Genomic DNA, 144,179 nt, shown 5'->3' with positions numbered 1-144,179 from the left:
TACGGACTAGTGCTGCGACACACTGAATATTTTCAGGTCTCTAGTGTAATATGATTCATGTCACTCTCCAAATGATTCCTACTGCTGGAGACAAATAAACTTTCAAATGCAAGTGTTAATTCATGAACTTCTGCTGTAGCCTTGTATACAGTCAAACCTGCCCCCACTGGGACAGTGAGAAGCACAAGAACATGGTTTTTCCAACAGGACTTGAGAACTCCTGATGATGGCCCTAGGAAATGCAGCTAGGGACCAACAATTCCATCCAGCAGAAGGGTGACAACCATTGTACCATCAGGGACATACATGGGTGATCTTCTTTCCTGACAAAATACGTTTCTGCATCTCTGTGCTCAATGTTCATCTCAAAGCTGGTGAATGGAAACGCAGCTTGTGTGTCAGTTACAAGTAAAGATATAAAAAAAACACTACTATCCCACGAGCTACACTGTGTGAGAAATTATTCTACAATTATCTACGATGAGAAGCTTAGTTCATTAACAAAAAATCCCTAAAGCATGCAGAGAATATTAACTGTAACAATTTGCACAGGTAAGCCTCAACATAACAAATACAGTCTTCCATAAACCAGCCACAAAAAGGCTCGGTTAGTACTAATAGTGATATTAATAGTAATATTTTAATTAATAGTAAAATATATGCAGGACTTCGTGTAAAACAATCAAATTAAAAATGACCCAAACCTCTTCTCTCATGTTAATCAGATTATTCTGAAAGGTATGATTTAGAAGAATTTTGCCACTTTGCTTTTTTTTTAAAAAAAAAAAAAAAAAAAAAAAAAAAAAAACAAAAACTTCCGATAGACAACTTAAAACTACTAAACTAAGGTTTACCTAAGAAGTTTTTTTTTAATTTTTTTGTGTACTACTTAATTGAAATTCTTTATTTTTCCCCTAATTATGCCTTTTATTTTGTTGAATAATAAAAACCTTAATCACAGTATCTGTATTCCATTTTAGCTTTATTGTTTGGGATTTTAAATTTGTAAATGAATAACGTGCAATTAAAAGTGACAGATTGACAGCACTATAAATTCTTGTTCACCCATTCAAAAAAAAAACAAACCTGCAAGAAAGTGAATGCTTCACCACAAGATGACATCAAGGTACTTTAATCTCACTTAGAATATTGACAATAAGAATATAATTGAAATTAATGTACTTTTTAGCCCTACTAAAACTGTGAGTATTGCATGTGTGAAGATGCTTCTGTAGTATGTTCTTTGATGCATGACAAATTGGCTGCACATGCTTTAGTGGCACGGAACAGATTTGAGTCACTGAGCTAGAGATGAATCTATCATGGTTTCTTGCAGGGAGAAAAGATTTCCCCCTGTACTTTTCCTTCACTTTTAAGATGGAAGTTTGGAATATTCATCTTTACTCACCAGGTAAAATTTTATAGTATTTTAAATGAGACCGATGAAGAAAAACTCAAAGATTAACAAAAGTCCATGTGTGAATTAAAATTAAATCTTAGATGCTAGTTAACAAAATTCAAATAAGAAGAGAATCACAAAATTCTGTTTGCCTACAAGACATTATTGCAATGCAGCAATGAGCTGCAGCCCACTCAGATTACCCTCTTCTCTAATGCTGACAAAGTGACAGTGTGAAAATGTGAGCAAGAAATGCCCTGTGCATGAATGTCCTCTGTCAGCCTGTGTTCCTTGGCTGAAATTTTTTTTTTTTTTTCTGTGAGGCAGTTTTTTTCTGCGTAATAATGTGACCGTTCTCATCTGAAAATCTTTTGCTACACTAATTTCAAATGAACAAAAACAAAAAACTTTGGGTTTAAACAAGCAAGAATATAGATAGCCAAAGTCCAGCTGAGAGAGAGTTGCAGGCCATGTTCAATTTTTACCAAAATATTAAAATTCCCACTGGATTAGAAAAAAAGAGGCAGATATTCACAATTTCATGATTATGTTAAAATGTCAATGGAATTATATTTACCCACATGAGTTTATGATTTATCAGTGTGGTTGTCATCTATCTGAAACTCTACTTTGTAAACACTGGTGACATTTACACTACTTCATAGGATCACAGAAGGATTAATTAAAAATATGCATCAAAGGGGCCTACACCTAAAGGGGGGCCTACAGGAAAGCTGGGGAGGTACTCTTTGTCAGGGAGTGGAGTGAAGACAAGAAGTAATGGTTTTAAACTAAAAAAAAAAAAGGTTGATTTAGATTAAATATAAGGAAGAAATTCTTTACTATGAGGGTGGGGAAGCACTGGAGCAGGTTGCCCAGAGGAGCTGTGGATGCCCCAGGTTGGATGGGGCTTTGAGCAACCTGATCTACTGGGAGGTGTCCCTGCCCATGGCAGGGGGTTGGAATTAGAAGATCTTTAAGTTCCTTTCTAATCCAAACCATTCTAAGATTTTGTGATCAAATATAAGATTACTAATTGATCCTAAATTCATTTTTGAGGCCAAAGACTTGTCTTTTTCAGACATAAAACTTCAGTTTGCATTTCCAGAGCTTCATCCTTATATAAGTATTTATGTGGTCCAATGCTTGGTTGTTTTTATTCAACACAAGTTATTTTACAGAGTTGTGAATTGGAAACCCAAATACCAAAATTCTAGAAAAACACAAACATTCTGCATAAATTCTGCCCAGATTTTCACAGCTGAAACATGACATAGTTTGGTACAGAAACATTCAATAAAAACAACAGTGTGTGCTACTGTACTTTCAGAAACTTTCTAGACACCTGTTGGAATAAGGTAAAAAAATTTCAGGGTGGGCTTTCTTTTTTTAGACCATGGTAGAGAAGTAGGAATTGTGGCATATTTGGGGTATATGTCCTAACCATGATTTCACAGACTTGTTAGTACCTCCAAGTTATATCTCCTTCATGTATCCGGGCCAAAAGTGATGCAAAGGAGTATAGCAAACTGATCCTCGGTATGAATAATTCCCAGCAAGATTGGAAAGAAAATAAGAATATCCCTGGAAAAAAAGGGACTACTGGAGTACCCGTCACCATTTATTTAGGCTTGTCTAATAACCACTCACTGTGCGGTACATATATGGTAAAAAACACACTAGGACCTAAACCTCCTTCATTTGGTAAGGCCAAAGTGACTGTTTTATCTAGCACTAGTTAACAAGTCCACATAAGCTTCTAGCAAGCACGGGAGACTCATTACAGAAAAAGAATAACAACAAATGTACCAAGAATTAATATTTAAGTAAAGCATCCCAGAAAAGCTGCATTTCTTAGTTGTTAGGTATATTATGTCAATAATAGAAAAGTATAGCTTAAGAACTTGTCTTCACTATAAATGGGATGAAGTCTTCACAGCTGAAGAGTAAAATGGTCTTATAGAAAAATGGATTGTGACAGCCAACATATCTGAAACCCACACAGTTGTCATTTAGAGTCACCCAAAGTTCATTTAATTTTCTTCAGCAGTTCTTTTTCCTGCCACACTCCCACCACTCTGGCCATCTATTCCTATCTCCTTTATACATTTCCTTACTCTTTTTTTTTTTTTTTTTTTTTTTTTAACTACTTCAGCAGATGTTTGTTTTAGACATTTCTTCCAGCTGTCATGTATCAAAGAGAGCTTGGCAGCTGTTTTAGGATCAGTGCATAAACTTTTCCCACTACTGATAGGAAGTGGTGCCAAATGCTTGGGGGAACTGACACCACATGGATATTTCTCTTTGCCACTGATACCACCTTAATATATCTTGATTTAATGACAGCCATGCATGGGTATTGTGAGTTGCCTTTCTTTTTCTTGGCACCCATTCTGAGCCACCCCAAAGATATTCTTTGATATGAGGTGACAAGGAATCCTTTGTTACACACAAACATAAACTGTCCTGAAACCATTCCTTAAGGCCTGGTAGGGCTTGTGTCAATCACTTGTTTCACAGCTCGCTTCTCTTGTCCAGCTGAGTGAAATCTCCTCTCCCTGCAGTAGTTTAGTACTTGAATTTACGGAAGATACCATGCACCCACGTGAAATGATATCGTAGAGAAATATTATATGTAATACTAAAAGAGACAAATTTTGCAAAAGAAAAAGCTGCAACAGTCTGGAACAATGACTGAAAATAGCACAGTAGCATTAATACGTGGTGCCATAATTCAAAACGTTGCTTTAGCAGGTAGGAGTGGGAACTTAAACCACATTATGCTCTTTAAGAATGAAGTTTAAAAATTATCTTTAAGAATGTGTAATTTTAAAAATATACATGCCAAATAATGTTAACTTTATACCAGGAACTCCCCTTTAAACTGTTTTATAGGTTCCACAGCAATTCTGGCAGTCTTCAAGAAAAAACTTGCAGAATAGCTTTGGCATGGACATCTTTAGAAGCTGCCCAACTGGCAGAAAAGCACATACTAGCACAAGACCCAGATAAAAGATGATCTGAAATGAGGACAAGACTAACAGCAATACATATAGACTGTTTTCCTGCACTGGCAAGACAAACAGTTGCTAAATAACATTAAAAAAAAAAAAAAAGGCAACCCAGCCAAAAATGCCAATTCTGCTTTTTTCTGCCCTTAAATGAAGAAAAATTTAGGACACAGAATGACATTTGTAAATGCTCCAGGATCAGCAAAGATTTTTTTATACACAAATACAGCCTTTCACTTCTCTCCATTTCTACGCCCAACTTGATAATCCTGGCACAGCTCAACAGCTCAAGATAGAGCAGCTCAATGCTACGAGCAAGCACACCCAGTGCAATAGCACGGCTGTGGGAAGCACTGAAATGGGGCAGATAAAAATGCGGAGTATTTGACATACCAGATTCATTTGCAGGGAAAGTAACTGCTATTCAAAAAGCCACAGCAATAGATAATGTTATCTCTGTTATCTAGTCTGCCCTTTGGCAATAAGGTGGTTCGTGACAGCCAATTACTACCTTTTCCAAAATTTGCCTTTTTAGTTGCACATGAAATATAAGATCTGTTTTTACCAAAAAAACAAACAAACAAAAATATCTAATGAGAATTTTGGGTTCTTAGACCCTTAAAAACAAATACAAGTAAAAATAAAGAAGTTATGTATTATTTTAGCCATCCTGCATGATACCCAATGATAATTCTGATACCTGATATTGCCCTGTTATCACAAAGGCACAGGCTGCTAGCATCACTTATGAAATTACGTATTTTACTGTAAGTCACCCCTGTGTGGCAGTCAGTCCTTAGTCTGATCTTTTACTGTACCTAAAATAAATAAGTAGTAAATAGTTTTAAAAGCTATGTAATGCATTAGAGCATTTTGAGACAATATGAAAGAAGCTACTTTTTTATCCCGTGGCAGTACACAAATTTTAAGACTAAACCCAGCAAGCAGAAACTATTAAATCTCAAAGGAAGAAGCTACGTTAGCAATCACTATGTGTAATTTCTAAATGAACTTCTGTTTCTTTGTGGTTTTGTTTGTTTGGTTGGTTGGTTTTTCATTTCTATAGTGAACTGTCCTGCCATACGACACCTGGGAATTCTCTCCAGCAGAATTCTTTTATGAATGTGAAAAATTCATTACAGCTCACATACCTACCTACGGACACAACTTTCACACTTGGGATTGAGTACTTTCAGATCACTTCTCATTGATTAAAATGTTTTACACTAAGGTTACATATAAACTTATTTCTTAGTATGAGATGTCAATATCATCGTAGTTGAAGAATGATTGAGCTCAATGAAATAGTATACTTCAAGAAAAGTATTCTGTTGTTGGCTAAATCGGCAGTCAGTATCTAGCAAGAACAGCACAGGGAAAAGTTCCTTCCAAATTAATGATTTTTTGAAAATCTGTGATAAGCAATCTTATGAAGGTTGCTAGAAAATCACATTGTTATCAGTAAGGTTTGCATCTGTCAACTATCTCTACAGCCTCTTATACCAATTTTTCTCAAGAAGGCCACTAGCAGGAACTTCAACAATATCAAATGTTCCAACAAGATTCAACAAAAAGGAAAATGGATTCATGCTCTTATACTAAACCATACTTTTCCTCCAATATTGAGCAAATCAAAACCTAAACAGAGTCATCCAAGAGCTTACCTAAATAAATAAATAAATAAGATTTTATAAGATTTTGCTCTTTACCTTTAAAAGCTATAATCAAATTTTTAAACAAACAATGATAGCCTAATATTTAAATTATAAATCATATTCAATAATTGGAGAAAGCAATTGGCCTTGGGACTAAGTACCCCAGTTCTTTATTTCCAGGAAAAAAAAAAAAAAAAAAGAAAAAGGAGAGAAGGAAAAAAGAAAAAAAAATCATGGGAATATTTAAGTTCACGCTTGCATGGACAGATACATATTTTAAGAACCTCAGACCCTGACTTCGGAGTTTAACATGGTGCATTCACCTCTGCACAGTAGTGCCTTTTATCATACACCTGTATTCTCCCAAAGGTATGCGAAAGCAAGACTCTCTCAATGCTTATATTTCCTCTTAGAAAAAATTGAACATTTTTTGGCTATGATTGAAGACACTAACAAAGAGTAACTTCTAATGTCACCTAATAAATATTCTATAAACACCCAGATCTCTCACTCATGCATTAAATATTTTATAGTCCCTACTGTCTATAAAAATAAATTTGAGGGCAATAAAATTAAGCAAATGGAAAAAAAGTCTTAAGATGGTTTATCAACAAGATGAATTTCATATTAGAAAAAGCCATCAGTTTATTTTAACAAAAAACAGGCAGTTGTAATTAAATCCAGCCATTTGAACTGACAGAGCAATGATTCTTCTAACATTAAATGTCTGTTGCATGCTTGCTATTCCCACTTTTAATGCATAACTGGTTCTCTAAGATGGAGAATCCAGGAGGTCATTCACTGGTGCTTTTGGTTGGATTTTTCTGGCAGAAATTAGATGAACAGAGAGACTTTAAATTTACATAGAATTTATGAAGAAAACATGAATTCAAATAACAATAATTGATGCTGCTAGTCACATATTTTATGGCAGGAACATAATAATCTATAACAGAATTCAGGAAAACTCATCCAGATCCAAACCTACTGTTTAAAACCAATCTGCCATTGTCCAGCAGGTCTCTGAAGTTGTTACCCATGTTTTTCATCCACCTGCCATCATTCTCTTCAGGCTAAAGAAGATAGACAAGGCAGAAAATAAAAGGTGAGGGGTGGGGGAAATACGAAGTGGATATTTCTATTTATATTAGCGAAAAAGGAAAAAGAGTAGTAGTTTTGAATTACACTTCAAAAGCTGGGAATTCTGCTGTGATCTTCAAAACTACTCATTCCAAAATGCCTCACTTCAGTTCCTCGAGAGAAATAACGTGCACAAGACTAAAAAACATAAATTTCCCCTTTAGTATTTTATATTTTTAAAAGGCAAAATATAGAGAGAGCAGGGGAAAAAAAAAGTTAACAAAATAATCTCTAGCATCTCACTTTTTAGTAGCCTTCTCTCCAATTTCAGGGTATGTTCCTGGTAGCCCAATTTCCTTTCAGGCTCTTTTTCATTAAGGCTATAATTTTGGAAGGGTTCAGGAAGTCTGTCTTGATGCTAAACCTTGCCAGAGCAACAGAAGGTCAACATGAAGGGATGTGAAAATTTTCTTCTTGATTTTGGAGCAGCAGGTCATTCCTGCTATTATAAGTATACAGGTGAGAGGCCATTTGCAGACAGAACTTGGAATAATGAAGGCTGCACAGCCAGTATCACCACTGCCATCCACAAAGTGTGGGGAGGCAATCTGAGGGCTGCTAGGGGTCAGCCTAAATGCCTTATTGCTATTGCATAGCTTCCTTATTTTTGCTCAGTGTTTCTGCTAGGTTTCAAGAAGTCAGGCCAGCCCACTTGAAGAATTCTTCCACTCCTTTATTTATAAAGTGAAGATTTCTCTCAGGAGTTTCAAGTGACCTGGTCTCACTTTTTCTCTGGTAATGATATGTTGAGTTTGCATTGAAGTCAAAGATTGAAGTTTCAGTGTGAAATCTACTCAAAAAGAGCAACCCAAGCCCACTTCCCTACTGTTTTAATGACTGTACATTTCCAGATTAAGCTCATTTCCACATAAATAGGTCCCATTCACAAAATCAAGGCGATCCATGAACCTCACGATCATTGACTTCACCAACAGTGAGAGCTCTTAAAGTAAACAGAGACCGCAATTTTATGGCCGGTCGCTGTAAATGTATCCCTCTGGGATAGCACTGTAGCATGTATGCATAAATTTAAATATTTGAACAGAACGACACATTTCCTTGGCATCAAATAGGCAGGGAGTTGATAAACAATATTCTTTAATCTCTACGGTCTTCATGTTTAACAAGAAGAGCAAAAGCACTTCAATAAATAAAAGTAAAACGCCATAGAAGGAGGTTTAAGAGAGTGAGTTCTTGGATTTGTACTTGCATGGCTGTCCTGCTGCCTGCCTGCTCGCCAAAGTCATCTGCAGCCCCACAAGCAGTCTTACTCTGGTCAAACCAATTCATGCCACCCTAACAAACAGGAAATGAACATATTACCCCAGAAGGCACGCAGTGGATCTTTCAATCATTGCAAATCGTATTATTAACTCTTCACACTTGCTATGTAAAGAAATCCCTACCCACACACCATCATCTGATCTATGTGTGGGCAATAATTAGTCACTTTTTTAAAAAAACAATTTTAGTAGGGAAAACAAACAGGCATACCAGAGGCACAAACCAACAGCTTTATTATGTGGACTCCACCCTTATCAGGACCGGTGGAAGCACATCCAGCCCCGGCAAGCCCAAGAGGAGCATAGCTCTAACACCAGCAATTCTCCACCATCTGCCGTCCTCTTTTTGTTTCCTCTCTGAACAATGGTTTGGCCAAAGGCAAAAGGACCACATCCAGAGCATGGTGGTAAAACCTTCTCTAGGAACTGACCATGCCAGCACAGAAAATACAAAGGGACAAACGGCAGCCATGAAAGCCACATGCCAGGAACATCTCCCCCTGGTCTCATGGTCTCTCACCCTTTACTCAGTGTCTTGGTGGATGTTCTTCTCCCAGTTGGATCAACTTATGTCAAAACCTACATTTCAGAGGAAAGGAGGAATGAAAAACATACATTTCACAGGTGTGCATTATATATGTGCAGAGAGGCAAAAAAAAAAGAAAAATACAAGTGCCAGTTTGTGGAAGTCAGGAACAAACAGTGAGATTTGAGTTTAGAAAGTTTTCGAGCAGCATTTTCCTGCGCAATGCAGATGGCTATGCCATGCTCTTGCCAGAAACTTCTTCATTATGAGCATCCTTTTCTAGGCTGCAGGGTGATTCAGTCTCTAAAGAAAACTTTATTTTGCATAAGAACTAAACACTGTTCTGAGAGAACCAAAAGAGTTCTTGGACTAAAAATAAAGTTAGTGCAGACAAGGAATGACTTCAATCACTGTTCTCCCTCTCCCCTGATTTTGTCATGCTGGGTCTCCTTCATTCTAATTTCATTTCTACTGAAGATGAGGAAAAAAGAAAGAGGAATTTATGTAAGACCTGACTATATCACTGAACATTGCCAGTATCATCCAACAACCAATTAAGTGCAGTGACTGTGCCCCTGTAGTAGTCTGTCTTTAAACCTGTGGCAGTAAAAATTAGATAAGACTCTTCTAGGCCATGGCAGTGCTTCCCTTCTGAGTGACTTTCTCTCTCCAGAGTTTTGTTCTTTCAACCACCCAGAATACCCTCTGCAAGTATCCTTTGATTTCCAATATCTGGCAACAGTATGTCAGGGTAACAAGAAGCAATTTAATATGCAAATACTAGATTGAGCAGGAAAACTCCCATACCACATAATTTATGCATTGGGAAGCTGGAAGCATTCAGACTAGCATGAACATTGCTTCAGAGGAGGAGAGTTTCCTTTGAGCAGCTCAGAAGGGGGTGGTGGAACAGAAAATCATCACTCACAAACACTTAAGTAATCCAGAGGTTAAAAATTTGCCTGGCATGAAACAAACAAAGAAAAAAATAACAATCACAGGGTGTGGTGTGTTTTTTTTTTTTAATTATTTATTTCAGCTTCTAAGAATATTGATACAGTCTTAGGGTTCCAGAGGCTGGGAAGTCTTTGAAGAATGATGAGCTTTATTGATTATTCAATACTACTTATTCCTCCCCAGAGTCTGGGGATTGTGGTTACAATTAGTTTAGCAATGTCCTTTCCAGAAGCTGTAGGCAAGAGGCAGCCATGATGTTCAAAGAGAACCTTTGTGCCTTCATCTGTAAAAGAGGAATTTTGCACGTGCGCACGATGCAGAGCCAAGCCATCCCCAAGGTGCCGTGGCTGGGCACTGGCTCAGCCATGGCTCGATGTGCAATCACTGGTTCAAATCATTAAAAGAAATACACAAATGTCTATCAAGTTCAGACTTTGGTTCACACTAAATTAGGTCCAAACATCTCAGTGCAGTTGTTTTGTCAAGGTAATGTATTTGGACAATTCTCGGTGTTTAGTAGCCCATAAAATCACACCTATTTGAGCAAGCAGCAGGTTTAGAAGAGTTACATAAAATACACGTTAACTCAAAGCTTTTTAAAGGCCAATGCTTTTTAAATTTGATGCCATTTAACCATGGAGCACTAAGTATACACATTTTAGAAAAGGTATCTCAGTAAATTGTATGGGATTAGCTTTAGACATACATGCTGAATTTCTTGACTACATCTGATAGTTTATTTTAAGCGCTTAACATCACTCAAATACAGCATTTCTTCCCATAATAGTTAATAAGTTATTGTCAAGAGCCTTGAGAAAAGAAACTGTTTAAAGTGCAAGAACACATAAGTTATTTTTACACTGTTTGATTTTCCCTCAATTAATTCACTGTACAATTGCAAAAGCTATCAAGACTCCAAGTCAGTCCTATTCTCTGCTCTGATATTTTATAGTGTCATAGCAATGTACAGAGCTTTGCAGACAAGGAGAGGAAACAGGTCCTTGTTCCCAGGAGTTTTGTAGCCTAAAGATGATATGACCTACTAAGGAACGACAGTAAATATGCGTGGGTGGGGTGAATGAAAGCAAAAAGTTTACTTAAAATAAGCAGACATGCTTATTATCTCTACAGTACAACAGCTTTCTGTTAAAGCAAACACTTACATGAGGATTTCAGGAAAAAGGTCTATTTTACTTTGGTTGGTTTTACTACTTAATGCACTGGCGTGTGGGTACAATGTCAGGAATGATGGTCACTCCAGAGATTACTTTACGCCGTATAGCAGAAACATATCCATAGTGCAACAGTGTGCTGTACATCTGCCACTGCATTTGAAGGTTCAACCTGGTGCTTGCAGGACTGGCAGATACTGAAGAAAGAGTTATTCAGAAACAGGGGGAGTCAAGGTCTTTTGTTTTGCTTGTCATAAAAAAGAAATACAAGAACAGAAAGAAAACCCCAGAACAGTTTTCCTAATTCATAAGCAAGACCGTCTTACAGCCATTATCAAAGCATGCTGCAGGGAACTTATGGGTGCACTCACATCAACAATTTAGTTTAGATCAGAAGTGCACCTTTCAAGTAAGTCTCCTCGTCAGCTTTGACTTGCATCATGGGAAGGTCTTTTGAGTATGAGGGTAGATTTCTTCCAGATGAAGCTAAACAAGATGTATGCCGGACTTGAGGCTCACACACTATCTACTGGCTAGCATTCACAACTTGCAGATGAATGCCAGTCCAGAGTGAAAACTCCATGTGTCTAGTGCAGGTTTCACATCCTCAGCAGCAGCTGCCTTGCCATATAGATCTATTCCTCTCGCGTCAAACTGCTAGCTAATGTAGACATAGCCTAAGGCTGTCTCTGTTCCTGCTTTGTCCTAATATTGAGCACATACGGGCCAGAAAACCCAACCCTCAGACAGGAACAAATTGCAATTTCAGTTAGAAGATAGAGTTGCTATTAGAGTTAGAACTATTTGGACGCCAAAGCGAATCCACCGAAAGTAAGTTTCAATGTATTACCTTCCAAAAGTGGAAATACTTCTCACCTTTATGCTCCTGATCAGGTTAGCTTTATAAGCAATGATCCATAAGAAACTGCAGTACACTTTGCATGTCCATGAACGATGTACAGCCCAGACAGTATTCCGCATATTTTAGCTAATTAAAAGTCATGCAGCATTAAACTTCAAGATCCTAAAGAATCTGGCAAAACTTTCTGGGATTTTTTTTACTTACTTCCTACACAGATGTATGCTATATTTATAGCATAAAACCTACTGCAGCTATTTCCTTACACTAAAGAATGGTAATTATGCTATCTGTTAGAATCAAGATAAAAATAGGCAAAGCTGAGACCATAACTGCAGACACTGGCCATTATGTAATGGGTTGGTATTCCTCCTGTGCTAGATACTTATATGATGTTAATGATCAGTATCACTCAGTTTGCCATACATCTGATCAGAAAGCAACACAAATCTGATTTTCTCCTCATAACAGCATAGCTGAAGACAGTAGTGTTATGACCGACTACAGAGTCAGGGAGTTCTTAGGAAAGAGGAACAAATGGCATTAATTTGGCATGAGGTCAACATATTCTGCAAACCTTTATTGGCAATTTACCAAAAAAAATGAAGTCATTTATGGACTAGAGCAAATGTATTTCCTCATCTCTATGGTCTGCAGCTCTATTCAAGACTGCCACGTGGCCTAGCCCTGTTGTCTGCACAGAGTCCAACTGACTTTCTCTAGAAAGAGAAATCCTGTGTATAGGAATGTAAAGTAGTAGATGTGAACTCTGCAGATTGTGATGCAATACAGTTTTCTTCAGTGATGGGCATTTCATAAGAATTTCATTTCCAGATCAAATTAAACTGTCTTATAACTCAAGGTTAAGAGTGGTATAAATGAGGAAAGCTACGCAGAGTTTGCTGTAACTCCATTAATTTCTGTCAGATGAGCATATGACCAGTCAAGGCTACATTTAAATCACTATTTCAAAACCATTTCTATTAAATGATCTCAGCATATGTTACTTTTTGTCTTTAACAATATTAAATCAGCAATGAATGAACATGGAAAGTAAATATGTACATCAGAAGGGACAAAGTATTAAGTTTTCATATAATGTCAATATTAATTGTAGCCACTGCACCTGGACAGGTAGTTCACAGAGGCAAACTGTCTGAAGACAAGTGCTGCAAATATCAAATCTAGGAATTACCTGCAAATAGTCTGATCAGATTTATTCTGAGTTACATTACCATTCTCTAAATTTATTTTTGACAAGCTTTTTATACAGCAGAATAATAGGAAATAAAATAGAAGAGGTTAAAATTAACATTATTTGAAAACAAAGCCTGAAGAACTTTGAACCTCAGATGAATTGCAGAAACTGCAGCAGGCAAGTCAATTCAAGTAACACCAGTTAAGTCCATGGATAGAGCTACATATCAAAAAGGAAAAGAACATTTATACATACACGAAATACAGATGGGTTTGTTCCCCTCCCACCCCTCCAAAGTCCTTGAAGGTGTTAGAGGTGTTGGGATATTTGCATAATGAAAGCCACAGGAAAACTATTATTTAACTGATTTTAATTCACAGCCTTTAGGGTCTGATTCAATGCTTATTGAAGTCAGTAGGAGTCTTCCCATTTAATTCATGAGTTCAGATCAGACCTTCATCTGCAACTATAATGAAAGGGAGTTAAAAAGGGTAATTCTGGGGCACATAGTTCTGTTCAAGTTAGGATTCCTAGAATCAGTTCATTCAGCTAATTCCTGCATTCCTGCTGCGGAGGACATAAGAAGAGAATTGCATCCAAATGACAAGCCAATGAAAATAAAGACAACCAGCGTTAAACTGGGTATTAGCAACCTAGTTGCTCAGATTGGCTCATCAGTAACTCACACAATTATGTTGTTCTCGGAAGAATACAGTGTCGTATAGGTCTACCTCAAATCAAACATTTATATTTGACAATTTTCTGACTTGAAAGTAGCCTGGGCTGCACCAAAAGCAACATGGCCAGCAGGTCAAGGGAGAGGATTGTCCCCCTCTGCTTTGCTCTCCTGAGACCCCACCTGCAGCCATGCGTTCAGCCCTGGGGCCCCCAGCACAAGAAGGCCCTGGACATATTAAAACAGGTCCAGAGGAGGGCCACGAGGAGGATCAGAAGGCTGGAGCTCCTCTCCTGTGAAGACAGGCTGAGGGAGTTGGGGTTGTTCAGCCTGGAGTAGAGAAGGCCCCGGGAAGACATTAGAGCGGCCTGCCAGTGCCTAAAGGGGGCCTACAGGAAAGCTGGGGAGGGACTCTTTGTCAGGGTGTGTAGTGATAAGACAAGGTAAGGACTTTAAAGGAGAGTAGATTTAGATTAGACGTCAGGAAGAAATTCTTCACTCAGAGGGTGGTGAGGCCCAGGCCGCCAAGAGGAGCTGTGGGTGCCCCCATCCCTGGTAGTGCCCAAGGCCAGGCTGGATGGGGCTGGGGGCAGCCTGGGGTGCTGGGAGGGGTCCCTGCAATGGCAGGGGGTAGGAATTAGGTAAGTTTTAAGGTCCCTTCTAACCCAAACCATTCTATGATTCTATTAACTCTACCTTTGCAGTTTTAGGCACAAAAATACAGATCTCTAGCCATCAGCTTGCATTGGACCACCAGAATAACTACCTAACCTGGCTTCTACTGAGTTTCCATTCATGTTTAATTGACTAACTAATCACAAATTCAATCCTGTTAAAATAGTCAGAGAATCCCTGCAAGAAAAAGATACAATGAATTCCCTAAAGAGAGTTTTTACTTAGATTTCATACTTTCTTAAGCAACAACAACAACAAAAACAAGCTTATTCTCTTAATGTTGGCCCAAAAATCTTGTGTTTGGGGAAAGTAAATTTGTGAAAGCTGGTATGACATTTAATTGAGCCAGTAACCCCCTCACTTACCAAAAACTTTTTAAAAGTTTGAAAATAATTGAAACTCACTATATAAAGCTCAAATTTTAAAATGTGTCTCGAGTAAATCTCTCCTTAATTTGATTGCGAAGTGTCTTCACATGCATAATCCAGCAGAGTATGTTGAGGGAGATGGCAACAAAACTAAATAAACAAACACACATTATTCTTTCAGATCTGACACCTGCTGTCTCTTCAGACTGTGGATCTGATGAGAATTAATGTAACAGATGGAGTAAAATATATGGTGACTGGTTGGTTTCTGAATCATCATCATATTCTAAAGAAATCCTCTAACATTTTTTTAGATGTTGCTTAGCAGAAGAAAAAAAAAAGAAAAAAGAAAAAAAAAGGGATTTCCTCCTGCACAACCCCTAAAGGTATGAACAGATAGAGGCATAGGAACAATTTTCCATCCTGGTTAGACCAGGCTTGTTGTTTTAAGAAACATGTAAATCCCAATAGGTAAAAATCAAGCATTCGAGTATCCTGTTTCTATGCTCTAACTCTGAATTTGTGCTTTGTCAAAGGAGTCTCCTCCCAGGCCAGGAAATCCTGCCTGTATTACACAGTGATAGCAATGACTTTCCAGCAAGGCAGCAGGATTTTGGCAAGTCCACACTGTGCAGTTTTCTAAGAGAACATCAACATCTCACTATTGCATTCTCTCCAATTCCACTTTCCTCAAACTTTAAAATTATATTGCTTTATTGCAAAATAGAATCCAGACAAAATGGTCACCTGTACTTAGAGCATTTGTAAGAAATTTTTAGCAAGTCAAGTCACAGAGAAGACAAGTCCTATGTGAAATATATAGCCTTTGTATAACCTAAACCCATCTGGCAGGCAGGTATCTACAAAATACACTTACACCAGCTGTAAGAAAATGTAATGGAATGCAATTAGGAATTTATCTTTCTCAGACAATTACAAGTGCAGTCTTCAGAGAAGCCATTGTAACCACATGGATGTGCTTTATCTTAGATTTTCACTTAAACTAATGGTTTCTAAATTACTTGAGTGGAAAATTAAGAATGCAATGCTGCACTTAACAAAGCATTTGCATTTCATTGCATATGCTGTTAAATTTCCATTAAACTCTACATTTATATATAGATTTTTAATTCATAAAATATGGTAATAAAACGAAACAATATGATTGGGCAGATGATAGCTTCTGAAGAAAACAGAAAATATTTCTGGATATCTGCTTTGCTCAGAAGATATTCTGTATCTTTTCAGAGGCACATCTCCTTAGTTTCAGGAAAACACATTTTAACAAATGTTATTAGCTACCTGAAAATGAAGCTTTGTATAACTTCCACCCCCCCCCCCCCCCCCAAAAAAAAAAAGATCAAGTCTAAGATCCATCCTTCATGATCAAGAACTCCAGGATGGTCAGCAAATGTACATAGTACAGTAGTAGGTTAATTCTGCAGGTGTATAAAGGTAAAGAGCCAAAAATCTATTCATATAGCAAAATATTCAACAAGCTTGTGCGCAAGAAATAAAAACGCAGTGATGAACTTCGGAAGTAAACTGCAGAAAAAGATTTCAATGACACATTAAGGATTAAGAGCTGTCTAAGACAACGATGGAATCATCTTTGCCAAAGCCTTTATGACACTTACACAAACATTCCCACCCATGCTGGGATTGATGTAGGACTGACGAGCCTGCCTTCAGAAGAATCAACAAGATTTCTTATTGTCTTTTTAGCCCTGTTGCAGAAGGATTTGTTATTTCACAGCAAGCCAACTTCTGTTGCTAAGCCATGGTAAAGCTGGCAAGACTCAATCTCATTAGAAGAGCTATACACAGTCCTCATTAAGAAAAAGCAACAAGTGTAAAACATTCGGCAATTACATTTCCAAATTGCAGAATACAGTGCATGTGCATTTGATCTTTTTTGCTTACTCTGTGTATAAGGTCAAACTTTTTTTTTTTAATTGACATTTTTATGACATCCTGAAAAATAATTTACCAGATTTAACCATATTCAGCTTTATTCTCAAGTGCTAAATTGACATTTGTAAGGCTTTCCCTCAGGTAGGATTTTGAAGAAAAGAAAGAATTGCTTGGACCATATTGGTCACTAAGGGTACATAAAGAATTCAATCCTTGAAGGGTCATTGTGGAATCACTGCTGATGTTGGAACTATTCAGAGAATTGCTCAATAATGTGAATGAGGAGTCCACAGTCAGCTCAAGGGCTCAGATCTGCTCTACTTCACATAACGAAGCCAGAGTCCACATAGAAATCAACCGGTAGGATCAGATGGGTGTATTGATATGTTGTAGCTATGCTGTGATAAAGTGGCTGCAATCTTTCTGCATTCCTGTCCTATGTGATACTTAACATGAATTTCTGATGTGATTAACTTCAAGGCACTCTTTACAGAAGGATGTTTTTGGTCCTGTGTCCTTTGGTGAGCAAATTTTCAAGTGTTTCCCATTTCATTCTGATCATCACTGCACCATGTGTGTGACTAACCCATCAGTGGTGACTCTGCCTCTTCCACTGATGGGGTCCAGGAAATTTGTTTCATAAATAACCTTAGAAAATAAGGACATTAAAATCATTGGTGTTTACATGAAAAGTAATTGAATATCAATCAAAACACACTGGCAACCTCTTGACAGCTCCAGTTCTGCTATAATTCATTGAATTAATCAAGTCTTGACACTATGATATGTTATTACAAAGGCTGAAGAAGGAACAGGAAATTACAAAGTTGAGAAAAAAGACCTCTTTTTCCACTTCATTGTATGTTAAACTTTCCAATGGAGGAGAATAAGGCCATAATGAAAAGAACTGCCACAGCTCAAATCCAGTTAATCTATTGTTTCGTCTGGCAGTGGCCAACACCAGCCGCTAGTTTAAAAAAAAATACCTTCCATCAGGCAATTCTCTTAACTTGACCAAAGCAATAACGTTACAGAGAACTGTCTATATAAGCATATCTGTATTATATTCACTACTCAGATTCATGCACCCTTATTCTCTTTTTAGGGAAGAAACCAAATTGACTATTTTACATTAATTCTCCTCTGTTTCTCAAATGAAAATTAGCAAGGCAGTAGCCTCACCAGTGTGTTATCTTGTGGATGACTGCGGTCTCAGTGACTATGGGGAAAACTTTGCAAGATCTAGCACTGTTTTTTGAAGGAGAGTTAAAAGATGCCATCCCTTTTTGATCATGAGTGACAGCTCTCATGACTCCTTTGATGTACTTTGGCCACTGAACTTCTTGTTTCAAAATTCCCACTCCCATCCACGCAAGGTGAGAAGCCTGCATTAAGCTTCTGCTTTATTACTAAGACACTGGTACAGCCCACAAAGCATAGATAAATATTCATGTATGTGCAAGCATCCAGGTTATTTTTATGCTGTAAAGCTAAAATAGCTAGTACTCGCTTTTAGTGCCTAAACACTGTCAACTCCGCCCCGCAACCCTAATCCCCCCAGTGATTTCCTAATGTCATACGATGAAGAAAGGGTGGAGCAGGGACACGAATTATTGTCTGCAGGCTGGTAGCCTCCTGCTCCAGCCACTATATCATGTGGTTGTGAGTAACTGCAGTCGCAAGGAGGCATTTGGAAGTACAATAACACATTCAATCATGCAAATGTGTGTTTAGTGCACACTAGAACCTGTCCTTATTATAAATGGGTAACTTAGGAGCACAAATGGGACCCTATATAATCAAGCAAATATTCATTCCACTCTCCCAACAGATTATAGACACACAACAAACAACACAGGAGTCTGTTTCCTGTGCTGGTAATGGCTAGAACAGAAAACAAAAAGAAAAAAAAAAAGCTGCTCTAGGGAACATTTCAAAAAAAAAAATACACACAGGTGTCTTACCAGCTATTCTTTCCCTACCCTGCCTCCCCTTTGCTTTTGTAACATAAGCAAAAGCAGATGAATACATAGCCATATGCTAAAAAAGTGCCGACAGTTCATAAAGCAGGCGGGAAATTGTGCCATGGGATCTTCCTTCTCTAAATGACCTTCATGAGAAATGCTGCATAGGTTGAAGAGAAACGCTTACACTTCCTAGCAGCTACAGTCTGATGCTATCCTTGCTGTTTTCTGCTACTTCGTATCTAAAGAGGAGATGGGGGGAACAAGCAAGTTTCAATTTCTCCTTAAAGGAAAAGATTTTAGGAGTGTCTTATCTGGAAAAGTGCCAAAGATGCTCTTGAAGAGGAGAAAGAAGGATGTTTTAAACCTCACAATATATTCCCCTGCTACAGTAGGGAATATAGATATCTTCATCTCAGATTTTGAGAGATGTTATTTTACTCAACTTAAATTTCTTTAAAAAAAAATGAGCACGATGAACAGATGTCGAATTTACCCTGGTGGAAAATGCAGCCTGCTTTCTATCCACACAAGAAATCCATCCGCTCTAAAATAAGAGCTGGCAAACCCCTTCTGAAGTACTGTGCTATGCTGTTCACTTTCTTTTGTTACACCCATTATTATGATCTAAACGAGATTTTCCAGACATCCTCCCATTTTCTCAGCCAGGTGGAAACACTTTGTGCCTGATTTTTAAATATGGTATTTTGTTTTGTTTTTATTAGAAAAGTGAGTTTTATACTTTGAAAAGAATGAAGAAAAGCTTGCAGCACATCTTCAATTGTCTGGAAGTAATTCGTTCTACAATCCTGAACTGGTTTCCCAAAAAAAAAACTTGTCCTGATTTACCTTGTAAAAAGAAAAAAAAAAAAAATATATATATATATATATATACACACACATACACACACACATTTTCAAGATATGGACTATCTTCAAATTGTGGACAAAACAAAAAAAGCAAGTATTTAGGGGAAATCTTCCCTCAGCCATTTATTGAGCTGGGATTTATATTTCTTGTGGAAGAATTTTATGGCTGGCAATTGAAACAAATCTAGGTTCATTTTCATATTAAGAGTTACAATGCCTTGTGCTTGGCCAAGCAGTGTTTTGTGCTTTGTAGTGTTGGGCCCTGCAGACTCAGAAAAGCAAGGAAGCTCTCTGATCAGCAGGGATATTCTGGACTTCTAATGTGCTTGTCTGCCACCACAAGAAATTGGATTCAGTGACTCAGATAACATAGGAATACAAACTGGAAAATGGAAAAAGCTAAGTTTAAGTCCTACATTAGTATCTTAATTTAAAATACATACTAGCAAATCTGTCTATTACTGAAGGACAAAATGGTGGCCAGCATGTCTATGGTTCTCCCCCATCCCATATTTCAACCCAACCTCCTGATTTTCTAGGAGTTCAACTTCATACACTGCAAGATAATTTATATTTGAAATTGTTAATGGGGTTTCATGTCTGAGTTAAACCTAGAAGTATTCAATTTGTACACCATTTAGAGATCTTTGCTGCATCAACTTTAGGACAAACCAAAAAGAGAATGGCTGAGGTGCTGTAAGACTGGGGCAAAACTTTTAAATGATGAAAGGCAAAGTACAGTGCATGACAGATATATTCAGGAACACATTCTCATCTCCAGTTTATATGCAAACACAGACAGGGCAATGATATTTAATACCAAGGCACAGACTTAAGTAATATGTCTAACAGCAATTCCTAAAAGAAGAAATGGCTTTTTTTTTTTTCTTCCAGCAACAATAAAGCCAGCTCTCTTGGGCAATAGGAAATGTTTTCGTTTGTCTAAAATATGAGCTGAGAAAATAAATAGCTGTGCTATACAGAAAATGTCATTCAAATAAAAAACTGCACTTTCCTTTTGATGGGATATTAAATATAACACTGTCACTGTCAGATATTTCTTCTCAGTTTGCATTACCCTACAGACACCACTTAGTTATATACATTTTGTTTTATTATTCCTACCATGCAATATTAATCTATTCTTGGGTAGTAATTAATTACTGTTACATATTTTCACAGCTCCATAGTCTCCTTAGGGGAAAGACTCTGCTACATATTTAAGAAGTAGATTAATGTGTACTTATGTAGATGGACCCTCTGGAATAATTTACATTTTGCTAAGATGATTTCTTAGTCAAACATCTGAGTGGCTTTTTTTTAGTGCAAGAATAACAACGTCCACAAAGGTAAGTGCACTGATGCTGAGAAATATAAATGAAGTAATATGGTGTCCTTTGGGAGCTCAAGGAACAATCCTGTCTTCAGTAATGATGGTATTCAGTGATAAAATAGGAATGAATCAGATCCATTATTTTAATCTACTTTCCAAAAGGTAGAACAAATTGTTAGTTTGCCTGCTTTAAGTAGTGCCACTCCAAAGTATCTTCAGAGTGAAAGAGCTTGAAGATAAGGGGTCTTACTTCACTCTTTCATTGCTGTAATCCTGCCGATATAATTACTTCAGACTTCTGGCCTGATTCAAAGCCAATTGAAATTAGTGCAAGCCTTTCCTGTGGCTTCAGATTAGGCAGCTAAACCACTGTCTCTGTGCTGTATCTGGCTAAGGAGTGTAACTAATACAGTTTAAGGGTGTATAATTCCTATTCATGTCAGAGTATAGAATTTCTATGAAGATCAACATCTACTGATTATATGGCTAATCATTGCATTCCCACTTCAGAGGAAAGGAGAATAAATATTTTTTCTAGGAATGAATGAATTCAAATGTGACAGCTGAAGTGATAGAAGTTAATGGAGAAAGCATTTCAACTCTGAGGAATGATAAATAACTATTGAGGTCACAGAGGCAACAAGAATAATAACTAGAGACTTGCTCTGCAGTGTATTTCACCTACAGGGAAGCCAGCTGACTATTTTTCCTCTATCCTTACTTGCACAGCCTGTTTAATAGTGTGGTCACATGAACTCTTCTGATACTGTCTGCAGCCACTGAGCCCAGAAAGGTGTGCTATGGCACCCGTTTAATTACCCTTTTAACAGTCAGCAAATACTTTGTGTTCTAATAACTTACGTCATTTACCAAATATTACAGTTTAGACTGTGCTGCTTGCCCTTTGAAGTACAGACCTTGTCTGGTTCACTCCAAGTGATGATCTAGCCATAGCACCAAAAGTACAAGAGCATCTTTAATGTATGTGATGCATATCAAACAGAGCCAACTGATGTCGGTAATAGAAGATTAAATATACAACATTGCTTAATATGTGTTACATTTGTGATGTACTGTTCTGGGGCTGCGCTTGGAAGATACAAAATATATGTGCAAGGATACCATGAGAGAATGCACCCATTCATGAGTAGTAAGGAGGACTAAAAGAATGCCAAATCTGCAAGACATCTAGATAACTGGGGCCTCTCGGACCCCGAGAACTGGATCAAACCAACCTTGTGGTTTGGACTGAGACCAAGGGCTCAGAGAGCATGCATACGAAGAAAAGGTTAAAAAGTTCAACTCTGATGAAGACATTTTACTTCATCCCGACGACCACCAGAGAGTGATACGCAAGCGCAGAAGGACTGATAAGATAATTAGCATAAGAAGCGGGGCTAGGCAGAGCTAGGAAATGAATATGCATAGATGTGTTGTGAAACTTAATGCATATGTAATATTTTAGGAGATAAAAGAGAACTGAGTGAACAAATCAGACGAAGTTAGATTTGGGCAGGCATGCCCCTAACTTCCAGCGCCTAATAAAGCACCTTCATATAATCACTTTGTGGATTGTGTGTCTTCATGAATGCTAACACTGATCTTTACATTCCTGTGCAGGTGCTAAGTTTGCATAGAAGTTCATACACCTTGCATGACTACTAGAATGAAGTACATTAATAGGTCCTGACAAGTGCTATCAGTTAATGTGCATTTGCCAAAGCATTGATTTTCTATTCTTTTGTACTTCTGTAAATCTGTAAACATTCTCAAAGTACACATGCAGACAAATCCCATTTGAAAAATGCCGTAGTAAATAGGCAGCTGGTGGAAACAGTTTGTTTCTGAGGTTTGAACGACTCATTTTCCCCATTTGCTCAATTTACTGGTAAAATATTTTCCTTTTGAAGCATGCATTGAGATATAATGGTTAAACTACAGTTTTTCTGGTATATTATTACCAACCATAAAGAATGTTCTGCACAAGTTCTGGCCTCTATTACCCTAGATAAGGTTGGTCATAATATTAAGCAAAATGATATTTAATGTATCCGTAACAAAAAAAAAAAAAGTATTTTTTCCACCCTTCCAGATTAAAGAATAACCAGAAGTCTTTAGGAGGGGAAGGTGTTTTTCTTTTTTTGCTTTCCTTAGCTGAAAACTCACCTAGTTGCCCAATGAAACAAAAGGGTTTCTTACTTTCTTTCAAACATTTCACAGATCGTATTTTACTGAAGATGGCAGTTATTACTCTGGATTCACACAGGAAAGCAGCTTGCTGGAAAAAGCTATTTCCATTTTTACCCATACCTTTGATGACAAAAAAAATCATTTACAGGCTAAATTTACTCATGGCCATTTTACAGCTTTTTATTCTCGTATTCACCTTTAGTGGAAACAGCTCTTCTATCTCTGTTATAACCATTTCCCTAGTCTGTAGAACATGGTTGTGGCCTTCTCAGCTTTCCTTTTTACCTAGGACCTCTCGTGTACAAATGCTGGAGTCTAGCAACTCTAAATTTCAATTTTCATTTTCCTAAAACACATGGAAAATATTTTAACACTTCTTTCCCTTGGAAGAAAAATAAACATCATTGTGGACTGGGTAAAATATTTCACTAAGATATCTTCAGTTGAGCAACCTAAAATAGAACCTCACCTCAAAAATGAAAACGCAGATGACTGGAAATCACATCAGATATGAATCTGTCATGCTTTCTATTTAATAAAGCCCACATATCACCAAGTCACGATAATTATTCTCTTTAGAGTTCATGTCATAAAACATTAGATAGAGTGATCTTCCCTCCTCACCCCCCCAGCATTTTGCAGAAGAATAGTAAGCAATCAGAGAGACTGAAACAAGACAACGTTCACTGATTGTCTTGCTGCGCTTCATAAATAAAAAGATAACTTCTCATGCTTTTCAGATACAAGAAGGTAGTATAGTGGAAAAATCCACTAAAAGACTTTAATTTGAAAAGTTAGGTGGATAACTACGATGAGTGCAAGACAACAGTCTTGCAACAAGAATGGCTATAAATTTCAAGGAGGCTTTGGGCACAAGAAGCATCTTTTGTAACTGAAATAACCCATAACTGCTTCATATTCACTGTATGAAAGCTCATAGTATCCTCATCAAGGGGAAACTATCTGCGTAAAACACACACAGAAGTTTGAGGAACAACTCAGGCTTTCACAGAAGCCATCCAGCAGTGCCATTAGCCCAGATCTCTCCCAGGTTAGAATTGTATTACATCCACTCTTCAAGAGTTTTCATATCTTGATATCTTGATAACTTGTTATCTCAAGTTTTACATGTTCCACAAGTCAGGAACATCACTTTCTTTCAATCCTGCAGCTACGAATTCTAGATTATACAGAAATTTACTGCTGGTAATTTGTTATTCTGTGAGTTTTCTATCCACTTGTTACTCTGCTGGATAGCATGCAATACTAGAAGTATGCTGGTATCTCCAGCAATGCTGGAAGAATATTTTGCTGTTTCTGTTGTTAGTCCAAAAAAGAAATCTCATTTCTCAGTAATATCCAGTTCTGGAACCTGGGCTGCTATGACAGATTAACATTTAGTGAATTAATGTGTCCCAAAAGTAAGTTCTAATATTGTGAAATACTCTTGATGAAAAAAAAAATCTTTTAAAGAAGAGCAATGTTGTATTTTTTTATTTTTATTTCTTGAGCATGTACAAAATACATTATTTTACTTCCACTTACTAAGTACTTTAAGACTTAATTGAAATAAAGTCACTGTACTTTGAAGGTTTATTTAAGGCTTCTAGACTCGGGAAGTGCTGCAAAATTTGTTCAGCTGTTCTAATTCAGGTACTTAAATAGAATATAGAGAAAATTTTTGTCTCTATAGAAACAAGCAGTTTCCTTGAACTTATTGCTGGTCACTTAGCTTCAACCTTGACCCTTCAGATGAAGGTATGCATGAAAACTTATTTCTTTATTACTTTTGCATCTCATAGGCATGTAATAACAAACACTGCAAAGTGGAAGAATTTTTACTCTCAAGTTTTTAAATGAAAGTCAGTTATTAATTCAAAACAGGGCACCTTGAGTGCACCTTTAATTCTCCGCTGTCTTTGTAGTAGCAAGGCATGGTGGCACAGTGCAACACAAAATGATAATCTAGATGTTAACAAGTTGATATTAAAGAATGATGATCATTTTCAAAGTACAAGCAATCCTTGACGTGCTATCAGACACGATAGAAGACGGGATATTTTATTCATTTAAGGGCTTCATTATCAATCCCTCTTCAAAGCACTCAGAACTCGTGCACCTCAAGTGTGTAACAACTGACCACTGTGATAATTAGCATAAGCAGTTAAAACTGAAAGGGTATAGGCACGTAAGAGTGTACATGTATGTGCTTCTGATTAAGTATGAAAAGGTAGCTGTGTTCAGAAAACCATTATACTGGTTTTCAATTAGATGTGCCACTCTGTTTTTGGTCTGTCAACCTCTTCTTTAGAAAACTGAAGAAAAATGATTAAAAGGAAACATTATGCCTGTGTATCGAAACCTGTACAATAGGCCACCTCATTAAGCAACGTTCAGCCTCAGAGAGGCCAGGATAGCCGCAGGTGCAGCAAGTACAACACTTCAGTTTCATTAGAAAAGTAACTTCATGCAAAGCAATACATCTTGGTCATCTTTTTGACTACCATCTTCTTGATAAATTGTAATTCTTGAATTATAAAGAAGCACACATGCAACCACTCGAGATTTCTGTTTATCACCAAGTCGGTAGCTCAGCTATCTATATCTTCATACCAAAAGAGCAGTTTGAACTCTGTACTGTTATAGGCAGCCCAGCCCTAATATATATATATATATATATATATTTTTTTTTTTTACCTTAGCCTTGTTTCATAGGGATATTGTAGATAACAAATTGTGTACAATCAGTCCTAACATTCAGAAATAATATAAGCAGATTTGTTCCATAATTGATGAAAAAACATGAGCTTCTGATATAGGAAATGAAGGCAGCTACTCCCACCCTTTTTAACACGGCTGATCTGATTTTTTGGGGCCAAGTCACCACTGAACTGCCCATATATTATTTGATTTCTGATACAGGAGCTGCTATGGATGGAAGTGAATGTTGTACTTTAGTAACTACTAACCCAAGTGGTTTTGGTGTTATTTTTTTTCCTCCTTTTGAAGACCAGATTTGTTAACCAATCAGCTATTGATATGATCTTTAAAAACAAAGGTTTTTCAAACAAAACTGGGAAGGTAAGAATAATGAATATGACAATTCCCTAAAGGCAAACACTAGTTTATTCCACAACCAAAAGCTGCAGGAGCTAGAGCTAAACTGCAACAAGAAAATAAATGACAAAAGTCATACCCTGAATATTCCCAGTAGGCCATTTGTTCAGATGAGCGGTTGCTATAGCACCAACTCACCTTATATGAATTCACTCCTAAAAACCCAAAATAGCGTATTTGCTAAGGTTTTTTTGTTTGTTTGTTTTTTCAAAAAAAGTAGATAAATACCAGTAACACCACTGGAGACAGACCATTTCCAATCACGCAACAATAGCCACCAACCTCTGAGAACTTTGCTTCTGGGTACAAACCAACCCTAGCATCAGGCTGCGGTTCACCTTCCAGAATTCACTCGTGTCTTATTCTTTGACTACAACAGTTAAAAAAAAAAATCTGATCCATCAGAAGTGATTTCCTGCTGTGGTAGCAATACAATTAACGCTGATGGTACAATTATGGCAAGAAACAGTATGAGACAGATCAGTTGAGAAGTAGCACTCTCAGTTGAGTTCCTCTGGGAGAACTACTCCCCCTTCCAGTTACATTTCTCCATTTGCAATGAATAATAATGCTGCAGTCATTAAAGCTTGGACTGAGTTTAATGTTCTCAGGGAAGGAGGAAACTTGTAATAAGCAAGTGGTGCTATGTGGGAGAGAAATGTCTACAGACCTTCAAATTAAACCTGATTAAAAGAGACGAAAAATTAAATGTATTAAGTGTCAGTAGGCACCACAATACTTCACACTCATGTCTTGTACTAAGTCTCCATTCCTAGTGTTGTCCTGTCTCCTATTCTTTCCTAGAACAAGTGATTTTTCAGAGTAGGATCAAAGTGAGATGGTATTGAGGTGGTATGCTGAATTTTGATGTCTGAGGCAGACAAAATGGCTTTGAGTAAGCCATTGAGGTACACTGGCCAAAGTAAAAACAGCCTTGCTACTACGCTAAGTTACATCATAGATCCAGCTACCCCTTGGCTGTTTTCCAGCTCTGGCAGAAGATAAGATATAAAGCTCCTTCTCTGATTAGTTCTCTTTCATGTATGAGGAATTAGCTTGGTATATTAACATTTAATTAAGTTAAAAACCAGAAGCTTAATGAAATGACTACACAGCATCACTATCTTTATGGACCTAATTGAATCACAAAGTGAATCATTTTCTCTTGCAGCAAGAATACCTAATGAAAAGGGCAAGTATTTTCAACTTCGTGGTGAAACGTAATCACCTGCCCTCTCTATACCACCCACCCATGGTTAGAGGGGAACAGAGGCTGGATTTAAGTGGTAGCAATGACTTCACATTGGGGCTGGTTGAGAAGCACTGCATTATATCAGGCTTCAACACTCATGGACACAGCTGCCCAAATTTCCTTCATCTGTGCCATTTGTGAAATTATGGAGCATTATTTCCAAATGGTTGGGCCATAGCACACAACAGCTAATGCAGATGAGTACAGGGATAGCAACAGATATTACTGAAAATTAGGTGATTCCAGTCTCCTTTGTTGTACTGTGCAACTTCTGATTTCTCTAAAACCACATAAAGTCCACAAGAATTCATCAACACTTTGTCTTAATAATGTCTCAGTAAACATCTGGGAAGTCCCCAGATGTTTACACTCTTTGCTTGCTCCATTGAGCCTTGAATCAATACCTGTCAGAGGTACCTTAACTGTGTCAGAGGTACCTTAACTGATGTTAACTCCTGCACCTTGTGTAGCAGTTAGAGAGCAGATGTGTTCAAAGTAAACTAGTAGAACAACCATTGCTATAAAGTGGTAAGAGACCCCAAAAGATTCAATTTCTAGATGTTACAGCTTTTTAACATTCCTGGGGCAAGAATAGTAATAAATGAAACTAAATCCTTCATTTTCCCATCATTTCCTTTCTTGCCAGTTCCTGCATACATTTTATTATTTTTTTAAGCCAATCTCCATCATCTTTAACAGCTCTGGCTACCCCTCTGTTGATAATTTACATTGCTTTATCTTAACATCAGGTTCATTCTTTCAGTCCAAATTGAACATTACTGTGACACCTCCTTCCAGCCATGTTGAACATGACCAGATAGCAAATCCTGACACTAACCTATTTGATAAGAGGATCTTTTAAAGACAAGCAGTAAAATTGGATACCACAGGAAACACTTAAGAGATTCCAGTGAACAGCCTTAAGAATCCATAGAAATATTTTATTCTTCCCTTTCAAATTTCTAGGCAGGGACAGACAAATCAGCCAGCAAACCTTCATGCAGGTACTGTTTGCAGAAAGTTTTGTTTGCATATCATAACAGTTTTGTCAAATATAAACATACAGAATTTTCAAAAGGCTGTCTTTAGGCATTTATGCCAACAGAACTCAATTGTGGAAAATTTAACACAAATATCTGCATGTAACAACTGATATCCATACAATACCTGAACTAAATTGCACTCTCACTTAAGCACGGTCAAGTCAAGCTGGTGCTACCCTGCTGAGGGTGAGAACACAGCTTGGTCTATGCTCATTAGTCCCACTTTCATAATGTCAGAGTCAAACTGGCTTTATTTAAATGAGAAACATATGTCCACTCCACAGGCTCCATTTCTACTTAAAAGAACTCTTCATGAATGAGGCAGCTCCTTTCTTTTTACCCACCTACACTTTTTCCCATTAAGTGCTGTGATTATCAAACTTGCCAGACAGATTGCATAATGGATGATACAGGAGTTGCCATGGTAAATATTTCTACTCCTAATAAACACCTAACTATATTCTTTCTAATGTCCCACAGCACAAAGGGAATATAAAAGTATGATTTAAGTCTCTTCTTGCCAGATTTCATAAGATTCTCAACTACTGTTTTTTAAGCAGGGCTAAACTGATATACTTCCCATAATGAACTGGCTACAGTAAGGATGTAGGCTTAATACGTTTTGCTGGTGGTTTTTTTGTTTGTTTGTTTGGTTTGGTTTGTTTTTAATGCCATAAAGCAAACTTTTTCTTAAGCTGGATGCCAGCTTTTCCAGACCAATGTCCTTATGCAAAAATGTTTTTCTACATGTAATGACATTTACCATCAAATCCTAAATACATATACAACAAGTGGAATGTTATTTGTCCCCTCCACTGATGGAGATTCAGTAAGTCACTTCAGCATCAGTGGAGTTGAATTTTCCATCCTGTAACACCAGTTCATTCAAACGTAATTATTTTTTCCAATACAACCTCCACATACATATTCTACATTTCATAGCTTTTTTTTCTCCAAAATTCTGACTGATTTTCTTTACTACTATTCAATTTCCCTAAACAATAAGAATTTAAACATATTCTGAGCAACTGTGTTTATGTTGCTAGTATTCCTGTGCCTAAAAGATTTGTTGTCAAGATGCATGGTGATGCTCACTGTGTACGTACCTTATATTAATAACACTAGTAACTGTGAAAATCCATTGTGCTTCCTCTTTCATGCACGATTAAGTTCCGTACTACTTCTCATGCCTCTTTGGTGTTATATGAGCACAAAGCACTGCTGAAAGAGCAATACATTTTATTTTTATATGAAAAACCTATACTCCTGACCATGATCTCTAGTCAGTTAATCAAACCATCGTGATTTCTTTTTCTCTGACAGAATTAGCAAAACATAGAAGTACAGGTGCAGTCTAAGCTGTAGGTCTGAGTGAGAAGATAGGAAGCGGAAGACATCTTACATGAAATGCAAAGAGACAAGTCTGTGCTTGATTATATGCATGTGTGGGGAAAGTTTGCTCCTCAGTCATTAAAAAGTCATTAAAAAAGTATGTTGTATCTCTTTTCTAAGTCATTTATAGCCAGGTTTCATAAGGGCCCTCTTTTGTTGTCTTTACATTAGAAACCTCTGGTCCTGATGGTTGGACATTTCTTCATTAGGACTGGCTTATGATTCAGCCAAACATCCTTCAAGTTGCACATCCACAACCGTAAAACTTGTCCACACCTATAGGACTACAAACACGTCTGTCCAGTGCTATTTACCTCCAGTCCTTGCACTCAGTTATACACCATTCCCACTCTCGTTATTCCATCTTTCCATAACCATTTCTTAGAGGTATGCAGCATTAATCACAACACCTATTATTACTGCCAATATTGTATACCTCAAAGGATCCTAAAGAGAAAATCATCTCTCAAATATGCACATTAGCCAATCTGCCAATACATGTTACTCTACACTTTCTCAGTGTTTACATTACAGGAAGTTATTTTGCTGCTTCAGTGTAAGTCTCAGGTTGTGTAGGCCCCAGTTTTGCCATGTTGTGTGAGGAGCAGTTGTATGTTCTTCAAGCACGGTGTGAAGATACAAAACTCCTTATGATCTGAAAAAAACAAACTGCAATAGCCTGACTACTGAAGCATGTTAAGAGAACTTAAAATCAGGGTTTTGAGGTACTCTGCAGTTTGAGACATCTGGCAGCTCAAACTCTCATTCATATAGAAAAATAAATAAAGAGAATTAAAATTTCCCCTACAGTTTGAGTCAGTAAATCCAATCCAGACTGCTCCTAGACTATGTGAAAATGTGTACAAGAATTGTTATGAAAACCTTTAGCCATAGCAAACCTGAGCTCTGAGGCAACACAAATCCTGACCCAGGCTTCATACCTGGTGTAGGCCTCACCTCAGATACCTTCAATCCAGCTTTATTGAGATTAGCTGATCAAAACAGAGGGGGGGAAAAAAATTCAGGGCAAAGCACCCAGACACACACCCTTACAACAGGCCCAGATACTCAGCTGGCTAGGCCATGGGTCCTGCAGGTTAGGCTGTAGGGCCTACCACACCCTATATTCCACCACCTAGTATGAGAAAGCTAAGGCTTTTCAGGCAAATCTGAGAACTATCGTCACACTCCCCAACCTAACTGGGACCTTAAAGCATAGAAAGTTGAAAATTAGAGCCTTCACTCTTAAGAAATAAAGCAAAAAACATTTCAGGATTACTTCATTAGAAGGCTGTGAGCTGGCTGGTTTTGTAGTTAATTTGGGACTCTGTGTGGCCTCCACCTGATCACTTTAGAACTATTGATCCAAACATCTGTGCCTGTAAAAATCTTTTGTTGTATGACTTCCATATTTTTAACTGCAGTTTGAAAGATACTGTAATAGTTATGAATTCCCATTGAGACCCATTATGTTGGCAATCAGATGCCTCAAAAGGGCAAAAATATTCCAGGCAACATTCACTATTTTGCTTTGAAAGAGTTGATGTTATGTTTTTCTGTATTATTCAACGTATAACAATGAAGCACTTTGAATACTTTGAAAATATTCTTTTACTATAGGTACTTAAAAATTTGAAGTAACAAAATATTTCTGGAAGACTGTCAGAACTTAAACTTAATTTTTTCAATATCTTCTAATTAGAAGGAAGCAACAATGTTTATCAAAAAGCTTCCTGAGCCAAAGTATATAGCATATAGATTTATTTATTTAAGTGAAATGCACTTATCTGAAGCTGGTAACATCTTTGTATGGTAGTTAGATGCAATGATCACTGAGAACCCAGTAGTAGGAAGACATTTCTAGTAACAGGGAGTGCTAAAGTAGCTGTCCATAGCCTTCTATGAAGGCACTATCTTTCACATTCACTACTCAGTCATTACCAAAAAGCGTTCCTATAAACACTATCCCTTGGAAGATTGAAACATAAGAGGTTTCAGGGCTATCTCTTGATCTGGGAAGGCATCACCCTTACTGAAATTTTGGTCTATGCATCAAAACACGGTCTGTTTTGTCTGTCCTGAAGTAGTTAAAAATGCACACAAGTGATTTCCTGGAGAGAAAATTGGCAGTTAGGAAGTTTAAGGACAGTGCACTTAGGTGTCATGGTAGGAGGGTTCTGGGACCAAAAAGTTCTCCTCCACACTAGTGTTGGAAGTACTTATGTCAAGTTAGTATTACTCATTTAAAAATTACAGGTACCATGATCAACAGAACTGTATGTAAGGTGGATCCAAATAGGATGTAACGAGTTACATGATTTGCCTTTACATTTCTTTTTCCACTGGAAAGCTGGAAGAAACTTCTTCAGAGAACCACAGAGCAGTGGATGTTGGAAGGGACCTCCGGAGTTCATGTCATCCAACAGTCCTACTCAAAGCAGGACCACCTAGAGCTGGTTGCCCAGGACCAAGTCCAGATATTTGTGTGTTTTTGTTGTTGTTTGATTAAATTTCACCAAGGTGTTGATTCTTCCTCCTTCAAGCAATCATCATTGCATGTTTCCAGCTTTACCTTTAGGGGCCAGAATTTGGGGGTAATGGCTTAACACAGAGCCAGTGCAATAAATTGTGCAGACTTGCTGGTGACTGGAGGGCTTTCAAATCTTCTCTACACAGTAAGACTGAAGATCATCCACACTGAAAAGGAGAAGGACTCTAGTTTATACCTCCATAAAACAGCCCTGGGTTCCAGTCTTGTATAAGCCTGGGTGGAGATGGTAGAGGAGTTTGGGTAAAATGCAGGCAAGGGTACTTTAAACCTACAGCAAAGATAAATCTTAAGGACAAACCCAAATAGCTAAGAGGACATTTGCTTCACTACTATTTCTATATGTCAGCTGCAAATAAATTTATGTTAGATTAGAAATATTTCTAACCTAATATTTTTAATTAGGTTAGAAATCAGGAGCAAACCAAGATGACTTCAGAAAAGCTATAATAATTTATACCTATCAAGATCTTTGCTTTTATGCAGGGTTGGTTTGTTGTTGTTTTTTTTTTTTAGGGTTGTGGAAGAGCTGATGAAAGGTGAATGACATGAAAGGTGACCTGCATCTGGAAAAATAAAATTTCAGCTTTGGGGGGAGGAGAAAAGTATTGAAAAGGAAACACAGAAGACCCCTTTGAACCACAGCAGATAGCAATGAAAACAAAAATCTCAGAACAAGTAAATTAATAAATAAGTCAGACTGCAGATTGTTGCACAGCCACAACAAGCTGCAGAGTTTATTGTTTTGTTTCCAGACTCAGGTCTACAGAAAATAAATATATGGGGCTCGGGGCATTTACAGATAATGAACATCCAGACTGAAGAATGTACCCCAAGGTATTTTGGGAATCATCTCACTGACAGAACAGAAATCAGATAAAAAACACAAGAAGAAAATATGATCTGCAGAGACACAGAGAGGCAGAGACTCAAACTGACTGGTAAGTAATGGCATCTTTCCACCCATAGTACAAATAACTACATTTGAAGTTTACTGGGGAACGGATTTCATCTGATTTAGCCCTGACGTGTTTCTGAAGTTTTGTCTAGTGAACTAGCTAGTGAAGTAACACACTTGCAGTCCTGTTAACCGTCTATAAAAGCAACACTGACTCCTTCCTTCCCCACCATCAACCTCCACCTGACAGCTGGGTATCTGCTGGGGACCTTTTTGTAAGCATTAAAGCATGCTGATCATTCAACCAGGTTTTTAATCTTCCCAGGCACATTTCTATCAGGATAACAGGAGGTGTTTTGTTGTTTGTTTTTTTTTTAAACAGTTCTGCAATTGGCATTTTCATTACTTCAGACATCTAATCTCTGCTGCCTGAAGGCAGATATATCAGTGCAGAGATGGTCACCTGGAGCCACAGCCCACATGTGCAATACTTTGTTCCTGCCATGTGCACTGAGGGCTCTGGTTTTCCATTATTTGGCTCCAAGTTGGATAATTTTTCTGATGGTGTTACTATCAGTGCAATTCACACCCGTTACTCTAATACCCAGGTACAAAAGCAAAACCAAGAGAAAACCTTACCTGACCCCAGCATGATATTTTCCTGAGATATAGTTATTCTTGCTAGTTTTTTTGCACTGAATAGCCCATTAAATTTGACTGCAGTGTGAAAAAAAATATGTAATGTGCATCTTTCAAGGACTGGAAGATGTGCCATGTCTCCAAACACAAAACAACCTCCCTCAATCTTAATAACAAATACGCTTGAACATTATCTGCAATAAATCCAAGAATGAAAAGAAGAACCTTCATGAATTCACTTCAGATCCAATAAGCTTAAAATCATTCTCCAAGCTGCTAAAAGGCTATACAAGTTTTTTTTTTTTTTTAACAATTATTTTTTGCCCTTTGTACAGCACTACCAAGTTAACTATAGTACTTCATTGATACTGTTGCCTTTGAATTGAAATGGGAGTTTAGATCTTCAAATATTGCAAATTGAGTTCTCTCTATTGAATTTAGCACATGGACTCTATCTGCTGAATATTTACACCACATCAACGTGTGCTCTGATGTTAATTTTAGTTTCTGTTTATCAGTTTACAATTATTTAATCAAGAAAGGCTTTTGAAATGCATTGTTGCACTTAGAAAAATACCAGCGATGAAAGAGAGAGGAAAAGCAGCAGATGGGTAACAGTTCCAGCAGGATAGTTCAGTTTCCAAACACCAAGCTACCAAAAGCACATCAGCCTCCCCACAGGTTTCTTTTTAAGTTTAGCAATAGCACGTTAAACACGCCTCCAGTTTGCGAGGGATTTCAGTGCGAACATGTCAGCAGTCCCATAGGAACCGCTGCCAAGCTCCCCCCAGCAAACAGTCTTGCTGGGACTCAGCTCTGCAGGAGACAGAGGGGCCCAGAGGCACTTGAGGCTGCTCTGGGTGCTGTGGGGCACAGCAACCTTCCTCCCTCAGGGACTTTTTGGCCAAGCAGCACCCAGACAGCAGGGCAGGCAATGTGGTCCTTTGCAGAACAGGAATCCCATCTCAGGTTGAAGACCTTATAAACTGAACAAGGGGACAAGAAATTGGTTTTCTATGTATGCATAAAGTAGAGCGTTCCCAGGATTTAACACACTTTCACAGAGCTGGGAGCATGCACTAAAGCTGGAAATTAAGCTGGTTTTCTTTTCTAGGACTGTTTTCATGTGCCCATGCAATTGGGTCCGTGAGCATTTCCCCATCCCTAGCCTACAAGTGACTTAGAGAAGGGTAGCATTACAAGGAAGCAAGACCAGAAGAAAAGTAGTTTCAATCTTATATTCTAGCCAACATTGTGGGAACTTCGACAGTCTCCTCCTTTATTAAGCAGCAATTTTGGAATACTTAATTACTGTTTATATTAGCATATTATGTTTCTTAACAAATGGAATTTAATGCTTACTGTATCCTATAAATACATAAATACTTATGTAAATATAAATACTTATAAATACTTATGTAAATAAATAAATAATAAATAATAAAAAAATTATATAAAGTAAAAATAAAAAATAAATACATAAATGCTTACTGTATCCTATAAATACATAAATAATGGTCTGTCTCAAGCTCATGCAAAGACCTGGCAAGCCCTTGGTTTCTTGCCAAGAAAGTAAAAGTTTTTACTTGACTGTCACCTCCTGCAAGCAAGGTGCAGCATGCAGCACTGTCAATAGCTATTTATTTAATAGTTATTTAAGATTTTATGTCCTGTTTCTGCACAAGAATTTCAACATTTTCTATGCCAAAAATCTTTTTCTAGTGTCTGAAAGGATAAAAGGCTTCAGTATGGTGGCACCTCTCCCTTTCTACTGTATGTGAAAATCTCTTGCAGGGCATAGCACAGCAATAAGCTTTGAATGGAAAGACTTATGTCCCAACCTCTGTCTGCCAACAGCTTCTAGCATAAAGTTAGCTCATTTAGCTAAATTCAGATGACAGCAAAGCAACCAGCTCCTGCAGGATTCAGGAAGCAATTATTTACGTATCTGGGCTAAAGTTTAATTGATTCAACTCTACATTTTTAAAAACAGAGATTGTAATTTCCGTAACTCAAAAGGGGCTTTTCAGGAACTTAAAAATCACAAACTGCAAGGCAATCAGGCACAGTGAGCCCCATAAACACAATAAGCACCAATTACCTTGCTCATAAGGTGAGGGGGCTCCCAGCCAAATCAGCACAAGCAGAGCAGCTCTGTAGAGGATGACATGGTAGGAGTCAAAGAAGACAACGAAGCCACATGTTCACCTGCATGGACAGCACCAGAGCAGGGGCATCTCAATGGCACCAACAGGTCCAGCAGTGACCAGATGCACAGAAAGTGACAAGCAGATCCAAGAGCAACCTGGAACAGCCCCAGAAGCAGAGCACAGTGGCAGACAGGGATAAGCAAGGATCTACCCACAACATACAAAAAGCCCAGGCAAGGTGCTTTGGCTGACCTAAATGTGGCTGCGGGGCCAGTGGGTGGGGGTGAGTCCCAGGTGGTCTCCTGGGGGTCCCAGGTGATCCTGGTCAGGGCATTGAAGGCCCCAGCAGATAAATAAAAATAAAAATAAATAGTAAAATTGAAAGAAAAATCTTTGATTTTTACAGATGAAGCAGAACATTTCAAAATCCTTAATTTTAAACTTCATAGTTCTCTCTTAAAACACGTACATAGTTTCTACAAAATATCCTGACAGCAGTCACTTTACAAAAAAGCAGCTAGAAAAAGAAAACAGCTGCTCTATTAATCCATACTAGGCTTCGTTCCTTAGTCAAACCTGTCTGGCAATGCTTAGAGATGCCATAAATATTGAGCACATTTCTTAGGACACCCAGGACAGTTTTGGTTTTGGCAGTTCTCCAGAAATCAGTCCTTCTCCACAATGCATTTTGCTAATACCACCTTTTTTTTTATTTTTTTTTCCTTTTTTCTTTTTTCTTTTTTCTTTTTTTTTTTTTTTTTATTAGCATTGGACAGGAGCAACTGAGCTAATCAGCAGTTTCAAAATGTCACAGGGAAAAGTTAGGATGGGTTCATTTGAAACAAATCATGAGATCTCGGGACACTTCACCAAAAGAAGAGTGTATGTTAGGAGTAAGAGCGACCAATTCCACCCAGACCACTCCCCTGCAGAAACCAATGGGTTACAGTGAAACCAAAGTTTGCAAATTCCAGGGAAGAAACAGAAAAATCATGCTTCATGCTTGTGGGAATGACAAAGATCACGTTAATGAATGGGGCTCCTATTTGGCTCTGCTCTTGCCGCAGTCCTCTGGGTCATATGCGGTTCTCGGAGCATAATGGCAGAGTCAGCGCCTTCCTCCTTGCTCTGAGATGGTACAGTAAATCTAACCATCTGCTGCCTTTTGTTAGAGCTGGGAGGAAAGGGAACAGCAACAGGAAAAATATCTGGGCAATCCATTGTGCATCTTAAGTATTAGACTGATAAATGCAGGCATGTGTTAGGAAAAAAAAAAAAATGTCCTTCTGATTGATGGTGATGATATTGTTCGCCAAACTCCGGAAAACTTTGCAGTGCCATCTGAATGTTATCACAACAAACCTAATGGAAAATACAAGGAGTGGGATGGTGAGAAGTGTCCCAATGTAAGTACTGACTAGACCAGACAGCTGATATTCATGCAAAATTCAAACAGCGTGCCTCTGGAGCATCCTCCATCACTCGTGCTCAAAGTTTCTGAACATTTTTTTCTTGTGATATAGAAGCAAAGCAAGCTCAAAATGAAAAATAATAGTAAGGCAGGTAATTAAAATATCTTGCACCCATCCTGGAGGAAAATCTGCTATTATATGCACAGTTATAGTAGCAACAGAGGCAAAACAGGAGGGGGAAATCCCAGAAAATCTTCCCTCAACATGAAAGTAAAAATGCTTTCTTGCCAACCATCTCTTTGAGCTTGCACCCCACTGTAGACAGCTGTCAGGCAGGAGGGCTGACTTCTCCTTATCTGAGGTGAGGAACACCTCGGTACCGGTCCCTCAGATGTGCTGGCATTTCTTGTGTGAACAGTGAGTGAGCTCTTAGAGATGTGGCAGAGAGGGCACAGCCTTCCTGAGGAGGCAGAAAGAAAGGGAGAGGGAAATTGTCTCCTTGTGATAGCCCTCTGCAGCTTGGGCTTGGATCAAGACATCTGAGCATGCATTTCTCATGGTTTCTATGCCTTCTCCTGTACTACCTTTGCACTGCTTTCCTCCTGGGAGAGCTAACTCTGCAGCCCTAGAAGCTGAGGGTGCTCATCACCGCAGAGGTATGGAGGTATGCAGGACCTTGTGCTCATTTCAGGTTTTTAGGTATTACACACCTACACTACAGGCTTTTCTTTCCCAGTTTAGTCAATAAGGACAAGAGAAGTATTGTGATGTTCAATATGCGTTTTAATATGCATTTTAAGCATATATCAACCAAAATGGGAATTCAGATTTGAAAGTACTCATTCTGCAACCAATATGCATAAATATTGGGATGAACGTAATTTGAAAGGTGTCAATATCACATACCGACGCACTACATCATCTACTCCCCGTGTGAAGTCACAATAATAATGCACATAATGCACATTCCTCTGATGTACAGGATACATATATATTTGCCATGCTTTGGCCATTTGCCTGTAATCAGCTATCCTGCCAGCCTCAGCAGTGCCACTAGCAAGAACAGCTCTTTGTATGAGCTTCCCATTTTACATTTTAAAATTCAGTTTCACAGTTTTAAACAGTTTTCTCACATTAGCTAGAAATCATCAGCTTTTATTTTTCTGTTCCAGCATAGTTTTTTTTTTTTTTCCTGTTTACAGTCAAAACCTTAACATCTATTTAAACACAGATACTTCCTGCCACCACAAATAATTGAAGTAGCTGATGATTTTAGGTACTCAGCAATTTACTGATTCGGAGAGCACAGTATCTCAGCATACCTTCTGCTTGGATCTCACGGTTTCACTGCAGAGCAAAGAGAGTTAGGAGTATTTGATCTAGCAAGCACATGTTTTATTAAATTATTGGCATTCTGCTGATTTCCATGGGGTAGTGATGACTTACATTGCTTATCATTTCCTTTGGCTAAATTGCCTCATTCCATGTTTGACCATGTACAAAAATAAAGTGCATATTATGTTTACAGCAGAGACCAGTATCATTTTAATTCACATATATTAAATTTCCTGTGTGATATTTACAAACTCCTATTCCACATTTTTTAGTTAATTAATTGATTAATTCAGTATTAATTTAAGTATTAATATTAGCTGGGGAAATTGCATTGTTATTACAAGATAAAGAAATGTTTTTTACACTCAATCTTAAATTCTCCATTTTTTGTTTTGTTTCTTTTTGTCTTGTGGGTTTATTTTTTTGCAAGGACTTATATTACAAAATAGATATGAGGAATAACTTGTGCCTGGAAGAGGTTTAAATAGGCCTTATACTCCTGATACAGGAAAATGTAGACAACATAAATAGAGCTGGCAGGCACACAACGTGCATGATCTGGCTTACACAGATGCTGCTGAGAAGATTCCAGACTGACCAAGGCTTTCTGTGCCCTCTGTGGTCTGTAAAACAACTCCTTAGCCTGGCAAAGAGCATTTTACTTCTGTAAAATTCTCTCTTTCTCTACAGACAGGGAAATGGAAGAAGATGCTCGATTTCACAGAGCATTTTCTGTGAAACAGAAACAACAAAACCTTTTCTGTTCAGCAGCTGCTGAGCACGGGAGATGCTCAGTCCGAGCACAAGGCACTGGCAGCCCTCTCAGAGATGAGGTCCTCACTCAGATGTCAGCAGTGAGATTTTCAAATTTTCATATAAAATGCAGAGTTAAGCATGGGCTACAAGTGCTCCCACTACCTGCAGGCAGCAGGCAGTTGAGCTGAGAAGAGGCTCCAGGCCAGCTTGCAAACTGCTTCTGCTCTACGGGGCACACACGCAACGGGGTTTTAATAGCAGGAGAAATGGCAGCATACCCTGTTGTTGTTCAGGACATCACCATAGAGATGTTTCCATTTACTTCTGCTTTTAGGGAAAACAAACTCACCCCAGTAAGAAAACAGCACCCATATTTCCACAGCTTTCAAAAGGCAAGACTCTTGACTTTTCCCATTTTATTTCCTTGATGCTCTCAGCTGAACTCAATCTTCATACCTGAGCCAAAACCAGCAGCATTGTTCTTTTCTAACTATGCAATTAGACAGAGGTAGGCAGGATTAGAAAGACTGGGTGCCCTCATAAAAGTACACGCATTTCTGTTTTCCTAGGAAATGGCAGAACCACTTTAATGTGCTCTTTTAATTGTGTGACCCACCAACAGCAGGTGCAGACCCAACACTGCATGCACCCAACAGCTGTGCAGTTTTGCTGGTTTTCCATTGTAAGCTGCCCGGACAATTTGTTCCACAGTACATTCTCTTCTTCTGAATTTTAACATGCCCTTTTTGAAGACATCAGGCCTTTCTACATGCTGAAGAACAAACCACAATGACTCCATGAGTAAGAGTTTGGGAGAAGTCAGGCTTGTGCGTGGCGTTCACACTTATGAACAGCTAAAAGCCAATTCAGCTGGTGAATAGGAATGGACGGACTTACAATAATGGGGTCACTCTATTGAATAACCTCCAGCTACTCTGAATAAAATGTATTTATTAAGGATTGTTGGCCTGGTGTTTTTTAATTGCCTGGGAACAGCGAAGGTGTGGAGGTAATTACAGGAACGCCTGTGACCTAGGTTCTGGTAGCCCCGTGGCCGTGGCCCTGGGCCCATCGCTCACTTAGCACTGCCCAGTTGGCCCAGCCAGGAAATCAGGGACTGATCAAGATGGATTTAAGTGAACTAATTTATTTCTGTGGCAGTGAGCCCCTGATTTTTGTACCTTGATAAGTGCTCATAACACCGTCTGATTTGAGGCATATCACTGAAAGTGCCCAGCAGGCAACCTCTGCCCTGTGCTGTCACTGGAAGGAGGACGTGATGCTTCTCCAGATGACATTGCAGAACATCTCGGGTTCCTCTGAGCCACCCTTGAGACATCTCTCCCTTTCAGGATGCCAGGGAGATGGCCAAAGCACTACAGTCAGGTGCTTTAGGTTTGCCTGTGAATGCCTACCACCACAAACTACAGGCTGAAAATGTACCTCTGGTACTGCGCACGCTTTTCCAAAAAAAGTTTCCATGAGCAATAGGGCTGTGAAGGAGTGGGAAGTAGGTCTAACGGCAGGTGAGGAAAAGAACAAAAGGGGTGGGCAATGAATAATGAGAAACAGTGAAAATGTGGGTTGAAGAACAAGAAATCTGAATCCAGGTCACAGAGGGTTCTGGAAGATCAGAAAGGCAGCAAAGAGACCTGAGCAAACAGCAGGAGGAAAACTAAAAGCATCCACCAGCGACCACTGCTTGGTGGGTAGTTAAGTCACGCTGTCAGGTGCAATGACAGCTAATTACTGATTATCCCAAATGTTGCTTCACTTAGATACTCCTGCACCCAGTGCTTCATCTCTTTGCAACAGCAGGGAAACAGGCAGGTTGCAAAGGACTTTTTCCCTCCCAGTAACAGCTGTCTGAGGCTGATGTGAGATTGTTTCTCCTGCCCTGCTTCCACTGCCAACCCCCCAACACACCAATTTTTAACCCTTTTTCAACTCTCAGATCCCTGAGCCATTTCTAAAGGGGTACCATTGTAAACCCAGCAAGCACGTGCTGTCTTTGGTGAGGCCAGGAATGGCAGCTGAGGACATCCCCGCACGCTGTTACGTGGGCTGAAAGCCTCTGCCAGCAGCTGATTTTTTTGGCATCAGCAGTTTCCAGGCTTCATCTCCACTTTCCATCATGTAAGCCATCTCCTGATCCTCAGAGATCCACAGAGCCTCTGTGAAAGGCTGTATCAACATGCTTATGCCTTCATTGCACACTCCTCCTCGTTTTACCATGGAGCATCACTTTCAAGAACAAAAACTGGGCGGTAAGATGTTCCCAGATCACTCGCTGCTGGGGACGGTTGTGCAGGATGGACTGGAGAAAAGCATCTGGCTCCACTCATGGCAGAGCCATGTCCCTGCAGCCCCCGAGGCTCTCGTAGCAGGCAGCCTTCCCCGCAGGGAGCACTGGCCCTGCAGCAGCCCCCTCTCTAGGGCTTAATTCTTCTTGTACAGATCTATCCCGGCACGTAAATCCCACTGAAATCAGCTGCATAAAGTTTACTCAGTGCTGATTCTATTTATTAAAAATAATGAACCAAAATTTAAAAGAGAGAGAGGAAAAAGAAAAAAAGAAAAGAAAAAAAAAAAAAGAAACACAACAGATGTCTGCACTGCTCATTCTGGAAAGAAAATACCATAGATCCCTGTCTCCCCAGATCAGGTGGGGATGATTATAGTCTCTCATCAGGTACGGCACACATACTAATAGATCCAGAGGTGTTTTATACACAGCCCTGCCCTGGCTGACAGCTTGGAATTTCCTTAGGGTGCTTCCCCGATGAATTCCATCTTCGATCTGTACTGCGAGGGGAGGAAACAGATATTTAAGTTATCAGTGTGTTGCTCTGGCTTTTTGTGGTTGATACGAGTAAAATAATGTGGGGAACTCAATGTTCCTGTTCCTGTGGCTTTCAGTGCACATGCTAAGGCTCATTCTCCACAACACAGACCCTGCCAGCGTGACCTGCATTACGCTGCACTGTTTTATCATAGGACCTGAGTGGTCCTGAGCATGCCTGATACAGAAGGTGCTTATTTATGATGGGCTTGTGCAAAGTCACGACTGAGCAAGTGCACTGGAGAAGCCTCTGGCTGCAATTCCAGCCACCAGGAGGTTGCACTGCATTTTAAATGATTCTTCTGCATAATGTATGTGTGTTGGGAAGGGGGGATGAAACACACCCATTAAATTGCAGTCTTTCAAAATATGATGTCACAACAAGTCACATCCTATTAGAGGAATCGGAAGATAAATGTTTTCTGCAAGCTGGTGAAAAACAGCCAGCAAGAAAATAAAGCTTTCCACACTGTGTATAAATTGTAAAAGATGACTTCTTGTGTTGTCGAGCTTCTGCCAAAGACAAATTTTTTGCTAACTAAGTGAAATACAGCACAAGACAAATATCACAAAAATAGAGATAGAAACTAGGCTTTCCAGCAGAGAACGTCAAAGCTATTTCCAAATGCAATTGTGTTGTGGTTTGGTTTGATGCCATTCAGAGCTTTGCTTTCACCCAAGCTCACTCATCCAACCCTGGGGCAAAAAGTTCGTATCTCAGGCTGTTGCGTATCAGCCATTACAGAGATAAGAAACTGCTGTTTGAGAAAGGTGGAATTGGAGGGCTGAGATAAAATTAACGAAGCCTCCTGTTTAAACTAGCAGGCGTTACTCAGGCAGCACCAGGATGAGGAAGGACAGCTCTCAGGTCTCCCCCAGGCAATTCTCAAGATGCCAGGAACCAGCAGGCATGTTGCCCAGGCAGGGCCCCTGCCACCAATGTTGGGAAGTGGATTCCTGCTGATATCATATATTTGATATCATATATTTGCGCATTGCCATGTTAAGAGATGCAGCTGGTGAAACCCATGCGCTATGACAGAGCTCTCTCTTTTTCTTTTTAAATACCAGATGAAAAGATGCGTTGCAGGAATTCCACATTTCGGTCATGCTTTCGATGTGTCCTGCCTTCCACAGATTTCTATTGCTCAGAGAAGAGTGGCAGCTGTAATTCCATCCACCTGGCAGCCATTGACAGAGACAATAAGAGCACTCTTGGCTAAAAAAATGGTTATTTAATAAAAGCAATAGGAAAGCTCCCTTTGTTGCGGTAGCCCGAAGCCAGACGGGTTCCAGCATTGTATCTCTCTTCATTCCTTAACTTAACTCATCCATGGGAGAGGGGGTCAGCAAGGCTAAACACACAGCCTTACACACCACAGAGCCAGCAGGGACCTGTTTCCCAGGGATGTGTCCCGGGGGTAATTACTGTCTGCGAGCTCTGCAGCACCTACCTCTGCCTACCTGCAGCTCTCAGGCACCCAGTAAAGGGTGAATTTGTATTTCAGCCTTTGCCTCTGTAGAAATCCTCTGCTTTTCATGAAGTCTGCAGGAAGTTAATGATCTCTGAAACCATAACCACAGTGTAAACTCAAATGCAGATTACAGCAAGCATGTTTGAACAGTGAGGTGCTCTGTTCTGACAAATCCTTTCTTTTTTTTCTTTTTTGTTCTTTCTCTCTCTCTTTCTGTTTCTTTTGTTGTTGTTATTTACTAGAGTCCTGAGATCTTTTTAAAATATCTTTTTGTAAGTTGGGAGTCAATCAGATGTGTCCTTAGAAGTGGCTCCTAGAGCCTTTGCTGCATAGCTGAACATGCGAGTTTGCTGGAGGCATATATTAATGGCTTTAAAATGGACTTTCAGCAAACGGTGCCTTGGGAGCACCCCTTTAGCCTGTACTTCAGAAACATTTTGAAATTAAACACAGTGAAACAGACAGGTAGAAAAATAGACCATATTAATGCTAATAAAAACCCTAATAGACAACAGACTGCAAGGCCATTAACATTCTGGTCATGGCTGGGAGAACAGACTGCAAACTTTGGAGACGACTACAGAGGAAAAGCAACTAACCGTAATTTTGAAGAGAAACTGATGTGATTGTGAGAACATCAGCTGGTTCTGCCTTGGTTGTTGTTAACAGACTGTGTTGTGACCCCCTGCACAGCAGAAATATACCATAATGAAAGATGAAGCATGTAAATCAGCAATCAACTCTTGCTTCTTCTTGACACATCAGTTACAGCTAAATGAAATAAAGATTTGGGATGGTCCCCTGGGCTAGTCCTGTGCCACTTAAATTGAACCCTAATCTGCCATATTTATAATGTAAGCAACTCCAATGGATTGGGTTCTTCAAAATTCAGTGTAATTTTGTAAAGCAAAGTACTTGGGAAGCCAGTATGTTCCAAAGGGCTGTTAAAGCCACTGACAGTGACAAAAGTGTTTGATTCCATGGAAGTTTGAATCTCTGGATCGGTATCAGTACATCACAAATACATTTTTCTTCATATTGATGGTGTGCACAAACTCACTGGTTTGCAGTCTAAAATCTTTTTTAATACAATATATCTATCTCTGTGTGTTGTATGAAATGCTTGTGAAATGGGAAAAAATGGAAGGAATTATGAAAATTCCAGTATTTTAGATGGAAGTTAACATTCTGATACATTTGGGTATTTTTTACATCATTGTACACTTCAGGTGAGACCATAGGTGTTCATTACGTAGCTTGCTGATGTACCATCAAAGGACAGCTTAAAAGCACATTTCAGCAGGACCTTGCCAGTTGCCAGTAAGAGATAAAGAAAATAAAATCTATCTAGACCTTCCGATTCTTAAATATAACACTGTCTGTGAAAAATGACAGCACATGTTGGGAAAACAAGTGATACTGCAATATTTCAGCCAGAAAACTCCACTATCATCAGGGCAAGAAAAAACCTTCTGGCTTTCTTTCACTCCGAGGTAGCTGATTCATTCTTTATTTTAAGGAAAACAATTTGAGTTGCCAGTTAGTCTAGTTTGTGTTCTTAACAGGTGTGTGGCATGGCACATTGGCTAGCTGCCACCGCTGAGGCTGGCTTGGTCTCTGGGAAGTTCCCACTTTGTATGAGAGAGGGGTAGGAACGTGGTTCTGACAGGCAATTATAAAATAAGACAATTTTTACTGCTCTTGGATTTAGTGCTCTTCAGAATGTGTGGAGAGCCCCTTTCTTCCTTTTTTTCATAGGAAAAAATAGGTTGTAAAGTGCCATATGAAGGGAAAGCATGAGAGAGGAAGGTGCACCCTCTCCCACCACTGCCAAACCCACACAGCTCGGTGAGATGCCTGATGTTGGGTACCCAGCTCCCATTTCCATCCTCTCCTCAATTTTCCTATGGAAGCGAGCTAGCCAAGAGTTAGGAACTACCAAAGGAATGCCCTTGTAGGGTCTAATTTCCCAGATTCAGTCTTTGATCTGCAAACCAGGACGACAGTGCTCCCTCCCTATGGGGCTGGTCAGTAAGGAGAGGTCACTGAAAAGCCCCAAAGCTCGGACACTCCTGATGCCAGCACTCCCAGCTACCAAGATAGTCATTAAAACGTTAATGCTGTGTGGTTCACCTGCTTTCATCCCATTTCTCTTTACCCTAATCAGGGTTTGGCACTTGAACAACTAAAGTACTTCCAGCTCCAGCTGACAGTTTCCTTTCGGAGGGCATCAGGAGAGTTATAAAAGAAATGTTCCCTTGCAGAAAGAACCAAAATAAGCCGAGTTCGAATGTGGTGCAATGTCAAAAAGTATGTTCTGCTTCATTCAGCAGCAAGAGAGCTCAAACTTGCCTGACCAGGAAAGCTGGCACAATTATCTGTTTGAGTAACTCTCTGACTTCTTTGACTCAGGCTTTTCACACAGGAAAAATAAAAGCATGTAAATCTGATAAACGAACTGCTCTGTCTGGAAGAAAAGCGGCTCTTCATATCCCATCAAGATGTTGTTACTGAAGCGCTGTGAAAACACACGTTATACCATGTCAGAGACAGTTAGTTCGGATTTTGGAAGAGCAACTGTTCATTGGCCTGTTCACAAGCTGCAGAACTGATGAAAAGTAAAATGCAAGAACATAAAGTATAAAGTGATGATGGTTTGGGTCTTATTGCAGTTAAAACAAACAAACTCTGCTAAATGATTCCTTCCTAATGACATTCATTAGAAAGTGCTTTGGATCAGGTTATTCTCTCTGGTGAGGGGGAAATAAGGAGATGTCAGAGTTTAGGAAGCTAGAGAAGGAACACTGCAATCTGCAGAAAACCGCATGAACAGGCAGCAGACACCTCACACGCAGCCTGTGCATTTCAGCTCCTGGCTTTCTCCCAGGAATTGTCTGCTGGTTTGTACGGTATTTCCCTGCCCACAGAAGCAGCAGCCAGGTTTCCTATCCTATACACATTTGTGTAGCAAAACAGTGCTTGATGCAACTTAGCGCAAGCCAAAAGTTGATTTAACCTGCAGCTGCTTCTAATAACTCCAAGCAGTCAAAGAGCAGAGGTTGCACATTGGTGGGGGGGAACTGACAGAGGCATCCAAAGGATCCAGATGGCTGCTTTGCTGGAGAGCCACCACAGTAGTAGCTACAAAAACAAAAACAAAAAAAGGAATGAAAAGAATGAAAGAAAAAAAAGCTTGCTCGTATTTTACAATCGTAACACAACTTGTCTCCAGCTATATACTTACTATACCACTTTCGGTACAAGCTTCGGTCCTTGATTATGTCCAGCTTTCTTAGACGTGTTTTGAATGATTTCCCTCTCCCTTTCCGACCAGTCTATTTTTGTCTTCCTTCTCATTTGCAACAGGTCTGGATGACATATTGCTCCTGGGAACAGAAGTAGCATCCCAGCTCAACACTAGAAATCAATACAATTAGGAGATGCTATAAATCTAGTTTTCTGTGAAAAGCAGAGAATGTATTTTGCGTTCTAAATCTGTAAAGCTTTCCCACATTTTGTAAAGCAGGTGAAACCACATGTGCAAGTACCTGCTGGGTAGCAGGGTTTGCACTCTGGACTCATGGAGTAGAAAAGGTTCAGACAAATGAACATATGTCAACAGCAGAAGCAGTGCTCACAGTCTTTCATCAGCAATGATTCTTCTGAATAAATAAATAAGTACTATTAATAAAAAGGCAGAGTTACTTTTCAGAATCACCTAACCTTGACCAAACAAATTAAATAGCACAGCGATATAATCAAATAATATATTAAAAACTCTTACCAGCCTATTAGTAGATTCAAACATTAAAAATAGCACTGTGAACCTTCCTCCCCTAAGATTTTCTTTCTTTATTTCTACTGGACTTGAATTTCTTGACTCACTTTATGCGTTTCAGACCTAATGTTCACTTTGACATTAGCAATGACAGCCGGTAATAATGCCATTGTCATTGGATGCTGACTTCCTATAATCCCAAGAGTGCTAATAAATGCTTGCCTGAGCCAAGCCCGGCGATATCAATGGGGAGGATTCCTGCCGCCTTCAGTAGCTCAGTTGTTCACTTTCCCAGTTTAAGGTTGAATCAAGAGGTGACTATTGCAAATAACACAAACATCACCTGGGCTTGCTCAAATGTCAGGTTTTATTTTGGGCTGTGCAGCACCAGGAGGGAGCCTGGAGGAACTCTGACACTGAAGGCAACCTTTTCTTATGTAATCTGCTATACTCTCTGATTTAAATACTGGCTTCTCAGTAAAACAACATGCTGCCACAGGAGGATCCCCAGGGGAAAGAAGACACGCAAAAGAGCCAAACAATTTTCTACAAATGCATCTACTTAATGGGTCCTTAATTCCAGTTATCTAACATGTAACAATTGTTTTCCAGCCAAATTCTCCCCATCTGACAAGAGAAAATCTTGTCAACAATAAAACAGCATGAGCCTGTCTGGTTAGAAGATAATGAACAATCCTAAAAATAAAGTGAAACTTTAAAAAAAAAAAAAATCCATAACTTGAGTAAAACTCAAATCCCAAAATGCTTTTGATAGCAAATCAGAGGCAAAGATTTTCCGTGTCAGAATATGCCCTTGAATTTTAACACCTGCCTTCTCTTTGTTTCACTTTGGATTCAGACAGGGATTCACACCACAACCTTCATAAGCCAAAATAGCTGAGCACCAACACCAAAGGAAGTTGTCTGCCTTTATTTGCTCCCGCTTCTGTTTTGGGGTTCTCTGTGCCAGCAGCCCCGGAAGGAAGATGACCTGGGATCTACATTCAAGTTAAACAGACCTAACAAAAACCCTACCCAGATGAAACAGTCCCCAAACCAAAGTGCAGCTTTAAGCAGAGCAGATTTCTGTTGGGGAAGACCAAATACCAATGGCCAGAGACAGAACGTGAGACAGAAATAGAGATTTACGTCAAGGCGCATACCCTTTTTTTCTTTTCCAGCACCCAAGTGAATGTGTTTTGGGATTGAAGTATTCTTAATATCTGGCAGCACATCAGCATCTTAGGAGCCTGGTTGAAATGGAAACCTGAGTTGTAGGTACCTAGGATGTCCTATAGGAAAAAATTCCCTCCAGGTCAGCTGGTACCAGATCAGGCACTGGTGGGAAAGTGGTGGCTTTCAACACCAAAATCCACAGTTCTTCAGTGAATCCTATTTTTTGCCTTAAAAACATTGACTGAAATAGAACATAACATTTGGTTGTGTGTAAACCCATCCATTTTTTGGTGTGTTTGGTTTTGGTTGATTGTTGGTTTTTGTTTTTTTTTTGGTATAGGCACCACCTTTAAGGATGGTGTATTGTATTTTCCTTGCTACCAGGTTAGTTGGACAGATATATGGGTAAGCATGAGAAAATAAATTCATATGTTTTGGTGAACTATACAGCTTCAGCCTGTGCACCTGGTTCTGCTACAAATGAAGGCACTCTTCAACAGAGAGAACTGAGGAAGTAAAGAAATAAAACAAAAGCAATCAGAGAGCTTCAAATCTTCCCAAATAATTAAACCCTAATTAAGCATTCTGTTCTCACTTTGATCCATAGATCATGCAATTGAAGCAATTTTCCACAAGGATTTGACAGTCACGTATGGCAAAGGAAAAGCAACTTTTGATTGACTGTTTCACTCTGTAAGCAAGTAAATTGAATAATACATGGGATAAACAAATACTATAAATAACAGCCCCCTCAGAACAAATCCAAATGGAATTTTTATTCTATATATCACCGCTTTAGGGCGATATATAGGCAAGGCAAGGGCCCTTGCCTTTATTGATCCTTATTGGCCCACTGCAAGAGGTCAGCAAGGGCCTGTTACAGAAATACTTTTTTCTTACAAATATTTGTTACCTTTGCAGAATAGAGACAAGGCTAGACCATGCTGGAGAATTGCCATGGCTTTTGGGAAGGAGGATGACTCAACCCCTCTTAAAATGATACATTCTGCATTTCTTTGGTTTGATGCTGAAAAGGCCTTCTGTAACACTTGTGAATGTCTCAGGGAAGAAAGAAGAGAAAATAGCAACAACTTGCAGTTAGCTCAGGTCAAAGCGTGTCACCCGACAGTATTTTTAGTAAAGCACACCTCTGCCTGGGTGGTGCACCAAATCAGACTTATCTTCCAGCTAAAAAAATGCTGCTCCACCTGTGGCTTTATGTGGGCATCACTCCACCACAGCTACCCTTGCTGCCTGTGTCCTGGGATGTGCCAGCGTCCCAGCACACTGAGCTTCTCTGAGACCATGCCAGTGCACTTAGAAGGCACATGAAACTCTGTCCTACTCTTCATTTCAGGACAGATACAGGAAGAAAAATACAGATTACTTGGTGGCACTGAGGGGACCCCAGAACTCTCCAGCACCTCTAGCCATGACAGACCCCTCCAGTTCCCTGTCTTTCACAGCTGGCAGAGAAGCTGTAAATCTCACTTTGCTGCTTTTTCCCTTCCTGCACTGCAGAACTATATTTATGTGTTGCATTTATGCTAAATGTAGGTATACTTTAATTTTACTAAATGTGCCAAAAATAGAGACCATACATCATTAATACTGTGTGGCTTTCAGATGAATCGTTACGTGTTTATGGAGAAATAAATATTTATGCAACTATTTACTTCAGTTTTATGGACGATATATTCCAAAAGGACGCATCGCCTTCAGCACAAAAGGTTTTCTATATCATTTGGTCTGTATATATTTTATCTCATTCTGTAAAATTAAGCACTCTGTTCAGTCAAAAAGAAAAATACAATAAATAAAATTAGCAAGTGAATTTATCTTTGTCATCACTCTTCTGTTTTGTAATATCTTTTTATCTAGTGATCTCAAAATATGGGCAGTATCTTATCAGAAGCTATAATTTCATACAAGCGTAATTGCATGCACTACATATAGATAGCCCGTCCACCTCTGCAGTAGAGCATGCCAAATTTTTTAAGTTCACAACAGAATATAAAAGTATAGGAGGTTAGGGAAAGTCAACCTGGAAAAAATGAGAGAGAAGATTGAGGCAGTTTAAGGGGGAGTTTAATTGTGGCTAGGGTGCAATTCTCTTCCAAAAAAATACCAAAAGTACCTTAATGAGCACAGGTAATTAGTCTCTTTTTTTATGCCTCCCTTAAAGTATAATTTGCCCGATAGGACCAGAGGTCCTCTTCACACCGCTTTATGGGGTCCTTCCTGTATTGTTTCTGAGCACAGCACGGCTGTTCCTACACAGTCATTTTGGGGACTCCTGCCCGCAGACATGCCGTTCCCATTTTTACAATATGGAAGGGAAACCAAGCAGGACGCCTAGGTCGTACTGGAAATAGAGCCTGAGCTGTAAACAAACCTATCCAGACACCACTATTTTCCTCACCTGCAGTTTTAAAAATCTTCACTTGGGCTGTAACCTGTACCTGAAATGCAAGGGGAAGGTAAATCACCCGCATCCCCTGTTTTCTCTGCTCAGCTGTGAGGAATTTGCTCAGAAATATGCTGTTCCTCTTACTGTGAGGTGGATTTCAGGAAGCTTTAAAGATGTCCCACTGCAGCTGGGTGGCTGTGACCTAGGTGGGGAGGATGCTGCGGCACCCAGCCATGGATGCTACAGAAGGTGAGGAGGCGCAGAGTAGAGGTTGCACCTTGCGCTGCCTCCAAAGGCAGATCCAGATTCAGAGGAAGCATTTGACCTTGTGTGGGGAAAAAAATAAAATAATAAAATAGTACCAGAAAACAGGAATAATTTAATAAGAAAAGCAAGCAAACAAACAGCCTCAGCCCCCTTTGGCGAGATGCGGCTGGACCTGAAAGCAGAGGGTTGGGGCTCATTTACAGGCTCTGATTTCTTGAATTGACATAAGTGGCAGGAGAAATCCGAGCAAATTCAGTTGTTCATCAGCTTCATCCACCGTCTGTTTCCCTGGGCAAAACCTGCCAGGGAGGGTTTCAGCCACACATCCGAAACACCTGCCTCGGGTCAGCAGTAAAGCGCAAAATGCGTGCCCCTCAGCCCTGCTCCCCTGCTGCACGAAGGGCACCAGCAGTGCTTGTGAAAGCATTTTTAGTTATGTTTATTGCTTGTACAAAGAACTCAGAGATCTTCCGCACGTTTCCATAAGGTTTAAGCTATAGAGATTATTTGGAACAACCCAAACTTTTCACCTCGCTTCTACTGCTGCGCAAGCAACGCGTGCATGGGCTCGGTGGGGAAGAAACGCTGGAAGGTGGCACCAGAAGGACCAAGAACCGACGAGGACGAGCTACGGGCTCGGGGGAAGCAGCAGGAGGAGCCCCTCGGCCTCCCCGTCCTTTGCCGGGGCAAGGCTGGCACCCGGCGGCCGCGGCGGGCATCGCACCCTTTGGTGCTGCGCTGGGGTGCCCGGGATGCTCCGGCCACTTTTTTCCCCATGTCTGGTAAATCCCCCGGTCGTGTGTGGCTTGATTAAGAGCAGGAATTAATCTCACCAGAGATTAAATTCTGTATTTTTTTCATTTTTTTTTAATGCATCTTAATGCAAGATGAACACCTTACACTTTTTATTTCTAGGATTTCCAGGGTATTCAAAAGACAGACAAGCAGGGAAAAATTTTCCTGCACAAAACCAACCATCCAAAAATAATGTCTCAGCAGTTAATTCCCTCTTACAGGCTTGTCAAGAAATAGAACAACACATAGGCTAAATACTGAAGAGAAAGCCACGGCAGCAAACTTCTTCCTGGCAAGTTTATTTGCTGGCATTTGTAAATCCACTGAGAAAGTGTAGTGCAATCAATACAGCTGAGGCCCGAGTTCTAATTAGAGCCTTCTGTTTGAAAACAGGCTTTCTTTAAACACTGCATGGCCAGGGGTAGTGATAGAATATTCCCTAAAAATAAGAAAATGGTTCATTAGTGTTCATGGAAACAGAAGATCAATCTGCCCTTGTGAAAGATAATGAATACACAGAAATATCACATCACGACCCCTGATCTCAGTGCCTGAGGCACCAGTGTTATTATGCACTATCCAGGATTGCTCAGCAACAGGACTCAGATACAACACTTATTGCATTAATTTCATCTGTGTGATTATTTAAATTAATGACATTCTGGCTGCGAGTCACAAACTTCAAGAGATGTTCATCTGCTTAAATATTAATTAATCATGCTTTTCTGCTGTAAGGTGTGATAAGGGTAAGCAGAATTAAATGCTAACAGTTTTAATAACACATATCAGCAACAGCCCAAACATGAGAAACACAACCACTTCACTCAGAGGAGTGCTGAAACAACACACTTAAACGCCTACCCACCCTTCCTCAAGGAATCAAAACATGCATTGTTAAATCTTGGTCAAGAAAAAAAAAAGCATAAGAACTTCTACATAAAGAAAAGGGGGAAAAAATGCAATACGATGAAAATACTCACTTTTTTATTATTATTATTTATTTTTTTTAAAGCTCCAGGCCTTAGCCCTATCCCCAAACACAACCAGCTTATCAAGCACAAAGCTGCCTGAAATGCAGACGACCCAGTTCTGAAAATATGGCCTTGAGTAGTCAGAAAGCTACTTGCTGTTGCTCCGTGGGATGGCCAGAAACGCTGATCACACAGTTTCTTCCCTTAATGAGGGGGCAGCAGCCAAAAGGGTCCCACCAGCAGCCAGCCTTCCCAGGGCTGTGCAGGGCAGTCTGGAGGTGCCCCTCTGCACGGCCACAGCATATCTGCTTCCATCCAAAAAGTTCACGCGAGTACAGGGGACAGGTGTTTGTTTCAACGGTGGCTTAAAGCAGCCTCTTGGACATCCCCTGGCTGGTCATTTGAAATAGTTTCAAAAAAAAAAAAAAAGGAAAAAAAAAAAGAAAAAAAAAAAGGCTTTACTTCACAATTCAGAAACCTTCGTGAACAATACTGAAAAAAAGCTGGTATGATATCTGCATATCCAAAGCCAGTCATTTCCAGTTGCAGGGTACAGATGATGCTCAAGTACCTGTTCAAAAAGACTTTGGTACTTCACTAGATTCCGATGTAGTTGCTAAAGAGGAAAAAAAAAAAATGTATTGCCGATTCAAGAAAACGTGATGACTAACTTAAGGGATCTCTACAATCCTATTAGTACTTTAGAAGAGATCTTACCTTGCACTGGGCCTACCTCCAAAGACAAAAACCAGCCTCAACCTTCTCTTAATATCTAAATAGTTGAGGAGCCCCCCAGCTAGAACTGTTGGGCAAGGATGCCATGGGGATGGGAACCATGGTGAGCTGTAAGGTGGCTGGGCCAGGCTGTTCATCTAGCTCAAAGGCCTCGATTGACACCATGTCCCTCTGTAACATGGAGAGTGTCAGCCATCCCATTTCTCTAGCAGCACAGCGATGTGCGGTACCTCCCGCTGCCCTCTATGCTATTTTTGATAACGGCATTTGCATTCTGGTACCTGTAACGTGTAAGAAAAAGAAATGCAATTTGAAGTCTTGACATGATGTGTTTTTTCATTTCCCCTAATGTACTTGATTCCAAGATTAGCCTTTTAAGATCATTACCCGCCAAGTTCTGCCGCAGCTGCCTGGGCTGTCTCCATCTACCACTGTGCTATTATCTGCTTGCTGGTTCGTACCCACTCAGAAGACAGAGGAACTTTTCTTAGCATGGATTTGAAAAGTGGGGTAAGCACCTCTACACTTGCTTTTCAGATCCCTTCTTTTACTCCTGAAACGTTTCTTCCTTCTCCACTATTATGACTTACAGACCGGTCACTGGTATTTTGTGGGATGAAAGAGGCTGGAGAAGACGACATTCCTGCCTGGTCTTTGAAATCGCACAGCACTCCTTGGAGTCATATCAATGGGAGAGGTTATAGAGAGCCAAAAAGCTGCTCTCTAGGATGACTTTGCAGAACTTTTGCATCTTTGAAACATTTATCTAGGAAGATCTGTGCACATTTGAGAAAGAACGAGGTTGAAGGATACAAAAGGGCATGCTGGAATTTGGTGGAGCAATTGAAACTACTTTGCAAAATTAGGCAAAAGTTGGAGAAAAATCATGGGCTTTTCACACACTGATCCTTGAACCTGTGGTAACCCTGAAGCCCACAGCTCTACAAACTGATTTGCAGCATGTTTGCTGATGTACATCTCTGAAGAGTGCAGCTCAGTTACCTGGAAGATTTCCACTCCAGTTCTGCATCCATCTTCACCAGGGCACCAGATACCGCTGGCACCCGCTGCACACACACGACTGCTGTACAGTCTGAACAACTCCAAATACAGTGAAAAACTTTCCTGCACAAGAAAGCCAGTGATGATGGGAATAGCAAACCGGCTTCCTTTCTTCAGCTAATGACCTTGCTAACTAAGCAAGGCAGCGATGATGCAAAATTAATGTCAGTACCACAAATCAAAATGAAGCAATTTCTTGATATCATATCATACATAGAGTGATCCAAAGCAAAGTTACTTTTAGGACTTTTTTTTCCCCCCATCCTTCACCAACAGCTTCATGAGAAAGAATAATATCAGAGTTAGTTGATTTAATGACCCTTCGTTTAAAGGGCAAGGTTTGAGTATTTTTTGTTGTTGTTGTTTTCTTCACAATTTGACTGTTCACCGGGAGAAGTCTTACTGTATCAATCACAGCATGAGTGAGAGGTGAATAAAAGCATTTACCGAACTGTCATATCCACGATAAAACAAAAGATGGTGTTGCTGTCAGCTCTAAAGGGAATACATTAGCAGGAGCAAACCTGAAAAATAAAGACCTATTAGTCATAACATGCCTTCCAGTCACTTATTTATGTTAGCAGCTCAGCTTTGAAATAAAGTCAACATAATCCTTATTCACAAATTAAGCTTATCTTTGCACTAAGGTGTAAAGCAATAATGACTTTTTTTTTCTCTCTCTCTAGAAACACATTTACCTTCACTACACCTATTGGTTTGCTTTTCTGAAAGGCTCCCTCACCTTCAGTTCTTTAATGACAAACCTTTAAGATGTAATAATAAACTCATTATGGATGAGTTTAAACTGATTCACTGATATTAAGCCCATGCCAGTTATAAATAAATAAATAAATAAACACTTACTAGAGTGACTGTTTTCATCAGGACACTGTAATAAACAGAAAAGCTGAATTGACTTGGAAACGCTTGTTCCTTCATTATTCCCAGTGCACATGTAAGTTTAATAAAGAAAGCTAAAGATACTGCATAGCACACAGTGAACCCAAGAGCTGAACTATCCCCAAGTGTCAGCACTGTACCAGGGCTATTTGTAGCAGCTGAGCAGGTTAGCTCAGGACCAACCACCACACATGGCTCCAGCTGAGACCTTGCAAGGCTTAAGCAGAGCTGAAGAATTATTTCAGCTGTCTTGAAGGCTAAATGCTTTTACATTCCCTTATGACGTCTACACGTTCTGCAGCAACACAGTCTTGTTGCCTCATGTTCCATTTGCAGTCTGCTGTAACACATCACTTTCTAAAGGGCTGCTGCCTTTGTTTTCTTCCCATTATGTATTTGGGTAGTCAGTTTGCCTTGCTTAGGCACCTGTCCCTATTGAATTTCTCCAATTTGTCCAGATCATTTTGAATTCAGTCTGGATGTCCTTTTTCTCCAACACTAAAAGCATTTCTCTGAAACTAAGTCTACTTCATGTGTCATGATCAACACCCCATACTCCCAGTCTACTTCATATTCAGAATTATGAATATCTTCAGCCAAGCTTAAGGTATTTGCTGTTTTTACTCAAACAGTAAGACTACTATCTCTGTCATGGGAAAAAATTAGCTTGTCCTGAACCATTTCACTCTCTACACATCTGCAACCATTGTGTTCTTTTCTTCCAGGATATCTGCTGAAAGAATAACTGCAGACATTGTACATACCTAAATAAACGCAACCATCATTAGAATTTTATCTCATTTTTTCATTTTAAAATATGCAGAGACCAAATTCCCCAGACAGGCAACCAAAATAAGAGCTAGTCCTTAAGCTTGTAAACTGAGCAGCAATAACATGGTTAGAGATGATCAACTCGACTTCTAACCTGACAAGGCATTCTTAACTCAAAAGCCTTTTAACAAAATGATTTAACTATGCTCAGCTGAATACAGTATTTCACTTGTATTCAGGGTAATCAGAGCTTTCTATCTACAGCTGTTACATGTTTCTGACCGTCTTGCACAGCATCCAGCAGTCAACTAAGCTATTTTTGAACATATTTTTCCTGTTAAACGAAGATACTGGTGCCAATCTATGAAAGTAGTACCTAACATGGAAGCTGTCACAAAACAGAAAAATCTGTTTTCTGCCACAAAGCAATTTGTGGCATTGTGAGATTCTTGTTGAATCACTGCTCTATTTCACCAGCCCCCCCGACAAGTGATGGTGTTGCCTCAGATAGGAGAGGAACCCAAAGCAACCCACTGCCCCACTTCATCCTCCCTCCTAGTGCCCCAGTGACTGCACAGTAGCCCTGTTCATGAGGCTGACAATGACAAGAAGTGCTGTACCACAGATTAAGTGGGAATTATTTTTATTTTAAACATTTACAGAGATGGAAATAAATACTGGAAATATAGTGTGTGCTTTCAAAAGAAATCAATCAAGTCTCCATCAGGCTTCAAACAGGAAAAAAAATTGTATCCAATAGCTGCTTAAAACTGGCCACTATTTCAAAGGTCAGGGGTTATGCTGAACTGTAATGTTAATAACTGAAGATAAGCATTACAACAGACAAAGTTGACAGCTGACATCAGGGAACCAACAGCCGTAACAGACAAAATGGAACCACACCACAACAGGAGAGTCTCATATTTACAGCATACTTATACAAAAAACATTTGGAAATATTTAGGGAGTGACTTCTCTGTCCAGCTGTAAGATACAAAAGAAACACTGGAGGGCCTGATGGTTGTGTTCTCCTCCTCAGTATCTACAGAATCATTTTAACTTTTGACAAAGTTTGAAAAAAAAAAATTTGTACTGCAAGAATTTTTCATCCAACTTGGAACTTTTCAGCATTTCTATCCTTGCTTGTCATCGGTGTCATCCATTGGGGCAGTTTGTCAGAAGACAGAGTTTGTAAAGTTTTTACAGTCCTTTATCGATGGTCTGATCTGTACGTTGGAAAAGTGTCCGTCCGATGAAGCTTCACTGGGCTAGAAACATCTTGTCCAAGTCAGATGCAAAAAACAGAACAATGCTCAGTAAGGCACAGGTATCATACTCACCATTTTATACAGGAATATGTGAAGTACAAATTACAGCTTTTTAATTATACCTATCCCTGCTTTCCCCGCTTCAGAACCTAAAGATGTACAAAACAATTTTATTTCTTTTTTACAAGCTCTGACTGCATGTTGAATGAAAAGCATACTTTATTTAGCATCAGTTTGTTGTTGTTGTTGTTGTTTTTCTCTGTACATCAGAAAAGGGAAAAAAAAGCCAATTCAAAAATTATCAGTTCCCATTCAGGGAGTGAAATATTTCAAAAATTATGTAACTCAGTATAACAATTATTTTATATTCAATATTTTTTTCTCTGATAATTGAAGCATTTCAAAATTTTGGCAACCTAATCTAATTAGAGATGTTAAGGGTCCCACTGAAATAGTCACCGTGACTGCTGAATAAGACAATTACTTCAGTGTCTTTCCTAATTACAATAAGGTCTGCATGGTTTCCCGCCCACCCACCTCCCAGGGCCAGGATTTTTCAAAGACTTTTACCACATTCTCATGACTAGAATCCCCATGGATCCCTTTTTCAGTTTAACAAGCAAGCTATTTTTCTAAATACAAAACAAGTGGTTTGTAACTATACAATCTATTTATCTTGTGTCAACACCATGCTGAATTATTGTATTAATAAAGGACTCTATAGTAAGGCACAGTAAGACCAATCCCCTGATTGTGTCAGAGTGCTCTAAGCAGTTTTCTTCTTGTGTGTCACAGGCTGCCACCAGCAGGTCATCTTCCCATGCCCTAATTTATTGAACAAATTTGAACAGGCATATAAGTGCTGCTTTTATTATTCGTTCCTCCAGCTGAAACGTGTAAGGTGTTTGGCTGAGGCTTTTTATGTGCTGCCTGCCCCCTCTAGTGTTCAAAACAGGAAAAGGAAAAAAATATGGTTGGCTTTTACTTTTCAGATTTGCAGAAAAATCAGAGGATAAGAATGGAATATGGCCACATATGTCAGGGGTGACAAAGCCTGCCATTTTTAATCACAATTTCTTATATTTTGTGTTCTGGAGGTTCTTCTGACCTTTATAGTCTCCAGCTTTATTTAAAAGAGTAAATATCTAAGATTCATTATTCCTTTAGAAACTCCTAACATCTGAGGGGCTAAAAAAAAGAAGCAAAAAAAAAACCTCCAAAAGATTTCCACAGCATGGTGCCTGTCCCAACTCTATTAAGTGTTTGGTCTGTTTCCTGCTGGCTTTTCTGCATAACTGCCTGTGTGCCCCTCGCTGGCCACCCCGCAATGGTAATGTCTCCCTAGTTATCTGAAAAAAGCTCATAAAACAACAGTGCTGTTGTCCGACTTGTGCCTTGACCCCCTCCAATCCCAGCCCCTTACCTTGCAGGCCATAGAGCTGGCCAGTGCTGTGCTGTCGCGTGATGTGCTGCCAGTAGGCACTGCGGGGCAAGGGCACCATGGTGCTGAGGGACACGGCTCGCTCGCTCATCTTCATCTGAAGCTGCAAAGCAGTAAACTGATGTGAAGGTGACAGTTGTGCTTAACACACATCCTCAGAGAAAAGGCACAGCCACAGTCTGCAAAGATTTCTAATGATATTGTCAACACAGCCTCTCCCTCTGTCCATCGGCCCGCCCTACGTGAGCAGCAGTGACTAACCCGGGTTAGTCCCCACGGGCACACAGCACTCGGGTTAGGAGGCCACGCTACTGTCGCACACCAAAGCTCACCTTTGTGCTCCCCTGGTCCTGTGCTAGCACTGCTTCCCCTGAGGGGAGTTTTAACTCAAGCAGCTGAAACAGAAACTGGGAGTCAGTGGAAGATAGGAAAGCATTCCTCCCTTCAGCAACAAAGCCATCAGAGAGTCTCCCAACTACTTCCCAACTTCCAAAGCTAAGTACAACCTCAGCATACCAAGAACCTGACATGTTTCATGTGAATTCATTAACACACATATGCAAGCTGACAAATATTTGGATTTTATCGTAAGCTTCACAGTACAGCTAAAATTCTCTTTCCAAAGCTCTAGCAAACATTAGTTCAAATATACCAAATCTATACTTGTCTTTGCCTAATTTATAAAGATGCTGTTTACAAAAAGAGCAAGCTTTTACATTTTAGTTTCACAAGACTGGAGGTGAAAGAACCTCTTACAAGAATTTCAGCATATTTTGGAGCAAAAACAAACAAGTGAAGCAAGCACAGAGAGGAGGCAGATGAGAGATATCATTGAAGAGAGCCATTCTGAAGTTCTTCAGAGGTGCCAGCAACCCTCAACCTCCTCTCTGTATTGTGGATGCTGTACCTGTGATATCAAGGTAAAATACATGAAAACAAAAGCAAACCCAGACCAACCTTTGCTCTTAAAACACCCACCCCCAAGTCAGTAGCGTGCGAGTCCCTGCACAATGCAAGTTTCCACCTACACCACGCAGTGTATTTATCACAGCTCCTTCACTGAAGGCCCAACACCGTCTGCGGTGTCACCACGCACAGCAGCACCACGGAAACAAACAACAACAACCTCCTACTGGAGCAGAACCAGCAGAGCACTGTGAGGATGGCATTTCCTAATTGGAGATGCTTCTTGGGTGGTTCCACCTACTGGTGAGTTCAGCAGCAAGCTAAGGTGGTTGGAGCAACAGGTCTGCTCTCAGTAGGAGAGCAAAAAACCAAAAGGATATCTTCAGAGAAAAAGGAGACGCAGCTAGAGAAAGAAGATGAAAGACACAGAAAAGGTCCAGAAGAGGTGCCCCTCCTGAACTCAATCAGCATGGGAAAAAAAATTAAAAAACTGCAGCTGGAAAAAAGAATTAGTATGCTATGTCCTGAATACACAGCACTTCATCAAAACACCTCGGACTGTGAGCTAAAGCAGCTTAAATGATGATTGATTTCATTCTCACAATTAACCTACTGTATCTCTGTGGCAACCAAAGAAGTAGGAATAGCTTGATAATGACCTGGCTTTATTCCTTGGAAGCACCCAGCACCGTAAGCTGGTCAAAACCTGCCAGAATTGGTATGCTAGAACACGCACGAGCATTGGCTGCAAGCAGAGGACCAAATGAGACATGTAACACCACGTATCATTAATATAACAAATAATTTGTTAACTGGAGGGCACCTAATCCATAGCCTCTCACCCTCTTCCTCCCAGGAGATGGTGCTGAAAGGATATCAGGATCTCCAAAGCAGTTCAGACACAGCTCCATCCACACATGTCAAGGATCAAATTATGCTAAGTCACGCTTAAACCAAAGGAGAAGCAAAGAGGCAAGAAGCGGTGAGGGCCAACACAAAGCCACCTCACAGCTCTGCTGGCTACGAGCGATCCATGGAGAAAGGGGATGGAGAAGCTGCACACCCAAGCACCAGCAACCAGAGCTGAAAACAGCCGTGGAACTGTGGTGCCACCTCTTGTCACTTCTTGGCACCTGAGTGAGAGATGTGCTGAGCTACACTAAGGCAGCTCGCTGGGGCTGGGTCAGGTGCGTAGTGCAGTTGGTTCCCACAAGTCCCACACAAGTCCCAGGGAGGGAAGAGTAAGTATCTTTTTTTTGGGGTCCTGCTTTAGCAAGCAGCAAAACTAGCATGAGACACACTTCTTTAAAAGAAAAAAAAAAAAGAGGAATAAAAGGAAAAAAAAAGAAAAGATTTTTTTTCTCTCAAGATGGAATACACAATTCTCAAAGATTTTGCAGAGCATGTCATTTTTAAACAATTTGCACTATGTAAACCTTCATCTTGGGACACCCACCTGGGGAGGGTTGCTATGTTTTTGAGGGGATTTTCTTCCTAGTGAAGTAAATTTATTAGAACTATTAATACTCAACATTAACAAAAATAAACAGTTTCAGAAATTAAAGGGCACTAACACATTGCTGTTGTTTTGAGTAGCTTTCTTTTACTATCTTACACTATTACTCAGTATTCTCTCACTCCAGAAGTTAATGACCACCTTTTCCACTCCTAATTATCAGTCTCTCTGGAAATGGTCAGGGAGGACAGCAGACCCTAGCCAAGACTGACACACTCGTACATCAGATGGATCTAGCACAAAGTGCGCTCCTTGGTTGTGGAGAGGGGAAGAAGAGTCAGCCAAAGCTGCCGGTAAACTGGCTGATAATACCTTTCTCTGAAGCACTGAGCTTTAGCTGCCAAAACGGAGAAGTTCACTATTATTACTTCTTAGCGAGATGTCAGGCTGTAACGTCTTTTTCTAAAGCAACCTAAACTGCGACGAGGCAGAGACGACAGCAGTCAAGTAACAGCACTACTCCTGTCAGTTTTCATGGCAACCAAATATTCATGACAATATGTCTACAATTTGAGTATATATTTTCATTTCATTGTCTGGCAGTGCAAAAGCAAAGGGAAAGGAACAGTTGGGCGAGGTGAGTTACCACTGACCAGAACGGCTTCATGCATCGCTAAGCAGAGCCAGCTCTTTTTTGCCTTTAAAAGAGAAAAGGGAGATCTCTGAATTCACTGAAAAGGAAAATAAATAAAACCCACTTGTGAACGTCTGTCAGACTCCAGTCAGCATATGCTCCGACCTCACCAGAAAGCCACAGCACATGAATAGAAAGTGTCAGGCTGAGGCTCTCAGCTGAGGAACCCCTATCACATCAATTTTCCACGTGCGTTTCAGCAGTCAGAGTCGGTTATAGTCACAAACTGAACTATAAAGCAAGTGACTGCTAGGGAGGTGACAGACATATTATAGCCCACGCTCTCAACAGTACTTGGCAGCTTTATTTGCTCTATTAGCATGGGACATTCAACTCCCATTTCTTGCACAGGCTCCAGGAGCCCTCAGGTAGCTTAATACCATCTTCATCTCCATCTCAGATGATCACATCAGTGGTAGCAGAGGCCAGGATTTCAGGAGAAAACAGAAGATGCTCAGTGAAGACTTAATTTCTCACCACCACAGTCTCCTACCTTTTACTTTTATGCACCCTTTCAGTAAATAGCAGCTCAAGCTTCACTAATACAAAATTTCACACAGGGTTAATAATTCTTAGAGATAAAAACAACGTAAGACAGCTCAGACAGCCGAGCATGAAGTGCAAGTATCTAAAATAAACTCCTTGTTGATGTCTTCAAACAGAAATTAAAATACAGGGGAAATAAATCAATTTGAATGATGAAGATGACCTTTACAAAGTATTTTGTAATTTGCAAAAGTAGCTACCTGATTTGTACACTGATGTAATGATCCTCTATCTAAAGCCCTAAATCTGAGTATCCTTAAAACCCAGAGAAGGGACTAAGTCTTTCTGAGTATTTTGGAATCAGACACTTCTATGACAGAGTTGGGAAACTCATATTCAGGGGCATATGGACTTGTCTGAAACAATTATATTCAGCTACTAAATTACAAGACTTCCAGTTCGACAGGAATATGTTCTTATTCCCCATTTAGTGCTCTAGGGTCTATAAAACTAGATTTTAGGGTGGTGGTGGCTGGACAATATTCATGAAAAAGCTTTTCGAGGTTGTACAGCTGCTCTCTATTGAACCTGTGCATCTGTTGACTGTATTGGCACTTGTAAGTCAGAAATTTTGCAGCACAGCATCAGAGGCCACATATTAAAGATGCTATTACAGGAATGTAAAACTACCATATATGAAATTGCCCAAAAACCCCTTTCATTTCAGGAGGCTACAATTAAGGAATTTATCTCTTCTTTGAAACTGAAATTGTACTCTCAGCAGGTTGTTCTGCTGCTGGTGTGCTACAAATGTTTGTTAGTTAGGCTGACCTAGGCTAGGTTAATTTTAATCTGCTTAAATTAATTACTGATGAGTACTCATCATCTACTCATCTGTCCCACATTAGATAATTTTAGATATTCTTGAATAAAATTTGCCCTCTCTAACTGGAAGTAGAAAATTCTTTGTTTTAAACAAAAGTCAAAGATAGCGAAAATGGTGTTAGATGATACTTTACTGGGAAAGAGAAAAATACCAGCAATGCTGGCTGTAGATCACCTGCTAGCTTTAACATTTTTAACTGAAAGAAAGCAATGTGTCAAGCTTCTTCCTAGCAAGCCTGGAAGGGTTGAAAAACTTAAGACTTCCACAAGTAGTAATGACATTTTCTGTTTTATCTCCACTGAGTCATCTGGTTAATACTGAGATAACTCACCATTACAACTTACCCCTGAAACCAAGATATTAATAGAATTACTAAAAGGATTAGACATGGATGTGCATGTGTTTTTGTTCATAAAAATGGAAAGACATAATTCTTATTGCAGATTACACATATCAATTACTACTGCATGGAATAGAGATGATGTTTATGGCGAGGCTGTTCCACAGTTTTCCATTCTGGGAATTTTATACATTCCAGAAAGTCTGTTATCTTCAGGATACTAGTTTTGCTGTCAGAGTCAACCTGTGAGCCCTGGCAAGCAGAGATCAATTTTGATATGTCATTTACAGAAAATCCTTTTCACTCTACAGGTATCATAAGAAAACAAATAAATGAAATGGTAATATCTGGAAACATGTTAGGTGCAAGTGCCATAAAACTGCTGTTCTTCAATGGAATGTTTTTGGAGATCCCACACTATCTCAGTTCTCAGTCTGTATGTTAGTTTGCGTCTTACACTCCTACATCTCCTAGCAGTAATGAGTGTCATAAAATGAGTTTTAGACACAAAAAGCACTTGCGGAAAACAGACATCCACTGAGGGATCAGACAAACACTTCTAGTCCTCCCCCACAGTTTAATCTGAACCATATGACTCTTTCCAAATCATCCTTCAAATGTAGACATTAATTAACAAATGAAAAACTGAGCATGAGCCATAACATTTTGCAAATAGATTGATGAGAAATGTTTCCAAACAACAAACTCATGATGGTGATTGATTAAAAGAATATAACAAGAATGCCGACTATGCTGACAGGAGCTTATCATCTCTGAACTAAGTCACACTTATTTAAAGTTTTCCAAACACAAAAATCATGGACTATAAGCTCCCCTATTGTTCAGATTCTTGGAAAGCAATCCCAGTTATATATACTGGCCTAAACATAATAACAAAGCAGAATTTAGTAAGAACAATAATCAGACTGCTTACTATCTGTGAATCAAAAGACAAAGTCACAGTGAAGAAACACCACTCACTGGTGCCCAGTGCAGAATAACAAGCATGGTGAGTAGCCGTACCATTGAATTTTTCACACTCTGTAACAGGCGCTCATGTTGTTCTGCTATGGCCAGAGCAGCCGAGTGAACCTTCTGATAGATTGCTTCTCCATCTCGTGTCTGAAAGATGAATAGTCCTTCTCCTGTGTCGCACATTCTGCCAAAGCAAGAACAGACGGGATCCGCATGTGAGATTTTCGCTTGCTCATGGTGATCTGTAACACTTAACTTTACCTTGCTGCTCTAGAAGCAATATTGCACAAGCAATAGGAAAGCAAAAGGTTGTTGAAATATGGAACAAAGTTATCTATATGGGCTTTAACAGCCCTGGTCCAACCTCACAATTTTAATCCATACTGGTATTACTCTTCTCAAACACAGACTCAGGTGAGTATCACTAAATTCTCAAAAGTGCTCAACTAACTCTAGAGAGTTCATGCACAACACCCAGGTTCATAAATTTTAGACTAAAAGGTGGGATTAATTTGCCTTCTTTCCCTTTCAGACTTTTAACGTTGCCTGTAATGAGTTTTGCAGTTTTGTCTTCCACTTGAAACCCTAGATACATTATCCTTAGCATCCCAATTGCATTGTCTTGCAATGACTAATGCATGATCAGTGAATTAAAAACATCATATCCTTTTTCCTGAAAGAACAAAGTTCTGCAGCAATACAGAGTATAGGCATTTAAATGCCTTTTCTCTCTCCAGATAAGTTAATTGTATGATGAGATTCTCTTTTGCTATTGCAATTCTTTAATTTGCTTACTTAAAATAATGCAACCATAGCCCTTTGAAAGAATTTGGTAGTTTAGTTCAATGAACCAATGCTCCGACTTCAGCCACCCAAAGACTTCAGCTCATTAAACCTAAGCTGCAGGAAGCGACAGAGAACAACATCTCTAAAACACGGAACTGCATTCAAATTTCTTATAAACCCATTTGTCAAATAGATAGAAAACAGGAATCCCTTCTCCATTACTTTATTTTGCTTCTGGGAAACAACTTGGAAACACTACTCTACACTTCAAATGATTCTCTTTGCACAGAACTGCTTAAAACCCGTAACTCCATGCCCAAAGGCCCATGTTGTACAAATTCTGGAATGATGTTCACCTTTTCTTCACAAACCTCTCTATCCAATCCACTGTTTCATATACAACTTGATTTAAGAAGAATCCTATACATAATATACAGTGCTGGCAGCCTCCACCTGGCATCCCCTGGGATAGCACAGCTCTCCCACCCCATCCTCAGGCACCTGTGTTGAGCCATTTCTTCCATTCAAGATGCAACCTGGATTTAAGAACTATTTTTATTTGTTTTAAATATTAGTATTAAATCCTTTATTTTAACATAGGGTACACAAACAGCTTCTGTCTGAAGATAAGCTCTCACATCCTTTGACAGCCTTCGGAAGTGGTCCAGAGCACCAGCAAGGAAAGGAACACACTACAGCAAACACACACCTACCTCCCTGCTTCAAACGTGAACCAAGATGGGTCCCGCCCGTAGCGTCGGAGGGCACTTAATGGCCAAGAGATGAGTTTTAGTCTGGGATTCTGGATGTCCCAAAGACAGATATTCTCAAATGTTATCTGCAAGGTACATTCCCCATGCACATCTAAATTAGGGGATGGCATCAAATACACATTGAATCTCTCTGGGAGAAAAACAAAAGGTTAGTCTAAAATCCCTGCCCATTAACTGTACAAGTCATTAAAGGAATTTCCTACTTTCCACCTCTATTACAAGATTTTATTTCCATTTTGAACAATTAATTCAAAAACAAAGACTCAATTCCTTCCAATAACTCAATAAACTATGTTTGGAGCAGTTAGAATGCTACACTTCAAGGGCATCAAACATTTGGGCATGCATTGAAATACAAGAGAGAACTGCACCAACATAATCTTGATATTTGCAAACAATTAATATAACTGTGTGCATGAATACATTGCAAATGCTTTTGTGCATACAATTAGTTAATTTGCATAGGAAAGTGAAGTAGCCATGGGCTCAGCTTCTGCATGCAATTATTATTATTATTTATTATTCGCTTTACAATGTTGATAAACGGCCTCAGAGACTGAAAGTGTTGTACAGACATGATACAAGGAAACACAACAAAAATACAGTCTCCATCTCCAAAATCAGCTAACTTGTCTCAGAAATAAAAGTGTTATTCCAAAATAATTCTAAAACCCTGAATCACAGCACTTAATTACCATGCTGATTATCTTTGGCGGTAATAAAACAGAAATAAATAAATAAACGAATAGTTTGGAAAAACAATTTTTGGTACCAATTTATTTTGGATGTTCATATGCACAATCCAAATGACTAAAATAACGCAATTAAAAATTTTAAAGGTCAATATTTTATATTTTATGTACCTACCACTCTGCTCCCTCTCCACTCCTGATGCCAACAAGTCAGGCTCTCCAAGGCTAATGTCATTAATCCGTGTTCCAAGACACTCCATCTGCAGTACCTTGCACCACTCATCTGCCTCGAGTTCTGTATAAATGCCCAGAAAATCTGTGTGTAGGTATAATACATTCATGATTTCACAATTAATGCTCTTATGTTTTCTCATGTGCATTGCCGTTTTACTCACCTGACTCACAAGCAAAGGTTTTGGAGGTGTCATCATTAAAATAAATCCCGACAGCATGCTTCTTTGTGGTTTTTGGCATTCGTGAAATATTCTTCACATTATTGAGCTCTGTGACCTGAAAATAAACACAATTTGGACATTTAATTGGGACTTTAAAATATATATATCCATTATTGACTGGAGAAGCTGAAATAAGGAACTAAACCAAGTTGCATAGGATGGAGAAAGAGACAGAGAGCATGAACATGCCTACGATTGCTCTTAAAGAAACGTATCCTTGATATGAATCACCTTAGGCAATCAACTTGAAGACCCTGGATGGTGAAGCAGCCATGTTCTCCACTCCCTCCACACCTGCATGTAAGCTTTGGTACAATCCAATCTAAACAGAATTTAAGCCAAGAGGCAGGTAGAATCAAAGTTCACTCCAGTTTAAGAAACGCTCGTAAGACATGAGAAAGATCAATCGGTTGTAACAAAAGCAAAAAGAGCTCAAGACAAAAATCTAACAGATTCACCCATTTGGAGGAGCAAATCCAGTTCCGGAACAGCTTTCATCGTGGAGGACAAAACTGGTGAAAAGCTGTTGTCTAAACTATTTTTGATGGAAAGTTGATGATTTGTTAGAATGGTCCACTAAAAATTTTTTTTAGTAATTAGAAAGCTTTTTAGCTTTAAAGATTCACAAAATAAATTCACAGACTTGTCGACACAGATTTCTGTTAATTGGTTGCCAAAAACTGATTGGAAAAGTATCTTTCACTCCAAGAAAAATGAGCATATATATATATAGTATGCAGCTTTAATGAATACCTACTATAGTTCCTTCACATTTCTCTGACATTCAGTTTTCACGCTCACCCCCATAAATAACATTCCTAAATTTGACTGAGGATAAATTCTTCATTATTTAAATTCGTTATAATACGAAGGCTAATACTCCAACATGGAATCAGGAAGCTATATTTAAATATTCATTATTAGAAAATGTTTCGCTGATTCTTTTACATGGTAAGGACTGAACGGAGTAGGAATTTAACAAAAACATTCCAAAGCTGTAACCTGCAACTTAACAACTTCATTACTTTTGTCTCAGTAGTTGTGCGGAATAGTCTTCTATCAAACGGCATCATCTCTAAACAAAGAAATGCAGCAACTGTCTTAGCTGAAAGATTCAGGAACTGCAAAGAGATATCAGTGTTGTAGGGTCCAGCAAAAGAGACTGTTTCTCTAAAGGACCTTGGGTTAACCAGCACACTCATTTTATCTCTCTGACCCTTCATCCTAAAAGTCACTTTCTCCTTGGAGTCCATTTATTCCTTCCAGCACAGGAGTACATACAGTCAAAAATCACAGTTTCAAGCAAGACCCTGAAAAGGTAATCTGTGTATGGAAGGGACGGCAGTCATTGAGCAACCAAATAAAAATAAGCAACACACCCAATGTCACCAAATTCACTCTGTGTGCAGTAGCAAAAGGAATAACAAATGAAAGAAACATTCTGTAGGGAACACACCAACCTTCTCCATAGCTGCCAAATTTCGAACTCAGGTTTTTCTAGCCTCTGGGCTCAAAATTTTGAGAAGTTCAAAATTTTGAGAAGTGTCAAAACTGAAACTTCTTGATTGTACTTAATTTCGCATGAGGATTTTTTACTCTTCCAGGAAATCCTATGATGGAAGCACATCCCCCAGTGCTAACAAGACACTGACAAACTCATTGCTAAATATGACAAATCTGTCATAGCTTATTCCTATCATACTCAGGCACATGACAGGTCAAGCACAAATTGCCAGCTGCCAGGTTCAGCTCTCTCGTCCTTCCCATTTGCCAAGAAAATATGCAAATACAAGAGGAAAAAAAAATGTCTTTTTCATTCAGGACAATAACTACTCTGACATTTATACTGAGCACATTTACATTTTCTGCAAGCGGACACACTAATGAAATTGGTACCAGTGACACAGTACCTATGAACACAAAAGTTAGCAAAAGCAGAATTTGGCCATACATTTTGGTAACGAATCATTTAATTACCTAGGATTTGTCCTAACTGAAAGCTCATTTCTTAAAAATCAGTTGCCTAACACTCCCGCTGCTGGATATCACAGTAATTGTCTCTAGTGTGATGAATCCTGAGGATGCAGCGGCAGGGCTCAGTGAGATGAAGAAAGGTTTATACCAGAGGGGAAACAGAAAACTGCCTTGCCGTTTCAGGAGACAGAAGTCCTTTGGCCCGCTAGGAGGCTCAGAGGGACCAGCTGGTTTCCTACTGCCCATGCTCCCCATCAGCCCCTGGGGCTACGCAGGGCATGTTGCCCCTCAGCCCCAGGCAGCCTGGCAAGGGAGGCAAAGCACACTGGGCTGCGTGGGATGCTGCTGGCTCTTGCACAGTGCTGGGAAAGGAAAAACAAACAAACCAACCAAACAGTATCACTAATGACCCTGTCTTCAGTCTGAGTCATGCACCTCTGGGCCAGATGGGAGCAGTTCAAAACACTGCTGGGAATGCAAGAAGGACAAGATTAGAGCATTTGCTGTCAGTGGACACTAAAGGAGAGTCATTTCTGATCCCATCTTCTTTTACTATGGCTCCACCCCAATCTCCAGCTCACCCCTACATACCCAAAGACTCTTGGCCTTGTACACCTTTGCTTATGTCTGTGACGTATCTATGCAGCAGCTCCTGGACTGCAACATCTCTGAACCCGGCCACCGGGACTGAGATATTCTCCTGCCAATATCTCATATACCTGCACCTGCCCTCTGGTCTATGGCTTCACATCAGCAGCTGCTGGTCATTCCAATTTGGCCATTCCAATAAGATCCACTCAGCACATGGAGTAGAACAGAAGCCACAGCCATATCTAGCAACCACAAATTTTCTTTTGCTTTAGTTCTCCCAGTCAAGAAAATCACACCACATTACACAGAAGCTCCTCCTTCATCCCATAGCCCACAACAGCAGACATTTCTCCTCTCCCTGCGTGAGGACAGTCAATTTATGCTATAATCACTTCAAGGGACCACTAAGGAGTTATCCATAACTCAAGGCGAATAGAAGCACGAGGGCAGATGTCTTGACCAGAAGACAGCATAACACCCAACTGGATTCTCCTTTAGAAATGACTAAATATAGAATTGTGAATATAATGGCCTCATTGTTTTGGAGCCGAGAATAGCAATATTTTTATCCTTCTTATAAAATCCCCTGACAGGCCAGGTAGTTACAAAGAAGTACTTTCCTACAGTAATCTCAAAGGCAGAGTAATATATTCCAATAGAGATTTTCCAAGATGCAGCTCATGCTTGAAATCCCAAAGTTCATCCTTCTGAACACAAAAATTTATTTTCGTTTGATTATGCCTTCTCCTACTTGCTCTTCACTCCCTCTAACCACACTGTGTTATGAGGCAGACAATGCAGATTACTGGAGACATTACTTATCCCTTATACATTGCCTTCACAGTATTCACAGAGGTCTATTTTTGCTTTTCTGAGGTATCAACCAGCAGTTTATTCATCTTTCTAAGGGAAAACTGTCTCTGCGTTAACATGAGGCAGAGGATGAAAACAAAGAGCCCACGAGCGTGCCGCTGACTGTGGCGTCTGCGCGGGCCCAACTCAGACTGAGGGGCTTGTCCCTGGCCTGCAGGGTGGGCATGTGGGGAAGGAAGAAAGGAAGAAGGGGTGCAGAGACAGGACTGAAGCCATACCCTGAAAAACAGCTAAATTATATATGGAATTTTTTTATATTGTTTCAAGGCTCTAACTCAGGGCTCTTCCTCATCACTTTGTCCCTAACTCTAAGTGCTATGTGCTGGGATAGGTGAAGAGGCAAAGGAGACCAACCCAGTGTAAGCCCGCACACTACAGACAGGTGTGGTAAGTCAGTGCCTTCAGGAATCACCTCATGTACTGTGTGAATGCAGAGTGACTGTACTGAAAAGCACTGCTGCCATGTACCACAAACACATTCCTCCTGAGAGCTCTGGCTCACAGCCTAGTCAAATAAAATTGCAGGTGATTGCATCCCTTGAGTGATATCCTGAAGATGTACTGAAACCAATAGCGTTGTGTCATTAATTTCACTTATCATCAAATCATTTGTAACTCATGTTTTAGCCATGAACTGGGAGAAAGGGTATTTATATTTGGAGAACTGCTAGCTACAACAATCAGCAGCCTGGGGATTATTTTGTGCTGCACTGACTGCTTCAGAGCTCTTGCATAATGGCATTTCACACCACATGATCTGAAAGTCTTCACATACATCTGAAAACCTCGTGATGGCACTTGTTTCTGTAGAACTTCACGGGCTGAGACCAAAACATCTCCCTCAAGCGTGAGGGACAGGCAGGCCTCAAGTCTGACCTCTGCCCAGCTCCAAATATCTACAGTGACATGCACATAGTTTTGTCTCTTCTCGGCTGGTTTCAGACCAAGGTTTTCTGCAGTACATGATTTAGCACGCACAAAGAACAACAGATGGACAAATGTGGATCTCTAGGAACCCTTCTGAAGGCTATGGCACAAGTGATAGCATCCAGACAAATTCAGTGTTTTGGCTCATGCATGCTTTAGGTCCTGGATACAACCCTGTGGCACCTGATTTTTATGGCTGGCAAAAACAGTCAGTAAGCAGCTGCTCTCTCCTCCTTTTGGGGGCTGAGCTGCTGGAGTTGTCTTCACCTTTCAGAGGTACTCTGAAACAGTACCAGCCCCTTCTTGCAAGACCCATCTTCAGCCAAGAAGCTGTTCCTGCTGCCAAGGCTCAACAGTGCACCTGTGCTCCTGAGGGAGAGCTTGTCTAAAGATCAGTTGTTATTTGACCTGCTGTGTCACCCAGCAAGGTGCTGCAAAATGTCATCATTATCCCAGGTGCCTAAATAGCTTCCCTGTTGCTCACACTTATGCAACAGATGGTTCAAATTGTCTGGCACATATGCACCAAATTCACACTAAGTGGCAGGCTGCTAACATCCCCTCCGCTGAGCTTTTGGAAAGGAGTCAGAAACAGACACCAAACACCTGCAAGTATTCGAGGCTGAAGTTTTATTTTTTTGCATTTTTGAAATAACTCTCCTCCTGCTAGGCTATTGCAAAAGAATGTTTTCCTAGTTAAATACATGTTTGTTTTATTTGTCTGAGATTAGTAAGTAGAGTACCTTCCCTTCCATACTTCTACCTTCCTCTTTACTTTCAGGACTCTTTTACATTAAGATGAAAATCCATATAACTGAAGTACATTTGATCAGATTAAAAACTAAAATACTTGTAGAGCTGCGTGGTAAGAGTCCTGAATCAGGCTCAGGGATTAATCATTCATTTCTCAACCAACAGTACAGACAGAGCTTCACCCTGACCAGATACACTCAAGTAAAAATTCTTCTGTTCCCTTCTAAAACATGCCAGACACACAGTTGACTAAAAAGGATCTTAGCAGCACTGCGAATTCAAATGACTGTTTGAATTAGGACATAATTCTCAAATATGTGTAGCCTTTCAGAACAGAACACAAGGGATCATATTTATTGCCTACACAACTGCCACATTCAATGGTTTGCAAGTATCTCATGTTTTAATCGTAATTAAGGACTTTATGCTTCTGTCTCAGCTTGCTGGAAACTCACTCAGTGAGGGCTGCAGACAGAATGCTTCCCGGGACACCCCAGGGAATATTTAGTGGTAAATGCTGCTGCACTAATTCCAGCCCAGCCCTGTTTATGATGCAAGATTGGCCTGTGCACATCTAACTTACTACATATACATACTAAAATTTTATAGAGAGATTATATATACGTATAAAATCTACAGCCATGCCTGTATCTCCATTTATTCAGTGGGAAAATCTCTAGTTTAGAAAAGCTGCTAGTTTTCACTTGTTCAGGTACAGGATTGCACACACCCCACCATACCCCACTGTATTCCAACGCTGCCTTTTTGAAGAAATTGAAGACAGAAACAACTCCCAGCTCTAGGGATTCAGTTTTTACCACCGCTCTCAGAAGCTGCTCCTTACCTCAGCAGAGCAGAGGAGCTGTACACAATACCCATGGCTGCTGGTGACCAGCTTTCTGTCCTCGTCCTCCCCTCTGACACATACCCGCCCCCCAGACTTGTGCTGAGCCTTGCTGCATGGCATTACAGTGAAGATACCAAAATACCCTGACAAGTTGCTTTAATTCTTTTAAAGCCTCAAACCAGACATTTCATTCATAGTAAGTGATAGCATTCATTAAAATAAATGTTTAACAGCCAGTTATAAGTAGAGTGGTCATACTTTAAACGTTTAATTTGCTACTGGTACAGTTTTGCATTAGCAAGCCTGGAAAACAATTACAAATTACACAATTCAATTTTCCAAATGGATTATTCCATAACTAGACAGAACGACTGTTTAAATTGCTTCTGCTGTTTCAAGGCAAGATTAATACAATCGGATTAAAACTTAGACCCCCTCGAGGAATCAGTGTATTCCTGTCAGCAGTATGCAATTAGTTGGTTTTGTATTGGAATATTAAGGATTCTTCTGGCACATTTCAAAATCCAAACTCACTTGGAGAAAGAAGAATTTCTTCATATCCCCAATATTATTTTGCTAAAGCATATGGTAATTTGTGGATGATTGTTTATATTTACCAAATGAAAACTAGACAATTACCTGAAAGGCAATTCTCTGCCCAGATTTTGTAGCCCGGATCCTAATTATTTTCATTCCCTTGTGGGTCCAAAATGAATTAAGTGGGCAATTTGCTTTGTGTATGCAAATTTCCAGTTCACTTCCTAAGCTACAGATGACTGTTCTCAGATGACCTGTATTTTAGTACGCTTTAACCTTTCCATGTTTAAAAAAAAAAAAGAAAAAGAATGACGTTAGAAAGTATAAAAAGGTCAGTATTACACAAAAGGTATTATTTCTTTTGTTGCTTCAAAGTTCCCTGGACAATGACTTTGCCAACTAAGTAAAAGTCTTGATACTTTAGATCACATTTAATAAGAGAGCCAGATATAGATGGGCTTAACTTATAATGACTGGAATGTTTTACATAAAAATAGATGTCTTACATACATATATGATTTCTAAGGAAGCATATACCCTGACAAGCAAAAGTTAAAATAATTTAAGAGGTGAACGTCCAAACCAACTGGACCTGAAGTAATGAATGAATTTCCTTTGTTCTAAAATGTACCTCTCAAACCTAATTGTTATCAACCCTCCAGATGCGTTAGAGTCCTCAGACTACTGGTATGGCAATGGAATGATGATAGCAATGCAAAAAAAATCTTTCCCCCATAAAGTGAGTTGAGGAAGGCACCAGCCATGGGGCAGGGAGAAGAAGTGGCATCACATCAGCAAGATGTGAGTGGCAAGAATATCAAAATTCAGCCTCCGGCACAGGGCTGCAGAGCAGGACACAGAAATCACATGTCCAGATATGAACAACTTGGACCCCCTGGTATGACAGAAACACTGCTGAGCTTGTGACCCAGGCTTCAAATGGGTAAGGGAGAAATCTCGACTCAATAAAGTTGACAAGATGATGTACATCCCAGCCTGTGCCTACTCCGAATCAGTGACTGGTACTGCCATAGTGCCAGAACAAATGCCCCAGACCCCTTCCACTAATAAATTGAAGTAATATTTGCACTTTAATTCATCACAGAAAAAAGCAACGAAATGAAACAATTTAACACTTCAGTGAAAGAGGCAGGTGCTATTGAAATATTAGCTGCATTCATCATTTTTCATTTTTTACCCGTTACAGTTTGATGATGGATTAAACCCTTCCAGAGATTGATGGGGTGAGCAAGGGCTCCTCAGTTTTCTAGATTTGATGTTGCTTTCAACAGCATTTGAGAACTACTTTAGAACCCAAGTAGGACGTTAACGACTATATTTCTGAAACATTGGTAATCTGTTAGTAAGGTTTTCCTCTTACACCATCATCTATCAGACTGAACTACATTCATCCTTAAATTCATTAGCAGCAGCTTTTGACACAGCGACACTTGGCATGTTAACAGGACTGCCTGGGCTCCTCATTTTTAGGATTAATTTTGTCAGAGATGCTAAGAAGCAGCCTTCTGTCCAAAACTGACAGAATTAGTATAGTCACCAATAGGCTCTGCACACCACCAAGCTATTAGAGCAGCTGCTCTTGCTGACCAGCTGTACGTAAAGACAATAGCAGTGACTATTCTGGACCCCCGTATGGTGTCATGAGCACCAAAGTCCCATTAATATGATACATCAGGAAGAGGTGAGAAATAATGTTAATTGAAGACTGCCATATTAATTTTTTGTTTGATTTTTAATCATTAACTATGCTTTTTACAAGACCTAGTTCAACTACAGTGCAACACAGAGCAGCAGTGACACGTTCTCCTCCTCCAACGCCTCATATTTAAAACTGCTGGAAGTTGCATCCTTCATCACCTTAAAATTTCACACATTTACAAAGCTTTTAAAAAAGAGAAAGTCATTTTAAGCCATGTGTATTCTTCGTAAGTTAACACATTTTAGCCAGAAAATACTAATATTCATTAACTTCAAGTAAGGTTTGTTAAAAATAAGCAGGACCTGAAAACTTTTATAGCTGATGACTCTAGAACTAGACATCCTCAGTTTCCACCACAGTGGAAAAAAAAATGGGGACACCGCAAAGGCCCATTGCCAAATAGCAACTCTGCAGAAGGACCAACCCACCGCCCTGAGCAATCACACTTGAACAGCTCTGCTTGGTTAGCACCGTTTCATTTACAGCCTGCCCAGAAGAGCACTAAGTGTGGAGAGCAAACACTGGTGGCATTGCTCCCAGACCAGCTCACAGGAACAGCCACCTCGCTGCCAGTCCTCCTGCACCCCAGGGGCTCCCAGCAAGCTCACCCGCAGGCTGACGCGGTGCTGGGAAGAGACACCTCTCCATTTCCTACACGAGGCTGGCAGAAACCTCAGCATTGTGTGCTGTTAGATCTGCATACCCAGGACCTGAAGTAGACAGAATCTTAGGGGAAGGGCTCAGAGTGACTGAAGCTGGCAATCTAGCTCAGCAAGTCCAAAACAAAATGTGTGTGTATATATTTTATTTATATATATATATACACATATATATATACACACACATATACATATATATATACATACACGCTCAGACTGATCATCTCAGGTATTTTCAGCACAAGACTCAGACTCCAAGACACCATCTCCCACACACACACACACAAAAAAGGCAACTTACAAAGTAACCTATTAATTCACTCTACCTGGAAACAATATTCTTGGGAGCAAACACTGCATTCAAGCAACATACATTCAAGTGTGTTTTACTCTTCCAACAGAAGTTTCTCTGCTTACTTCCGCTCAAGACATTTAGGTTGTGGCCTTCATCCTAAAGCAAGCCCTAGATTGGGCTAAATTCTGATAAAAAGCACTTGGCTGAGGTTAGGTGCAAAACATGATATTTTAAAGATGTCTTATGCTTTGACAACGTTTCTCAAACCTTCAGCCAAGACTAGGGTTTGCTACAATACCTATTAATAGTACAGATCCAGCTATGTATTGTTTCAGAACTTTCAGATTTTGAAAGCTATAAGTACAAACTTTACAGCTACTAAAATAAACAATGAATTCCCAGGGAATGGCTATGGAGTTTGATCATTGTTTATTCCTGTTAAATAAGCTAACAGAGAACTCCAGATATAGAAGCAGCAGTAGTTGAACATTGACTTAACTATAGGCTAAGCTAAAAGGTAATGGGACTTTCATGGTGCTTTGGTCTGCTGGTCCAGATGCAGGAAACTGCTGTTACTTTACACATGTGACAAATAAGCAATCACCTACACTACATATCTTCTTGAAAGAAAAAAAAATGTCTGATTTAGACTCCTCTTGGATTTCATATCCATTACCTAATCTGAACCTCAAGCCAGTGAGTGCTGCTGATATATTGCATTAATACAACGGAGGAAATACAGATTTGCATCAATAATTGACAGAACTGTACTAATATAAATGCAATGTTTCACACAGCTGAAAATTGTCTTATACACACTATGCAACCCTCTCACACATCAAATGAAAAAATACACTTCTCATTACTTTTGAAAGTTCCTTAATAAAAATTTGAATGAAGTATTTCTGGGCATGACATACTACAAATAGCCACAGGTTTTATGATCAATCAATTACAAATTACATGGCATGTAGACAGACAAGTCTTGAGTTCAGATTCAGTATTCCCTCAAGATTTCCTCCTAAACGTACGTCAAAGTGAATAAGTGCAGATCAGCCTCAAGCTGAGTTGTGCTCACTGACTCCTACCAATTTATGCACATAATTCCTAATCTTCTAATATATTAAGCTTTTGCCAACAATGATTATAAATTAAAGGCTTTCTCATTTTCATCTCTGTGCCCAGAAGAATTACACATGTAAAGTCTCAGATGAATATGAAATGTGCACAGAACTCCAGAGAAGTGATTTGAGGGAAAACTACATTCTTTTTAATACCAATGAATTTAGCAAAGGTTTTCACATCACTGTTCACTGTCTGCACAAGATAGATTTGCATGTTGCCCATCATTTCTGTATCTGTATAATGTCTTCCCACAAATGCAAAATCCAAGTAAAATGGGAACATCTAAGCACATGGCTTTTTTGAACTCACATGTTACTGTGCACGTTTGTTACTGTAATTATGAGGAGTAGTCACTCTGAAGTATTTCAGATCTGATTTTAAAGGAGAAATGATCAAGATGAGGAGAGGAAAGGTCATCTTCTCCAAAAATAGTCATTTTCCATTACCTTAGCAAGATGTTTGCTACAGAGCAGGAAAGCGAATGCTTAGTCTGCCTCTGCTTTACCAAATGAAGGAACATACCAATAGGTTTAGAACCTTGATCATTAAAAAAAAGTAAAACCTTGATTGCTTAAAAAAAAAAATCAGGCCAATTAATATGTGACAACTTCAGATTTTGCTGCTGATTGTATGCAAAAACAAGTCTGAGAAATAAACATATAATCAAGCCTTACCTTGTGATAGCATCTAAAGTAAGCAGCTCGTTCATCTGAGAATTTCTCCAGCCTCTTTGGCCCTTTGCTTGAAGCTTTTTTGAATACTAACCAGCATCTCTGGTAAATCTAGAAACACAAGAGAGTAAACTCGGCATCTCCAATGACTTGAATATCACTAATATTTGCATAGAAGTTAGACTCATAAATCAGATGCTGCTCTGGAGCTAAAATTAATGGCTTTCAGTAGCTTAGAAAAAAACTAAGATCAAGCTAACGGACAGTTACATCATATTTCTTTTGAATTACAATACAATCACAAATTCTTATTACGACAATGGATGCTTGCATGAAAGGTGCTAACAGAGCGAGCTGTAATCATCGTGCTTATACATGCAGGGCTTTCTAGGAAGCATTTTTTTCAAAATAAAGTTTTTTTCAACACTTTTCCATGTTAATTTGTTACTGGTTGAAGTCTTCTGTGCTTAAGACGGACATGAGGAAAGCTCAACATGTAGGAGTGTACCTTCCACCAGATCAGTGCAATAGATAAAGCTATATGTGTATACAGTACATAAAAGAGTAAGGGTGGTTACACAGGGAGAAAGAACTGAATTACTGGCTAATGAAGGCGACAGAACATTTAACTGTAGAACCAAGAATTCCGACAAGTGACATTTTGTTTTCAAGGTTCAGCTATTTAAATTCAAGTCACTCAGGACAGATTCTGTCTGTGCAGAGTGGTTTAAAAAAAAAAAAAAAACTTTTCCGCACCTGGAGCATTACACCAATTCATTTCTCAAACTTCTGCCCCCATTTCTTTCAGTCTTCCCACCTAGTCCTTAACTGTGCTGCACTTTCTATCATTCTGTTACATTCAAAACTTAGATAACATACTGTCTGCACAGGGGAAAAAAAAAAAAATTTAAACCTTGCCAACTGTTCACAGCCTACATTTAATCAGTAATTCAAAAGTAACACCTGGTAAATTAGAAATAAAACTGCCACTAAAATTAGTGTGATTTCAAACAAAAAAATTGATCAGCCATTATCAAGTAGTGCACAGCTCTGGCAGAGCTCCAGGCTAGCACAAATGGACTGCTCAGTGATGAGATCCATCAAAACGTCTCACTGCCTCCAACTAAGTCAGCACCCAACATGCAACCAGCAAACAAGGTAACTCCATCCTTTAATCCTTTGATGGGTTTCTAACCAATGCATTCAGCACAAAACAATTACGCCCATGAAAAGTAGCTATAACTAAGTAGCTGTGCATGAAAATGATTGCTAGTTGACCAGTTGTGCTTCTTTCACTGGCTTTTAGCTGTTTCTACAAAGCTGTTCAGGGAACCATATTATTCCCCCCAGCTTTATTATTCTGCCGTGCATGTGGACACTCATACTCCTTGCCCACTTGGCTGCAGAAGCATTTAGCATATGGACAGGCTGCTCTGATGCCAGGCACCAGCTGAACCTATCAAGACTTTCTTCCAGTTTTCCAGATTATTGGCCAGTCAACATGTCCTGTTTAATGCAAGGGTTTGAATTGAATTATTCAAGAATTACTAGACACTGACCAAAATGAGAGCTTACTACCAAAAATTCAGATAGGTATCCACTTCTACTGGAAGATACTTTTCTAGGTTTGCCTTCTGAGAAAATCTTGTTTGACGTGCCCAGATAATCTCAGCACATCTGACAATAAAAGTTTTCCAACCCTCCCTCCCACAAAGTTCTTCAAAAGTTTGAAGACTCAGACCTTTTGCTTTCCAAAAACCTACAGTTTTAAAGTTTAGCAATTAGTGAACAGAATGCTTTAGTAATTTGTCACTATACAAACATGAGGATAAGAAATACAACATGATGATGTCCTACTCAGACAATTTGCACTCAGTATCACCTCTTTGGGCCAGTAAGCATCTCAAAGCTGTGGCTGCAACATAGAGCTCAGCAGCACATGGAATTAGACACCAAACAAGAACAATCTTCTATAAAAACACAGAAGTAGAGCTTTGTTCTGCCTTCGGTCAGGTACGAAACCAGGACAGTTATCGCCTTTCCAAATGCCACAGGGAACATAAGTACCATTAACATCCAACTCCACTCAAGCATGGTTGGTGACTATACATTGGTGCTACTGGAATTTGTTACCGTAGTTCAACAATGACTAACCCGAGACTAATTCTTGGATTTAGATCAGGATCATGGCACAGCTGGGAGGGGAAAAAAAATCACACCAACTGTTACATGTAAGCACCTCCAAGGATGCAAACGCCAAATCATCCTCCAATATAAATACTGAGCTTTTGAGTTGTGGTTCTGCTCTCATATTACAACAGTTCTCTATCATAATACAATATGCTAGTGCCTTTAGGACAAAGTCATCCCAACCCAAATAATCACATCTATGAAGAATAAATGTCATTCATAATGCTAACTTGAGTAAACTGGAGGAAAATCAGGTCATAAAGGTTCCTCCTCTGAACTTCGTCCTCTTTCAGTACCAGAGAATCAGGTCTCTCTCCCTGTGGCGTCTCTAGGCTAAAGTAAGGCCAAGAGCATTCGTGTTCTGTACTGCCAGGTTAAGGTGTTAAGCTGCTTTTTTGGTCCTAGATTAGGAAAAACACTTAATGTGAACTGCAGTTATGTATATAAAGATGGCTGAGGCTCACATCCCTCTGAATTTATCCTCTACTATTCATACTGTACCGCACAGAAAATAAAAAGCTTCTTTTTGCATTTAAGAGTGGCATTCTCATCAGAAGAGTTATTCCCCAAAGAACGGGGTAGTTGATGAGAGAAGACGTACATGGCTTGCAGCTAAGAATTAATCGCATAGGTACTGAAATGCAATTAGTTAGGTGAGCCATTAACAGACCACCTGCGTAATCAGAAAGACTCCATTGCCCAGTTAATACTATTGCTATATTACTACTGCATCTTATCCAATGTTACATTTGCACTAAAAATGCTTGCTAAGAATGAAGCATTGCTTACACAGCTAGCTCAACACCAGCAGGAAGCTTGCCTAGGGTTTTCAAGGGATAAGCTGTAACAATGAATCCTCAGTTCCCATCCATTTTATGCAGCCAGTCACTTTGTCTAAGGAATCGTCATTACTCATATGCCATACATCTGCCTCTTTCCAGACTGAAAAATTTAATTGTATGTTTGCATAGTACCTGACCGTGCAATTTGGTGGCACAAATAGGGTTCCTGGATGTTAAATTAATAGAAAGACATTTAAGTCTCTCACAAGAAGAGTTTTCAATTCTCCAAAATGATACAAAGAAATACTAGAAACATCAATAGCCTCTGTTAGACCTTCTTTGCACCACTGACTTCGCTGTGATTCATCCGTCACTAGAGCTTTCTCCAGTATTTCCAGCAACAAAACATATACCATTATTCAATGTTGTGGAAAAAAGTACGACAAGGTAAAGCATTTAGAGACAGCACTCAAATACAGCTATATACTGGACTGTAATAGTAGCTAAAACTAGTATAAAGCATTTTGATTTTATTAAAGGTAATGCACAAATTTTGCCTGAATATATATTTTGGTATTTCATTAATATAAGTGATCTGATTGTTAACTCTTGCCTGCTGAGCTTATGTAAACAAATTCAAAAAGAAGATGCATCCATTCACTTAAAACCTGCATAGTATTTCATTTTTGAAGATGCTGAGATAATTGCTATCAACAACCTATATTATCACTGTATCATTTCTATGCCCCCATGGCATGAATACCTTGCAGGTGAACAGCCAGCACTATCTTAACTGAGCATAAACTTCATAATACCCTAAAGCTCTAGAAATAACAAATCCGGCAGCATTTGCCTAGAAGCACTGAAAGCCCTTCAATGCAGTCAACACAATGAAGAGCTGATGATGTGCCCGAGACAGAGAGCTAATCATAAATCCTGTTATGAGCATATACAGAGCAAGTAATTAGGTCCTTGATGGCATCACGATCAAGTAAGTGTCTGAAACTTGTCAGTATTTCTTCAGGTTGACAACAGCACATGAACTGTTTAGGTTGTTAGTGCTGTTTTGACAGCAACAACAAGAACCGGCCCCAAATCCTCTCAGGTGTCTATTCAGCCATGAATACTTAGCTCACTTACCCCTCGAATCAACATTTCCACTACTACTACATGAATAGGAATTAGTTGAAAATACTGCTGCAATTACTTCCACCCCAAACACTTGGGCTGACAGTGATTAGATAATCCAAACAGCAAATCAGGATCTGATGTGCTCAGAGGGAACAGCAATAGCTGTCATTTGCATAACACCAAAAACTTCCACAGCTCTCCCTGCAAGATCTTCCAAGAAGCAGGACCTGAAGTTTAATTCAAGCAGCCAAAATTAGCATCTCCTTCCTATGGCCTCTTCTGAAAATTTCAGCCTCCAACATCCCATTGAGCGGACAATAACACAAAACATGAGGGAAATAATTTGGCTGTTTATGAAGTGGATCATCTGAAACCATACAGGAGATCTAACATGCATGTCCAAGGTCACATCAAATCAGTTCTATTTGAGGCTCCAAGGATCATCTGACATAAATCATTACCACAACCGAAGTCAAAGAACGAGTGACTTCAAAAGAATGATGCAATCTGAGTATTTGGATCCCTGCCTCTCAGTGCTATGCCTTGGAAACCAGGCAGGATTGCTTGGCTGTCCTCATGCTCCTTCAGCTGCTGGAAATACACTGTGAAGCAAAGGAGCTATTAACCCCAGCTGGAACTGGTCAGCATCTGGCTGACTGTAGTGGAAAAATTTCTTTTGACTTTCCCAAGTTTCATGGTTCAGATGTGGTTTGAGAATACTCTCATGCAGAGATGGAAACTGAAACCAGAGGCCTGCTGCCCTACGTGAAGGCCCAAACCACTGGTCTGTCCTGGAAGTGTGACGAGAGAGAGTGGGTGTGAGGAGAGAGCACTCTGTCTTCACCGCCTCCAAACTGACCAGAGAAGCAAGGCTAAAGAACCAGATTTGAGTTCCTAAAATGCCATTTTTTTTTATTACACAAAGAACAAATTATTCTACACAAGAAATAAGTCTCTGAATTCAGCAACTAAAATTTACATTTTGGTCCAAGCCAACTTTAAAGCAACTTTATCCCACCCCTCAGTATTTTGTTCAGCAACATACTTTAAGTTTCTGCAAATAGCCTTCCCCCAAATTTCTAAATATTTGGCTATTTTTCATGCCTTGGGGCAGAGGACTTTAACACTGGCTACTTTTAAAAACTAAGCTGAGGAACTGCATGCCTTCCAGTTCACTAAGGCAAAGCAAGAGTATTTTCCCTTGGACCAAATGATACCCTGCCTTCTTTGTTATTTAACAGGGATATAGAAGTCAGGGACAGTAGTACAAAGTCTCATCTGGCAAATTGTTCTTTTGCAAACAAGAAGTGAGCCTTCAGGGAAAGCCGCCCTATTTTATTTGTGCTGTTTTTTCTGGTCTGCCCTAAAACAAATTCCAATGAGTTACATTTATAGGGACCCTGAACTTGTGGTCAAGTAAACACAAACCTGGCTTTTTTTAAAAAGAGCTGGATTAAAGTGCTATCAAGCAGCTTGGGATGACTATCAGAAAGCCTGGACTATTGCCAGGAACTTGTCTTTTATGACTCTGATAACCTGTAGAAATAGCAAACGTAGCAAAGGCACAGTACAATAACAAGACGTTTCTCACAGTACATTCTCAATATTTCTGTAGGAAAAAAATGCTGTCACTTTATCCAAGGCCAGTAGATAGCTCACCCACTGAAGTACCTCAGCTGCATATGGAAAGTCATCTGAATGTTTGTGATGAACTTTGCCAGGGAGTCTCCACTAGACTTAGTTCTAGATAAAAGAACCCTTCCAACAGGGTCATACAGAAAATTAGCCAGGTAGTATTAAACTATTTGGAACTTAATTCCTGTATTTAAATAAATGTATTAATATTTCACTTTTAATTCAAACTATGGTAAAGAGCCCTGACGTAGAATTCCTAGCCAGAAGCAAATTTTGAGACTGGTCCTAGAGCTTTGCTTTGCATCAACACAAATATTGCCACATATATAATAGCTTATAACTCTTTTAATTATACTTACCCCTCAGACACTTTTGAAGCAGTAAGCCTCCATTCAGTAGGTGTTTGTGTAAAACTGGGGTACTGCTTTCAATTAAAAGGGTCTAGACATCATCATGACGATGCCTTATGTATCATGTTGAATGGGATTGTGTGGATCTAGGGAAGATCCCTCATTTTTTCCCATAACATCACAAAATGCAAGCGCTTAATTCAAGTGTATTTTCTTTCTGTAAAGTTGTGAGTTGACTCTTCTTTTCCAACCCAGCTTTGACCCTTGCACACTTAATCCCCATATACTATTGACAGCTGTGTTCAGCTCTATTTAACTCCGAAGAAACACGATGTAAGTAGAAAATGATTACAAGTAGGTGGATTACTAGGAAGAATCACATGGCTGTAAACATATCTAACTTGTACTGAAACGTATTTAGCATGACATATTCTGCATTTCCAGTGCACAGAAATGCAGACCAGTTCACTGGCTCTGTATAGTAAGGAGCAAAATTGACCACATTGTCTGCAAAGATATAGCTGTACTTGGCAACAAGACAATTTCACTTTCCCAGAATACCCATTTAATGTTAGTGTGTTATGAGTAAGCTACATTGCATTATTCATTGTGATCAGGTTATAATAACTACATAAATCAAAGTTGGTTTACATCAAGCTATCTTCTCTGGGGGATGAAAGAAAATAATCTAGATTTCACCTTCCCTCGAGAAACACATTTATAGAGACAGACCTCACTCCTCCTTCATACTCAGTATACATCTCCAGAAACAATATTTTACAGTAAGAATTCATCCACAGTTGCTAATAGGGAATGAAATAGCAATATTGTCCCTGTGCCTGTTCAGAATGTACAATATTGCTCAGTATTGCAAAGCTTTTTCCATGAAGTTACAAAATCCAACTTTGGCACTGGGCAGAACTGGCTATAAGACATGCACAAAAAATACATCACAGAACTTTGAGTCTATACACCTTGTTTTACACTCAAACATACTAATGCAAGGCACAGAGAATACCAACTGCTCTAAAATAAGACATTTTAATCAGTCTTTCCTCTTCAAAAACTCTTCTCTTCTTAGCCCCCTCCCAACCAACTGGAATTGCATCAACCAGAAGTCAGATTTTTGTTAATGATTCAGGCTCAGAACTCAAAGCCATTCCTCTAGCCTTAGTTTAAAACACTGGACAGCTGGATTTGAGCCTGCAGATGCATTCCCACTTGGCACACTAGTTAGAAGGTAACCTTGTTCTACAGAAAAATATTTTTGGTCCTTCATGACTACAGAGGATTAATTCCACATGCAAGATTTGCTTACTGCCAAATATCCTCAGTAACCAAAATGCTGTGTGTTGTGATCTAGGGTTCATTGTCTGAGTCACAGCAGGGTGGTGAGAGGTGCAATCTAAGCACAGACAGTAAAATGACTTGCTTAAGATTACTTAACAACTTAGTAAAGGAGCTAGAAAAGGAGCCTTTGTTTTATCTTATGTCTGTACCATGCTCTGTGACAGTAGTTGTTGACAGGGAAGCATGAGCAGAATTTTACAGGTTTTGTTTACAACTGGTATATATTAGTCATTGGTTCATACAAAGGCAGAAACGCTCAACAAAAGTCTTGCCCCTGCTGGCACAGGTCACCTCTGGCAGATTTCAAGATGGGATGTGCTCATTTGAGGATGAGAGGTGATTTCCCAATACATTCTAGCTGGGTAAGAGATTTATTTGTTTAAAGAAAGGGTCCCCAGGAGCATATGAGAACCCTTTCCAGCAAATCACTGCTAATGTCAATACAGTAGTTTAGAAGCAACATCCCCTCTTCAAATTGTTGATGTACTCTGGACACAGAAGGTCCAGAGTTCAGAGGTATTTTAATTACAAAACCTGGCCAGATGCTGAAGCACATTCAGTGCTCTCTGCCATACATCTTTGAGGGCTTTGGAAGGGTACCATGGGTTTAGCCCAGCCTGGGCAAAGAAGCCACCAGACTCAGGGGAAGACCTAAAAGACCATTCTGGACCTCAAGGGGTGGGCAAAGGGCTCAGAGAAAGCAGGACACTTGTAGCAGAACAGTGGTATCTGCCACAATGTAAAATGACTATTAAGATGACAGGACCGGGGTTTAGGACTTGCCCACCCACAATGGTATCCTAAGTGTTCTGCAAAGAAATATTTTCTTTCTCATCTCAGAGCAAGGTGGCTTGAATCTGCAGAAGGAATAAGTAGCAATGCTGCTTGATATGATGGAGGGCAATATAGAAGTTGATTGCATTTTTTTAATTTCTCTAATGACTATCTAGAGTTTCATAGCCTGAAAGATACTAAAAGCAAGACTTGAACTTCCAGTTTACCTTCCCTGCAAAAGTCCTATGCTGGATACAGTATCTTTAGAAAGAGAACATTACCTAAAATATCCTCCCACTTTCAGGCCTTCCTTTAATGACTTACACCTTTCACAGTATAGTGGTTTGGGTTTTTGTTTAGAATCTCTCCCCACCCAGACCCCAATACACCAAAAAGGGATAGTTTTGTACTGTGTTAGGTCATTAGAGGAGAGTGCCTCCAAGCACCAAGAAGTATTTACAGTAGAAGCCCTCTCTTGCTAGTGACAGCTTAAAAAAAGAAGTCTGACTGGAGCTAAGCATCTGATCTAGTTCCTTAAACACCTGCTAATCTTTATACACGGACACAGTTAATTCTAGGCATGAAACTGGATAGGTGAAAAAAAACAGCCTAGGACTCGTAACTACTAAAAGGAAGAAAAAATAGTAACGGCTTCAACGGAACCTGCACACTGACCCTGTGCAGCCAGCTCTGGCAGGCTGAGCACTGCAGAGCACAATTGGATGTGCTGCCCTACTGGGTCAGGCCATTAGTGCTGTCCAGCAAATTAACACCATTTAGTACTGTATTAGAATTAGGTAACTGATTAGTAACTTGAAATGACTGCATTGAATTATGGTTTGGGATTTTTTTGTTGCTATCTGACTTGGTTACTTTAATCACATGGCATACAGGGAAAAACAGCACCGATATAGCTCATTAACAGTTCATGAGGCTCACTAATTAGTACACCAGATGAAAAGAGGCTGCAGAGAACGCACATGCTAACCCTTAGTAACAGCCACTCACAGCTGTAACAAGAACACATGCTCGCCTGTTAAAGCAGTGGTAGGGGGATATGCTCTCCTAAACTCTGCTGTCCAGAAGGCCCAGATGGGACTTGTTCCATGTTTGGAGATGAACTGTACTTGCTCACAAACCCCCAGCTTCAGCCTCCCGTATCACACAGTCTTATAGGACTTGTATTTCACAGATGGACTTGCAGTTTTAAGACTGCACAAAAGAAAGAAGAAAGGCATAAAGTGCACACAGATCCAGCCTTTATCTCAGGAGAATGTTCTTCAGCAGTGAGCTGCCAGCATCCCAAAGCCAGACATGGGAGAAGGGCTTTAATTTCTCAGTCTTCAGTGACTGACTTGAGCAATTCAGCTGTACCTATTGCCACCTGCCCACCTGTTAAATGGAGTTAACGATGCTTGCTAAGTGCTGCTTGGAGAGCCACAGATGACAAATGTCCTGCAAGCCCATTTCTGGCCTGCTGTCATTCTTTGCCATTCACTAATTAATTTAACTGCAAGCTTTGGAAAGCATCACAGGTTTGCTTCAACAAATGTAGTTTGCATTACCTCCCATCCCCGTATACATCCTCCACACATCTCACCAACAACTACAGATATCCATCAGTCCATCACACTGTCCCAACACGAGATAAAGTTATCTTGTTCATTCCGCATTTTTCTTTCACTCCTGACATCAAAATTATGCAGTGTACCACTGGTCATTCCCCCAACCTCTCTGGAGGTTGGATCAGTTTTAAAAATCAAAGTGAATTTACATGAAAGAACAAATAACACTCCCTAGTGAGTCACTGCAAGCTGGGCTTCACCAAAACATAGTGCTACATTAGAATTGACAGAATTACAGCCCATTAAATCATAGTAACAAGCACTTCACCGTTGCCTTACAAGATTGCAGCAAAAAATTCAAGTAATTTGGCCTAGACTGCTAGACGGACTGATGCTCTGCTCAAAGCTGCTGCAGGGGAGAGCCCACAGCAGTCAAAACATATTTCCCTTTTCAAGCACTTTAGTGAACTGACTTCAGAGCGATAACCTTAAATGTATTCGGAATTACTGAAGGCATGTGCACAAAAGGATCTAAGTCATAGCAGAGTGCCGCCCAAGGGCCTAAGATAAGTAAATGGACTCTATCCTTCATATAATCTGATGATCCTCCACGTAAAAGCTCAGTTGCCCTGCCAGAACTTTTAACGCTATGACTAGATAAAAAAAATGTCACCCATTTGTCCCAAAAGTGTCTCCTCTCAAACATCTTGCTTCTCTCCAGAGGAGTCAGCTTTCAGACAGTATATGCTGGAACTTCCACATGTGCTTTTCTCACTGTTATAAAAACAAAAGTCAGACTACTTTCTAGTAAAAGCATAACTGAGGCCAGCTGTTTTTTTGTTAGTTCAATCTTACTTCCAAACAAACATTAAAAGCAGGATTGCAGAACCAGTATTTCCCTGGTACATTTCAACTTCCCTCTCGTTCTTGCAGTCCTCTTGCATTTGCCCAGGCAAATCTACACATCAGCTCAGAGAAACCCAACTTCCAGTCACTTCTCATGGCCCACCTGTGTAGTGCTAATTAAGGAAAGAACTCAAGAGTTCATTCACATTTAGATAGACTTCCTCCTCGTGAAAGTATGGCTGCTGCCTAGAAAGCATCTAGGAAAACATAGCAGGATACTGTCCTAATATGCACTGCTTCATTTAACAGAGAACAGCCACTTGTATTTTACCATAAGCGCTGTGCCAAGAGTACGCCCCTCACTAGTATGCAGTTAATTCAGTGCAATCAGCTATCATCCATCCTCAGTGGTGTACAGCCATTAGTGAGAGCATTAAGACTAATTTCCCCTTGCTGACCATGGGGCATTGATAGTTCCCCAGATAAACATTACTCAGTAAGAAAAGGAACAACTTTATCTTCTACATTAACATTACTGGGGAGAAATACCACTGAATTTACAGTATTGATATTTTGAATTGAAATGTTATTTTCAGTAAAGGGGAAAAAAAAAAACACTTCGTTCTAATAGCTTGAACTTTCACTGGTATTTCTGACAGCACTTGATGAAGTCAGACAAGAAGGTAATAGGAGCAGTCCATCAACTTCAATGGTATACCTAAAACTACAGAAACTTCAAATTAAGATGTCAGTCCCAGGTGCAGACTCTACATCTGTTACTTTCTTTCAAGTGTCTCCACAAACACTGCAAAATGTTAATTTATCACTGATGCAGCTTCAGAGTAATGCCCATACACACAGCAGGAGAATTATCTTCACACTGAAACTGATTCATGATGAAACAGCATCAAAATCAGGAATGACTAGAACTTCACTTGTTTGTAACTGGGTTTTTCTTTCCCTGGGTTTGCGGTCATTCTTGGCATACCTTTTCACATGCCTAGCAGCAGTCACCTCCCGGAAACTTACAGACCTCTCTCTGTCTGACAATGAAAGAGCAAATAGTGAGAATGAAGAACTGGAAACCACAACTGGCAGAAGATGGGGGCATTGTTCAAGATAAAGGCAGAAGAACAAATGTGCTCTGGACAGGTTTGCATTAGACTTGTTAAAGTGAAAACTTCATAACAAGGTGGCAAGTGGGTAAGAACAGTTTGTTTACTAATTACCACAGTTTATGGAAAAAGGTAAACTTGGAGTCTCAGAGTTTTGCTTAAAAAATGCTAAGCCCATCTTCCAAAGAGAGACATGAATAGTTATTTAGTGGAAAACATATGCTGGAAAGCACAATAAAAGCTGTTTCTACTCCTAAAACGGGCCACCACCAAAACAGGAGTTTCCGACTCCAAATCATGATCTGCACAGTCTCCCACCTTGTCTTTCAGAGAAACACTGGAGAAGTTGTTAGGCCTGGTTTCTGCTTTTTGTTTGTTTTGTTGGGGAGATGACAGGACACTGTGCAAGGTGAGGAGCAGCTGCTGAATAATGAGCTCTCTGCAACACAACTTGGCTTTGAGGATCTTTGCTTCAGCTCCAGAGGTAACCCCTATCACGACAGCGACTGCCTTGGCTTCAAGTCACATTAACTTTGTGCCAGAGGAAATCCAAATGGGACTTGCTTTTGGGTTGACAGACCTAATGCCAGCAGCCAGACAGAGCTGCATTTGGCCTGCTGATACTCCTCCCTGCCTAGCCCGGGGCAGAGGCTCACACTTTCTAAGCAATGTCCTGGATCCTATCCCTGCCACCACCACCAAGTTCCAAGCAGCAAGAAATTTTAATATCCGCGAATATGTTCCAACACCTTATTTAACAGTTTTCTAAAAATACAAATCCAACAGGCTTAATATCTTGCAGGTTGAAGTTGGTACATATGAAATCTGTTCAATTTTTCTCTCTCGATACTTCCAGACTGAAAGGAGCCAAATAGGGAAATGCTAGAGTTTGATTACTAAAGCTGCTTCAAGCGTAGATAGATATAGGCAGACAACTTTTCCTTCTCCTGCCTCCTGCAACTCTTACATCATTCTTGCTTCCAGTTTTCACAGCTCTTACTCTAAAATCCTCGTGCTAACTCTCTGGCATGCTTATTCAAGCGCCACTCTCTTTAACCATATGGTTCTAGTCCTGCAGATTGTCTCTCTCCCACCTTACCTCTCCTCCTACAGGGTTTCACAGAAACATTGCTATGCAAAACTTGTAAATGTATATGTCATTTTACATGTTCAACACCAATCTTCTCAATGAAGTTTCTACAGAAGTCAGTTTTATTAAAATCAAGAACAGAAAACACTGAAAATTCCCTCTATTTTCAGTTTCTCATAATTTTATATACAAATGAAACTTTGGGCTAAGAAATTTAAAATGGTCAAGTGTACAAGTCCAAAACTTTTGCATAAAGTTTTCCCAAACTTCTAAGTAGGAAACAGGAGTTCTCCCATCCAGTCTTAAAGCAAATGTATGCATCAGTGCCATGCTTCCTGAGGAACAGTCTGCAGTCTGTTAGGCTGTTCTTTTGTTGTGCTCTCCTTAAATCTAGCACATGGCCACCTTCCAACACGTAAGTTCTCAGGCAATACTCAAATACAGAAGAGATTAAAGTTCTCCTGATTTTTTTTTTCTGATTTTTAAATATCAAAAAAGTATTTAATATTACAAATAAAGCATTAATCAAGGCAAGCGACCCAGAAACCTAAAAACTAATTGAGTTTTTAAATCAGTCTAGAAATATCTAAGTACATCTCATGTTATTCCATTTACATGCTTCCTAGAAACCAGCACTTAGTTACAAAGCTGTGAAGAAGTTGGCTCCCTTCTTTGCCCTCCTAAAGGCTGAACTATTACAAGTTCCTATTCTGGGGTCGGCCAGGAGAGCCCTAGTTCTGCACCGGAGGACACCACTTATATCACATTCCTTCACACTGATGCGATTAGAGTTCTTGGGCTAGTCAGAGCCATCAAAGAGGTGACACAGATCTCATTTCTGTCCATAACATGGTTAATACTAAAGATGGAACAAGTCTACTCTTGTAGTTCCAGTAGTCACATCTTTCATAAAAGCCTCAGTTACAGTTACCCACTAAGTTTTACTTCCCTGATTTCTCTATAATTAGGACTTAACCCAATTTGGTTAAGATCAGTGTTAAACAGTGTTCTGAACAACAGCACCGACACAAATATTTTCTCCTATGTTAACATGACCCTTGCAGTGGTGAAACCAATGCCATCAGCAGAGTTGCTTTCAGAAGCACAACTTCTTTTTTCCTTCTTCCCTGCACTCCTAAAAGCTGGGTCCTACTTGGCAGCCACGTTTCCAGTAAGATTCAGCACTTGCCCAAGGCCACCCTCACTTAACGACGCCCAGGTTGATTTGGAGTGGTGCAAGATCACCTTGGATAGGCGAGAGTAAGGACACTGAGGAGGAAAGGCTGAATGCACCCCAGTGCTCCTCCCCTCAGCACAGCCAGGAGAGCGGTTGGAAGGAAAAAGTCTGGACTAAGCTTGTCATTTTTAGCTCTTTGAACAACCTTACTGATGAGGTATAGGCACAAGTTCTTCCATCTTTAACAAAAGTGGTGAAAGCCATTGTTTAAAACTCCATGCTATGCGTTTGTTCCCACCAGATCAAGCCCCAAAGGACAGCAAGAGAAAACCTCCGGGCAGGACCACAGGAACGCGCCAGATGCTGGACAAGCCATGCTTGCCGTGACTGAAACTGTAGGAGACGCTGGCTGATCCCAGTGTCCTCAGGAACCTTCCAATGACAAACACAAGTGCTGTCAGAATTGCACTTTTGGACTGCCTCTGCTGAAATCCAGCTAACCCTGGCATGGGGTCCTCAGATCTTTTCCTTGGACCTGGCCCAGATTTCCATGGAGGACCCACTCTAATAGACAGTGGAAGCCGATCATTCCTTGCATAACAAGGAGGTGCCTCCAACAGATGGGGTTACACACAACCCCAAGAGCAGGCTGCGGATTTAATTAGAAGTGTTGTTAAACAGATATGACTGCAAGAACAGCTCCGTGCCTCGCCTGGTAAGTGCAAAGTGGAGGACACCTCATGAGGCAGGTTTCTGCAAAAATCTGTTAGCAGCATCTCCTTTGCCAGACAGAGGTACAAGAAACAGATTGTTGGGTAAAAAAATTCCACTTCACTACTCACTTCCTCTCCAGGAGCTTTATTCTCCGACAGATACAGGAAGTCTCTGTAGAGACCTGCATTTTTTAGGAACAGATACTTAGCTGTTCACACAGCTCCATTAAAGTCAATGGATCCTCCCAAATGAGTGTTCTTAATAGCCTGTAATAATTTGATAGCAATACAAACTGGAGAGCAGACTCCCAGACCTCCATATGCAGGAAATACCTCCACAAAATCATGGCAATCATAAAACAAATCAGACTGCCTGCTAATAATGCCCCATTTTGAAAGTTCTACGCATTATTGTTAGCGTGCAGATTGTTTTTCTGGGTTGTAAACATCCAACGTAGCTAGTTAGCAATACCATATGTTCCAGAAAGATAAATACTTTGTAAGGCTTTTCTAGCAAACAACAAATTGACATGGCTGTTTTAAATACTTCTCTCATGCAGAAGCAGTAATCTACATATATTATTCAGCAGCATACGCTGTCCTAGACTACCCTAATTTTAATAGCCCTGCTTTTTATGAAGGGAAAAAACTTCAGCCTCTTTTAGAATACAGGTCATCTCAATGTTCAGATACAAATTATGTCAGTCTTTCCTATTGTGCTTTTAGATACACATGATCTTTAGTGTTTTTTGGAATCTGTGAGCTAAAGTTGTAATAAAATAAGAAATAATAAACACGCACCGCTCCAATTCTTGCATCTTCACCACAAAATTAAGAGACAGACAACCTAAAAAATGTTGCCTGTAGCCAAGGAACATATGTAGTTTCAATGTTAAAGAGAAGCTTGCTGGTGCAAAACATACCACACCTGTTATACTTCTTTTTCTTTATAATGAAAAATAAACACAAGTATGCACCCAACTGCACATTCAAGTTTTTATCTGTAATTCACTACTTATTTCAAACTGGATAAGTATTGGCTTAGGGTACAGAACTCATAAAAAGTCTTCCAGAATAAAGACATTTTGAGAGCTTTATTAGGAAGACCAATAGGAATTGCGAAAGGGAAGTTTGTGACAGAAAGATGAGCACGAGAGCACAAACTACTGTAGATGGCACCACATCTTTCTTTAAGTCTTAAAAACTTAAGGCATACTGCCTATCCTTGCTAGATTTTTCCTGGAAGACTGTTCAGCTCTGCATATTGCCTAGGTAGAGCTCTGAACAGCCTTGTACCACAGCAGATCAAGCACCACAGTACACAGAATGTAGTTCACATTTTGATATACCTGTTCTATTAACAAGTTTAAAAGTGATGCTAACAGATAAAGAGGGATACAATGAAAATACTTGCACACAAGTCAGATGTGTTCATAGCAGACAAAACTTGGGAGAAGAAGTATAGTTCTACTTGTATCAACTCAAGGTCCACATTCTACTCAGAAAGGCATGCTGCCCTCCTAGAAGGCAACAGCTCAAGCCATGGCAGCAAAAACCCAGGGAGAAAGGGCTCAGTTTCGAAGAAAGCCATAGGGGAGAAAAGGTTTTCAGAAACCAATGCTTTCCAATCGAGAGTTGTGCAGAGCTAAGCCAGACTTCACGAGGCTTTGTGTAGCTCTGGCTGTGTGCAACTCCTTACCATAGACATCTCTGCACACCACCAGCACATCTCAGCTGGTTCTTTGAGACACTTTTGTTTGATCAGCACTATCTTGCTTTTAGCTGCAGACAGCTCAAGGCAGTTGCTGTTCATCGAAGAGATTGTTTCCCTCTGACGCCAACAGTACTTCATCACTTAATGCAACAAGACACTCCAAGAGTGTCACTGGCATACCAAGGAGGGGGGCTGACAGCTAACCCCTTGGCATCTTGCTCCAGAAGTCCCCCATACATCAAGAGGCTGGGACGGTGTTGGGTCTTCCATGGGGAACAGCCTCGCCTCCAAAACTTCCCAGTGCTGTTACATGCCACAAGCACTTCTGATGCTGATGCCTCTACCCTAAGGGGCAGGCTTCAGGGACACCACCTGCCGCCATTTTGAGCCTCCAGCACATACTTCTGCCTGCACCTTGATGGTGGCACCAGAGAATACCCTTAGAGCAGCTTCTGTGCTCTGTAATCCTTGAACAAATTGAAATGTTGCTTCCAGCATCCCCAAGTTTAGGTGTGGATACAGGAAGGGTAAATAAGCTGTAAAAACAAGGAGCTCAATAAAAGTGTTAGGCCACAACCAACATGTGCTGCCAGGAGCCTCCCACCCATGGGGAGAGGTGGGCTGGCTGCTGCTCTAGTAAAGTATCAAGTGCCCCTCTCCTTTTAATGCTCTTCAGGCAAGTTTTCATCCCATGAGGGAAAATAAAAAAAACACACACACACCCTTCCCAGTGTGATATATTAAACTGCTTTATTGTGCTCTTCATAGAAGCAGGATTCTGGCCTCTGAGGGCGGGAAAGGCCACATCAGAGGCTGAAGCCAGAGTTAACATTGGACCCGCGAACAGCAACAGCTACAAGTCAGGCTCACCAGCCTAACAAAGGTTCTTGATTTCAAAGATTCGTTCCTGTTCTGATTCTTAATTGTTCAATGAACACTCAGTTGACCCAGTTCAGCCAAAAGTGAAGCCCGAGTGTATTCACAAGCACTGCGCGTTCACCTGTCCTTAAGGCGAGAACAAGGGACTGGCCTTTTCATGACAGAGGAAACACTCCTGTAACATAATCACCCCTCAAAAAGGTCACATCTCTATCACAGAACAAGACCTTACTTGACATTAACAATTGCAAAATAAAAAAAAAAAAAAAAAAAAAACTTTTCAGGCTCAGAAGCCATAAAACAACCCTGGTGTTTCATGTAAGTAGACACAGTGCAGTTAATCAGTTGAAGGGTGATGGCAAGCAAAAGCCCTCCATGCAACGGTGTCTCCTCTCCCAAAACATACGTCCACTGGTCATCGATGGAAGTGCTGCTCACAGAACAAAGCTGATTTGTTTTGTTTTAAGGAACTCTGTAAGGTCGCACATTTGCACTGTCAGCAGTTTTCTGGAACACAATCTCCGCCGTGTCAGCGCTAATAACAAAACAGGGCCAGATCATTGGCTGAGGGAATTATTTTTCTCCCTATAAGGATGGAAAGAATTGGGAAGAGTGCTCTTTCTCATGAATATATTTGGCTCTGCAGAAGACACATGTGATACAAATGTTGCTATGGAAACTATTCTATTAAATAATATTAAATAGAATTTACATATTTAAAGTGCACATAAACAGTTCAGGTACAAAACGAATTAGCCTACATTTGATCTTGAAATTACAAAGTGAGGCCTCTCAGAATTGAGATTTTTCTTTCAAAAGAGGTTCGATTTTGAGCAAGCTGCTTTTCTGCACCCCTTTCTTTCCAAATCTAGCACTTGCACCCCAGTTATTCAGAAAAATCATTTCTTGAGATAATTTGTAGACACAAGTGCTGCACCTAGTTCCCTTGGTGATGGAATTACCATAGCGTTACAGAGAAAAACCCAGGAGCTGAATTCAGTTTGAAAAAACAAAGCCCTCATTACAGCTGTGCCACCATAATATTGAAATGTATTTAAATAACTCCCACTGACACCTCCCCACGCAGCACCAGATCTCTTCTCTGTAGGCAGGAGCCCTGCTCAGGGCTGGAGCAGGCTTCGCCTTCTTAATGCTTTCAGGGCATGGGGAAGTTCTTTGAAAGTTTCCAGCTTAGTGTATTAAGGCTTCTAAGGTTTACGCTATTTTTTGTTTCCTACCTCCAACCCCTGGTTGTCCAACAGCCCTCCCCAGCTACCCCCACCCAAAAAAAAACAAACCCACAAGCTGCTTACACAGTTCTATCTCCTCTGAAGGAGCCAAGCTCCCATTTGCCACTGAGTAATACTGAATTCAAGCCTTTCTAACTTCAGGTGGCAGACCCAGGTGCTCAGTCAGCTTCAGCATCAGCTGTGCACATCCACACCTGATCAAGGAGGAAACCACCAGGGAGCAAGGAGACAGTTCAGCTGGGGCTGTGTACTAAGAAGTGGGCACCAACAGTTGCACCACTGCTGCAAGCAAACAAGCCTGTCCTTCCTTTAAGGAACTCAGGATAATCATAATCAGCCCAGGTATCCACTTTCACCGGGATGTTGTAAATAAGGACACCGGTCTCCTAAGCAGCTTATAGACAACGCAAGTTGCAGAAAGAAGCCTGCAGCTATAGTTCAACTGTCTATTCATAGTAGAGGTGCAATAGCCTAAACTGAAAACCAGAAGGAGAGAAAGGCATAACCGTTAATTAAACTACCGATTCCCAAACAAGCAGAGCATCAGGATTCGAGTAGGTCACCTCATGCTTGTCACCAAATCTAATGCAGTGACAGCCAGATAACAGCAGCCACAGCTTCCCTCCTCACCACTTCCACACTGCTGAAAAGTCTAGGGGACAGTACGCCCAGAGCTCAGGGCAGCCAAGGAAAATGAACTCTGGGCTCTTCATTTGAAGAAATCTATATCCGTGTCTACTCTCCGGGTCTTTCCTGAGACTTGACAAAAACATTTGCCATCACCCCTACCACCTTTTCAACACTTTCCAGCCATTGATACAACACAAGCCATTGGAACAAGAAGAAATTCGATCAAATAAAGCAGATGTCTTTTCAAAGAAAAGAGTTAACATTAGTTTCATTTTCATAGACTCCATGCCTTTCTGCCTCCCCACACGCCCCCCCCCCCCCACCTTTTTTTTTTTTTTTTTAAACTTTAAAATGACAAACGTGCCTCTGCTAAGAGGATATCGAACATCATCTTCTCAACACCACCACCCCCCAGAGCATTTTGGAAAGCTTTAATAACAGAAACCAGAGGCATTAACAGAATTTACGTCCATCTCAGAATAGATGTACCTTATTCACGCACATGTTAGGTTTCACTGTCACAGTATGGAAAGATGTGCTGAAGTTTAATCTTCCTCTTTATTTATGCAGGGACAAACTGGATAACAACATACACCCAGTGCTGAAAAGACAGAATACACTAATCCTGCCAACTTTACTATGAGTTCTCTCATAACGACATTATCTCCATCTGTCACTGAACCATGTGGTTCTTAAAGAATAAACAATGCCCATACATAAGGTACAAGAAAAGTGGCATCTTCCATTTAGCGATGCCTGCTGGAATATGTTAAAACGCTTTCTACTTTCCAGACAAGTCAGGGAGATGCAAGTTAACAGAACCATAGAGAATCCATTGAACATGGGTATAAAGAGAATGAAACTTTAATTATAACGAGCCAACAAAAACTTTCAGATGACCACACACACCATAATAAATCTTGATGTAAAACTCATGCTATGCACAATTTGGAATTATCAAATTAATCACTTCTCAGTAAGCACAAGAAATGAGTTGCTCTCCCGTTGTGCAAGGCAGATTCATCGATTAAAGCATTTTATACACAAAGCCCCCCTCCTGTTTGACCCCCCCATAAGCCCTGCTGGCTCAGTGAGGGAGCTGGGAGGCATGCAGCTCTCGAGCTCCATGGCTGGAGCAGTGCAGGTAGCTTGCTCAGGGGAGCAGCAGTCCTTGGACTGTTGGAGGAGACTGGGCTTTGAGAGAGCACATGCCAAAGAACCACAGGGAACTGGCCTGCTGCTGCTGCACACCTAGCAGCTACAGCTGAAACTAGGAATGTGTCATGGAAGTACATGGAGAGACTTAAAATAAGTTTAGAATGAAATAAGGAGTTAAGGAGGGAATGTTTTTGTTGTTTGGTTTTTTTTTTTTTTTTTTTTTTTTGGGGGGGGGGGGGAGGGGGCGATTTTTCATTTTGTGAAACTTAGAAGCCCTAAAAGGTATCAACAACATCTTCTCCTGTCCCACACACGAGCTCAAACCTGTGATTTGCAGCAACCCTCCCCACCACCCCAAGCCTCCTGCAGCCGCAGCCCTCCAGCTCCCTGCCGGGCAGAACCGCTGCCCAGCCCGAGCCCCCAGCGCCCCGCTCCCCGGGGGCCCTGGCACCTCCAGCCCTCGCCTTGCCCCCGGCCACCCCCTTCCTCGCGGGGGCTCCGAGCCCTGGGCGCTGCCCCGGCCCCGGGGACATAGGCAGAGCCGGGAAGGAGGCAGCATCCCCATCTCCGAACGGGAGGGCGAGGAAAAAAAAAAAAGAAATAGATATACATGTGCACACACGCACGTATATGGTGCATAGATGTATGCGTTTACGGCGCCTTGATTCTTCTCTACCCTCCGCCAAGATATTTTTTTTTTTTTTTGTCTCCCCTGCGGAGACACCCAGAAAGCACAGTCTGCAAAAAGAGGAGGGCAAAGGAGAGGGGGGAAAAAAAGACCCCAAGGCAGGTGCCCCTGGGGTAAGCCCGGGAGGGGACCAGCACTCACCCCCAGCCTCCTGCTCCGGATGCGCACGTAGCCCTGCTTCACGATGTCGTTGAAATTGGAGGCCATCCTTCCCCGGGCAAGTTGGCGGCGGCTCAGGCAGCCCGCATGGCGAGCAGCAGCCTCCGCAGCCTCGCCCCGCTCCGCACCGCCCCGCGGAGCGCCCCAGCCCCTACCCCGCGGCGGGCCGGGCCGGGGGAAGGGCTCCGGGAGCGCCCGCCCCGCGCCCACCCCTCGCAGCCCCCCCCGGCCCCGAATCCAGCCCTGGGGAGCAAAGGGCTTGGGGGTGCCCCTGGCGCGGCGGGGGGGGTCCGGAGAGGGGCTCGAGGCTGCCCGCTGTGGGTGCTGGCACCCCGCGCAGCGCCTGGCCCCTAGGTGCGCTGCTGCAGGTGGGGCAGCCCGGAATAATCAGATCTGCTCATCTGGTGAAACGAAGCTGGGACCCGCGGTTTTCCCCGGGAAAGTGGGTTTCCCAGAAAGTCTTGCAGATGCCTGAAAGTCTGCCAAGTGGCTCGGCTCCAGCATCTCCTTCTAAAGACCTGTAACCCAAGCGGTTGTCCTCTGGCACGCTTCGTGTCGTGGAAATGTCACACGAGCACACGCGGCATTTTCCAGGCAAGGTGCGGTTGCAGTAATGAAAGACCTTCTTCTGGCACTGGGCCCTGGGGTTGCCTTCTGCATGCCCCAAGTTCTCCTCTTCCAAGAACAAGCAAACATTGTACGCCAGCCAAACACAAGTACGCCAGTGAGCCCAGGAGGCGGGGGCTCCAGAGACTGCTTGCTCTACATGGGTTACCTGTTAGTGGTACGCTATAAATATTACGTCCTGGAAAGAGGGACATACATCATAACATCTTTTAATAGCATTCCAAATATAAGCAGTCTGAGGATGAGATCAGCCAGAGGACTTTGACTTTGAGAATCATCCTGCCCTGGAAATTACAAACTGGGTAGCAAGAAGGAAGGCAGAGCAGAGAATCACCAAGGAGCATAAAAGCAAGAAAGCCTCACATCTGTGCCAAGCCCAAGGCAAGGTGGCAGCAATGCTTGTTTTTGTTTAGTTGTTCAATGACTACAACACTCACCTGTGATTAAAACTGGCCCCTTTCTGGTTTAGATGTGTAGTTCCTTCATTTTAGAAGCAGCCACAAACAACGCTGGTTGCTCTGCTGTGGTAACAGTGTGGTGCTTTCTGCTCTTGCTTGAAGAGGTGGTTATGCTTTGTGAGACTTTACAAACCTTTAATTGACCAGGTGGTTACAAAGGTAGAGAGCAAGACTTTCTAGCTGGAGGGCTAATTCACTTACGATGAATGAGACAAATCTGCGGTCCTTGCTTCAGAGTCTATGATATTATTTTACACTTTCCTTTTCACTAAGCTGTTCTACAGAACATATAAAATAACACAGCTTCAGATAGAAACAAAAAACCTTCAACACCCTTGCACCAAATACTCCAGAAATTAGAAGATTATTCTGAGACAAGTTATTGAAGTAGGATAAAATGTACCCAAAAGAACTCAGAAGTTGCATAGGTACCTCATTGCCAAACTGCTAAGTTATATAATCTTCTTAAATATGTTGTATACAACCAAGAACACTGTTAATACCAGTTCCATAGCACCATTTGTTAGATCTCATTACTGGCTGAAAGCTAGAAGAGTTAAGACACTGAGCCTGCTTCATCTTGCATAGACGTATGAATTCAGTGCGCAAACATATTTCACAATCTCAAGTACCATAAAAACACTAATGCTGGAAGAATCAAGTATATTCTAAAAACAGAGAGCATTTATTTTGATTTCAAAGACATTTGTGGCAGGAAACAAATTACAGAGCCATTTTAGATGTTTTTTTTCCAGCAAGTTTAGACTTCTTTTCTAATCCCTCCCAGTACCTATAAACATATACCGCTGATTTCATTAGCCACTAGCATATTCATGCAGGTAAACACATTCCTAAGAGCTTTACTAAGTAAAGGTTGATTTAAGCCTGTGCTTATTCTTTGATGAATTCGGATATTAGTGTCCACTTACGTTTTTACTTTGAACAATATAAATCCCTTGCACATTCTATGGTTCAAAGAAAAAAATGCATTTTAATTTCCATGTGTGCAATATGTTTCAAGAATGTGCCAGAAAACTCTATTGTTTATGTTTTCAGCCCAGTACTATCACTAGGAAAAAAAAAAAAATATTTACCAGGTTTTCAATACCAATGCAAATGTGTTCTCTCACTGTTTTGACAGGAGTCCTTCTTTCCTTCCTTCCCCTAGGGGTCTATTGACCATTTGCACTCCCAGTAAGGAAATGCTGCACATGTTTATCTGTACTCAAAACTGTATAAAACCTTTTTAGTAAGCTTTCATTGAAATGCAGATTCTTTTCCTTTTAATGACAATGTTATTACTGTTATTTCTTATGAAGCTAGAATCAGGGGTCACTTTGAAGTACTAGACTGCTGCTAATAATTTCAGTAGTTTATTGTTATATCCTAATCTCATAGTAACGTATCATTGTACAAGCTCATTTGCTTTTAAGGCTCTGAAAACAGAAATCACTGGTACACATTTCAACTGAAAATGAAGGTATCCATTTTTTTTCTAAATGCCATACTAACATTTCAAAAAGAATTACATTCACCTTATTATATTTGCAGCATGTTATCCCCTGTGTCCGTGACATTATCTCATCACAGTCTAAAGGCGATATTTGACAAACATCTTTGACACTTACCAGGTTAAACAGTAAGGAAACTGCAGAGGACATTTTATGGAAGCAGTATTTTCTGTGAAAGCTATTTCCTTGAACAGATGGAGCTGGTACTAGTCAAGCATTGCCTGACAAAAAAACTTTCTGATTTGATCACCCTGAAATGATTTTCTGGAAATGTACAACAGGCATCAATATTTTTTTTATGAAAAGCTCCCATAACATTTTGTTTCCATAAGGTCAAGATGCCAACATTTTTACACTATTGTTTTGATTTTTTCAGAGTAGTTTAGAAATGATAACGTCACAATGAAGTGTTCTGACCTTATCAAGTACTTTGAGATTACCAGAATGCAATATTTCAAATCTAGTACCTCCGTGAAAAGGTTTTGACGTTCTCATGTCTAATTTTACTTTGGAGTCAGATAAATTTTGATATTTCATTTTTATTTTTGCTGTGGAAATTATGAATTTGGACTAGTTCTAACTGCAAGTAATACAACAGATAACAAGCAAAAATTTAAAAGTATCATTCCTTTTAAAAAGTGTTTATTTTTTTACTATACTATTGCAATCCTTGTTTTTTTATTATTTTTTTATTTAAAGCCATATCTGTAGAGCTGCCTTGCATCATGAAGCAAATCTTGCTCAGTCATATTTCATTTTGAAAAAGAAAAAAAAAAAAGAAAATAAGTTTATTCTGAATTTACTGTATTTTCCAATGTGGACATTTGATTAGTTTTGTCTTACAATCATAGCTTGTTCTGCTGCTGGTGCTAATTCAAAACCATACTCTGGATTCATGGTACAAAACTGCTCAGGAATTCCCATCCTTCACCATTTACGTATCATCGTACTAGTTGATTTTGAATGAATGAATTCTGTAGAAATGGAGAGACTTCTCAGATACTTTTCTCTACTCTTACATCTTCTTTTGTGTCTTTTTTTCCAACATGTCAGTAAGGCTGCACAGCACAGAAAGGCTTCAGGCAGAAGAACAGTGTCACAGAATTTAGGAAACCTTTGTGAGATTTGGGCTAGACTGAGGCATCTTTCCTGGTAACTGAGGGCAGGACCCTTGGTTAAAACATCCTCATTCGCTCCAGGGATTTTTGAATACATTAGGTATAAAGTTGCATTAGAGAAATGCACTCACAGGTCATTGGCAGAATTACCATGCAGATGTCAGTCAGTGTCAAAACATGAAAATTCATGAGACCAAATGGTTAACTTATACCTCCACCGCCACCACCATAAAATAACAGAAGCATGTAGACACTTTAACAGTAAACAAGAAAGTGCCTGTCAGCATAAGTAACTGGTAATCAATATTTAATGAAAATAAATAATCTATTAACCTGGCTAACATGTAATTTTGTATAGTAATGTTGCAGCAGTAGGCACTGAAATTACCTTGCCTCTACACAATTCATTCAAATAATTTTGCTTCATGTAGGCCGAGGTGGTGAGAGGCAGAAAAGATAGCAGGAGAAAAAAAAAAAAAAAAGGCAGCAAATGAAATGCATCAGTTTACTGGAAACTCTGTTTCTGATTGAAATATTTTGTCCCTAACAAAATTACTGTCAACAGAGCGCATGTTAAGACAGAAATAAATATATACTGACTAAATCTGCAAGCAAAGTGAATCCAGGGTAACATTAGCTACTGAAACACCCAACATTCATTTTGCTTGCTTTGTATTTCTGTGACAGCTACAAGCGTTTAAGCAACTTTTTCATTGTCGCTCTCCTGAAGACATACATCAAGGGACCTTCCTGCATCTGCAGAACATGGCTGGAGGGATTAAGCAGGACTGAGTGGCAGGTCGCGAGGTCACCATCCATCCTTCCTGTTCCTATGTGTAATTTATCAGAGTCTGCGGTGTATCAAAGCACAGCTCTGGGACTGACAGCTTGCTCTGATCTTTGGCTATGGAGGAGCTGGAGTGTTATGATCTGTGCAATCGCAGCCTTCCCTGGCTGCCTGTTTGGTATTTCCAGTCCAAGCCAGCACAAGAACATTATTCCCAGAGGAGGTCCCAAAATACACAACTGTAGTCTTTGTTGAGCTGCAAGTAGGCAATGCAGCAGTGCCAAAGACCGAGACCTCAGCAGCAGCTGAGTTCAGGTTATGCCATGGGCCCAGGCAAGATTCCTTCATGTTTGTGCAATTGGACTTTGCTGCACTGCCTGTGGAGGTGAGTTTCACTGGGGACGGCCCAGCTACACCTGACAGCATGTTTTTTAAAACATATCTGCTAGGTAGGATTGCCTGACATAGCAGTGCTATCACGGTGCCAGTTCAGGGCCTAGTCCTTTAGATGCACAGACAAGGGGATGGAAGTGCGGTCAAGAGGGCTGGGCAGATCTCCCAGGCCCATTTCATGCCCTCTTGGCTGATTCTGCTGTCAAGGAGTGAAATCTCATCCTAAAACCTCTAGATGACAGCAGATTTCAGCTATTGACTGCTCCCTTCTCTATAATTGTGCCCCTTTGCCATACTGGCTGCTGCTGCCAAGACACACAGACCTAGCACAACCTCTCTTGAAATAGTCATGACACTAAATCAAAGAAAAAAGATGCAAGTCCTTAGTTTCCCCTCTCATGGAAAGCATTAGCACCTCATGCAGAAGGCTCTCAGTAGGGCAGAAAGTCCAGAGCTCAGTTCTGGAGCTACCAGGACAGCCTAAAGTTGAACAATTTCTCCAAGAGATCCTCCAAAACAGGCCCTGCCATCACTGAGATTAAAAATAAATACTTTCTGGGGCAAGGCAGCACTTTCCAAGACAGTGAAAGGGTATCTCAAGACTCAAATTGCCAACATCAAGCTGTGAGTGGGATTTAGCAGACAAATTTGTATGAACCATGACATAAACAGATGTTTTGCCTATTGTGTGCTTACAGAGGAACTTGTCTGGGACAGTGTTAATGGTAGCCAGGGAAATATTTAAGCCGGGCCCTATATTTAATGTTATCTGAAAATCTGTAGGACATCCTATAAGAACCTAAACCTTGTCTCTGCTAATGTTGTCTAGGCAGAAAATTTGGGGTTACTACTAGCATTGAGACTGTACTAGGCCTCATCAGTACTATAATAGGATGCTGGTTGCTATTGCAGTGTATTTAAATAAGTCATTTTTTATTATCATGGAGCAAGAAAAGCATCCCCCAAGTTTCAGTTTAAACCCAAATATTAAGACTTTCACTCGAAAATTCAAATAGAAGCTTCTTTACATTATACCACAATTTTAAATGCGAGTTGTTTCCAAATTAGACTTAAATCTACATATTCGTGGATATTCCAATAGCGATTGATCGCAGTGAAATTTATTTTCAATTGTTTTGCCCGAAGTACTAATTACTGAGCTCATGTCAAGCTAATTTGATGTCTATGTTAACAATATGTCTACAAGGCAAATTCTTATCCTGACTCAGTGCATATTTAAGGATTTATTGCTGCATGTCTACCAAAAATTTATGCCTGAAAGTTTTTTGATCTTTTTGTTGCTGTTAAATGAGTTAGAAAAAACTCTGTATTCTAATTATAGTATTTGCAGATGGCATTTGGAAAAGATGTCAAGTAGTGTCAGTTTGCGATGCAGAGTTTGATCTTGTATGCTGTCTTCTATAATCAGTAGATTTGCGGGCTGGATTTTAATGTTTCATTGTGCAGTTAAGCTGTTAAATTTGTGTAACCATTTACCAAAACGGGGTACCTGGATAAAATGAATGAATGCAAAACTAAATATCATTCTCCACTGCAGTATGACTTGCAGGTTGGAAAAGCCGAAGCTCTTACAGAGCCCTATACATTGGAGCTATTGAATGAGGAAGGTGTGAAGGATGGATTTTGTTCTCCGCATCATTCTTCCAATATGTCAATCCCTTTACATGGAGCTAGTGAACAAAGGGTTGTGCTTTGTGATGCACTAAGAAGCAAGCTATTTCCCTTTATAAGAAAAACAAAAGACTGAGAAAGAATGATGACTGAATCACAGTACCTTTACACTGAAGTATTGGAGAAGATAGCTAACTAAAAAGATGTACTTTCTGACTGTCTTTAACTAGAGCTGAGACAAAAGACTGCATCAATCACCCTCCTGCACATGCAACTGGGAACACTCAGTTCACATAGAGAACCAGCATCTCACTTATTTGAAAAGGCAGCCCATATTTACAGATTTCTTAACTAACTTTAAAGATGGAAATTCAAAACAGCTGTTACAAAACAAAAGACTAGCTCAAATAAAGCAGATACCAGGACAGTAATTCATTCTTTATATTACACAGAAACAAATCTGGTATTTGTATTTTACTATTGAAGTAAAAGTATTATGAACATTTTCAGCATTTTAAAATGGAAATGTCAGGCCCTCTCCTCAAGAAATGATCAGAGATATTTGCATAACTCCATAACATCACATAGTGAGAGGCTCTGTATGGAAAATAGAATTTGTAAACTTCTGCTAACTACCCAGCAGTTGCAAGTGCTTTAAACTGAGTCACTCACTTGTGACCTTTCTTTGTGAGACACAATTTATTAATTGCATTTGCACTGACAGTGCTGAAGATTTAGGGGGACTTGGCTGGGTGCAGTTCTTAGTACAGTAGCACTGTCAACTACAGTGCTTCCTAGTCTCTTTTCCCAAACCACACACACAAGTCTAGAACACGAATAGGAAAGGCTTCTCAAAGACTGCTTGGCTCCTCAGATTTCCCATGGTCTTGGTCAGAAATAGCGTGGGATTTCATTCCATGTGCCCTCAGCCTCTGAGGGCTGTAAATATTGCTGTTGTTCAAGATTTTGAGAGGGAGATGCAAAAACAGGCCTAGATTGTCTAAAATAGCAAAAGGTTGCCAAAGGGTTAATTTCAATTATACATCAGGTCACTCAAAAGCAATGCAAAAACGTGTATATATATATATATATATTATATGTATATATAATTTTTTTTTGACTGCAGGATGTGTCAGTAAAAATATTTGTTTACTATTACCCAAAGTTTGTTAAGTTTTCTAACAAAGCTGTGATAAATTGAACATCTGGCTGTATTGGGTGGAATACACAGACCTTTCTGATGCAGCTACTTCCCTGAGGAATGGAGAAGAATGACTTAATGCCCAATTATCCTCGATTTTCATGCAGTTTACACAGAAAATATTGTAAATTGCATCCCTCATGTAAAGTATTTCAAATGAGTGTTCATTAACACAGGTGACTTTGCTTGCCAAGGCTCAGCTAGCTCTGGGGACTCATCTGTTGTCCTAAATGGGAGATATGCACATTGATTAGCAGGAAGAGAGAGGGGGAGAAAAGCCCAGGCATAAACATGCAAAGAGCATTCATTCATAAACAAAAACAACACAGACAACTTGAGAAACATGCACTGCACAACATTTACATGTCTTGTCAGCAGTGTATTTATTTCCTTACTGACATTCAAGTGTTAGATTAATTCAAATTTAACTTTGGCATTATTTGTGGCCAGACTCATCTATCACTTGATTTTAACATTCTTTAAATAAGCAGTTTGTAACATTAAAAATGTTAGGTAGATATTAATAATATGTGAATTTAGGTGATAAAAAGCACTAAGCTAAAAAGTTACGTTATTAAAAAATGTAGTACTGAAGAGTTACTAGCATCCTGTATAACCTGTGTAACCAATAATAAACCATTTACTGAAATATATGGTTTAGTTAAGGTCACTCAGATTACCATCTGAAGCACAACAATACGCAGTTTCGTGACCCTTCCAGCTCCTACCCTTCAGGAGAGAAACCTTTGGTACGCAGAGGTTAAGGAACAGCACCCACACAGTTCTTTGCAAAATAAGTATCTGAAAGATGAAAATGAGTACGTCCTCTGTGCACGTCTGTTATGTTTTGGGTCTGGTCACTCTTTGACATATGCATGAATCCAAATGACATTACATTTTTGTTTAAATAGGTTATACTGATTTTTCCTTTCAGAGTGTTACTACTGAATTTCCATACAACATGGGTAGTTTGGGTGTGTATTGCTCTTTTCCCCTACCTTATGCTTTAGCTAATAACCAGCCATCCTGAACATTATCTACTCAGCTTCATATTGACCTTTTTCCATACATTTTAGTAAACAGGAAAATGGATAGAAGGATTCCATGTACAACTTATGATCAAACTACACTTGCCATCTGTCTTACTGCATTGAAATTCAAATTGTGGTCATTCAGAGCGAGTCCTTATGAATTTATACATTCAACCTCAATCTTTTTTGTTCAAAACAAACTAGGGCCAATGGATGGGGGAGAAAAAGTCATTTCTATCTGGTGTCTGATCTTGCTGTAAGAACATTACCTGTCGCTTTTGATTGCCAGAGCTTGAAGCAGGAGTGAAAAACTGGCAGTATACTCTGCTCTTGGCACTGTTACAGAACTTCTGGGTATCGCTTTCATGCTTCAGAAATAGTTGTGTGTATTGAGCTTTTCAGAAGAGTTTAAAGAAGCCCAACTCGTAATGAATTTTCTGTGGGATTTGTATGCCTAACTGTCAGGTTCCTCTGATAGCACGTTTATTACATTTTGAAGGAGGCTTTTACAACATACAGGCATTCAGAATTTTTCTATTCTGCTGTGGATGTGGGAGGCTTTATGCAGGGCCATAAGGTACGATCAGTAGGGCAAGGGACAAACCTACTCCAGAAATGTGTATGCCTCCGCGGCTTCTGGCAGTAGTGAAAGCACCTGCCTGACCAGGAAGCCTAATTTTCCACACCTCTCGTCCTTTCCTGCCCCCTCAGGGAAGTCTGGCCTTCACATGGGGTCTGTGTGGGGAAAGATTAGTTTCTCTCTTTTGAATCTCCTCTTGGTAATTTTTGACCCTGAGCTACAGCCCTGACTCACCAAGATCCTTAACTGTGAACCTAATTTAAAACAGTTCCATAGTGACGTTATAAATTAATGGTGTTACTCATGTAATAACACTTGCTGTGTGCTCAGGCTGTTTCAGGGCCTAATTCCTTGAATGACAGATGAGCAATTCTGAGGCCTGTCTCATTCTCTATCAATAGCACTAGTTCTGAGTTTTTCATGGAGAAATTGGTGTCTGCTCATTGTAATTTTATTAAGGGCTTTAGTTTAGTGTCTCAGTGAATCTAAACTGTCAGAATTTCATTCCCTTCAGCTGAATGATACTGCACCAGTGGGCGCATTGGTCGTTAGCTTTCGCCTTGGATGATTTCATCATGGTCACCAATCGAACACATGCTGCAAACTTCAGATGACAAGAAATTGTCCACAACTAACTTTTTACTGCAGGAATTCACATATGTTCTAAAACTTTAATACAGAAGGTGCACAAATAATGACATGCAGGTTACAAGGGCAACCCATTTGGCCACCAACCTTAACTTCTGCCGGGTTTCTTGTAGGTAAGACCCTTAGGACAGTTTGTGTCCCATCACAGGGCCTGGCATGGCTGTGGCGATGTGTGGTGTGAGATGGCTGAAGTATTTGGGTAATTGAAAAGCCTGCCTGGTAACACTGATAGATTGGTAAGTCTGATGGGCTGTATTGAAAGAAAACTTGAATTTCCAGCTGTGGTTCAGCTCAGGATAGCAAAAGTGCTTATATTTAGTCATGGAAATAAATAATGCATGAGTGTTACCATGGCATTTTAGCAGCATTTGGGTCTGAAACAGGCGTTGCTGTCATCCCTTCTCAGTCTGTTCAAGCCTTATACTATGTGACAGTTCATTTCCTTAATATTAAACTTTAACCAAATGTTATTTCCTTTTATGAAAATCAGTGGTTTCCATTAGATTTGCTTGGGATAGATTTGCTAAAGAGTATTTATGTGTAATATTTAGTGTCATCCTAAGGCTGCTCATCACATTTTCCTCTTTGTTACAAACTGCAGAAGGAATGTTTGCCAATAAAATGAAATGTATAATTGCAAAATCTAATTGCTCATATTGTTTTCATAAATATTCTTGCCAACTGGTTATTTTCATGAGCAACACACATGTACAGTTACTTATTTTAAAAGGTCCAATTGTGAGATTTCCAGTTTTAAAAGCATAAGCAGTTGTTAATTCTGTTGACTAGAATTCTTCAGCATTTTTCCCCATGAGCTTTTTTCTATACATATCCATCTTAAATTAAGTAACTTGACTATATTGCATTGTTAACAGCTCCTTGAAAACACAAATATATAAAATGGAATCTGTAAGTTTGTTTTATATGTGCAAGCATTGTTGCCACCTCTCAAGACTGGATTTCAACTGTTGTGAGAATTTGAAGGTTTTTAATGCCCCAGAGCCCTCTCTTTACTATCACTACTAAATATTTTTTCACGTTGTGAACTACTTTCTAGGCCTTTTAGGTTCGGAGTGATAACATGACCCTGAGTATGGCTTGTTTTGTACCATCTTTGAGTTACAGATTAGAGTCAGAAGACATATGACTGGAGTTTTGATTTAGGTTTTCAAACAGGTCTGCACATCTTGTAATGGATATCTCAGCCCCAGACAACCTTAATAATTCTGGACATATTACAACTGATTTTCTGTAATTTTTGGATTTTTTTTTGCTCGTATCTTGATTTCTAGAAGAAGAAAAATAGTTTAACAGGCAGAATTTTTATGATACTTATGTGGATTTCACTTACTGAATCTTTCTATGGACTTTCAGTTAGCATTCTGTTTAGCTGGTAGCGTTAAGTACGCAGTAGATCAGGTTTTCAATGCTGGACTACAGCAGAAGCACCATGCGGGACAATAAAATACCGTTAAATAAAAGACACCATGGAAAGAGCGGCAGAGCAGGGGGCAATACTGTCCAACACCTCAAGCTACAAGGACAGCAATTTTTATCTGCTTAGGTTGGTGAAAAGCCATTGCAATGGTCTCATGTAAAGGTAACAGAATTCCATCAAGCCAAGAAAACCTGCTACCTCATTTGTCAAAGATGAACACTATATTACACAAAAGCTTTTACACCAACAAAATTATTTTCCATGCAAAAAGGTCATAACTTGTGCATGCATATATGGAAACTAAATAACACCTTGCAAGTACTGTAAGGAATGACTTGAGGTGGAAAATACTTTCACTGATAAAAATAGGAAAGGAGAAAAAATAATGTTTCAAGAATGTCATTTAATACATGCAAAATTAATAAATAAATTGTGAAATCAACCTGTGTTAATTTTGTAATATTCCTAAGGATATTTCACCAAACATTACTGAGAACTAGAAGCCAAAATCGAGTGTGATGAAGCTGAAGCTAACAAGGCTCCTGAAACAAAGTATAAGGCCAAAAGACATTTTTAGGCTTATTACAAAGATCAGTTTAACTCAAACTGAATAACTGCAAACGACCATGTTGGCAGTACATTTCATTTTGAGAAAATTTCATATGGTTAATAGTAATTACAAAATATGTGACAAACTAACACAGAGCAAGTGAGAATGTATCTGACAAGCAGATAAGAGCAATTACACTACTGCTTAAAACTCCCAATTCTTTTTATGACAAGATTTTTATGACAAGAATTTTAGAAACATTAAATATATATATATTTCTTAATTAGACAAAAGCAGTATTTTGGCAAGATGTAGACACTGCAGTTTCAATGGAACTATTCAACTTAATGTCCCCTGATATTACAGATCTGATCAATCTTCATAGCCTTTGGTGAAATTAAGGGGAAAAAAGTCTAAAAATCATATTTCTGGCTCACGTTTATTCACTAACTCTCATTCATTGTAATGACAGCAATTGCTGTTTGCTCTTTTAATCATAAATAGGAAGAAAAAAATCTTTGTGTCAAAGTAAAAGTATTCCCATCTCTATTCCATTGACAACGCATAAACATTGCGTATTGTACATCTGCTTTCTCTATTGCTGAATGGAAAAATATACTTAGATGCTTACTGAAGCTTAACCCAATGAAGAAATTAAGAGAAAAACTGAATGCAGTGGTGTGCTAATGAGACTGACTCAGTCTGTGGCAGCAGCAAATGGGTAACTATCATGTAAGAACACATGGCTTTATTGGTGTCCCATCAAAGCAACAAGCTGAAGCATTCACCCCCAGCTTTGCATTTCACCCCACGTCTACCACTGCCACCCCAATTGTGGCAGTGCATGTGGTCTGTACAGGGACACGTGGTTGCTCTCCCCCTGGTGTGCATCCAGACTTCTCCACCTGCTCTGGTTCATGCAGGGACTCGGTGGTTTGGGGGGGCACACTGCTCTTCTTAATCTGATTCCAGGAAAATACCTGTCATCTGTAGGCAACAACTGGGCTGCTCAGAGGTTACGGCTGGTAGCAGTGTGCTCACAGTCCCACAGGCACCCTGCCAACCCCTTCTAAGCATGGAGGGGGTTAAGAAGAGCTGTGAGGACACCCGTCACCATCTCCAGTCTTCCAGACACAATTAAACATGTTGCAGAGGCTGAACTGTCTGTGGCTTCATTTTATTTCTTGATAAAGCACTGTCTTTCCTTTAAACAGTCACCCTAGTATCATTATTTTTGTTATTATGAGACTGAGGAATCTTGGTTCTTGCCATGACCTCACCATGTTAAAATCGGTACAAATACTAACAAAAAGGTGATGACTTGTGGTTTTAAAAAGGTTACAGCCTTTTCTAGTTTCAGCGCAGTACCTTGTTTGAAAGCAAGGGCCAGAAAGAGAGTCAACATATGGGATCTACTGCCACAAAGACAGTGCAAACAAGCTTCTTGGCGATTCAGAGTTTTCATAGGGAAAAAAGAACATGCATTTCCTTCCTTCAGCACACTGTGAGGTCCTGGTGGAAATACTTCATGATAGAGACATACCTAGTTTATGGTTCAGAACATGTCTGATTACAAGAAATGCCTTACATGAATAATTGTCTGACAGATAAAGAGTACAGGACAGCTAAAAGCATCATTTATATTGCAAAATGCATACCCATATACATTTACATATATATTTGCAGTAATTATCTCTTTTGCACTAAACATTCTATGAATCCCTGTAATACCTCTGCAATGTAGTTAGATTGCTGTGTTTTTGTTTTGATTCACAGGTAGAGAAATGCGGGCAAAAATAGTAAAGTCACCTTTTTAGCATGATTTCACTATGTTGGTATTACTACAGTTCTGCAGATGACATTCACCAGCAGTTAAGGAGCATTAAGAGCATGATACCAAACCCAGTCAACAGCTGGTGGAGGCTCTTGCCTCTTCCTAACAGCTTACAGAAGGAAGTACAGCAGCTTTGCAATAGGAAAACAATCCAACACACAGAGCTTAATGGGATTTGGATCAAACCTGTAATTCATGGAATAAAAGAGAAAAGACAAAAAGCTCTATTTGTCTCCTGGCTGATAAGGCTGGAACTCAGTAAAGCTTGGCATCCCACAGGGGAATTAACAAGATCCCAGTGATCAACATCCTTGGTGTTCAAGAGTGAGTTATAAATGAGAGATCAGGAGGAAGAGATGTAAGCAGTTCCAAAGATGGCTATATTTTATTCAGCTAAATGGATACTTACATTTCCCAAATGGGAGAGTAAAAGCCGAATGTATCAGACCATTTTTCCAATGTAAATGTAAGTAAACACACATATGCATCAAGTGGATAAATACAGCCTCTCAGCCCGATCCCTCTCTTGCAATCGTTCTTTCAGATGAGGCCATTAGTTAAAAAAAGTTTTAGTTTTGCTCCAAATTTTCGCCTGTGACTGCAGAGACATTTCTATCATTGTGTTCAGTATGGGACCTTGTTTGTGTGCGCTCAGAAGTCAAAGGTAATACAAGACCTGGAAAATACCTCAGCATAGCATTTGCTCTTCTGCACCATTTTTATACATTTTCTCCTGAAAACATGGACATCACTACTAGGATGGATGATGTACGATAGGATGATTTAACCCTGAAAGCTGAATTTTCTATACAGGTGTTAAAATGGTTCAATTAGGACAGACTGTCACAAAGTGATTAATACCACAAGGTGCCTATCATTTCTTTTAGTCATAGCAGAGCAGCCCATTAATCTGAAATCTGTACGGTCAGAAGTGTCACTTGCTCCCACATTTATCCCTGGGGACCAAGAAGCTGTTTTTATAGGGAAATCAATACTGAGTATTGTTGTGAATACCTTCAGACTAATCAAAAGCATGGGTGACACGAGGGGGGAGAAGGATTTCATTAAACTTAAATTATTGCTGTGGCATGATGGTACAATGTTAAATGGATGTCACAGTGCAGACAGCTCATGTTTAAGAAATACTCATTACATTTTGCCCTGGAGTAATGATTTATGTGATTAGGGTGTTTTCTTGATCTAACCTCTCTCCCTGTCTTAAAGTTTTCTACTGCCAACCATCTTTGTTACGGTGGAGCACCCTCAATGCAAAATTTATAGCAATAGCCAATTCTCTAGGAAGTTAATTTCAACATTAATGCTTAATTTCAGCAATGCTGCATCTCAGCTACATTCACGGATTCCTTAAGGACCATTACTGTATAGATTATTTTTTTTAGCACACTTAAATTCCTCTCAAGTCAAATGTAGTTCTTCTCATCCCACTCTTTGGTTTTCAGTCCAGTGCATGTTATGAGCAACAGCATGGTAGTGAATTGAATCACAATGGTTTGAAACCACAATGTGATGCTACATACTTTTGATGAATATGTACATGAGTATGTACCAGAAACCCAGTGCTTGTCTTTTGGGCCAAAAGACAGTCATCATGCTGTCATTCTACACCACTACGTTCTACACACTACATTCCTCTACCAGTTGTAAAGGAGAACAAGTACAGCAGCATCTGCCAGCATATTCTTAGGCATATCAGAGAATAGAGAAACTGTATAATTAACAAGTCAGCACCCTGCAAGTACCCTGAGGCAATGTGGGAACTAAAAATGACTTGAGAAATGCAAGGAGTGGCAGAAGAACTGGTTATGATCATTCAAAAAAAATGAATTTGCATTAAAGAACAGAGTGGAACTGTTGTCTTAGTAACACAGTCTGAGAAAGAAAACATTTCAGTAAGTTGGTATGCAGTCACCACAACATCTGCACGCAAAGGCAGGTTGGTGAGTCCCACATAAGCACCCAGAGTTGCTGGAAATACCTGGCACAAATCACCTTGGAATTTAGCTAACACCAGTCTAGATGGAACAAAAGCAATTTGCTTTTTCCCCACATACCCTATTTCCCAAGGAGAGAGAGAAAAATAAAAAGTCAGGTTAAGACCAATTCCGTATGTTCTGGACTGGATTTGGGGTTTTGAATAAGTGCAAACACAGCACAGACTGAGCACCCCAGCTGTTGCAATTATTTACCAGATGGTCACCTGGGGCAGAGACCCCAGTTTGCCCAAAACCAAAAGGAAGCTGCACCAGGCTGACTGCTGACCCCTGGGTGATGCTGCCTCTCCCCAAACACCTCTGCTGCTGGAGAGCATTAGGTCCTCGTTGGGCAAAAGCTCTTCTTTCCAGTAACGAAACTCACTACTGACAAAACTCAGGCATCGTGTGTGGCAGGTGTCATATTTGAAAGGATTTTTAACATTATGCTTTTGGGGCTGCAAAAGATTGTTATCAAAATATTAAATAAGGAAATATGTTCAAGGGATGAATAGTGCAAAAGCTCTCCATCACTGAAATGTGTTTTGCAATTACCATTTGTTAAAAATGCATACTTTCCTCCGGGCTAAATCATTTGCAGTAATTCAACTTACCTTTGTTGATGCTTACAGAAAAAAATAGAAAGAAAAATCCCTCCAATCTGAAAATGAACCTTCAATAATAAAATTATTCTTTTAAAACCCCCACTGTTATTGTAAAAGAGCAATTAATGTACCAAATAGAAAGATTTGACTAGAGTGCTCAAAATGATCTCTTATGAGCAATCTTTTGTAAACATGTCCATATTTCATTAGCCTGTTCTGCAAACAGCAGAGAGCTCTGAAAGCTCTTGTAACAACAAATAATCTTTGCAGTAACACTTTGTTCTTCAGTGATCTGATGTATTGGTGCAATAGCCAATAATGAATTTCAGATCATCTGCGATCCCTTGCTGGAATTTTAAATGGTGAGAATGGTGCTAGCGAGTCTGAAATTAAAATGTCTTTAGTGGTTTAAATGTAAAAGAAAGTTAATTAGTCATAAAAAATGGGACATGATGAACATGGCACCCCAATTTATATTCAAATCTGACTTCTTCTGGTCTAAAATAGAAGGCAAAGCAATTAACCAGCAAAGGCGTTAACTGCTTGGGTTATTTAGTATATAATGAGCAAATGCATCCACCTGCCACTTTACTTCACAATGCTGTTTTTCATTTACTGTTAATGCGTTCATAACACTAGGTTTTGTTACCATTATGGTGATTAAAAACGGGGAAACTGGACCAAACTGTGCTCTCAGTTTCTCTGCAAGAGCAGAAGTTATTCTAGCATTTGGCCCATTGCAATTTCTGAATTTAAAATGCAGACAATTTAGCAAAGATGTAATGTAACAAAGGATTTTTTATTTGAATGTCATTCCTTGCTGCTTGGAACAACTGCAGGTGAGGTTAAAAATAAACTGAGCCCAGTCTATCTGTAGTAAAATGTACAGAAGGGGAAAAAAAAGAGGTGACAAGGTTCTGATGAGAAAATCCTGCTGGCCAAATGCAAACTCGGTAGATAAAACCCTGGCAGGGACACTGAGAAAAAGAACTGAAGGTGCTTAGCAGGAGCCTCCTGAAGCAGAAGTTCAGTTCTGAAGAAATCATACGTGACAGAGGTAGCTGGGAGGTTGCTCATGTTGCTGAAGGACGAATGGTCATCAGGGTTGTTTGACACAGAGGTTTCCATAGATTCTCCTTTTCTGTCAATAAACTTTTTTTTTTTTTTTACCTGTGAGAAATTGTGGAGGTTTCAGTAACTCCACACAGGTTGCCTGGTGCTCACAAGTACTTTGCCTACCCTGCATGTGCCATAAATCCCGAGCTCCCACTTCAGTGTGTGCAGCCACTCTTCTTTCCAAGATTTCCTAAGTGAAAGTCCTCATGGAAATGAAGAACAGCAGTATTTAGAAAATAGTTCACTTCTCTCTACAAATAATTTCTGGAATAAAGAAGGAAATTTAATCACAGTATTTATAACTACAGCTGAGATGACTACTGAATTTTAAGGTTATTTTCAGGATTGAATGCAAGTAACTCTTCCTTCTGTTTCATCACACCCCCACATTAGCTGCTGGATTTTTTTTTTTTTTTTGCCTCTGGTTGTAGAGTTTTACTTAATATCACCTAAAATGAACCACCCACATAACCTTCCTGTTTGCATGTGAATTTTCTCCCCAGGACACGATAAGGCTGACTTAATTTGAAAGCTTGGCTGGTGAGATTTTCATGATAAAGCTTTATCAAGTTTATTTGAACATTTGTAAAAGTCAGTTGTTTGTAAAAATCAAGATGTTTTCTCAGTATTACAGTCTGATAAGTCTTGAGTCTCATGAGACACAACCTAAATCTACTTAATTTCATAAAGTTTCCTGGAAAAAGTCTATTTACAAAGATTTAATGGGATTAATTTAGAGTGCTTTTGACATTCACAGACACATGCACAAGGCCCACTTGGTTTCTCTAATCCCTGTTCTGGTGCTTTTCCTCACAGACCATGGTAAGCTGTTGTTTGGTCAGTGAAATGAATCCCCCATCACACACAGCCCACCGCAGCTACAGCCCCTCAGCATCACCTCTAGCAGTGAGGACAGGTTCCAGGAGGTGGCTGGTGCTCTGGCCAAACTATTTCATGTAATTGCATTCAGCCTAAGTGCTCTTACAATTTCAGCTGGATATGAGATTCTTCCGCATTCTCTTCCCAAAGCCATTTGGTGATCTTGTCGCTGTGAAATAGTTGTTGCAGCCCAGTCTGCTGGCCATACTTAGTGATGGATGAAATTATCTCACCGGGCTTTTAGTGCATACAAATGTTATGCAAGGCCCTTAGAGATTTCTGAAGAAAAGCCCAATAGAAAAGCGCTGTTGTCGTATATTTTAAAACATCAGCACATTGGATGAGTGTCCCCAGAGAAACTTTTAAGTATGTCTCTTCTGATAACATCCTTCAGGAGCTATCACCCAGAAGTATCGTGCTGGTTTTCACTGCCCCAAATATCAGGTAAAGAATTGTAGGGAACAACTACAGCACTAGGGTCCGTACACCCCCCCGGTAAGCAGAAGGGCTGATCCAAATGGATGCAGAGTGTTACTGAAGGATTGCTAACGGCATTTAGTTCCTACTGATCTGAACAACCTTCCCATGGGACTGAGTCATCAGTGAAGTAGATAAATGAATGAGAAATGGATAGTTATTCATACATGCACACAGACTACCTCTGTGCATGTCCGTTTGTGAGAACAAGCTAGAAAAATGGTGTGCCAAGCATTGCTTCTTCTGAGATGGCAAGTGACTAATACCTAAATATCAATCCTGTTTTACTGCCCTTGCATTGCAGAGAGTAAATTAAATGTCTGCTATGTAAGAGGACTAATAAGATTAAATAGGGATTAATTTCAAGCTTCCATATATGAATTACAAATAGCAGGAAATAAAGCATAAGAAAATTAAAAGCAAAGAACTTTGCGTTGTGAAATATATCAAGAATCTGTAACAAAATATAATGACATTTTGGATAGTTGTTTTCATGTGCGTCATCTGCACAGTGCTCCTCTTTGCTGAAATTATATATAATTTAAGAATTTACCAGCTGTACAGCAAATATCTCACACCGAGGGCAGGAACACACACAGACAAATAATAAGTCTTTCAGAAATAATAAGTCTTTCAACTGGCTAGACTAATTTTATTCTATGCAGTTCACTAATGACTAACTTGCATGCTAATGTAAATTAGATCAATTACTATTTTCATTTATATGAAGTCAGTATTATTATTAAAACAGTTCATCCTTATAGAGAGGAAGCACACCTGTTCTCTCCTCCAGCTTTAGGAGACATTATACATTATTAATGCTAGATATAAATGCTTTGTCTCATACCTTGAACTACTGTTTTGTTTTTTGTTGCTTGAATCCATCTTTCATCAATAAATTTGCATGCAAATTAAAGTTCTTTCAGTGGAGCTTTGTTTATCTTCCAGTTTACCTGCATACTGATGTACAGACAACTTCGAAGATTGATTCATAGGAAAGCCCTATGTAACGTGCTATGTGAATTTAATGAAGCTATACTGTGCAGAAGTACAGGTGTTTATTGTCCCTGTTTTTTTCTTTTTAGTATATGATGGACTCAAGTTTTAAAATTTGGAATAGAATGAGCTTGTATTTCCTCTGCTTTTTTTTTTTTTTTTAAGTTCGTAAACTGTAGCTACTGTTGATACAGCAATGAATATAACCACATTTCTTTCTTCTAAAGAACAGTCTGTTGCTTCTGCCATTACCTTGCCAGGTATATGTTTTTCTAAATTTGCAAAAAGTACTATGTAACAAATTTTGGTTCACTTGACTGGGAGCATTGACCCAGGACTGCAGCATCAAATGCAAGTAAGAAGGTAAGAAAAAGTGCATCTAGAGTCATCATCATGAAAATCTGCAGAGCAAAAGTTTTTTACACTATCTCTGCATTAAAATGGACCCATGCTTGGGCTGATGCTGCAGTCAGTCGGGGCATGTCCCTCGGGGCCAAGCTGAGTGGTACCTTGCCTGATGACATTAACAGGTTACATGAGCAAAATACACCTCAGAAGTGGCAACGGATTGCTCATTAAGATTTGTGAGACTTAGAGCCTGGAAGACATGCTCAAAAAAAAAAGAACTGGACAACTGTAAATAGATCCCTCACAATCACAGCAAAGAAGCAAGAACATCACACCCAAATGCGAATGTCGCCATACTACAGCACACAAAGGGTTTGAAACAGTATGTCTGTGCGAACTAGAAATGCTAGCTTTCTTTCACAGCAGGTGATATTTGTAAATGCAGAATCTGAGCTGGGGCTAACAAGTTGCAGAGCGTTGGTGGTCACCAAAACCAAAAGGATAAGGAGAAAAATGTAGCAGCAAAAATGAAGCTGAGCTTCTGGAATTCTTACCTAGAGATTTTTACAAGAAATATTTAAAACCCTTGCACAAGAGCTGGCTTTGTTTTTAAGTGCTTTTAAGTGCTTAACCTCTTCTGAAGAGCTGAGAAACCTTCCTTTGATCTCACTAAACTTTGAAGCCAAACAAATGAGCTTCTTAGCATGTTACCCTCCTCTATCAGACTATATTTATATAAGAATCATGATGTTTGTATACTTTATAAAAATAGAGTTTTTTTTAAATTAAGCCTAATACCTCCATCTCAAAAAAAAAAAGACTATTTCCTAGAATACTTGAAAACATTTCAACAGTTTTTACTATAGCAAGAAAATCCACTTAAGAATAAACACTTCATTTCATTTTCTTCTGCTACAGGGATTTCATTCAAGCAAGCCCCATTTGTGCAGATAGCAGACATCCAAACTTAAGGGCATCCATTTGTCATTTCTTACCTAATGCCACATGGCTCATATCATTAGCTGCATAATACTGGAGAAATATTAGCTGGGAACATTGGCTTTTTGTGACAGTCTTTCACATTTGACATTGAAATAGATACAGTTAAAGGAATGGCACCCTATTACAAAGCAACCACTTATCACAAAACTTGAATTAGGACTGACGAGCAAAGTAGGAGGACAAGGAGTTCTTTGCATTTCTACTCTAGCTGCTACATTTGTAGCTGGAAGTAGTCCACATCCATACTGTCATCGAAACTGCTCAGCAGTATCTCCTACATAAATGTGAGCAATGGCTGGCTCAAAAGGAAAATGAATGGAAAACAGAGATATTTGCCTATTGATTTCTAAACCTGTCAAGTTAAGACCGGAATATTGATTTCCAAAACTGTCAAGTGAAGACATGAATAGGAATGACCCTCAATTGAAATATCAACACAAATATGTTTAATATATCTGAATGGGCAAAACATCTGGCTTTTGGTGTGCCTGTCAAAGCTGCATGTTCAAATGGCATTGTAATGAGGTTGTTCAGGCATGCTTTTGGGGGACTGTACAACTTCATTTGTGAAGGCCAGCTAAAATGTGAACATAGAAAACTTTTCAAAAAGTGCAGACAGTGCTTGCTGACCTGCTGTGTGTTTGACTTTGTCTTTTAAAATGTAAATAAGACACTCAAATGGCTACAGCTAAGAGAACGCGTAGAAATGAAATATTTTCACCAATGAAAAATGCATAAATGCTAGTGAATGGCACCAAGAAACAAGCAGCTTCCCCATCTAAGGCACTGCTGCTGACTGGCAAGACAGGAGCACAAACAGGGACAGTGAAAACAAAAATCCTGAACCAGACACTTCTTTCTAGAGGCAAAAGAATAGTGTTCAAACAGCCATTTCACTGCAGTTGGACATATGTGAAGAATAATACCTTAAAGAAACATCCAAGATATTCAAAGGGAAAACTTCCAAATTCTAACTCAAGTGATTTAACCTAATTTGAATTGCATTACTTTTCTCCCTCTCTGAACATTAATTGGAATTTTTGACAGATAGGTTTACTGTCAGTGAGATGAAAGATATGCCTGTCAGTTAATGTTTACAAGTCAGTCTTCTCAAGCAGAGAGATAAAATTAAAACCATTACCATACCATCAGCTTCAAACCAAACTTAATATCACAGCCGATACTTGGCAATTAAGTTGCATTAGAAGAAATTAAGCAAAGAATCCTTCACCTAGGCTAGAAAAGGAGCTTCTAAGCCTCAGCATGTTGTCCAGTCACATTTACACCACAGAGACTGGGAGTGGAGAAAGGGAGCCGGCCAGAGCAGTCTCATGTTGGAGGTTCACAAATTCAGAGCCAGGCTCTTGCTCCAAACCTAGATGGCTCCACTCAGACCAGCTACAGATAAGACACAGCGTGGCTTCGTCATCTTCTGGAGATTACAAGTTACAGCTTGCTCTAGGCGTGTGCTGCCACTGTGGATGGTTCTCTGCTATTCTTTCCCAAATTTTCACCTATATCCTGGCAGAGGCAGCTAGACAATTTGACTGTCCCCTATTAAAACAAGGCCTCTGTTCTCCAAGATGGCAGCAGCAGCAACCAAATGCGGCCTTGATGTACTTCAGCTTCCTTGACCATCGCCACTGTGACACCCACAAAAGGTCAAATGGAAGCTCCTGGGCTACAGCAACACCACAGAAAGGGTCTGCATGCACCCCACCACTGACTGAGGAGGACTCTCCTGTCCTATCTCAGGTTTCCTCGGTGCCCAGCCAGTGTCTTCGGCCTAAGTGCTGGGTGGGAGACATAGGCCGCAGCCATGGCAGCTCAGTTTGCCTTAAGAGCAAGGAATGCTCTAGTAGTTATTTTGAGACAATGTGCCTGGGCCCAGTGAGTAATTGGATGAGACAAGAGAAGCCTGAGGCTCTTTTGTGGGCCCAGAGACAAAAATAAAACAGGGTGACTTGCAATACTGATTTATCTTGCAAATAGCTCACATTGGCTTCAAGCATTTGTCAGGCGTGACTCACTTCATGGTGACAGGTAGAAAGGTCAATGTTTTCCTCTTCTTGAGCAGAGTAAACTGGGGCTGCTAACAGATAATCAGTTTTCCAATTACTGGCTTAGCAAAAAATCTGTTTTCCTCCCATCTTCGGCTTGAAAAATCTGAGGCTGTTGGGAATAATGAATTGTATTGTCAAATGCTTTAGGAAAATTAACTATTTAATATCTATTTAAAAGCATTCAGAAGTAAATTGGTAAAGTAAAAAAGTGGGGGCAATGGAAAATACTGTCTGGGGCACATAGAAGAGAAACCTGGTGCAGACTTTTTAGCTTAGAAATTAATTTTGATTATTGATTGTAATTGCAACCCAAGTCAATGAGCTCCAGTTACTTTTTTTTTCATGCTATACAACCTTGCTAACATTTCAATAGATTATGTTGCCTTATGTTAGTATACTCATTTCATTTGGATTGCCACAAGATTTTTAAAAGTAAAAACAAGAAAAAATCCATTATATGTGAACTCAAGTCAATGTTGCAGCCCTAAATTCCCTCAAAATCGTTTGGCAACATGGGGGCAGAAGGGAGGGATAGTTAAAAAAAAAGTCCCAAATCTTGGCAATTTAATAACAAAGCATTTGGTGTTTTTCACAAAAATTGAAATTTTCATGATAGAAGACAGTTTTCTTGGCCACCTTATATTTAAGGGCAATGTTTTATCAAATCTGTTTAGAAGTCTCTTTTGGATGGATTTTTTCCTCTATGGCAGCAGGTACAGCAATAGATTTCAGTTGGACTCGTTTAGGACACTGAGGTCATAGGGGTGTTGTGACTATGAAAGATAATCACAGATATTGCACTAGAAAAGCTTTCCCCTTGAGAAATAGGGGAGGATATCACAAACAATTCTACCTCCCATGTCAGGGCACATCATTAGGCAATCTGAAATGGGAAGCCTCAAAGTGGGTTAGATGAGAGGTCCAGACAGTTTTGTCCTTTGGGAAAAACTAAAATAGGTAAGCCACTTTGTCAGGTTCACCAGGCATAAAAGATTGCTCAGAGGTTTCAGCATGGAAAGGGTCTGTTACCAGTACCCAAAATGAAATTTTAGATGAAGGTACTCTATACAGAGTTTAATTACGTCTAAGGCTCTCTTCCTGTTTCAGATATGAATCAAATACAGACATCAGCTAAACCCACACCTGTTCAAACTGATTGCTTCACTTTTTTGTGTCCTCTTGATTTATTCTACCAGAAAATGTATGAACCCTTCACACCCTCAGGAATGGAATATTATTTTTCCAGCATCTTACAACCTGTTTGCACTTTATATGCAATAAAAGCAATCATACTCATTGGTTTGTGTCTATTCTTTAACCTTTTAAAAGCTCTCTGAATGTGTTAGGAACTTGCCAGAGAAACTGGCCAGAAAATGCCCTGGACCAATACTGTAACAGGTGCTCATTTTGTTCTAAAACTCATTTGTTTTAAAATATTTCATTTTAGATTTTTTTTTTCTGGGGACAAGCAGAAGCAGGTAGAATCCAAGTTAGCTTCTGCCAGTCCAATGCTCATGCATTTTCAGCAGCCAGCATAGGAATGAGTTCATTTCAAATTGAAATTAGCTTATTATATATTTTTTATTACTGGCTTCTGACCAAGTGAGAAGTATTCAGAACATGCTGTACAATTTATTTTTTTTACCAGCTATTTTATAAAAACGTTATGATCAGAATTATACTCTATTTTTGATTAATTTAGACCAGTAACAGAAGTTTGCAAAAAATACATTAGAATAATGAAATCCACCCTAATTACTTCGGTGAAATTATTCCATGCGACTTGTGTTCACTGTGCTGATTACAACATTTCAGTAGTAACTCATACTGTAGTACTTTATGAACCTGTTTGCTCTGTTTCAGTTAAGGTGTGCTAACATTGTAATGAACAGGTCTACATTTCTGAGCATTTAAAAAACTACAGCATAAGATTTTCATTTAATTTTTTGCACTGCAGTATAATTTTGGTAACTTTTTGAGGGGTGGGGTATTATGAGGGCAGGTTTCAATGATGCAACGGCAAAACCAACAAGAAAACTGCTCGGCATAGAGGGATAGGATGGCCAATAGGTAGGACAGGCTCCGTAGCAGGCAGCAGCATCATAGCTTCCCTTTGAATGATTTATGAGCTCTCTAGCAGCTTCCACTGAGTTTTGCATTTCAGAAACATGCCAGAGCAGCTGTTTGTAGATGTAGCCAGGCTTTGCATGTTATAAATAATAAATCAGTTATTTAGATAGTACCACACCCTAGTTTCACTGGACTAAAGCTATTGTACAAGGGGCAGAAGTTGCAACAGCTTTGTTTCATCTGTGCCTGGAGACAAATGACAACAGAGGAAAAATGCAGTTTTCCCAGGTCTCAGCCCAACAGTCTTCAGAAGCCTGGATTCCTTTGGACTATCACAAAAGCAAAGAAAGCAACGTACAGCATGAGAAGGGGTTATGAGTTCTGGCTTGACTTTACATGGACCAGTTACGCCAGAGGACAGCTGTTTACCTGCGCTATTTTCTCCCCATTATCCTTCAAGTAATGAGATATCCAAAGCGTTTAACCCAGATTAAATGGCAGGTTGTGGCAATGACAGGCATCAGGGCAGGTGCTTAGCCAGAACCACTTAAGCAGCAGTAGTTGTATGTGGCTTGGGACACCACAAGGAATAAACTGGAGTAGGAAAGGTCTTTAGTTCCTTGCACCAAGAAGAGGGGAACATGATCTAAGCAGCTTCATGACAAACCTGCCAAAAATCATGTACTAAATACAAGCATGCAGCAGCCAACTGCCAGAGAGGGTGAAAGTTCCTGCTGTTCCCAGACTGAACAGAAGTGTGAACTGTAGGAAGCCTGCCCAACTCATATTGCTATGCTGCTGCTCAGCTGAAAAAAAGGCCTGATTTTTTTTTTTTTGGAAAAGATTTTTGATCTCTTCTTGATCTTTACTCAGTACAAGGTTCTTTAGAAGATTCATGTCAATTCCTGCTGTGACAGCTTTAGAAACACTGAGACGAAGCTTACAGAATTGGGCTGCCTTGCTGCTTAGGTTGTTGGCAGCCCATAGGATGAACTGGACCTTCATTTTTTAATGAAGAAGCAATCCTGCCAAAAGTGTATGTAGGGAAAAGCAGCAATAGTAATTTTGCAGGCCAGCTCCTTTCTGGTGTCAAGGAGAAATATCTAAGTAATTTTACCCTTAAAAAATTAAGGTGGGAGTCATGTTAGTTTGCTAGGTGGTGAGAATTTAACAAGGCTGTTTACTTCAGTTTCCAGCACTACCATTTCATTTTTTTTTTATTATTTTATTTTATTTTATTTTTTTTTAACTGTTTTGCATTCAGATCTGTTGCTTCTCTAGCCTTCTGTCCACAGAGACAGAAAAGGGCTAAGGAATGTGCTGCATTTCCCATGTGCTTTCCCTGCTGCTCAGGAAGCCAAGACATGGAAGTGTAAGCATGCTCAGAAACATCTTTCCATTTCTTCTGCTGATCCAGAAGTTCACAAGTGTTTTATCAAGCCTGACAGCTTCTGCCAAAACTGGGACCCTCCAGAGCTTGGCTGCACCCAAGCCAGAGGTTAAAAATGCAGAAATTGCCTATGGCTGGATAATCATAATGAAGAAAAAGGGCTAAGTTTTTTTTTTCAAGGGACAATTGAAAGAATATGTTAGATAAAAGACAAATGATAATTATATTGAATCATTCTAATGAAAGTCATCTAAAGCATTCATTTCAAAATGAAACAGTCTATATTAAGCTATCAGAAATGCAAATGACTAAAAACACAATAGAACATCTGGGAAAAAAGCACATTATCTTAGTGTCAAATACCTTCATGAAATACAACCAGCTTTTTAGAAGAGAAAAACAGATCCTTTTGCAGAATGTACATTGAATTTGTCAGAATTAAGGAAGTTCTATGAAAGATGATACAGTATTGTATCACTCCATTTTCTCTGTCAATATTTAAAAGGCTTTTTTCCATATTTATTTCTGTTATGGAATAGGAAAGCTCAGATGTACATGACACAGAAGTGCACAAATTCTCTACAGCCCAAAGCAAAAGCAAGCTTTCTCTTCGGCTATATAACTGCCTTATTTCCTTCCTTCTACTAAATATTAATTACAGTACTCTGACATTCAAAGCTTCTAAAAGAGAAAGCCAATATCATGATATAGATGTTGAGCGTACCTTATCAAATGGAAGAGCCTGACTAACAGTTTGTCAGAAACCTTCACAATCCAATGCATAGAGGTGTCTCCCCTAACACTGGGACTATTACCAATCTGAAATTATTTTTGCAGTAAGATGGGGCAGCATCCTTTTCCTACTCTTGGTTTCCAGTCTAAAGGGCTGTGTAGGTGAGGAGAGGAATTTGATAAACTGCTGATAAATGACCAACTTTCTGCTGACTTTATATTATATTGTGCAATATTGCAGACAACTTTGATTATTGTCAGGAAACTGGACCATGACAAAAAGCATACCTTCTTATACAATAAAATGATTCCTCTGTCTTTGGTTCCTATCTTCTGGCTTCACTAAAGAAATACATTTTTCCCTTAGCAGTTAGAGCTGCGATTTGAGGATGATCTATGACAGGAGCCACATACCATTCTGGGGCTCAGACGACCTGGCCTTCTGAAATAAAGAAGTTGCCTCTTTCCTGCTGGTATCATAAACAGTTACAAAGAGCCTGAAAGAATAATTTAGCTAGCAACATAACTGCATGAAGCAAAGATGAGAAGAGACTATAGCTTTTTTTCTCCTACCACAGCTTGACTTTCAATCTCAGCTTTATTTACAGTTATGGCAGAAAGCAGTTTTTGACTTGTAAGCTGATCAAATTTGAACTCGAATTCTATGTTCATTTCTCTAACTTCTGTTAATCTATTTTCTAATCATACAGCATTTTATAAACAGCCTGAAAATGTAGCACATGTAGCAAGTTGAAGAGGTGGGAATAGAATAAAGTATTACAGCTTTCATTTGCTGCCTGCTAAATCTAGATAAACACCATCAAAACAGCTACTCCAAACGTACAAAGGGATCAAAACAACACCTTTCAGAATTCTCCCAGGTTTTGCAGATATTGCCAAAGAAAAAATATTGAAGTGAAAAATTAACTAATTGCAGGTGGATGTCCCTTTCTCTCGCCCGGTGTTCCTCACTAGTTAGACTCACAGCTACATCTCTTCAACATCTTTTCCTCCCCACCTCTTCTAATGGAGTATATTAGCCCTTAATGAACATGCTACCATATGATCTGTCCTTTGATGATAGGGCCAAGGCACTTTACTATCTTGTTTTTAAGCATTGATAGTAAAGACCATACTGAATGCTAGACACTAGTAACAAAAAGGATTTCCAGTACTGCAAATAATTTTTCAGACTAAAAGTACCACTCAGGCTGGATTTTGCATCTTTTCATAGCAACACACTGGGTTGTGTTTAAATGATCCACCTGAATAATTTCCAGACATTGTCCTAGGACTCTGTTCAAGCCACGGCATAAACTCAACCACAATGTCAGGAGGTCTCTAAAGGGATTCACCAGCAGTTACTTCAGCTGAGGTGATCCTGAATCTCTGATACGCACCAAGAAACCTCCTTCACCAACTGGGATGTAACATGAATGGTTGTGTGCAACCACAAGCAGGCATATGTTCAGCTTGTTTTCACAGTGTGCTCCTCTTACATATTTTAGTGAAAGATGAGGCTGGCATACGCCAGTCATTCCTTACTGGCATCTAAGTCAGTATTCACCATGATTACTACCTTTTCCTCAAAGAAACTTGTTACTTATAATTCTCCTCACTTTCACGCTGTGGCACCAAATGATGTATATTCAAACTGCTAAAAACCATTAATATGCACAGATATGGAGAAGAATCTGCAAAGCAAATATCAAAAGAAAATAACTTCTAAAATAGGCCAAGATGCTCTGCAGTGACATTCAAAAGGAAAAAGCCTGTATTGCATTGGAATAATAATCAAATACTATTGGATGCCAAGTAAATAAGCCACCAAAAGAAAAAAACTTTACTATGTTAGTCCTTCTGTCAGTCCATCTGTCTCCTTTCGCTCAGCTCCCTCACCTTGTTTCTAATATGCCCTACAGTAACAGTGGTTTCCTTCACTTGCAAAAAAAAGAAAATATTTTCAAATATTCAATATATCTGCATTATTAGCACTACTCCAGTGTTTCAGATCTTAAATTGACAAATATCCACATCTGTATGCAGTTGTGAAAAAGTTTCCATCATGGTGTCCACAGAAGCTAAAATTTGTATGTATAGACTTGAATTTGCAAATCCAGATTGGCTGTATGTGCTTCTGCCTGACACTTTGATTACAGGACCCTACCAGTACATGTGAAATTTAAACTCTAGATTACTTATATTGAAGACGTACATTATATTAGAATCATTACTCCAATCCATCAATTTCTTTGTTATTCATGGTTTATTTTGCTTAAATATGTTCCTTTAGTTTTGTTGTAGAGATTTAACCTTTGAACAATCCTAAATCACAGGAAAATAAGCAGAAAAAAAAGCTAAAGCCTGCATATGAACAAGTCTAACTGATCTTTTTTTTTAATGCTTTGAAGGCAAACTGAAGCTGCTTATTTTTCAAAGTCATTATGGGATATTATATTACATTATATCTTGAGAAAATGAACCATACATTCCACATTGTACTGTATTTTAGACATTTTCACTGTTTCAGAAACAAGGGAACATTCAGATGTTCTTCATACTAAAAAGTCTATATTGCTTCATGTAAAGAATGCTTAAAAGAAGGTCAAAATTAAAACATTTTCTTATTCAATAGACATGGATTAGTATTAATTTTAGCATTTAAAATATGAAAGAAAACAAAAGGAACCACAGATTACCAGAACAAAATAAGGAAGCCTAGACGATACCTAGACGGTTTCTTACATTCCTACCAAAAACATTGCGAAGCTGACACACTGACGTGTTTCATCCTGACAAAACACTAGTTTGCTATGGGAAGATTTATGAAGGATAAAACCAAAGCTTCAGTTATGGCTTATGTGTTGCTCAATTAATTTATGGGATGAAAAAAACTTTGATCTATTTGCCAGTGAGATAAAGGGCCAAAATACCCTGGAGTGGGTTGATGAGTTTACACTTAAAGGCTCTATAAGTGGCTACTTCTCAACTATGTAGTCTTCACATTTACGCAAACTATTTCACACCCATTTGTGTAATGGGATGAGGATCAAGGACAGGTAAACTATGTAAGGGGTAAATACACACATAACCCAGCTGTGTGGGAAATAAAAATTCACTGATAACAGAAAGAAAATGAGTAAGAGAAAGAATGAATACACATTTTACCCAGCAGGAACTTTCCTCCCAGTGAAGCCTGTCTGTGCGATCTCGCACAGAACTCTAAAATGCACTTCTCACCACTGGTATGTTAGTGTAAATTACTGCTGGGTCCATGTTCGTCTGCCTCATGGCAATTAGGCTTACTCAATTTAAAGACCATTTTTCTTTCTAGCTCTCAGGAAGAAGGGGAAGAAATGCTGCCAACTTATCCACTGCGCTTCAAAACTGCATTTGAGAATAGCGAAGCAGAGAAAGTCCCAATTTAATCTACTGCAATGCTCATTTTGAACCGATCTTACCCTTTCCAATTTCCTTCTCCTTTTATAACAGGCACCCAACTATGAAAGCCCTAAATTGAGAATAATGAATCAAATAACCTTTGTCACGTAATTCAGCTGAAATCTTCTCTCAGCCCTACTTCCCATGATGCTATTAAAACTTGGGTGCGTCGCTGCCCTACTCCACAAATGCGTTTTATCATCCAGGTGGGCAGAATACAGAGATGCAGTCAACCAGCATAGTGGAAACCATGGTGTTATTGACCCCTTCTCTGAAGGAGTGTCTCAATAGAACTGTTGAGAACCAAATAATCCCATTTTCATTTTCTTAAACATCCCTAATCCATTGAGTTAAGTATGAAAAAGTAATCTGGAGCAGTGTTAACACACCATCTGAATAAATGATTAAAGCACAGGTTGATGTTTGTGTCATACTCAGATTAATGGACAATAACGTATCTTCACTTTTACCAGGTTTGTTTATTATCAGGGGACACAGACGCATGTTCAATAGGGAAACATTATTTAGGTTAAACTACTCTTCATTGTAGAGTGTTATTAAATGAAGAAAGGTAACCAGAAAATGGAATGAAAGTCTTTGCTAGCTTAATGGCCTTAGATTAAATTTAGTTTGAAAAGGTGACTAATACAATTCACAGAACTGAACGATCAGTAAGGCAGGTAGATTGTTGCTCAATTTCCCATATTGTTTACTGGCAAAAAGGAACAGCAAGAACTGTGCAGTCTGCATTTATTTCCTTGCTGAAAGGGAATTAAAATTTCGCATCGCTATCTCTGCTCCAAGAAAAATGACAGTTAACACGTTAGTTCTCTAAATCTGTCTACAAACCCAGCTCCTGGACAACAAGTCATAGTAATATTAAAGCAATTATGAAAGATCAATATAACTGAAATCTATAATTTCAAGAATACACTGTAAGAAAGTATATACCTTGAATCTTCATTGGTCACCATGAACAATACTTCAAGAGTAAATATTCTGAACATTAGTTCAGAAAAGTACGTAATCACATTGAAATTCCATTGAGGCAATGATTCAACAAGTACAACTTTCTCAAGTAATGAGATTTTACTGAATAGAGTAGTATCAGTGAAGGAATCCATTTTCTTGCTTCCTACATATTTCTCTACAGTGGCAAAATAAAAGAAAGTGAAAATGAACTATGCCAGGCTCTTGAACATTCAAATCTCCAACTAGAATAAAAATGCAAACAGGAATGAAGAACAAGTCCAAGTGGTAATGTAATACTGAGAACACCTGAGCTGACAATGATAAAGCATGATTTCAGTTTCTTCTTTATTAAAAACAATGAAGGAAACCACAACTACTGTTAATTTCCAAAAGTTTTTTTTTTTCCAAATTAGCTTTATTTTGCACCATCAGACTACCTGCATGAATTTGATTACAGTGATGAGATGATCGATATTGTTTAGGTCATGTCTTGTTCTAATCCTCAAGGAACCTCAATAGCACTTGAGTGTTAAAATCCAGGCTGTGCTATTCATTACTTTGAGTGGATTATCATCACTGCCAAATATTCACAGTAAGCTAGTCTTTGTTCCTAAGCCAGAAAGTTTTAATTGTTTCTGCTTCATCAAAGTTTTAATAGATACATCCATTTCCTTTCCAGTCCATTATTTGATTAATAAGGGGATGAAGGAGGCCAGATCTCTTACATTAGTAAGTTGTTGAACTAGCAACTTGTTATTAAATGTACAACTACATGAAAATGTCAGGAATTAAGTCTATTTCCATGGAGATTAGGGCCAATAAGCCATGACTTCTAGAAAGCATGAAACTGCCAATGCATCCAGTACAGGTCTGTGGTGCTTTGCAAGATGCCATATTCAGCTACCATCAGTGTTTCAGAAAGATGGTTTACAGTTTATGGTTTGTTCTACACAGGAAATATTTACAGCTACATGTTGACTCTTGCCAATATATAGATGTGCAGTACTTAGTTCCACTCCATGGCAGAAGCACATTCACCAATACCACAGCTACCAAAAGGACAGAGTAGGGAACTGGATAAGCAACGTCACCATCCTAACAGGTACCAGCAATACCCTCCCCTGTCAACCACTAAATCAAGAGGTACAAGACATGAAGCAGAAATAGATGTTCACCAAAGCAGCATTCTGACAGTCTTCAGAACAAGTTATACAAGATAGGAACTACTGCTTCTAATAACTTGTTTCAAAACAAGACAGTTCCCATCTTGGATAGCTTAATACTCAATGATCCTGTACTCAAGACAGTAGACATTTCAAGAATCCATGGAGGAACATCCTCAGGAAGCTGTTCAATATTTCTGCCAAACTAAGATTAAAATGGAAGCTGGATTGAGAACTGTAGATATTCCCCTTGAATAATTGCATGATAAGGAATAAGAAAAAGGAAAATGGTAGACAAGCTAGCATCAGCGTGCAGGATTCTAGGATCCAAAGAGAACAAAAATAGGAGAAACCTGCAGGTAGAAGGGAAAAAATACTAGCCAGTCTTCTATGACCATGTAAAAAGAAGCAGATGCGCACAGATAGCTGCACATACATTTCTCTTGCATAATGGTGCAATCTCCATTCATACATCCTAGGCCTTCGCCACACACTCCCAAACCTTTGCAAATAAACCTCTGACAGCATCTACTGTTTTCCATGAAACAAGGTATAAATTACGCATAATCAACATTTGCAGGCTTCCTGGGGAGCATCAGCAAACAAAAGTCATAAACAGATGCAGCTGGAATTCACTGCAGGATGTTTTTATTTGCCTGATCAGAAGGAAATAAGTCTGCTTAGAATTTCCCAAACTGTATCAGTGCTAGCAGCTAGGCCTTGGGCCACACGCAGAGCATAACAGATTTCATTTTTTTTTTTTTTTGAGGAGATCATACATGGAGGGATTAACATAGCCAACGAAGGTGGACTCTTCAGTTCAAAGTCTTGAAGTTCATGGCTTTTGTTTAATGTTCAACTGTCATGCCATTCCATTATGCTCTGTATATCCCAGACTGTTTAAAAAGGTTCCATATAACAGAATAGTCAGCACAAATAGTGCAGATAAAAGCTGCAATTCAATCACTGCAGTGAGAAGTAAGCTTCTGTAAGACCCAACCAGTAATTGATCAGTTAAAACTTTACAATTTTTCCAAAGCTAGATGACGATTAACCAATGCAAAAAAAAACCTGCAAAACCACAATCCAAGACTGGTACTCTGAGCATCTAAATTCAGTATTTTCATGGCTTCCTTAGATTAGCTTTGAAGGTGGCTATTTTACAGACTTCATTATGTTATACCACTTGACGCTGTAGGGTCTGATGAAAAGAAATCTTACTTGAGGTTGGAATGCCAGCATACCTTTAAACCTTGCTGAATTTTGAAGGGTAGATAACAGTTATTTCATTCCCCACCTGATTTTCTGTCTCCTATTTATTACCAGCTGTTTCAGAGAATTAAACCATCTGCTCTTTGAAAAATGAGTATTACTGAAAATAAATAGTTTAGCCTTGGCAGTAAGTTCATCCACTCTACAACATGTCTTACCATTACTGCTTCTACTAATAAGATTAGAGCTAGAATATTACTTCTGTCAAGAACTTTCATAATTGCTTTTCAAAGTGAAGTATGGTTCAGATCAAAATTGTTAGCCAGTTGTTGAGTCTGTGCTTAGCTTTTTCAAGTGTCTAAAAGAGTGATTTGCTTGTAATGCAAGCAAAGTGAGAAAAGTGATAGGCATAGATGTTTATTAGTTTTATGTTACTTGAAGAGAAATACTAATGGACAGATTATAAACAACAGCCTTTGTTTTCTGTTTGTAGTTTATGAAAACTGGTTTAGATCATTCAAATGCTGAAGCTTCTACTTGGCTGTGCAAACCAACCAATGGAAAGAAACATTTGACTTTAATGGACATTAAATAAAACCCTACATATATAACTGACAGCTCTGACTGGAAAACTTGTGATATTATTCATTTCATTGTTGATATTTCCAGTTAATAGCCTTTTTACTGTATAAAAGACAGCAGAGTTCAGTTGTGTGCTCTGCTCATACTTGAAGCAAGTCACTTCTCAGTAGTTTCTAGGTCTGGAAAAAGGCTATAATCAAGCCTTTGAAATCAGATTTACACAGGGGTATAGTCCGCATTACTGCTATAACATTTAGTTCAAAATACCATTTTTCACAGAACCTGCAGCTGTTTGTACACAGAATACTGCGGGCAGATCATACTTCCCTTAAAACCAGAAATTTGGGGGGAGGTTAGAGTATCTTTGATTGCCTAGCATGGCTTTTGACCTGGAAAGTAAACAGAGCCACTATTGTAACACTGCTGCTGTCTTCCTCATCACTTGCAAAACCTTTTAAATAAGTATTTCAAAAGGCATTAGGAACACAGTAATCTTCACAAATTCCTTCTGAGGTAAAAATCTCTGGTGAGGTAAAAGGCAAGGATTTTCAGATGTTGGAGCCTGGTGTTATCTTCTTAAACGTCTCAGGATGTAATGAAGATGTCAGTGGGATCTTCATCACTTCTGAAAAATTAGGCCAATTATTTCAGTTCCAACTCAATGCACAGCTTCAGAAATCTGTCCTGGAAAATGTCAGCCCAATACTGGTCTTAGTGAGTCAATGATAAACAAGTTTAAAGGCTTGGGAGCAGCACATACATTTCAAGGGACTGCAGACGAGAGCAGAGAGTTTCCTTTTTCACATGTTCTGTGAAGTGATAAGTCTGCCTCTTCTCAAGACACAATGTCCAAAGCAAGCTCCTCCATTTGCCCCAAACCAGGCAATTTCAGCCAAGAATCCCATCTCCCTGCCTCATGCTCTAACACTTAGAAGCTTCTAGTGTCATTAACCTCTCTCCCACACAAAAGCCTGCATAGAAGCAGCCCTTTCTTCAGGTTATTTTTCAAAAGATAGTGCATCTCAAGCATAATGGCTGGAGCCATTGTAAGTTTTGATGGACTCAGCAGGGAAAACTGGAATGAAGCATCTGATGGCCTATATACACAAGAGGCATTGGACTTTTTGGAAACTTTAACATTATATAATATATGAAGTCATTTTTTTCTGCTATGCTTCCTGTCTCCAAAGGATAAAAGCTTACAGCACTGTTAGTTCTGGGGTAAAATAGTAGTGGTTAGGAGAAAGTACTACATGCAACGGTCACCATTTTTGGCTCAGGGGATGAATAAATATACCACATTTCTTTCAGGCAGCAAACAAAGATGAATTACTTAAAAGTAAGGCAAAGTGAAAATCAATCTGCTGAATTAAAAATATGTTAATATTTTAATTGACATATTGCATGTCAGCAGGAGTAAAATGAAATAATCTGTCTTTCTCAACACATGATCATTTGTGTTGCCAAAAAACTGTTCCTGTTTTTTAAAAGAGAGGAATGTCTCTCCGTGTTTCTCTATATATGGAATATGCCATCCCCCTAATGATATAACTATATATAACTATACCAGAGAATGGAATTTATATTCATGAGATACAGATGGCTTCATAATTCACTAGCAATGGAGGCTTGAGTGAGTAATTAGGCCTCCACTGCAGAACTGAAAATAATTCCCAATATCAGTACAGCTGGTAAATAAGTTACATGAGGAGACTTAGGTCATCTTACTGGCTCTACTTTGACCTACTCTGTGACACAGGCAACCTCCCCTCCACCTTTTTTCCCAGTTTCTACTATATCTTTTAAGCCTGGTAGGTTTGGATTTTAAAATTTTACCTCTAGGTTTAGAAGGGAACAGATTTTCATCCTACATGCAATACAGCTGCAAAGGGTCCCAACTATGACTGAGGGAAATCCAACAAGGCAGCTGAAGCACATGCAAAATTGTGATATCATCCATTTTTATTTCAAATTAGCAAAATTCAAGTCTTCCACTCTTTGAGCCAACCATAATCCACATGTACAACTCTAGATACCACCATGACTGCAAAGTGACATTAGTCTCACATCACTAGGAATTCAGATGTACAAACCAAGCTAGAAATATTAAATCTTGTGCCTTCAGTCACCAAAGTAACGCCTTGCTGAGATGTGTGGAAAGTATTGCTTCCATATCCCTCAGAGTCCACTTGCTTCTATTTTAAGAATTTGATAGATTTGGTCAAGGTTTATTTAGTCAAGGTTTTAAAGTATTAATGAACACACATACGAAGTATCAGGATATATATCTCAATGATCATTGAAACACATACAAATAACCCAGGGGAATTAGTAAGGAAGGGTTATACATTTTACATAAAGGGTTTAGATGGCACAGACAAACTACTTACTAGACTTAAAGTGTAAGGCAGTACTAAGCAGTTAGATGAAAACTTTTATATTTAGACATTTGTTAGCATCTCATAATAAAGCAAACCACAACCACATACAAAGCAGATTGAATAATCTGGAACCATCTTCCCCCACAGTCAGGTTGTTAGCTTTACTCTTTTGGTTACTAATTCACAAACTGCAGACTAAATAACCTCAGGAACAACTTAAGAGGAGCTTCTTAACAATTCAGAGAGTAAGACGGCTTATAGAAGTGAACTTATAAATGACTGTTCAATAGAAAAGCATCTTACTAATACTTCTTGAAAAAGCCTCTGCAAATAAATAGTCAACCTACTTCATCACTGACAGAAGTCAAAATCATTATAAGCATGAAGGAAATTGTGTCTGTCATTTTTATCCCATCCAAGACATACACTACGTCGTTTAAAAATCATGTTGTGCCTGTTATAAACATAAAAGGAATTTGATCTGATATTTCTATTTACATAAGGCTGAAAAGCTATAATTAAACAGCCACATGGAGAAAACAAGTAGCATGCTACTCCATTATACCAAATTAAAAAAAAAAAAAATAAGACTTACATCAGGATCTTGAAATATACATCTTCAGAAAATAAAAATTGGAGCATCAAATAAAAACCATAGTAGCTTATCCCACCACAATTTATAGAGACTGTAATGAAAGAGGCGGGTGGGTTATAAGCTCAGCTGAGCTCACTTACCTTGAGTTGACTAAGTACAAATACATCTTACTTTAAAATAGTCTGTCTATGTTGTTTGGGGATGTTGAATGGATTTGATTGTTAGAAGTGTAGGTAGGACATTTAGTAGCATATAACTGTGATATTAATTAAATTATTATTATAGTTAATAAGCCGATTTGAAACTCTGTATTTGTATCATCCTTATATCAACTATGCATGCCTTCCACTATGCAAAAATCTAAACGCACTAAATCTTCTCACTTAGAGATGCTCTTAGAAAATGTGATCTGTGCTGTATATGTTAAACAGATTAGATTCACTAACATAATGTTTCCGACTCAATTAACAAATACTAAAAGTAAAATAAAATACCTCTCTTCTATACAAACTTCCTAAACAGCTATGAGGTCTGCTACGACTTCAACAAACAGGTCAGAAACAGTGGCAACAAAGTTCTTGAAGAACTATGAAGTTCTTGAGAGTTATTCTTAATTTATTCTTGGTCACTAGGAAGTTCCATTATAAAGATAATAATAAGGGTTGTTGTTATTACGGCTTGTGGCCAAAAAGCAGTAATTTGGGCAGAACAGACCGTAGAAAGAGTTGAGGCTCAGGGATCTGCTTTCCTTCTTGTTCGCTCAACTCTGGTAGTAGGAAGTTATACATCTGCGGATGCAGCTGCATCTCTTTAAAATTCAGACAATAGGCATGCTGTTTTGTCCTTAAACGGAAAAGGGAAAGTCAGTATATCTGAAAAGAATATACTTCAGCTTGCTTGTTTTTAAACAGCCCTTTCACTCTCTTTTCTAGTGGGCTACATTTTTCACTAAGGATTGACTTGTGCTTGTTTCCTCTGTCTTTGGATTGCAGAAGAGAGTTTTTTAAAATGTACAAAAAGAGAAAAACAGAGGCAGAATTAGAGTATACAAATCCACAAGACATAGCCTACAAAAAGAATTTTACTCTGACTTATATGTTCTTTTAACTTTGGTCTCCCCATTTTTCTGCTTAGCATCATCTGTACTTCATATTCAATTTATATTAAACATTAACCTCAATTAATCTGAATTATCAAATCTCAGTGCTTCCTATTTGTGTCATTCTTGAAGTCAAATTAAAAGGTAGATATAATTTGGAGAATTCCTATCTCCTTACGTTTCAGATTATGACCTGGATAATTTTACCTGATTCTGATTTTTAAATGCTTCACTTAAATGCATATGTGGTCTCCAATGCCCAGCCCAATGGCAACTGAAACATAATTTCAGGCTGAAGTAAGTAAAGGAAAAAGATAACTTGTAGAGAAGATAACTTTCATGGACATAACTTGTATGATAAAGTCAGGGGAGATGTTGCGGTAAAAGTTAGTAATAGAGAAGTATCTAAATCTAAACTACATTGTCTGGAGCATCACTTCTTTCTCAAAGCCATAGCAAAGCAAAAAGCTTAGGAAAATGTAATGGTCATTCTAACTTAACCACTTTTTCCAACTCTACAAATTATGGCACCAACTAATGGGGCAATCATTAAAGGAAGGCTTTTTTTTTTTTTTTTTGGCTTCAAAATTTATTTTATGAAAAGACTAGATCTCTAATCAATCAGCAGTTAGCCTAGTTATCAGAGACTCTTCCCCATTGATGGGAAGATGATGCTACAATTGAATCACTTTGCATAGGCTGTCTCTCCACGCAGTGGCTGGTGTTGTGTTTTATTAAAATGAAGGTTGTATATTGAATATTTTGGCTGCTGCTTTGGTTTCTGTCATCATAATTCCTGCCAGTAACCTCAGGCCTGACATTTGCTTCGGGTAACCAACAGAGCTATGGAGGTGAAAGGTTAGTTTTAGGACGTGGCTCCCTGCGTGTTTATTTTCCTTGGACGAAGTATTTGAAATTGTCTCAGTTCCTGATTACCCATGACAAAAAAGCATAGTAGGGATAATTTTAAAATATACCATTTCCCTTTATAAAAAGAGACCTAAGGAGATGACTAACTTTTAAGAATGTGATTGATACAATTTGATTTCAGTTTAACTTCAGTACATATTTAAAAACTAGTTAAATATTTGTGCATGCAAATACATAGCCCCATAGCTCTATTAGAGGCAAATGGGATTTGTATGTGAGCTGTCAGCTTATTTGATCTCTGCATTCACGCAAATGCTATTTGCATGCAAGTGCAATTACACATGAAAAGTGTAGAGAAAAATGGATCAGGCAGGTTTGGAACCACTCCAAAAATTTCACCCTTAGTGTATTTTTCTTAAACTAGCCTCTTTAAAATAGCTAAAATAAATGCTAATCATATATATTACTCTTGCCAAGCAACCTCTCCAATATTATCCAGTGTAGAGAATATGGTCTACTGGCTTACACGTTTTTTTGGGAGCTGTAACTTTTGAGCTCTTCTCCACTGTTTTGAGTGACCTTGAGAGAAGTAACTTTTTTTTTTTTATTGTTGTTTGTTTATCTGTAATTTGTAAACAAAAGATCAAAGAAATCAAATGGAAAAATAATTTCTGGCATCAGATGATGCAATAAACAATTATGGAATGCTTACAAAGTGCTTTGAGTTCCTTGAGAGGGATTTGAAGGTTGGTAGGAGCAGTTTTTCCATTTACTTGCCATGTGAAGACAATTGTGTTGTGTTTTGGGGGTGGTAACTGCCATTCTGTTTATTTTCCAGTTCTCTGAGCCTGGAGTAGGCCTCAGCAGAAACGTAGTGCAACTGAACAGGCCCTGAACAGAGGGAGTCTGAGAATTAACAACTCCTTTAATTAAAACTTGAGCTGGATAAACTGTTTCTTGTTTTTATTTATTAATTAGGCTGGTTATAATAAAAGCTTGCTTCCACAAGCTTTTCAGCTTCCACAGTATATGATGATAACTGTGTGGGAGCTGGCTGCAAAAACCACCTGTCTAGCACTAGTGAACTGTGCATGTGTACTGAATTAATTATAGCAATAAAAGCAATAGAAAGTGTATAGATTATGTTCCCTGATATTTTAGTGGCCAGACCAATATGTCTCTCTTTTCAAGAGCTCATTAATTAACTAATTATTTATGTTTTTCCAAGTGTGTGGCTGTTCTCATCTCAGTGGGTTGTTTTCCTTATTTCTAAGCTTCTCTTGATCTGAGTTTTACACTATTGATTCACAACACTTTGAATGAGAAAGGGCTCCCTCAGGAGCCTCCTAATCTCATGTCATTCTGTTGTTATTGTTACTTATGTTAGGCGGATTCATAAGACAGCTATATTTCTATATGCTACAGCTATGTCTTTATTTTATTCTGTAGTCAGCTACGTCAGGTATGTCTGTACACTGCAAATGGCTTAACCCCCAAGAGATATCAAATAGATAAACACAGGAGGATATTCCTTTTAATTTATTTTTCATACAATTTTTGAATAAATTTTAAAAAATGATGCTTCTGTAATTCTCTGCAACTTGTTTCTGTTCTGAATTACAAAACCCAGATTCAAAACTTAATTGTCATAGAATTTGAAACTAACTCTGCCCAGGGATTTTCCTGAGAGTGTATATTTTTCTATTCAAAGTTTTAGCAGTGTTCTTAAGCATCTGCTACATTAGAAAGTCAGCATAGAACTGAACCATTATGAATTCTGTAGCAGCCAGAACCTGTCAGGTAAATGATAGAGACCAAAATATTTCCAGACTTAAACCACGCTCTTTGGAAAACAGCTGTCTGAACTGCTAGCTTTTCATAACCATAAAAATATTAGGCAGAACAAAGTCTCAGAAGAATAAAAGTGGTATTTGCTCACAGTGGGCTTTTTATGTCAAGATAACTTATGAATTGATTTTTTTTACGGGAGAAGGTTAATATTAAACTTTCATATGAGCTTCTAGTACCCACATAACAAATGTATCATCAGTTCAGTAACCTACTAAACAATTCCTGTCTCCTCCCATCCTTCCTCTGCCTAACATATGAACTGTCAAACTTTAAAAGTGCAGTCAAAGCTGGGAATTGAACCCTGTAATTTCAGGATAAATATTCTCTGTAGTGGGTCAAAACCTAACCACTAAAGTTTACAATGTCTTTGAATAAAGCCTAATATGCTTAATTTCATCCTAATTAACTTCCTGTTAATACCCGCATTTTCCTTCTCAAATACTTTTCTATACGTGTAAATTGTAGGAAGCGTGGTAGAACTCCCAACGGGACTTGTTTGAATCACTGGTGTTACACAAATGCCTTATTAACTGTAGTCAGAATTGATGTACTCAGCATGATTAACTTGTAGCTCCATTACAAAATTCTTAGGTACAAAGGCAGAATAAGAGTTTAAACAGAAAAGGGTTTTTAAATGGGAAAAGGAAAAAAAAATGGAGACAGATGAGAAGGTATTTGCTTCAACTGTGTTACAATTGCCCTGGTACAGAAACAGGTGTATTGTAAAATGGATTCAATACAGTGAGCTTCAGAAATGGTTTCAGCAAGCCTTCTAAATTCAGACTAAGCTGTCTGACAAGGCCAGTTCCTGAGTTAGAAATGACACTTTTAAATGTTCAATATAACTAATAGTTTAATCACATTGTGCTTTACGCTCCCCTACAAGTTACTCAACACAACCAGGTCATCCGCCAACAGCGTGGTTCTCCTGCTTTGATTAGCTGCATACCTTTTTCCTCTCCTTTCTAATCTACAAATTAACAGATCCAACGTGAGATCAAAGGAGTCAAATACTCTCTAACTATAATGCCGGTTAAGTGAGTGATGAAACTTCAGTTTTCAGGACACTTTTTTTGTGGAAAAAATGAAATGCTTGCTGTTTCTGTTTGCAAGGACCTGCAAAGGTATAGTTTCCAAATCGCAGTAAAATTAATGGGAAGTCATTGTGGAAAAGTATTAATTAAAACCAGTTTGTAGCAGCATAAGGGGTGGAGGAAGACATGCCATAGTCATGTATGTTGACTGCACTTTTTTCTACACTTCACATCAATGAGTTTAATTGTTCATAGAAATGATATTAACATTTTACTAATCCAAACAAAAAGCAAATTCATGAGCATCATGAGAGAGTAATTATTATATTGTCCACAGGTAGTTGTGCAGCTAATGACCTGAAGATGGGAGTGTAATTAAAGCTTTCACTCACGGACTTCACTCTAATATGCTTTCATGTCTCTTCATTTATGTTCTATTCATTAAAACTGTACAGATCGTTAACTCATTAATAACTGCAGAATGCAAATGTAGTGAGGTATAGTGAATTTAATGTCTTTGTGGTTGTGAAGTGTGTTCCAGTGCTGGGATGATGCATTTTTTTTTTATTTTATGTTATTTACAACTGCTATTACAGTGGTTCTGCCAAGGAAAGAAGCCCCTCCGAAATAAACCAATGAATAAATTAAAACAAGAGGAATCACTGTTTCACTTTTGAATAGTAAACTCAGCCACCAGGCAAATAAACAAGGGAGTGAACTGTTATTCTGAAAGATACTTTTCAGAATGTACCAATCTTGCCCCTTTTGTCCTGTTGCAATATAGGATAAACTACCTGTTTATCTTCATGGAGATTATCTCATTAACAGAACTCTGACAAACAAGAAGAGAGGTTAAGCAGAAAAACTTACTGAAAAACGTGAGTGATTCTCTGCATAATAACTAGTTGCACACTGTATTATGTCATGTGTCAGGATTTTCTCTCAAATCTGAGGTCTCCTTGGGCCAGTTGAGTAATCGGCTAAAGATGTGCATCTTGCCACCTGACCTTGCAAACCCTGCTCCCACTCCTATTCGCTCAGCTTCCACTAGACTCATCAAAAACTTTGAGTAAAGAATTAATAGCAAAAGATCTCATAATGAAAATGTTATTTCAGAGCTATTTGGTTTCCTCTGGTCTCTAGAAGTCTATCAACACCAGGAGTCAGACTTAAGGTAACTTCCAGAGAGAAGGATGGCCATGAAGACTGCATTCAAGAGACCTGAGGTCTGTACTTTGCCATGTTTCCTCTGAGCATCCTTG

The 144,179-nt window shown here is 39.4% G+C and overlaps 1 protein-coding gene and 3 long non-coding RNA genes across 11 annotated transcripts; 1 reads left to right on the top strand and 3 right to left on the bottom strand.

Moving 5' to 3' along the window:
• Nucleotides 1–52,969: 52,969 nt before the first annotated feature.
• On the bottom strand, nt 52,970–56,352 carry LOC121079054. Its single transcript, XR_005824843.1, has 4 exons — nt 56,108–56,352; nt 55,691–55,767; nt 54,164–54,352; nt 52,970–54,062 (listed from the first exon to the last, which is right to left on the bottom strand). It is a non-coding gene; the product is annotated as an uncharacterized LOC121079054 (long non-coding RNA).
• Nucleotides 56,353–57,544: 1,192 nt separating this feature from the next.
• On the bottom strand, nt 57,545–100,421 carry DOK5 (docking protein 5). Of its 8 annotated transcripts, none has more exons than XM_040575967.1 (9): nt 100,223–100,421; nt 79,048–79,155; nt 68,013–68,127; nt 67,793–67,933; nt 66,866–67,016; nt 65,415–65,550; nt 59,956–60,018; nt 59,606–59,726; nt 57,545–58,192 (listed from the first exon to the last, which is right to left on the bottom strand). In XM_040575967.1, the coding sequence occupies exons 1-9, from the start codon at nt 100,286–100,288 to the stop codon at nt 58,125–58,127; spliced, it is 969 nt and encodes a 322-aa protein (XP_040431901.1). In that variant the 5' UTR covers nt 100,289–100,421; the 3' UTR covers nt 57,545–58,124. The 8 variants fall into 8 exon arrangements, with proteins under 8 accessions (XP_040431901.1, XP_040431902.1, XP_040431899.1 ...); XM_040575968.1 differs by having other exon boundaries at nt 67,793–67,912; nt 100,223–100,418; XM_040575965.1 differs by having other exon boundaries at nt 66,866–67,055; nt 100,223–100,417.
• LOC121079097 lies at nt 60,582–62,066 on the top strand. The gene is made up of 2 exons (XR_005824873.1): nt 60,582–61,301; nt 61,386–62,066. It is a non-coding gene; the product is annotated as an uncharacterized LOC121079097 (long non-coding RNA).
• Nucleotides 100,422–134,225: 33,804 nt separating the features above from the next.
• On the bottom strand, nt 134,226–138,101 carry LOC121079242. Its single transcript, XR_005824954.1, has 2 exons — nt 138,064–138,101; nt 134,226–135,858 (listed from the first exon to the last, which is right to left on the bottom strand). It is a non-coding gene; the product is annotated as an uncharacterized LOC121079242 (long non-coding RNA).
• Between the last annotated feature and the right edge of the window lie 6,078 nt (nt 138,102–144,179).

The sequence above is a fragment of the Cygnus olor genome, chromosome 16 (assembly GCF_009769625.2).
Source record: "Cygnus olor isolate bCygOlo1 chromosome 16, bCygOlo1.pri.v2, whole genome shotgun sequence".
Taxonomy (NCBI): domain Eukaryota; kingdom Metazoa; phylum Chordata; class Aves; order Anseriformes; family Anatidae; genus Cygnus; species Cygnus olor.
This window is presented reverse-complemented; position numbering and strand designations above follow the sequence as displayed.

What these genes read in the sequence shown, in the direction of transcription:
- DOK5 (XM_040575965.1), bottom strand. Translation starts at nt 100,288, where the DNA reads ATGGCCTCCAATTTCAACGACATCGTGAAGCAGGGCTACGTGCGCATC. An exon ending in AGTGGAGAGGGAGCAGAGTG is followed by an intron (nt 67,056 to 67,792) that starts GTAGGTACATAA and finishes TTTTTCTCCCAG; the next exon opens with AGAGATTCAATGTGTATTTG. An exon ending in TTCACGTTTGAAGCAGGGAG is followed by an intron (nt 65,551 to 66,865) that starts GTAGGTGTGTGT and finishes TTGCTTTGGCAG; the next exon opens with AATGTGCGACACAGGAGAAG.